Source organism: Thermobia domestica, chromosome 1 (assembly GCF_964235325.1).
Source record: "Thermobia domestica chromosome 1, izTheDome1.hap1.1, whole genome shotgun sequence".
Lineage (NCBI taxonomy): Eukaryota > Metazoa > Arthropoda > Insecta > Zygentoma > Lepismatidae > Thermobia > Thermobia domestica.
The window spans coordinates 14,208,982-14,353,160 of NC_137454.1; the positions used below are offsets into that span (position 1 = coordinate 14,208,982).

General features: G+C 37.0%; 2 protein-coding genes across 2 annotated transcripts in view; both read left to right on the forward strand.

Moving 5' to 3' along the window:
* The first annotated feature begins 26,979 nt into the window (after positions 1–26,979).
* Positions 26,980–89,933, forward strand: LOC145665926 (uncharacterized). The gene is made up of 3 exons (XM_081733032.1): positions 26,980–27,106; positions 49,854–49,979; positions 88,292–89,933. The coding sequence occupies exons 1-3, from the start codon at positions 27,034–27,036 to the stop codon at positions 89,851–89,853; spliced, it is 1,761 nt and encodes a 586-aa protein (XP_081589158.1). The 5' UTR covers positions 26,980–27,033; the 3' UTR covers positions 89,854–89,933.
* Positions 89,934–140,447: 50,514 nt separating this feature from the next.
* LOC145683329 (uncharacterized) overlaps positions 140,448–144,179 on the forward strand; it is a 16,180-nt gene continuing 12,448 nt past the window's right edge. The window contains exons 1-2 of the mRNA XM_081754678.1: positions 140,448–140,571; positions 142,103–142,222. Of these exons, the coding sequence (XP_081610804.1) occupies positions 140,481–140,571; positions 142,103–142,222 (211 nt within the window). The 5' untranslated portion in view covers positions 140,448–140,480. The remainder of the gene's footprint in view (positions 140,572–142,102; positions 142,223–144,179) is intronic.

A 144,179-nucleotide genomic window follows, 5' to 3' on the forward strand; every position in this document is an offset into this window, starting at 1 on the left:
ATATATTTGGCAGCCTATAACTCCGAAAGGAAGTATTTGTGCACCCAGATTGGTCTACACTTTTTGTCTTATCTTGATGTCAGGAATCATCTCCCAAACTGTGTGCACAAATACTGTGTCGGTGTTGTTTTGAAACACCCTGTATATGTAAGATGGTGTAACGACTGTTCTTGGATGCCCGCAGTTGTAAGTGTATACACAGCACAAAGGGGGAGAACAAAAGCTGGTTTCGATCACTTAGTGTTCGAAGTACTTTAAAGGGCCAAATTTTGAGTTCGATGCATTTTATTCAGCTTTCAGCCATTCTAAATATAATCTAAAAACATGTTCCAATGTACCGTATTCCGAAATTTAATTTTGTGAAATAAACATGGAAAGTCCCAATTCGTAAGATATTATTTCTCCACACAATTCAGGAATTCTCCAGGGAAAGAAATATGATTAAGGATTTCTTGTGCTTTCATTTCAACCGTTAATATAAGAAAAGGCACCGACTTAGCATAAAATCGTTTAGTGCGTTGCTCGCTGCATGGTGTGAGATCGGTGTGAGGTTGTTCATTGGTCATTCCATGTCAAATCACCTAGAGTACTGTGCTTCAATGTCTCAGATTCTCTTCAATTTTTTTTCATAAACAATAACAACGAAATTATGATAATTTTTTTTTCGATTTTTTGGATGAGAAATGGACCGGAGAGAATTTTTCGAAAAATGTGCATTTTGCGCCAATTTCACTTTCTGGCACTCTTCATAATGGAACTGAAATTACCATCACTTACTTATTTTTGAAGTTATTGAGCTCATCCAGGTATCAAATAAAAGCTTAAGTTTTGCTCTTTCAGAAGATTATAAGAAACGTTTCAAAAGAATACACTGTCAAACATTAATGGGCATACAAAGCAAATTTGAGGGTTTTTTACAAACTGTGCCATAGCTCAAAAGTTACAAGTATGAAACTTTTGAAACTCTTTTTCTATAGTCATCTTAACACCTACATGGTATAGATAAAAAATAAAGGTGTTTTTGTATATTTGTGATTATTATTTTTTTAAATATTTTTTTTAATGTTTTAACCATATCATGTATGTGCTAAGATGATTCTATTTAAAACGTTTCAAAATTTCATAGTTGTAACTTACGAGCAAAGACACAATTTGTAACAACACTTAAAACTGTACATTTCCGTACATGTAAAATGTTTAAAAAAATAATAATCACAAATATACAAAAAATACCTTCTTTATTTTTTAACCATACCATGTACGTTAAGATGAATATACTAAAAAAGTTTCAAAAGTGTCATACTTGTAACTTTTGAGCAATTACACAGTTTGTAGTAAACCCTAAAATTTGCTTTGTATGCCCATTAATGTTTGACAGCGTAACATTTTGCAAAGTTTCTTATAATCTACTGAAAAAGCAAACCTTAAGCTTTTATTTGATACCTGGATGAGCTCAATAACTTTGAAAATGAGGAAGTTATGGTAATTTTAGTTCCATGATGCTGAGTGCCAGAAAGTGAACTTGGCGCAAAATTCACATTTTTCAAAATTTTCTCCCCGGCCCACTTCTCATCCAAAAAATCAAAAAAAAAATAATTTAGCATAATTTCTTTGGTATTTATGTATGAAAAAATTCAAGAGAATCTAAGCCCATTAAAGCACGGTCATGTTTTAAAATTAGGTGATTTGACATGGAATGACCCTCATCAGACAGTTGTGGTAGTCCAGCCAGCTACCTTCATACCGCTTGGAGAGCTAGTAGATGACAAGGAGTGATATTCCTTTATTTAACAGTGACACAAATCTTGCTAACAGTGACACACATACTTCAACAGTGGCGAATCTAGGCCAGGGCCGGGGGGCCTAAGCCCCCCAAGTTGTTTCAGTGACAAAATAATTTAAGATATTGTTTATATATTTTTAAAAGTTTATATGTACCTATCATAGTCTGGGCACTGGCTGGCCCTCCCAGTTTTTAACTTCTAGATCCGCCACTGTACTTCAAGCAGTGACACATATACACCTAACAGGTGACACACAGATGACATAATGTGTATCGCTTACAAAGCATGAGTTTTTGCACGATATATTATGCTATACTAAACTGTGCAGCATCTGCATTCCTGTGTTAACCTACCTAATAAATTTTTCTGCAGTGGATTCGCAAGCAAGATTCTATTAGCAAGATTGACCCCGTACGCAGATGAAATTATTGGAGATTATCAATGCGCATTTACACGAAATCGATCAAAGTATCGTCCAAATTTTTACCATTCGACAAATACTCGAAAAGAAGTGGGAATACAATACCCCGGTACATCAACTATTTATTGATTTTAGAAAGGCTTACGACTCGGTTAGGAGAGAAAGATTGTACAATGTTCTCACAGAATTTGGAATGCCGAAAAAGCTTATTAGATTAATTAAGGTATGTTTGAATGAATCCCAAAATAAAGTCCGGGGAGGAAAATTTTTGTACACGAGCTTTCACGTCGAGAATGGCCTGAAACGAGGAGATGCGTTGTCACCATTATTATTCAACTTTGTCCTAGAATACGTTATAAGAAAAATCAAAGATAGTAACCTGGGCCTACAGTTGAATGGTATTCACCATAGGTTATGGCGTATACTGATGATGTAAATTTAATAGATGATAGGAGAACAATAGAAAGAAATGCAGAGGTCTTATTAAATGCTTGCAGGGACATGGGTTTAGAAGTAAATGCAGAGAAAACTAAATACCTGGAAGCTCGTCGGGACCGTAATACGGCAAATTATGAATGCGTTAAAATATTAAATAATACTTTTGATAAAGTGGATACTTTCAAATATTTAGGATCAATATTAACAGACGAAAATCATATTCACGTAGAAATTAAATGTCGACTAAAAGCAGGGAATTCGTGTTACTATTCGTGTTCGGGTTCAAAATCTCTTGTCGTCGCAAATTCTGTCGAGGAATTTGAAGCTTAAAATATAAAAAACGATAATCATGCCTGTTGTTCAGTATGGTTGCGGAACATGGTCGTTTATTCTGAGGGAAGAATATACACTAAAAGTATTTGAGAAGATCCTGAAACGAATATTCGGACCCAAGAGGAACGGGAATGGGGAATGGTGAAACTTCATAACGAGGAACTGCATAATTTAAGAGTTTGCCGAACATTTGTAGGGTCATCAAGTCTAGGAGGCTTAGGTGGGCGGGTCATGTAGCTAGAATGGAAGAAAGTAGAAACGCTTTCAAAGTCTTGACTGGAAGATCGATCGCAAAACGACCATTAGGTAGACCTAGGCGCAGATGGGTGGACAATATTAAGATGGATCTCGCAGAAATAGGAATACAAAATAGAAACTAGATTCAGCTGGCTAAGGATAGAAAGCTAAGGACGATCAGTGGAAAGCTTTTGTGAACGCGGCATTGAACCTCCAGCTTTCATACCCTAACTTATTTAGTTAGTTAAGATTCGCACACAGTCTGAATTATCTTCACTGTTTCTCCCGACGTCCGTTGGAAGACAAAGAACTACTGAAAATATAAATAGCCACATTGATTTTTCTTCATTCAATTTATAATGCACGCTCACATGATTTTGTCCAATAACTCTACTTAACTATCATAATAAGATGTGTTCTTACAAATCCATCTCCATAATAAGGATTTCAATTAGAAATTTTGTCCAGAGAGTTATAATCAAAATGTGATGGAGCCGCATTGCTATTTCGATACATTGGCAATAACAATTTATTTTTTCCTAGTTCTGGTTGCTTTGCTACTTCTTCATTTAAAATCAAATGAAAACGAAATCTTTGAGTTTTACGTCCCATGATTATGCCGGCTAGGCTAAAGGAGACAGTGATGATGAGAAATTAATGACATGGTGAAATGAAGAAAGTGCGAGGAGACGGGAAAACTCCGAGAAAACCCACGTTGTTTGTCCACCACAAAGTCTATTCGAAATTATACCTGGAAGAAACACTGCAACATCTCTTACTAGGATGATATCATCTTCAAAGTAGATGAAAGTTATATGAATGGGGGTATCTGGAAATTGTTTCTGTCATTTTTATGGTGTAATCATCTATTTCAGCATTCCTCTTTGGCTATATTCCATTCTTGATTGTGGAATGGAGTGGTGTTAGTCGTACAACTTCCTTTCATTCTGGTCATCTTAATCACTCAGCGCCACTTGCGTCTCTTTCTTGAACTTACATACATTGACAATAACTTGAGAGCCATTGTCTTCCTCTTCGGTGACTGGCCATACCTTCTCATGTCGTCACGGATATTACAATATTCACCGTCTATTTTGACTTTTAACGCAATGCAATGTAAATCTATGTGAGCGACACAACATAAATTTTACTTTTACGAACCAACGAAACCCGCATCTAATTAGATTTTTGTGGAGTACACATGTAATATATACAGGCTGTTTCAAAGCAACACCGACAACGTTTGGGAGATGATTCCTGACACCAAGATAAGGCGAAAAGTATAGATCAATCTGGCTGCACAAATGCTTCATTTCGAAGTTATAGGCTGTCGAAAACATAAAAAAATGAACTTTAGAAGTCCATAGCTCCAATACTTTGGGACCTACCGTAGTCGGGTCAAGACTTCACTTAGGAACTAATATGTGCTCTATCCAAATAGCCATGTTTTAGAATCCTGTGATACTTCTGCAACAATTTTTATAGAGAGAGTTGGTGAGTACTTCAAATTATATGCTCGTAGCCAAACTCCCTCTATAAAAATTGTCGCGTGCATATCTTAAGATTCTAAAATATGTAGTTTTGGATAGGGCATATACTACTTCTAAGTGAAGTCTTGACCCGACAACGGTAGGTCCCATAGTTTTGGAGCTATGGACCTTTAAAGTTCATTTTTTTGATGTTTTCGGCAGCCTATAACTCCGAAAGAAAGCATTTGTGCACCCAGATTGGTCTATATTTTTTTGTCTTATCTTGGTGTCAGGAATCACCTCCCAAAGGTTGTCGGTGTTGTTTTGAAACACCCTGTATAATATACCCTACTTATAATATTATATTTTTCTTTCATTTCAGTTGGACTGGCTGGCTTAAATGGCTTGTTTCTTGGAATAAGCATCACAAGTGTGGTTGAAGTTATATATCACATCACGGTTCGACCGTGGTTTGATTTCTATCAAAATTAAGAATGAACTTTATTCAAATTTGCAACACAACTGTAATATTGTCTTGTGTGTGTGTGGACTAGAGAGGAATTTATATGTATTACTTGCAAACTAAACAAAAAAAGCAGTTGTATCATGGATGTTACAGAGATTCTAATATGATTCCTCATGTTAGCACTCGGCACAGCTCTGTGTAGTCGAAGGACTTAAAGAGAAAAACAAATTTTAATTTATAGAACGATAACTACAAATACACATAAACTTTTTCTCACTTAATTTGGTAACAACCAAGATTCAATTTATTCATAAACATCAAGAAACAGAGGCCAACTAGGAGTGGGGGAAGTGAAGGGGAATTTCAAAGAAAAAACTAACGAATTGGGATATCTTGCATTCTAAGAACATGGCAACAACGACTTGTCTACGATACTAAAATAGGTGTAATTACTGTTATGGAACTTGAGTTCAAATCGAAGAAATGCAACGATATTATATTATTAAAGTAATTCAACTTAATTTTATTTACATCATCTCTTGTGTTTGTTAAATTTTACTATCTTGCAAAAGGTATAAAAAGAAATTATGTTATGGAGTTTATTCACATTACTTATAATTCCTGGTTTTTGTTATGAAACAAGATACTGCAAGCTAATATATTACATCAAAAGAACTTACATAACGAGACTGTTAAATAACTGTCACTAAATCAGCATTTTAATTTCAAAATTTTATCAGCGAATGTTTGTAATATTGTAAAATCTTTGTATTCATCTTTTCCAGTAATTTCTTAGATTCGCAGAATTTAAAACATCTGGAATATTGTGTCCTGGAAATTTTAAAGGTATTTGGTCAGCAGAATGTTCTTTCTCAACTGAGATTCCACTGCTGGCTGAGACCGTTGCCATCTGGAAACTTCTTTGAAATCTGCAATCTCATGTTTTTCGGTCATATAAAGTGTTTCCTTCAAAATTTAGGAGTAATGCAGAAGAGAGGAACGAGAGACGCGGCCAGAGACGTTAGTCGTGTCACCGAAGTAAAATCTCTGAATAACTTCAGAGTAAAGATAAATCGTCAAACGAGTTACGTCTTACAAGGGACATGTTTCGGTTCGACATAAAATCAACATAAAACTTGGAAGACGTATACCGGACTAAGTACTGACCACTGTATGGTAAATCATTCCCGTGTAAAACTGGTTTTCCGCCAACAGCAGCACCTATCCTTCGAAACACTAGCAGTTAGATTCCACGTTATAGGTGCTGAGTGAAGATCAGTCAGGTGCGTCAGTGTGTGGTACTAAGCTCGAATTAGTGTTAGCTGTTGTAGTCAGTATGGAAAAAATGGGTGAGTTGCTGGCATTAACCCCCATCATGTAGTTGAACTGTTAAAAGACAAACTAAGGAGCAGATTTAAGAATCAAACATCAGTTGGAGCAAAAGATGAGTCATTTTCGACATTTTGGTGAACTTAATTATCAATGAGTACGAAAATGAATTAGAAATGATACACACATCGACACTCGTCAGAGATGATATAGAAAATGGCACGGCACAACAAGATATCTATGATAGCAGTTCAGAGCGGGAAGAAGGCAGCAGTCTAGAGCGGGAACAAGGCATTAATCAAAGCGAATACGACGTATCTTCAGCATGAAAACTGAGAAGAACAGACATTTTATCGCAGTTTACGGACGAGGAATTCCGGAGTATATACAAATATTATCTTAAAGGAGAATACAACTCGTACAGGAAGCTTCTGGCACGACACAAGAAAATTATTTCTTTAAGTAACTGCAAAACTATTTTGGATTATGGGCACGCGCTGTTTACGAACTACGCTTCATTTAAAGGGAATGGGGAAATTAAACTCCAAACAATGAAATGTGAAGTCCTCAGATTGTTTGACGAGGCGCGAAAGCGTGGAACATCAGTGCATTACTGGTATTTACAGTGCTGGGCTCTGCAAGCGGCAAAAGGAGTTGGCTTATCGGATTTCAAAATGTAGCCGACTTTCATTGAAAATCTTTAGAAACAAGCAGGCATTATTTCACAAACGAGTACGACCTTCATCAAATAATCTGATGATTTCACATTTCACTGTTTGGAGTTTCATTTAACGGTTCCCGCTCTGGACTGCTGTCTTCTTCCCGCTCTGAACTGCTATCATAGATATCTTGTTGTGCCGTGCCATTTTCTTTATCATCTCTGACGAGTGTCGATGTGTGTATCATTTCTAATTCATTTTCGTACTCATTGATAATTAAGTTCACCAAAATGTCGCAAATGACTCATCTTTTGCTCCAACTGATGTTTGATTCTTAAATCTGCACCTTAGTTTGTCTTTTAACAGTTCAACTACATGATGGGGGTTAATGCCAGCAACTCACCCATTTTTTCCATACTGACTACAACAGCTAACACTAATTCGAGCTTAGTACCACACACTGACGCACCTGACTGATCTTCACTCAGCACCTATAACGTGGAATCTAATTGCTAGTGTTTCGAAGGATAGGTGCTGCTGTTGGCGGAAAACCAGTTTTACACGGGAATGATTTACCATACAGTGGTCAGTACTTAGTTCTGTATATGTCTACCAAGTTTTATGTTGATCCTCGCGTTCGAACCGAAACATGTCCCTTGTTAGAAGCATAACGCGTCTCGTAGTATGTGACTTGTAAATTACACTGGTCGACATTTTTTCAAAAGTTGAGCGATGTTTTGAAATGAATAGGTAACTCCGAATGGATTTTTAATGCTGATTTCAAAAATAAAATCAGTTTCTCTCTATCACGTCACATTTTTTCACAAATCGTTAAAACATATTAGCATCAGCAGGTGTATTGTTTTATTACTAAGCCTATAAGGGAATTAACGAAACGTATTACATATTAAGTTCAGGCATTTCTCACAATTTTTGTACAGTTCTTAAATGTATGCGACATGCCACAAGATTGTAAAATTAATGTTAATGTTAATGTAAATGTACATTTTCATTTACACCTACGTACAAAATCACAAATACATTACGTCACTTAGCATCAAACTTCATTTGCTTTGATTTCCTGACATCGCTGACGCTCGACACGGGAACATCCCTTTTCAACATCCAGCAATAATATGCCATCATGTTAACGTTCCATCTCCCCTGGTATCTCCTTTCCATTTCTGCTATGTCTTTATGAAATCTCTCCCCATGCTCCTCACTGTAGTCTCCGAGATTACGTGGAAAGAAATCAAGATGGGAGTTGAGGAAATGTAACTTTAGGCTCATTTTGCTTCCAAGTTTACATAAATTTTCCAAAAGGTTTTTCACGTAATGTTCATAGTTCTTATGTTTTTCATTTCCCAGAAAATGGGCAACTACCAGTTTGAAACTAATCCAGGCCTCCCTTTCAGTTTCTGTCATTATTTGCTCAAGTTCACGGTCAAGCATCAACTTTCTTATTTGAGGGCCAACAAAAATGTCTTCTTTCAGTTTTCCATCACTGATTGCTGGAAATTTACTTGCAATGTATTTAAAACATTCCCCATCCGTGTTTAATGCTTTAACGAACTGTTTTATGATTTCTAACTTAATGTGCAATGGAGGCAGTAGTATTTTAGACGATGGCATCAATTGCTGTTGTGTCACTTTTTTTTTCCTGGAGAGAGAGACTTTCTACGTGGCCACATTTTCACTTTCCAATGATTCTCCCTGTCCCGACTGTCCCATTCACACAAAAAGCAGGGAAATTTTGTGTTCCCGAATTGGAGACCTAACAACAATGCTATCACTTTAAATTCGCCACATACTGACCAACCATGTTCTTCATATTTCACTTTTACGAGCGTAAGTCTCAACGTTTCATACGTTTCCTTCAAGAACACAGAATATGCTATGGGAATCGATGGTAATACATTACCGTTGCTCAACAAAACACCTTTCAAGCTGGCCTTCGATGCATCAATAAAGAATCTCCATTCTGTTGCATTGTATGCAATACCATAGAATTTCTTATGTTGCAATACACTAAATTTTCTTCTTCAGTGAAGTATGGTAGAAGTTCTTTCTCTCGGTGCCTGTACCATGAAAACTGTTTTTCAGGAGACAAGAGACAATTTTTCTTCAACCGGGAATCAAGAATTTAAACACTCTCTTTTGGTAAATTTAAATCTCTCACAAGATCATTAAGTTCATGTTGTGTAATTGGCTTTGGAGTGCTAGTACTCGTACTAGGATACAATGCATCATCATCACGCTGTTTTAATTCTACCGCAACTTCACTGTCACTAGAACAACTTTCAACAATAGTAGGTACACATGGTACAGGTTTATCTGGTCCATGAGCTACAGGTATGATAGCTGATTGTATGTTGTTTGGATAGCTCACCTTACTTTTGTTCTTAGCCATAAAACCACTAACGTTAACAGCACAGATATAGAAGTCTTCAACATGATTTTTTGGTTCACGCCATACCATTGGGATTCCAAACGGCAGGGCTTTCTTCTTGCCACATGTCCACAATCGCAAAGCCTCCACACAAGTCTTGCAAACTGTATGTGGGGCCCACTTTTTGTCCTGGTCACCTAATATCATTCCAAAATATGCATTGTATGCATCCTTCACAAATTTTGTTAAACGTTGTCTTTGTCTCTTCACTACATAACATCCGCAAATGTAACAAAAAATGTCTGGAGAGTTCACACACTTTCTAGATGACATTGTTTCACTGTTTCAAAGCAACAAACCGCAGAGAAACTTGATCAAAACAGCGTATCCTAGAGCTGTGTATACATAAATTGTTTACGTGATACTTACCGTGATTTCTTACATTAAGTAATATGATACATGAAAAAATGCACTTTATTATATCAGTTAATGAGACTAGCTATAACAGCAAAAAATTACGTATTTGTTTCGGTTACTTTTAAGAATTTACAACAAAACTTCGAATGTCTAAATTATCCATTATTGTAATATTATGCGCCATGCCATCTACCGGGTAAAAATAGAAAAACTGTGGGTGATGGGAACAAAAGAAACATAGTTTTGGGATCAGTATCAAAATAGTTGTTCAAAATAGCAATTAGTTTCTAGACATCAAAACCCATGTCGACCAGTGTTATCATTACGAGATTATTCGAGTTTGAATAGTGTTTGAAGGATTCAAGAAAGACTTTTATTGTGATGTGCTATAATAATCAAACTTAACAATTTTTGAGGACATTTTATATCAGCCGAAGATAGGGCTGTAGACCAGGATCTTTGACAGCAAGGAAACATGACCAATCTAAATTTCTTGAAACCTCAATTTTTGTACAAACCTGTTCCTAATAAATCAGATTGACATGAACACGAAGAGTTTACTATTACTCATATCGGCTTCAATAAACATTACCCTACTTAAGTTCTACTTACAAATTATACAATTTTTGCTCAAATTTTGGAGTGTATTTAAGAGAGAAATCTAAGATATTTCTCTAGTTTAGTTTGGTTGTTACTCATTAGGTACTATCCCCATATGCAGATAAAATTAGAGTAAGCCAGGCTAACATTACTAAAGTAATAAGTAATAAGTAATTACTAAGATAATAAACTAAATGTATAAGCTACAATAATAACATTGGATTGTTGCACCTCCCCTCTACACCTTCCCAGTTTATTTCATGTTCTGTCACGTATATTACGTTACTAACTCTTTTCAATCTAACTCATCGCGCATTCTATACATTTGACTGGAAAATGTAAAGAAGCGGAATGGATACGGAAGGACGAAGGCGACAAACTCATGAACTGGAATAGTGGACTAAATATACATGAGATATGGCAAAATATATTTGGATTTAGATTTCTGGGATTTCGGCATTTATAGCCATTTAGCTCGTCATGTATGAGGGATGACGTCCTCGGCGAGCACACTATCCGGGGAAAAGGAAGGAAGGACACGGCCTGGGACCTATATTTAGGTACCATCCCGGCATTTGCCTGCTTTGAATGAGGAAAACCCCATTCAGGATGGCTGGCCTGAAAAAAAACTTTTTACACTTTTTCGACAGAGCACCCCACCGGGAGTCGAACCTGGGACCACTCGCATTGAAAGCGAGAGCATTAGCGACTACACTACGTGGGACCACGAGAAAAATATTGGATAATGGAGAGAAGAAAGATGATGTAATGCAGATGTATTGAATGGTACGTAGATGGCCAATTAAAAGTGTAAGGTTCTCATAAGTGCAAGTTTCATTAAAATAACACAGGTGTGGCAATTAAAAGTTTGCTTTTCGGGTATTATTAAAATGTGCATCATTAAAAGTTGTATCATTAAAATTTGTATCATTAAAAGTTGTATCATTAAAAGTTGTATCATTAAAAGTTGTATTATTAAAAGTTATATAATTAAAATGTGCATCATTAAAATATGCATCATTAAAAGTTACATCATTAAAATTTGTATCATTAAAAGTTGTGTGATTAAAAGTTGTATCATTAAAATTTGTATCATTAAAACGTGCATCATTAAAAGTTGTATCATTAAAATTTGAATCATTAAAAGTTGTATCATTAAAAGTTGTATCAAAAGTTGCAAAATATGTAATCAATTAATAATTGTTAAAAATGAAACGGGTGGATCTTATTGGTTCCTAGATATAAATTCCTCTCATCTTCTGATATATACATAAGCTGTAGTTTTAGAAATTTTGTTTCATAATGTACTTGATGAAGGCAAAGATACTTTGCTGAAACTGTAACGCTGTTCCAAAGCTACAAGCTGTACAATACATAATGCAACCCGGAGTTTGGGATAGAACTTTTGAACTGGAAGGGATACACAAATGATGGTTATGCCAAAATGAAGCCTTGTTCATGTATATATTTTTAAACCAGAAAGCAACGATTGAAATACACTAGAAATCAATCAGTGTTGACAGATGTAACCGAAGGTGTAAATCATTTTTTTTTTTTTTTTTTACAAAGCACGTAAATTGACTCATTAATCATACGTATGGATGCTCTGTCGTTAATTTTCAGTTTGTTTAGTTGGAGTAGCTTGGAAACTATGGGGCAGAAAAACGAATTTTTTCATTTCCACCAATAACCAATCAGATGAGGCTTCTGTGGAGGCTAACTAAAGAAATCGTAGTTTTTCATAAATTAACATTCTGAATTGGCAACACTGCTGATGTTTCAGTGCATCAAAAGATATGTTAATGGTCTGTCTATATTATGCAATTCCTGAAAACAACGAAAAAGAAACTTTGAAATAATCATGATAAAACTTTTACTTACATACACCCGGCAACACTGCTATTCATTTCTATGGGAGCAAGAGGTATACAAGAACAATCCTCGAAGTATACAAGACCTGGGAACGAACATTGACAGTGCCATTGAGAACATTAACACTTCTACTCTTCGCAAAGTTGCTGCGAACATCGTGAAACGTGTGAATTTTATTTTGAATCAAAACAAGAGGCACTTCCATCATGCATTTTCGCCGATCCCAAGAGGTTCATCCAATACATGGCTCTTATTGGCCACGTACCGATGACGACACAAAGCTTCAAGTTCATGTTTTGTGTTTGAGAGTGTTTAAAAAAGGAGAGAGAAGATTATCAATATCATTAATTGTGAAATACATTGCATTATGATTCTTGATTTATGTTAATGTAGATAAGCCATGCTCGGTTCAATTGCACGAGAAATGCCCACCAACTTGAGTACATGGCCATTAGTAGCTGGCATTGTTTATGAACCATATAAGGATACCAACTGGAGCATACAATGTAAATTGCTTTGCATTTCGTCCCTTTCAACACCAAAGTTATAATGAGACATGGACCTACGGCTTCACGTGGAATCCGAACCACATGAAATTATGCCGGAAATCGAATCCGGATCTTCCGGGCCAAAGACGCATACGTTAACGATATAACCACGAGATAGTTCCAGACAATGTAAAATTAACCTTTTTTTTATAGAATGAATATACTAGGGCCAACTTTACATCGCCTTAAACTTTAAACCTGTGGTTCTCAAGGGGACTCCTGGAGGGGACTTGAAGGACAACCGAGGTATCACAAGCTAACGACAAAAATAAACTATAAAATTATCAATAAACTAAATAAATTTTACGTATTTGATATTTTGTCTTTCTTAGAATCCCATTTGAGATTTTTAAGTATTTAAACGCTTAATAAATATAAACAGATGAAAACATAGTGAGTACTTTGAGGTTTGGAGTTCCGTTCAGCAGCAAAGTTATATGAGACGTGAAGCTACAGCATAACGTAAAATTCTAATTATATAAATTCTAGCCAGGAATCAAACTCAGGTCTCCGGCTCCAAAGACGTATATGCTAACCATATAGCCACGAGTTAGATAAAGATGAAAATAGGGTTATTATTATTATTATTATTATTATTATTATTATTATTATTATTATTATTATCATTATTATTATTATTGAAGATTTGAGATTTAATTCTGAATCTGAAATCATAGATGCGTCAGAAGAAAATCACGTAAGGCCAATGAGCGAGACAGAGGTTACCAAGAAGCATACAGGGTTTCAAACGGAGGCACCAGGTAAACATACTTGGGAACCACTGCTTTAAACATTATCACTTAAACTTTATAACTTCCCGCTTGTGCTTCCTGCTTCGCCCTGCCCTTGTGCAGATTTGATGCAAAACTAGCTTGTACAGACCACCCAGCACCTATTTGTGTGTATCTTACGCACTTGATGACATAATTGCATCGAAAAACCCTTATCAATAAAAAGATGACAATAATATCTGTTATAAAATACTTCTACACGTGGAATGCACGTACGAACTGCAGGACTTTATTTTTTTTTAATTATCTTTATACGAAACTCGTAATGTTTAAATACGTAGCTTTCAGCAGGAGCTTATATAAGACGTAGAGCTACAGCTTAATATAAGACCCAAACTGCTTCTACCGGGAATCGAATCCGGGCCTCCTGCGCCAAAGGTACGTACGCCATCCACATATACATGAGCAGGCTATGTGTACTAATTTAGAAACGAAGAGTGTTTTTAAGGAACTAGCTTGTTTATACTAGTGGTGGGCACAAAAACCGGTTTTTGGTTTTCAGAAAAACCGAAACCGGTTTTTGAATTTTTTAAAAAAAACGGTTTTCGGTTTTTCATCGAAACCGGTTTCGGTTTTCTTCAAAACCGGTTCGGTTTTCTCCGAAACCGATTATCGGTTTTCTTCAAAACCGATTCCGTTTTTTTTCCAAAATCTGTTCTATTTCTGACCAGAATGGTGTTTCGTTGTTCTCCGGAAACCGAATCCATTGCCACAGAAATAGTTTTATGTGTTTTCGAAAATTTTTCACCGAAACCAGTTTCGGTGAAAACCGAACCGGTTTTGAAGAAAACCAAAACGGGTTTCGGTGAAAAAACGAACCGGTTTTGGAGAAAACCGAACCGGTTTCGGTGAAAAAACGAACCGGTTTTGGAGAAAACCGAAATGTCGGTTTTTCGGGTTTCGGTTTTTATAGAAACTGGTTTTCGGTTTTTATAAAAAACGGTTTTGCCCATCCCTAGTTTATACACTGAACCATGTAAGTAGTGTTGTTTGTAAATTTGTTAATATTTTACGTTATGCTGTAGCTTCACGTCTCACATAACTTTCCTGCTGAACGGGACTCCAAACCTCAAACCACTCACCATGTTTTCATCTGTTTATATATATTACGTGTCTGATTACTTAAAAATCTCGAATGGGAGTGTAGAAGGACGAAATATCAAACACGAAACATCTGGTAACAGTATTGATAATTTTATAGTTTATCTCTGTCGTTAGCTTGTGATCCCTCGCTTGTTCTTCCTCCAACGAAATGCAATGCAATTTACATTGTATGATCCAGTTGGTATCCTTATGTGGTTCATAAACATTGCCAGCTAATAAGGCCATGTAGCTCAAGTTGGTGGACATTTCTCGCGCAGTTGAACCGAGCATAGCTTATCTACAACGACACTACAATGCTATTTGTCGCAAAATACTTCTAAACCAGACCTACACTTGGATGCAAATGAAGACGAACTCATGCGTGTAATGCAAAGTTAATTTGAGAACATTTTTTTTACATGGTAAAAGTAACAAGGCCTTTTTAATTTTGCATCATCAAGTGAGTGGAACCCGAGTTTCTGAAAAAATTAAATGAAATCTGAGCTTTACGTCCCACGATTATGCCGGCAGGCTAAAGGAGACGGCGATTATGAGAAATCAGTGAAATGTTGGAATGAAGAAAGGGGAAGGAAACGGGAGAACCCCGAGGAAACCCACACATACGGTGTTTGTCCACCGTAAAGTTCACTTGGCGCGAGCTGGGATCGAACCAGGGACCCCATGCACCAGAGGTGAACGCTCTACCTCTGAACCACCGTTGCCCAGACCCAAATTCTGTATGTAAATTTGAAGTCAAAAAAGCTGTTGCATTACGAAGTGCACGATTTCTGCAAAAGCCAGTGTATTCGTTGTGAGCACCATTAGCTAATATGTGATGTAATAAAAATGTTAAAATTGTAGACAATAATAACATTCATGTGTAGAGCGTTTATTAAAACTTTTATTTGGACGAAGACTTATTTAAGGATAATAATAATTGTACCGTATAAGAATGAACATAAATCAAGAATCATAATGCAATGTATTTCACAATTAATATTATTGTTAATCTCCTTTCCCCCCTTAAAAAAAAAACATTCAGGAAACAGAGAAACGAAAGCAACAAGCATAGTAGCAGCTTGATCTTGAAATCTTGTGACGCCATCGGTACGTGGCCAATAAGAGTGCTACCTCAGCCGTGTATTGGATGAACCTCTTGGGATCGGCGAAAATGCTTCCAGCATCTGCTGCAGAACTAATAATACCAGTGTGGCCAGGTGCATGTAAGTAAAAATTTTATCATGATAATTTCAAAGTTCCTTCTTCGTTGTTTTCAGGAATTGCGTAATGTAGACAGATCCATAGCACACATTTTGATGCACTGAAACATCAGCAGTGTTGCCAATTCAGAATGTTAATTTTTGAAAAGTACGATTTCCCTAGTTACCTCCTACAGAGGCCTCATCCGATTGGTTATCAGTGGAAATGAAAAATTCCTTTTTCTACTCCATAGTTTCCAAGCTACTTCAACTAAACAAACTGCAAATTAACGACAAAATATCCACACGTATGAGTTATGAGTGAATTTATGTTTTTTTTTTTTAAATGATTTACATTTTCGGTTACATCTGTCAAAACTGTGTGGTTCCTAGTGTACTTCAATCGTTTCTTCCTAGTTTCAGAAAATATGCATTAACACGGCTTTAATTTGGTATAACCATTATTTGTGTATTGTTTCAGGTTCAAAAGTTCTACTATCCTAAACTCCGGGTTGCATTGTATATTGGACACCCTGTATAACACTAAGTACTTGGTATGAGAAAATACTCCACTTGACGATGCAGGTTGAGTTGAAGCAAGGAAACACACTCACTACTGCCACTCGAACACCTACCGAGAAAACGATGTGAACGGCACAGCGCCTGCCGAGCAACTAAATTCAGGCACGGAGAACTCTACGCAGACATCCATATACCTAATTAATCCTTTAGCTAATTAAGAAACTCATAGAATGGAATATCGGCGGGGCAGTAAAAGTTTGTTACTACTGTGTTAGTTGAGTTATATTTGATAGAACCGTCTGATAAAGTAGTGCCAAATACTCAGACATAAATCACATTTTGCGAAGCTCGAGTGGAAAGTGACACAAATCGTCGTAAATATGTTAGACTTTTGAAAAGAACAAGTTAAAAAAAAGCAATGGAAATGTCCATGAGTTTGTCACTTGGATACGAACTTATGACTTTAAAAAACTGCGCGTTTACGTGATTATGTGTTACATGAAAGTTTAGTGTAAGGGACATCTACGTGGATGGTCCTAAAGGAATCCCGACCCTAGAACCCCAGCTTGGTCTTGTGGTTAGCACGCTTAACTTGTGCTCGCGTAGTCCCGGGTTCGATTCCCGGTGGGGTACAGTTGAACGACCAAAGTGGCTCGGATTCCACTATAATCAGTAGGTCCAGATCTCCTTTAGCCTAGCAGGCATAATCATGGGAAATTAAACCAAACAAAAAAAAAAAACACTCGAATTAAAACCGTTCTAATTTTTTTTAAAGATACACTCATACTGTGTATTCCAGAAGTTCAATTTTGAATTAAATGTAGTCGCAGCTAGTTTAAGTCGAAATTATTTCCAAATATGATATTTGTTATTACATGCTTTTATTTAACTTGCGATGTTTCACCTTTGATATCAATAAAATGAAATTTTTGAGTTTTACGTCCCACATTATGCCGGCTAGGCTAAAGGAGACGGTGATGAATCAATGAATGAAATGGTGGAATGAAGAAAGTGGGAGAACCCCGAGGAAACGCACGCACACATTGTTTGTTCACCACAAAGTTCACTTGGCGGGAGCAGGGTTTGAACCCAGGACCCCATGCACCAGAGGTGAACGCTCTACAACTGAGCCATCGCCCCTCGTTGTTTTTATCAAACTAAAAATAATATAATTATTTGTGTGGGTGCTAGAGCCCCAGAGCACCCACGTAATCGGCGCTCATGAAAGGAACTGTTCTGAAATCCTCACTGATTCTCCCCTCTGACCAATGCGGCCGATCTTGGACAGATACAACATCAGGAATATCACTATTTATGTAAGCGACTCTGAAAACTATGCATTCGACACAAATATAATATATTTTAGATTCATTTTGCCAATTACGCTCCCACTCTAACCGGATGCCAACCAAGGCTTAACTTGCACTTAAGCAGCATCGTCAGGTTACTATTCATCTTGCGTACATCGTCAGGTCAAAACTTGCGCACATGCAATGCAACGTTCGCTCAAATGGAGCGGCATCGACAGATCACTATTCATCTTTGCGAACCCGAAAACTTGCGCAAATGCAATGCAACGTTGCCTCAGATGGAACAACATCGACAGGTCACTATTCATCTTTGCGAACCCGAAAACTTGCGCACATGCAATGCAACGTTGCCTCAGATGGAGCAACATCGACAGGTCACTATTCATCTTTGCGAACCCGGAAACTTGCGCAAATGCAATGCAACGTTGTCTCAGATGGAGCAACATCGACAGGTCACTATTCATCTTTGCGAACCCGAAAACTTGCGCAAATGCAATGCAACGTTGCCTCAGACGGAGCAACATCGACAGGTCACTATTCATCTTTGCGAACCCGAAAACTTGCGCAAATGCAATGCAACGTTGCCTCAGATGGAGCAACATCGACAGGTCACTATTCATCTTTGCGAATCCGAAAACTTGCGCACATGCAATGCAACGTTGCCTCAGATGGAGGAGGAAAATATAAAATGGTCCACAAATATGGTACGTATTTTGTCTTGGCTTTCAGGACATAAAAAATTGAGTGCTGGTTTACTTTCAGTCCAGCAGATTTTGGAAGATGTACATGTAAAATACAATATTTTACACGAAAAGACATATTTATAAAGAACAAACTTCTGTAAGCGATAGAATTAAATACAAAGTAATACACCTGTATTTTTGGTTTACAAGTATAGGGTTACTAATGTAAAATTATTTCAAGTGCTTTGCGACAGATAATGTAAGTGAGTGCATATGAAAGATGACTATATTAGATACTGTTTTCCAGCGGCGTTGTATTTGTGCACAGTGTACAGAAGCTGCGTTTTATATTTACAAGTGGAGCTCTACTAGTATGAAACTATGACAAGTGCTATTGAAACACACTATATTCCCAAAACACACTTGTTTTCACAATGGTCGCTTACGCGTATACTCACTGTCGCTAATGCGCCTGCTCCCTTCAGATGCATCCCTCGCTTCGCTCGGACCCCAGCTTCGCTCTGCCTTGACTCGATTACATTGCATTCGTGTTTTTTGTGGCCACCTAGTACAAGTTGGTTTGTGTTTTTTGCACTGTAGTTATTATATCATACATATGGACGGCTTATTTATATTCAAATCGTAAACGAATTATTTCTCAACAATTACTTCTAATGGGCCTCTTCAATTTTATCTATGCAAGTGAAATAATTTCATGTTGCCCAGCATAACTTATTTTGGAGACAATAGAAAGGAAATTAGTGAAAAATATTATTTTTCTACAATTATTTCGTAAAGTGTGCCGAAAGTAAACCTGCACAAAATAATTGGTCGTAACTATTGCAGAGAATTTATATTTTGCTGCATTTTTTAACAAATCTGGCATCAGTATCACTACTTATTTCTAACAATTCCATAGCATAAAAATTTTAACTTATAATTCGGATTCATGTTCTGCAATTTTGGTTTAGCATGTAAATTTTGAAAACATTTAATATCAATATTTAATTTAAACATAAAATAAAATTCAGCAAAACACCTACAATCGACTAGGCCGTAGAATTGCGACTTTAAAAATTTATAAGAAATTAGTTTTGAGGAAAAGAAATAGAAGAATTTTTTATAGTAAGCGCTGCAGAAGTAAGTAATGAAATATATAATATACGAATACATATAACTATAATATTTATGTCAGACCAAAAATGTATTTAAAGTTATGATCATTTAAGTAAGAACTTGCATTTAAATACGAATATTTCTTCCTGCATGCTTGAACATGCATAATGCGTTAGTGAACACATGCAAGGTAAGAATACATATTGTAAAGGAACCAGTGTGTTCATGTTTGAGTTCACAAAGACTGTTATTAATGATTCATTGATTTATGCGGACAATGATGATATTTCTGTTAATTTTATTTGTGATTATTGGAGTTTCAGTGTATTTCTAAGAAGGACAGAGACCTATTATTTTACGAGTATAATTTCTAATAAGAAATAAGTGTGTAAAGAACTTACGCCCAGAACTGACAACAGCCAACTGATTGTTGTTTTGCTGCATCAGCATTTTATGGATATTATGTGTTTATTGTAATTGTTTTCTTTATCTTGTAATAAAGTTACGAGAGACACCTTCCTGACTCCTCCCAACACCTAAAACCACACCTCCTATGACGTCTGGGACTCGCTTTTGATGTCATCGAGAATAGTTGCCGAGCCTGGGGGCTCTCCTTAAATAGCCCCGGTTACTTCCGTCTCGAGGAGTAGCGATACTGATTTGAAGCCGGGAGTAACGGTTCGGAGTTGAAGTTAGTTTCGGACTCCTTCTACGAACTGGCAAATGCCCGCAGTATCTTGCCAGTAGTCCAGGACCTGATCCATAGAGAGTGAGCGAGACACCAAGAGACCAGAGAGGAACCAACGCACGCCAGGACGTCATAATGAAGGTACACCTTTCCTAACTGATAATCCTATCCCAAACCCTGTCTCTCTTCTTTTCATAGAAATTTTTCGTAAATTCTCTAATATCCCCAATGATCTTTTACTTCAAAGGACAGCCGTCCGAATCCAATACCTGTATAACGAGCTAAATTCCCCACTTTAGTTCTTCTGACGGCTTGTGTGTAGGTGGAGTTTCCTTTATTTTTCCTCCCCCACACACCCTTCATAATATTAATTAAAACTATGACATCCTTAGATTTTCAGAGTAACAAAAATTTTGACATCGCCAGGTCACGTGACTCATTCTTGGAGTTCCGCGGTGAGTGTTAAAGTATAAACATCTCCGATAGCTGCGGAAGAGGAAGTGGTTAAAGTGGAAAATAGTCATCGTTCACCATTTACACACCTTACACATAATCATGAAAACATTTACACACATTCACAATTACTCTACATGTACTCATTTCGGGTTAAGTTTAGAGTTACGCCTCCGCTTTTTATAAAAATCAGGAAAATTTACAGGAGAAATGAGGTAAGAAATGATAATTTGAAGTTTTTATTTGATGTTTAGGAATGTAAGTTCGGCAGGAGAGTTAGGTTTAATACGAGAAAAGATATGTGGAAGTTAGTACTATTTGCCGGATGCGGAAGCATTGCGGAAGGTTTCAACAGCATGGTAGTTATAAAATATGGCGAATATGGTGAACAGGTGTAACGGATGCTCAAAAATAATGAAGAAAACCTTTTACATTTTTGTGAAGCTCATGGAGTACTAAAGTTAAGTGAAATGTAACAATTTTTAATACTTTAAGCACTGTTTTTTGTATGTTGCAAAGTCCAAGGGCACCTTCAGACTGGAGGGGCAACTCTAACCTTAAGCCCTCATTTAATTTATTTTTCACTTTATCCAACAGTTTCACCCCGAACATCTGGGTAACTGGCCCTCTTCTTTCCACTGGAACTTCTCGATTTTGACCATTTTCACACCTAATTAAGACCTAATTACATTAGGTTAGCTCAAATTACATTTCTTGTTTCTATTTACATCGGGTCAGGTTAAGTTTGGTTAGGTCAAATTACACACGATTCCAATATTTTGTTATATCAACTTATTTCTCGTAAATTATTCTGTAATTATTTTTCTGGTGTAAAATGGCTTCACTGGGTTAATTATGATCTGGAACATGAGCGAGATAGGTCAACTAGTTTATTTACATCTGCTGGCTTTGTTAATCGACCTTAAGTATGTCCTGCGATTTTTACAGCTAATAAAAATATTGAATAAGGGCTCTGCCTGAAATGTTGTAGGGCCAACGGAACTTCGTGTGCGTATTCGATGCAAATGTTGGAAAATGACTATGGTAAATCAGTTTTACCTAAAACTTAAGCACAGGAGTGATTGAAAGAAGGCCCGCCTCTGAAGATTTGCCTCTTTCCGATTGTCCTTTCACATTTTCGGCCTATGATATATTTCATCAACAAAGTGTAAGAAATGATTACGTAAAATCATCGTACAAGGTTGAGAGAGTTGGCACGGGACCTCAACACTTCACACGAAACTATTCGATAATAGTATGAGCAAGAGATCCCGCTCGAGTTATTCCACAAGAGCTAAATTTTCTAACAAAAGATCAACGGAACCGAATTGCTAAATACATGCTTCACAGATCCAAATCCGATCCTACAATTATGAATGGCATTATTACGGAAGAAGAGTAGGAGAGTAACTTAAGGGAAGAAAGAGGGCAACTATCTTTTCATTTCAGCTCACCGTCGTTTCAAAGAGTTCACTTCAATATTAAACTTTTACTAATACGAATGTATGTATAAATGAATGTATGTGCAAATGATACTATTATGAATGTATAAATGAAACATGAAATATGCTCATCACCCCTCCAAAGCAACACATCCCATTTAAAAAATATGAAATGAAATGAAAATGTGATAGAAGTTCATTTCTGTAAAATGTTTCTATTAAAGCAATAACTATTTTTTAAGGCTTTAAGTAGAGTAAAATATTTCCCTCTAAATTTAATTAGTGAAGCATGGAATAGTCCCACCATACCATTTCTAAAAGAATAACAAAATAATTTAAGGTTCTTCTCCTGCCACATCGTCTGAACAAAATATATTTCTCTAATGTGAACCCTACTTCAGTAAAACGCCAACTGCACCCCTAGAGGTAAGAAAAATGTTTATTAAAATTTTAAATTTTAGGGAAGAATTTCGTATTTCATACTTTAATAAGGGTTCAAACTTTATGCGTTACAATACTTGCCAATTAATGTCCAAATAGCGATGTTTGTTTGCCCTCACAGAGAAACTTCCAAATTACGGCTCTGGAGACGAGACATGGGTTTACGAGTTTGATATGTAAAAAAGTCAACAGGCTGTTGAATGGGGGGAGAAAAATTTGTAAAATAAAACACATCAAAGCTACTGCAAAATTAATGCAAGGCTGACATTATTATTATTATTATTATTATTATTATTATTATTATTATTATTATTATTATTATTATTATTATTATTATTATTACAGTACTGTTGTGCAATCAAATTCCTACCAGAGTTACAAACAGGCTACAAAGAGAACTACTTGAGCTCAAGAGGTATTTATGTGAAAATATCCGTCACAAGAGACCCGAACTGCGGAAAACATTTCATGGATTGCGCACCACGATAACGCAGCATAATATAAGGTGATTATTGTGACCGAAGTTCTGGCGAAAAATTCAAGACATGTTGACCACGCTTCATATTCACCTGATATGACCAAATCTGACTTTTTACTGCTTAGGCAACTCAAATTAGTACTGCTGAAAATGACTGAAAATTATTTACAAGTTCGTTGCGCCCTCCATCGGTACCTGCTGGAATTCAATATGGTGTTGGCCCACCCTTAGCCTTGATGATAGCTTCCACTCTCGCAGGCATACTTTCAATCAGGTGCTGGAAGTTTTCTTGAGGAATGGCAGCAAATTCTTCACGGAGTGCTGAACTGAGGAGGGGTATCGATGTAGGTCGGTGAGTCCACGCGCAAAGTCGGCGTGCCAAAACATCCCAAAGGTGTTCTATAGGATTCAATTCAGGACTCTGTGCAGGCCAGGTACAGGGATGATATGGTCGTGTAACCACTCCGCCACAGGCCGTGTAGTATGAACAGGTGCTCGATCGTGTTGAAAGATGCCATCACCATCCCCGAATTGCTCTTCAATAGTGGGAAGCAAGAAGGTGCTTATAACATCAATGTAGGCCTGCGCTGTGAGAGTACCACGCAAAACAACAAGGGGTGCAAGCCCCCTCCAAGAAAAACACGACCACGCCATAACACCACCACCTCCGAATTTTACTGTTGGCACTACACACGCTGACAAATGACGTTTACCGGGCATTCGGCATACCCACACCCTGCCATCGGATCGCCACATTGTGTACCGTGATTCGTCACTCCACACAACGTTTTTCCACTGTTCAATCGTCCAATGTTTACGCTCCTTACACCAAGCGAGGCGTCGTTTGGCATTTACTTGCGTGACGTGTGGCTTATGAGTAGCCGCTCGACCATGAAATCCAAGTTTTCTCACCTCACGCCTGTCATAGTACTTGGAGTTGATCCTGATGCAGTTTGGAATTCCTGTGTGATGGTCTGGATAGATGTCTGCCTATTACACTTTACGACCTCTTCAACTGTAGGCGATCTCTGTCAATCAACAGACGAGGTCGGCCTGTACGCTTTTGTGCTGTAAGTGTCCCTTCACGTTTCTACTTCACTATCACATCAGACACAGTGTATCTAGGGATGTTTAATCGTTTGGAAATCTCGCGCACAGACTTCTGACACAACTGACACCCAATCACCTGACCACGTTCGAAGTCCGTGAGTTCCGCGGAGCGCCCCATTCTGCTTACGAACCTGATGAGGATACGGACAAAATCTCGCGGCCGAAACATCGTCTCCCAAACTCTCGCCAGACTAAAACTTCACTTGGCGAAAATCTCACGACCCAAAATTTCTCGTGTCGAAAAGGTCATCGCCTAAAACCTTGCTAGCCAAAATCTTGCCTAGCCAAAATCTCGCTTTGCCAAAACCTTGCGGGATGAAACCTCTCCATAAAATTGACTCAATGAGTTTCTTAATATTCAATTCCATATTACAAATAATAATAATATGAAGAAGAAGAAGAAGAAAGAAAGAAACTTAAGTAACATGTTTACTTTAGAGGTTAGAAGCGTAAAAATATTGTAAAATAAACCCACTATCTCAAATACTTGGAATTGTAGTCTTGGATGACTACACTGAATAAAACATATGACGATAGGGCTAATTAAAGGTAATTAGTGGAGTTGGTCATAGGGTGCCTACACGGTAAAAAATGAGGTGTTGAAACAACATAAAATGACTACTACTTTAGCGTGTTACTTTTGTGATAATTCAGCACCAAGCACATCGCCTTCCGAGCATATCAGAAATAACTCGTTACTACCTAGGAGAATTTCCATTGGTATTTATCGTTTAATACGGGCAAAGCTTTGCGAAATATATTTGACACTTATGCCAAGTAATGAATAATGTTCTATGTTTTCCGTAATCGGTGATAGTAATATTGTTGTAAACCTATAAATCGTCTGACAAAAGTTACATAGGCAACAGTTCTACCATCTTCTCATACGTGTTAAGACACAAGAATATCAGAGTGGACAAACACCGCGTGCGTGGATTTTCTCGGGGTTCTCCCGTTTCCTCCCACTTTCTTCATTCCACCATTTCATTCATTACTCATCATCACCGTCTCCTTTAGCCTAACCGGCATAACCGTGGAACGTAAAACTCAAAGATTTCATTTCATTACAAGAATAACAGATAAACAAAACAGATGGAAGTACTGTTATCTGTGTAACTGTTGTTGTCACATGATTCACAGGTTTGCAACAATATTATTGGGACCGATTACAGAAAACATAGAATGTTATTAGTTACTTGCCAGAAATGAGAAATATATTTAGCAAAGCTTTGCTCATACCAAACAATAAAAAACAATGCAAATACTCACAGCCAGTAATGAAGTATTTCTGATATGCTCTGAAGTCGATGTGCTTGGTGTTGAATTAACACACAAGTAACACGCTAAAGTGGTAGTCATTTTGTGTCATTTCAACACCTCACTTTTTACTGTGTACACTTAATAAATCAATCGTTAAACTTCACATGCCTACGTATTCAGGACCGCAATACAAGAAAAGCAATCTTTTGCTTCGGTCGAAAAGGCTTAATTTAGGCCAGGCGAGATTTTGGCCCGCAAGTTTTTGGTCAGGCGAGGTTTTGTACCCAAACCACTTGATATCACTGATATTTTATGTCCTAGCCGAACCTAACTATCTATAATTATTAAGAAAGGAACATTTCTTTGGTGATATCCATCGTTGCAGAAATAAAGGTTCGTTATTGGATTCCATCTGTCATCATGCTTATTAAGTCGATTTTTTATATCCACCTCTGGAAGATTGTTCATTAAATCGCCTTATTACCTTCTTCATCGACCCAAATGTCTTCTTTTTTTAAAAAAAAAAAAGTCAACAATACGAGGGCTGTCCAAAAATTAACAGTTTTGAAATTTAAAAAAAGTAGCAGAATGAACAAAGCAAATTGTACCTTATACATTTAGAAGGTGCACTTTTAAGTTCTTTTTACACCATATCACAATGTAGATTAAGACACTTATCATATCGTGGCACAAGTGTTTTAACACCATCGCGGTAGAAATCTGCCGACTGCGATTTCAAAAACTGAATTGCACCGCATGCACTTCAGCATCAGCATCAAAACGTTGTGTAGCGAGCCATGTCTTAATCGCTGGGAACAGGTTCTAGTCACTCGGCGCCAAATCCACGCTGTATGGTGGATGTTCGAATGCCTCCCATCCAAAACCATCCTAGAGATCTCGGGTATGCTTGGCAGTGTTGTGTATGTGCGTTGTCATGAAAAACAACACCTTCACTCATTATTGCATGTCCGTACACAACTGGCGATGAATTTCAATTGTCTTGTTGTTGTTGTTGTTGTTGTTTTTTTTTTTTTGCCAACAAAAAACTAAATCACAAGAGGCAAGATTTTCTACTGCAGTTTACATTGTAACACGTTATAGAAAGCACAGTAAGAACGTCACAGTCATGACGCTGCCACAGCTGGGCGCGTACTGAGTGTGGCAACGTTCTGACACCCAGATGGCTGCTCTAGCCCCTCCCACTGCTACGATAGGCCAAAACGTCTGGTTCTTTTTGGACACCGCTCGTATTTACACTCATATTGTTGTTTACGTGCAGATGCATTAATACTTTCAGTAAACTGCATAATTAGAGAAGAATCATTTTGTGGGATTTATTTTAAGAGGTTTTTTTTCGATGACAGTAATACTATCTTCATCCATGTCTATTTTGTAAGTGTGTATAACTGTTTCAAAGTTTATTCACCTTTTCAGGTTCAAATATAAGTATTCGGGCTTCTCTGTACTTTGGTTCTGTAGTGGAACATTTGATGCTATGAGGAAACTAAGATGCTTCAAACTGACAGCTTTGTTCTGTATTATTGTGTTCATCTATCAATTAAGTTCAAGTAAGTGCATATTTATTGTGTTCATCTATCAATTAAGTTCAAGTAAGTGTATATTTATTGTGTTCATCTATCAATTAAGTTCAAGTAAGTGCATATTTATTGTGTTCATCTATCAATTAAGTTCAAGTAAGTGTATATTTATTGTGTTCGTCTATCAATTAAGTTTAAGTAAGTATATATTTATTGTGTTCGTCTATCAATTAAGTTCAAGTAAGTGCATATTTATCGTGTTCATCTATCAATTAAGTTCAAGTAAGTGTATATTTATTGTTACTATTATTTGTAGGATTCAGATTTCTTTATCTCAACTACTGTTTTCTTAGCAGTTTGGGTAACACTGTCGCAGTGTTGCCAATGCTAATGATTTTTCAGTAGATCTCCTGAGTTTTTCAACTTAACTACTAATCTACTGAGGGATTTGTAAAAAGTTAATAAATCCCCTGATATTTACGCTAACAGCTAACAGATTTTGACTGCAGAAACATTCCTTCAGAGATTAAAAGATCTTATTACAAACTCTAACGTAAGTACAATTTATTGATTTTGTATTAGCTTTTATTCTCACTAATTTAAACAAACAGACGCATGGTAAAGATCCACAGACATTCCGGTTACGAACAAATATTGCTGTGTCTTTGTGAAATATTTTTGGTTGCTATATAAGGCCTGAGCACTTACAGAATACAGTGTCGGAAGGGTGTACTTCAAAACTCTATGACCTTTTCCCCTCTAGAACAAATATTTTGGTGCATCAATCTACTCTATACTTAATAAAGCCTTCAACACAAGACATAAATATTTTCAAAACAAGGTCTTTGAACTTATTCAGTGATAAAACCTTAATCGTACACTGATAAAAGGGTATATGGTTTTAGTTCAGAATAATATAAGTGAGTGCTGAGGATTTAGAAAATATTATGGAAATGTCTTTAGTTGAATAGCTTTGGAATAACAGTAAATATGTTTATAGATTGGTTGTTTGATGTTTTATTAATTTTAAATGTTTCATTTCAAATTATACTGGAACTTTCGAGCGCTTGCTACTGATATTTCGGATGCATGGGTTGGCAACGCTGCAGTATCGTTCGATGATAAAACACCTTGAGCAAAAAGGTAGTTGATAGGACTCCAATCCATGTGAGTTTGTGATGGAAATCATCGTCTCTCTAAGCTTCTTTTTGAATTTTCCGTAATCTTTTTTACCATATTTTCCCTCACTAGTTCTTTTATAATTTATTTCCACTTATGGTCCATTGAGTTTAAACCTTTGCGAACGGTAAGTATTGTAGGCAAGGAGAAACATTTGTAAAGCTATTTAGGCTAAAACTCATACGTACAGGCTTGTTCAAAAGATCTTGGCCACTCACCTTGCTTTAGAAGGCTATATTTTAGCAACCATAAGTTGAAAATTAAAATATTTTAGTTCTAAATAAAAGTTGGCCAAACAAAGTCCACATTGGTTTGATTTAATTCCAAATCTAAGTAAGATTATCGAAATAAAACACTGAACTGCTGAACAAGACTGTACTATTCATAAAAATAAATACTTTACATGTTACAGCAAAAAATGAAGTGTTGAAATAACACAAAATGACTACCACTTTAGCGTGTTACTTGTGTGTCAATTCAACACCAGCCACATCGTCTTCAGAGCGAATACCTGGTTACTGGCGTATTCAACACCAGAGTATTCACCAGATTGTTTTCACCAGGGGTGGTGTTATTATCAAGTCGGAAGATGAAAATTTCGGTACAACACTTCGTAATAAGGCGAGTTATGAAATCTTTGGTAAAGCTGCCCAGTTATCTAAACTGCCGGATAGAGTCAAACAAAATCCTCCACCTCCTAGAACTCCTATGATGTCAGTAGTTATTCGAGGTGTCTTGCCGGAAATAACTGATGAGGAAGTGCTTGAAGAATTAAAAGCTGAGGGAATTGACGTTTCAAAATGCATCCGAATTAAAAATAATAACGGTGCAACATATATGGTACGAGTATTGACCACTTCTCAATCAGCCATTGATATTCTGTTGCAAGAGGGCGCATTTATATACAAAAAACGTCACAGGGTAGAACCATCTCGCACCAATCACCCTCTCCCAATTCGGTGTGAGCGGTGCCAAGTTTATAATCAACATATAACTGCAAAATGTCCGAATGTTGCGAAATGCGGATATTGTACTGGCACTCACGAAACTAAAGATTGTCCAAATACGGGAAAGGCCCCGCACTGTTCTACTTGTTCCAGTGACACTCATCCGACCTATAGCTATAAATGTAAAGCTAAACCAGCTGCAAACCCAGAACATCCTGAGATGACTGTCCCACTACGGACTACAGACTCAACAGTACCAGTGTCACAATCTATTACAATTCCATTAATTGTTGAAAACTTTCTCCGTTACATTACGCTTATCCTTCAAAATATATTTCCTTTCCAACGCCAACTTATTCTGGATCACGTTATTGCAGCAGCCTCAGCTATCTTTCAAGTTAATCTGTATGCTACATATTCTGGGCCCTATGTTCATTTCCACATTGTACCGAGAGACACCGCAGTCTAAGTTCATAATGTTTTATGCGATTATGGCTCTTGCACTTCTTTTCATGAACATTCGCTCCCTACCGTCACATCGCATACTGTTTGAGCAATTACTACTTGAGGAGAATATAGACATCTTTCTTCTAAACGAAACAGCGCTCAAACCAACTACATATATTCGTTTTCCTCGATATAACTTTCTTCGATGTGATTACCCAGACCACAATACAAGAGCTCAAGGCGGCGCTGCAATCGGAATACGTAATAAAATCACCCATAGAAACCACTCTATTGCACTGCATTATCAATTACCAGAGCACCTAGTGACAACAGTTTACATTCCAAACCTTGCACTAACAGTGGCTACAATCTACGTTCGTCCCGGTAACGTCATTCCTCTTGATTTTTTCACTTACTTGTTCCATCAATTTCGACATCTCATCATATTAGCCGATATTAACATTCATAGTCGCTCTGTACAAGATAAAGAACAATTTCACGATCATATATCACTTAATTTGCATGGACATGTTTATCAGCTACCTAAACATACGCGACCAAGCAGTCAGACGACACCTGATGTTATTATTAATACTGTTTCCATTGTCGATAAATGCACCATACAGATTCTGGATTGTATTGGCAGCGACCACCTTCCAATAAAAGTGATCGTTAACCATAAAAGACAACAATCTGAACCAGTTTTAAGAACTATCAAGCTGTACGACAAAGAGAACTGGGATCAATATCGCTCTGATATAGATGTCGCTCTTGTTCCTTTAGCACCACCTACTACTGAATCCGAGCTTGAAAGTACCGTGCATAGCATTGTAGAGGCTATAAGAAATAGCGCTGACAAACATATACCTCAGTATCGAGGTAAAACATATCAGCCAATATTACCTCCTCACTATTTGGCTCTTGTACGCAAATCTCGCTATTACTTTCGAGAATACGAAAGAACTCGGAACCCAGAGTACCTCACGCAAGCTCGTAGGTGGCAAAGGACGGTGCATAATTATATTGTTGCTCACAAGCGGATTAGCTGGAGCAAAACCTGTAATCAACTTAACACCGAATCACATCCAACGAAATATTGGAAAAAAAATTTCACCTTCTAACGGGGCAAAAAGTAAATTCATCTTATCCTCTTATACAGAATGATCAACCTTTACATACGGACAATGAGAAAGCAGATGCTTTCGCCGGCCATCTCCAATCTGTCTTTACACCTCCTACCTGTATTCACCGCAGCAGTCCCAAAGTTTCCGAAGAAACAATAAACCAGCTATTACAGCCTTCCATCCATCACAGGTTAGACAACAATAATTCTTTAACTCATGAAATTACTTCTGGAGATATTCTATCCGTCATTAAACGGAAACGTAGCACTGCCCCTGGATTTGACCAAATATCGTACAGACTTCTGAAAGAATGTTCGGCCAACTTTTTCATTTTTCTGGCTACAATATATACATTTATACTTCGAACAGGTTACTATCCTTCCGATTGGAAGGTATCCAAAGTCTGTATGTTTTTGAAACCGAACAAACCAGCACATTCTGTGCAATCTTATCGTCCAATTCAACTAACGTCCACACTTGGAAAAGTCTTTGAAAAAATACTGGTCTTACGTTTACACCCCTATATCACTGATCATCAACTTTTACCACTTCATCAGGCTGGATTTAGACCATATTACAGTATAAATGATCAGTTACTTCGCCTAACCACCATCATAACAAACCACTACAATAAATCTCTTCCGTCTTGTCTCATACTGATGGACCTTGAAAAGGCATTCGATCGGATTTGGCACTACGGATTATTTTATAAACTGCTTAAATTGAATCTTCCTCTCTCATATCTAAGAGTTATTTATTCGTTCATACTTAACCGTATTGCCTATGTCAGCGTCAATAACTCTCTATCACATCCAATATTTCCACACACGGGGGTACCGCAAGGTTCTAGCTTATCGCCTCTTTTGTACATCTTGTGTAACAGACCGATTACCGGTTTGTTTACATTGGATCCGTATTGTTATGTGTACCGGTTGAAGTCGAAGTTGGTTCCCGCATAATATTACTGTGCCTAGTTTTGTTACGTGTAAGTTTACACTAATTCAATGTTAATTCGTTCTGTATTGTTAGTACAAGGAATGGCACAAAAGAATACATGTACTCAATCCTGATATGAGACATGCACTTAAACTCATCCGGAAAGTTAAATTAAAACTTTGAGTATTTTTTTTAAAAGTCTAGTTTTACCGATTCACTTCAAACCATGTAACTGTTTCTTTACAGTTTATACAGTATTTTGGAACAATTAATATAAGTAAAACTAGATACTACTAAATTTTACCTTAAAAGTTTACCGAATGTTTAATATAGCTGTGTTATTAGATCCCTAACTAACTAACTCTATGGCCTATGGAACCCGGAGGTTCAGTGCCGCGTTCACAAAAGCTCTCCACTGATTTCTATCCTTAGCTAACTGCATCCAGTTTCTACTTTGTATTCCTATTTCTGCGAGATCCATCTTAATATTATCCTCCCATCTGCGCCTAGGTCTTCCTAATGGTCGTTTTCCTATGGGTCTTCCAGTCAAGACTTTGAAAGCGTTTCTACTTTCTTCCATTCTAGCTACATGACCTGCCCACCTAAGCCTCCTAGACTTGACGACCCTAACAATGTTGGGTAAACCGTATAAACTATGTAGTTCCTCGTTATGAAGCTTTCGCCATTCCCCATTCTCGTTCCTCTTGGGTCCGAATATTCTTCTCAGGATCCTGTTCTCAAATACTTTCAGTCTATGTTCTTCCCTCAGAGTAAGCGACCATGTTTCGCAACCATACAGAACAACCGGCATGATTATCGTTTTATATATTTTAAGCTTCAAATTCCTCGACAGAATTCGCGACGACAAGAGATTTTGAACCGAATAGTAACACGAATTCCCTGCTTTTAGACGACATTTAATTTCTTCGTGAATACGATTTTCGTCTGTTAATATTGATCCTAAATATTTGAAAGTATCTACTTTATCAAAAGTATTATTTAATATTTTAACGCCTCCACAATTTGCCGTATTACGGTCCCGACGCACTTCCATGTATTTAGTTTTCTCTTCATTTACTTCTAAACCCATGTCCCTGCAAGCGTTTAATAAGATCTCTGCATTTCTTTCTATTGTTCTCCTATCATCCCCTATTAAATTTACATCATCAGCATATGCCATAACCTGGTGAATGCCGTTCAACTCTAGGCCCTGGCTGCTATCTTTGATTTTCCTTATGGCGTATTCCAGCACAAAGTTAAATAATAATGGCGACAACGCATCTCCTTGTTTCAGGCCATTTTCGACGTGGAAGCTCGTGGACAAAAATTTTCCTACACGGACTTTACTTTGGGATTCACTTAAACATATCTTAATTAATCTAATTAGCTTTCTCGGTATTCCAAGTTCTGTAAGAACGTTGTATAATGTATCTCTCCTAACCGAGTCATAAGCCTTTCTAAAATCAATAAATAGTTGATGTACCGGGGTATCGTATTCCCACTTCTTTTCGAGTATTTGGCGAATGGTAAATATTTGGTCGATAGTTGATCGATTTCGTCTAAATCCGCACTGATAATCTCCAATAATTTCATCTGCGTATGGGGTCAATCTTGCTAACAGAATATTTGAAAGGATTTTATAGGATGTTGACAGAAGAGAAATGCCTCGATAATTATTACAGTCAGTTTTGTCGCCTTTCTTGTGAATTGGAAGAATGATTGACTCTTTCCACTCTTGTGGCAATTCTTCCTTGTTCCAGATAAGGAGAATGAGTTTGTGTATCTTGTTCCACAATTTTTCGCCTCCAGCTAAAATTAACTCAGCCGGAATTTCATCTACACCCGGAGATTTGTGTTTCTTTAATTTTTTTATAGCGGCTTCCACTTCTATTCGATTGGGTTCTGGAATATACGGTTCTGCGGTGTGTATCTCCTTTTCTCCACGCACATTAGTTTTTGGCTGCGTGTTCAGCAAATCGTCAAAGAAATCTTTCCATCTATTTAAGAGGCTATCCGTATCAGTGAGAACTGTTCCGTCAGATTTCTTTAATATATAAGCACGAGGTTGATAGCCTTTCTTAAATTCGCTGATCCCCTTATACATGTCCCGAATATTTTTATTTTTACTATTATCTTCAAGTTCCTTAATTTTAGCTTTCAAAAAATCCCGTTTCTTTGTTCTAAAAGTTTTGGAAGTTTCCCGCCTGATATCTGCGAAATTTTGTGTAGTTATTTCATTCGGATTTTGTAGCCACCGTAATTTTGCCTGTTTTCTCTTCTCTGCTAGTTTAATGCATTCTTGGTCGAACCATGATTTGTTCCTACGTATTTCCGCGTGTCCCAATTTTTCTATTGCTGAACTTTTAATGCTATCTCTAATTTCAATCCAAGTATCCTCAACACTAGTGCACTCCGAGTCTTCTAAAACCGAGAATCTATTCGAAACTTCAATCTGGTATTCCTCTCTTACCTGGCTCTCTTCTAATTTCTTTAAATTAAATCTATCCGTTTTTGGACATTGAGTATTACCTTTATTCAACGATAATCTCTCCCGTATTATCGCTGTTACCAGGTAGTGATCAGTGTCACAATCAGCCCCTCTAAACGACCGGACGTCAATTATGCTAGATTGCCTTCTTCTATCTACTAAAACGTGATCAATTTGATTATGTGTTTTTCCGTCTGGTGATGTCCAAGTGTATTTATGAACGTCGCGATGTGGGAATTTTGTACTCTTCACGATTAGGTTTTTGGATGTTGCAAAGTTCACGAGTCTAACACCGTTGTCATTACTTTCCTTATGCAAACTTTCGTTTCCTATAATCGGTTTGAAAATATCCTCTCGTCCTACCTTCGCATTGAAATCCCCTAATAGAATCTTCATATGGTATCGCGGGAGTTGGTCAAATATCCGTTCCACTTCTTCGTAAAAACTATCTTTTATATCGTCACCCTTATCTTCAGTTGGAGCATGTACATTTAAAACAATAATATCACACCACCGTCCCTTAAGAGTAATAAAAGAAAGTCTGTCAGTAACAAATTCAACCCGTTTAATTGCTGGTAATATTCGTTTGTGAACGAAAAACCCTGTTCCTAACTGGTGATTTTTATTTCCTTCCCCGTAAAAGAACGTAAAATTTCCGGAATTCTCAGATCCATTTCCTTCCCACCTAACTTCCTGAACTCCTACTAAGTCCATCCTATATTTCTCTAACTCACTCGTTACAGATTTTAACGCGCCTGCCCTATAAAGACTTCTAATATTCCATGTTCCAAATCTCATGTCCATTTTCTTTTGTTGATGTCGTGCCAAGTTATCAGTCCTTGTCCGAGGCTTTTGTGAATGTTTCTGAACAAGTACCTTTTTTTACAGGATGAGGGTGTTAGCCTTACCCAAACCCCCAAGCTGGAGGACCACTCCTAGTCGTCTGTCCGCGACTGCTTATTCAGTATATTCGCAGCTAACCTCTATATCTAGAGGCCTTCTCCTCGATCCGCAACCTGAGGACGCGCCATGCCGTGGTGACAGGAACCCACGTTATTAGATCCCTTTATTTGTTAATTATCACGACGTTCATTTGTTACACTATATTACTGCTGATATTGCGATCCCTTTAGCTATTGCCACAAGAGGGCGTTCAAATCGCTATACGTGAAGCTAACAGTTTTTAAATATGGCGGTTCAGGAGTAAGTGTAAGTTGTGCGTTGCCATAGAAAAGGAATAAATAATCGCCTGAAATAATTAGCCGGATATTTATAAATAATTGCACGAAAATTCCTGGTAAGTTAAATACTAAAATAGATATAGAGATTCATGATTTTTACGGTTAGATTCTTGTATCGATATGTATTTATGGTAAAATTGCGTTAGTTATAGTCAAAGATAAAATATTAAAACCGCGCTTATCAAGGCCTGGCTACGAGTGTAAGATGACGCAGTGAATCGATAGATTTCAGTGTAGAAGAACGATGGCTTAGGGTTAGCTCCTCAGAAATTTAGAAATCTAGCAACTAAAAGTGCAATTCGGCCTCCAACCTAGTTAAAAATTACATTTAGAGTAACCTGATATGTTATTTGGAAGAAGATAGATATTGAGGAGCTTAACCGAAGTAAAATTTAGTAAAACCTCTTTCGGCTACAAGCCATCGGATGTCATCTCCGCCATTACTAGACATATACAGTAATGGAATGGGAGATGTAACTTATCGAAGTTGATTGCGGCGGCGTACCGGAAAAACATTCTACGTGTGTGGAGTGTAGAGCCAGTATACCGGGGGAGTCATCTTTCGATTTTTAAACAAGCAAGTAGATGGAACCTACTTCGCGAAGTTGGAGTTTGATCACCCAGCTTGACCTGTGGACTAGTCTGTGAAACTTGCGGATAATTGGGTAACCTTTTTCCTTATTTTTCTATAAACAATATAGCAGTTCAGCAAATGGCATCTTTAAGAATCAGGATGGGTAACTAAGTTAAAGGGCGTTACGCGTCTCTGAACTTATCAATCGTCATCGTCCACTCATATACAAGCATGTATAACTGGATTACTAAATCTTATGTGTGTCTCTACGTGATTTGAAAATGTGTATGTTGATATTAGGGTAATACTTTACTTTATACGGACCTTTTCGATGGCAATGTACCTTGAAAATTTTGAATATTTAGGTTAGATAGGTTATGTTAACACATTACTGAATTAATTATGTCTTGTGATGATGCCTTATTTTGTGAAACATTCGCTGTAGGTTAGGTTAGGTTTAATTTGTAAATCTGTGATCCATAGTATCTATGTAAGTTAGGTTAGGAGATTTTCTTGTATCCGTATTTCTAAATTTAATACGTGCCGTTTTCCATATTGCAATGTGATATATCCATTTTTTTTTTTTTTTGGGAAACCTTTACTATGAACGTACATTCCGTATCTGAGAATTTAAATGCTTCGTAATTTATTTCATTTGATTCGATATTGCTTCGTGATGCATGTCAATTGTAAATCTTATTATGAAATTTCTTTGAGAGTGCTCTAATATATAAATGTGTCCTTTAGTCGTATTTGTAATATGTGCGTGTAGGTTAGTTAAAATTTCGTTTAATATGTGTAGAACCGGTAACAATTGTGATTTGAGCATGATTTCCTATATTTTGGTCGTGTGTCCCTTTGATATTAATTTTGTAGTGTATTTTATATACGTGCTTGCCATAGTTTGTCGTGTGCATATTAAATACGTGTAATGTCGGTAAAATTGTATTTCGAACGTGTCTATTATTCTTATTTTGTCGTATGCCCTTTTATAGTATCTCTTAATGCAGTAGTAGTTTAAAAAATCCTCATTCGTATGTATGATCACACTGCATTGCACCAGATATTTAGTTTTGTAGGTTAGGGAAAATTTGAACATAACATGTCCTCCGATGCTGACGTCGTATCGTAATGAGTGTGAGTAATAGATTTGTGCCGATGCGGGAGAACTTTGCTCTGGACATACCTCCGGAGTTCGACATTACTATTGATAAAATATTATTTCGTGCTATGTTCGTTTATTTTCTGTTAGGTATATATTTACTTTGAACGTGCCATAGTGACAGTGCAGAATTAAATGTTCGTGTCTATATATATTTGCCTCATTAAAACCAATAACGTTGGAATGTTTTTCAACTTGCTACTCTCACAAGTAGAATATGATTTCTCATGCGTATCCATCCCTCTATGAGTTTAATTAGTTGTAAACAAAGGTAATAAGTCAAAAATGATAGTAATTATTTACGAGGCGTTTCAGTAATTGGACCCTGTCGAGTATATGTAGTTTTTTTTTTTCGTATTTCGCTAGACATCTGTAAATATATCATGTTCATTAATAGTAGTGCTTTCACAGTAGACATATTATGCGAATGATGCATAGGCTAATGTAAAGTAATACATGATGCTACTTTTTTTTTAATTGAAAATGGAATTGTAGTAGCGATGAGTCTGCCTATGTCTGCATAAGTTGCATGTTGTTTGAGGGATGACAGGAACATTATAAGCAATGGACGCCTAATTAAAAAGAACCCTCTGTAAATACATAAGTAGAAGGGATGGATCGTCAATTCTTTGAATAATAATAAGCTCTGTATGTACTAATGAAATAGGTTTGAGAATCATGTTGGAGAATTTGGATATGTTAAAGCAATATAACAATATCATGTTATAAAGATGTTAATGAAGTATCATAGAGATACCACGATGGAGGCAAATGTTTAAAGAAAAATTTTATTTTTTTTGAATTTGTTATAATGTAATTGTTAACTAATGGCACAAATAAACTAGTCTTGAAAATTTAACTTTATGATTTCAAATACAATCTATAAACTTGAATTTATACAGTTCTAATTGCTCATATTTTTTTTATTAATATACTAATTACATTGAACAATGTTGACTCTTAATTCTTGGTTGGCCACAAAACAAGAATTTGGAAATCTTCTGATAATAAATAGTAACTTCATTCTTTTTTCTTTCCTTTTGCTAAAGCTAACGCAACCTGAACAAGTCTAATGTAACCTTGGTATTTTTTTTCAATACCCTGAGATGGTGTTGTTATAATTGGCAATACCATCCAGGATCTTTGATTTACTTTAGCGTTAAAACATAATAACGAATAAAAACGATTTGTTATAATTGGCGACTTCAGCTTCGGGATATTTGTTTATTTGATAATGTGTGTTAATTATAAGAGCTAGGCTGAAGGCTTGTTATAACTGGCGACCCCATATTTCTCTCATTCCTGAAAAGAGGAGTGTTATAATTGGCGACCCTTAGCCAAGGATATGTATTTATATTTTTATTATTATTGTTTTGTGTGCCAAACTGAGATAAGCATGTAAAGTAATGAGTGGATAAAATAATGAGTGGATATGACGATGATAAGTTGTGAGACGCGTGACCCAATTAATGCAAAATGAGTGACGAAAGTCTTAGTGTAGATGGTTCTACCGAACATTTTAAATGTTGTGAAAACAAGTACAGTGACAGTGTATCCATATGCTGTGAAACTTGTAACCTATGGTTCCATATCCGGTGCCTCAATATTCTTGAGGAAGAACAGGAAATGTTATGTACCATGAATAAGAATTGGGTTTGTTTCGACTGTAAGTTGGATAAGGTGTTAGCTACAGAAATCGAGCAACCCGTTGAGGAACCTGAAACCGAAATTGATGGGGAACCATTGCTTAAAACATTGATTGATATCATTACAGACTTGCGAACAGAAATGTCTGTCATGAACGGTAAAATGGATGCTGGCAGGAATGACTTAAAATCTGACATAAACAAGTTAGGTAGTGACATTGTCACTATTAAAGAGTCTCTCACCAGTGTACAGTCGGATTTATCCACTGTCAAACAAGAACTGGAAAATAGAGTAGCATCTAAATTGTCATCTGTAACGTCATCGACATTGACTTCTGAAAAAGAAGTTAAAACTGTAACCACGAATGATAAACTAGACATAAGAGCTAGGGGTTTATGTATAAACAGTAATATTGAAAACACGGATACACTTTTAGTAAACAATTTGTGTGATGTATCAGATAAAATAAGTAATAATTTAAATGACAGGGCTGCGTTAGAAGCGCCTGAGTTTAAGTCTCACATAAATGTGATTAAGGATAATTTAAATGATGAGACTGATGATTATTATGATGATATAAATGTAGATTTAGTATGTAGTAGTAGATTTAATGTACGTGTCAGTAAATATTTGATAAACGAAGCCCCAGTAATGCGTGATGATGTAAATAATAGCTCTCTTATGTATGTCGATTATGAAAGAAAGCAGTATGATAGGGTAGCGAAGTCTAGTATAGTCTATACGATAAAGATTCATATACTGACTGGTGATGATGTTGATGATTTCCTCGATACTGATGACAAAAGAATGAGTAGATCTCGAAAAGGGAGAAAGGAGATAGGAAAACCTAACTTGATATTGTTTATAGATGTTAAAGTAAATAGATCGAAACTGTTTAAGTGGTTAGTAGGAAATTGCTCTAGCCAGGGGCGGAGACATGATAATTGGAAAATATTGTAGGAAGTGGCTAGAAGCACTCCATAGGATAGGACAGGCAAAAGTCTCACCGCCTGTATTAGCGCCTCCTGCAATTGAATTGTAACCCTGAATCTTGTTTTCTTTTTCTTTTGTTGGGTTTCTACTAGTTCAAGTTATGTTTATGATGTTTTATAAATAATGTAGGAGGTAAAATATTATAAATAGACATGCATTAACAAAATGGGGATTTAGAATCTTGATTTGTAAACTTCTCTTTTAGTGGCTTTATCTAACTTAAGAACTGAAATTTTGTAAAGGAGTGGCAAGTTGACTCAAGTTCCTTTGATCAGGGGGCATAATAATTTCAGCTTATAAAAAATAAATAAATAAATAAATCTTCCGGTTCGGATAAACCCGCGGAATAATTTCTGTTGAAAAGGGATTGTTAGGACTAATTCAGAATATTCAGAAGTTGTTTACGTACCAGTATAGTATGCGGTACCGGAAATGTATAGTTTAACAGTATAAACCTACCTGTTAGTTAATTCCGTTCGGGTCCAATGATCATTCCTCTGTCTTCTTCAAACGTACCACTCCGTTGTATCGCCGCATTCTTTTGTCGCAGATGAATTGGTTGATATCAATAACAATAATAACAATAAAGTTTCCCATTTTGTTAGCCATTTCGGTCTTAATTCGTGAAAACAGATTGAGCAGTTGTCATAAAAAGAAAGTGATGTTTGCTCAACTGAAACTTCTCTCCTCAAAACAATATTTTGAATGTAAAATGAATTCGTTTCGAGATGAAGTGAGTTGTACTGTCTTCCTTAAAAATTTATTGACGTATTTTGTTCTGAAGGAAGAAGGAGGAAGTACAGCGAATCGAAATATAAGTAAAGTGTATCCTGAACACAGGAGTCGAGCTGAACTTTCTAAATTATAATATTTGGCAAACCTTGTTAAAAATTCTTTTCGTTCGGTTAAGATCGACCTGTGTCCAGTGTACATTTGAAATGTGGTTTCGGGAAAAAGATAGTCTTCCTCTAGTATACCGGTATTTATAGTTAAGAATATGAAGGCTTTTGTGATGTGCCTTGGTTTTAAGCTGGACGAACACTTATTCATTTGAAACAACTTCTTGAAAATTTTTAACCTTTGGGAAATTTTGCACTAAAGAAAAAAAAAGAAAAAAATATATTAAGAATAAACTTAGGTCCTTCTTAGGCATTCTTTCTTGGCGAAGGAAATTCATTCCTCAGTTTGCGGCCTTAACAGCGCCATTTTTCGATTTGTTGAAGAAAGACAAGAAATATTGTCTAACTGAGGAATTGCTGAATAGATTCCAACAATTGAGGGAATTGTTGAGTGAGCCTCCAGCGCTCAGTCAACCCAATTTCGATCAACCCTTTCATTTATTTTCAGATGCGTCACTAGAGAATTTGGCTGGCTATCTGGCTCAGTATGATGATACTGGAGAACTTCTCGTTATCGGCTATGCAAGTAGAAAATTAAAGTTATATGAGGTTTCCTATTCGATCTTCCAATTGGAGTTGCTGGCAGTATTGTTTCTGTGCGAGCATTTCTCGTATTATATTTTAGGTAGAAAAATCACGGTTCATTGTGACAACAGCGCAGTGACATACGCTTTCACGTTACAGAACTTAGATCCCCGAACCACAAAAATTTTGTTGAAGTTACAGAGGTTCGATCTTCGGTTCGAGCACATTAAGGGAGTGGACAATAAAATAGCTGACATATTAAGTCGCAATACTCCGGAACTCCCGGCCGAACCTGAAGAATACCATGTTAATTTTGTTTGTTATGATGAGAGTACGTGGTTCACTGTAAATGAGTTAATGCAAATGCAAGCGGGTGATAAGTACTGTAATGAATTAAAGGCGAAAATGTCAAACAGTACCGATTCTCGAATTCGTCTAGTAAACAATTTGGTCTATATTCAAAATTTTAAAACGAAACGTTGGCTGCTAGTAATCCCAGAGTTATTGATTGAGAGGACGATTAGGAAGGTTCATGAAACGGGGCATTTCGGTGTTAGTAAATGTTTGAAATTAGTTCAGGAATTGTTTTTCTGGAAAGGACAAAAACGTACGTTCCAAAAGTTCATCAATAATTGTGAATTGTGTGCCCGAACGAAGTTCTCCAATAGAATTATTGCTCGTGAGGATCTGCATATTGAGGCAGATAAGCCACATATCAAATTGTGCATAGATCTCGTGGGAAAATTGCCATGTAGTTATGGATTCTACTACATCCTCTCAATTGTTGATGTCTATTCACGGTTTCTGTGTTATTTACCGTTGAGGACTGCCACAGCTGCTGAGATTGTTCGGACTCTAGAAAAGGAATATTTCTATCTCTTCCCTTACCCAAATTTTATCATATCCGACCAGGGCCCACAGTTCCTATCGAACACGTGGAAGAATTACTGTAATGATCACCAAATTCAGCATATTTTGGTCTCGCCATACAACCCTTCTGGGAATGGCATCATTGAACGTTCGCATCGAGAACTCAATCGAATTATTCGATTATTGTGCAGCCATAACCACACTAAGTGGAAAACAGTGCTAAAGACGGCACAAGATCTGCTAAACTATTCTTATAATAGCACCATTGAATGTACGCCTGCTTAGGTGTTCATTTCTTTTTCAGCTACCGATGGATTTCGAGAAAAATTTCCATGGCCGTCTGAACTTAAAACAATAGAAAATTCTAAACGGCATATTCAGGTGGAACCCCGTTTGTTATCAAAACGAAAACGAAAATCGCAAAATAATGTGATTGAACTTAAGGAAATGGATTTGGTTATGGTTAAAACCCATTTTCAATCGGATGCGTTTAAGAAGATCACACATAAGTATATGCCTGTATTCACAGGGCCTTTTGTTGCGACTCGAGTGCATCACAACTCTGTTTCTTTAAAAGATTTGGAGGGGAGAGAAGTGCCGACTCAAAATTTATCGAATGTAAAACTGTTCAATTGCTCTCCGGAAAAGAGAGAAGAATTATTAAAAGACTTTAAACAGTCATAAAAAAATGAATAAATAAAATAAAAAAATGTTAATGTTTTAAGTAGTTAAAAAAATTTTTTTTCAAAGCCGCCGGGAAAAATGTAACAGACCGATTACCGGTTTGTTTACATTGGATCCGTATTGTTATGTGTACCGGTTGAAGTCGAAGTTGGTTCCTGCATAATATTACTGTGCCTAGTTTTGTTACGTGTAAGTTTACACTAATTCAATGTTAATTCGTTCTGTATTGTTAGTACAAGGAGGCACAAAAGAATACATGTACTCAATCCTGATATGAGACATGCACTTAAACTCATCCGGAAAGTTAAATTAAAACTTTGAGTATTTTTTTTAAAAGTCTAGTTTTACCGATTCACTTCAAACCATGTAACTGTTTCTTTACAGTTTATACAGTATTTTGGAACAATTAATATAAGTAAAACTAGATACTACTAAATTTTACCTTAAAAGTTTACCGAATGTTTAATATAGCTGTGTTATTAGATCCCTTTATTTGTTAATTATCTCGACGTTCATTTGTTACACTATATTACTGCTGATATTGCGATCCCTTTAGCTATTGCCACAAGAGGGCGTTCAAATCGCTATACGTGAAGCTAACAGTTTTTAAATATGGCGGTTCAGGAGTAAGTGTAAGTTGTGCGTTGCCATAGAAAAGGAATAAATAATCGCCTGAAATAATTAGCCGGATATTTATAAATAATTGCACGAAAATTCCTGGTAAGTTAAATACTAAAATAGATATAGAGATTCATGATTTTTACGGTTAGATTCTTGTATCGATATGTATTTATGGTAAAATTGCGTTAGTTATAGTCAAAGATAAAATATTAAAACCGCGCTTATCAAGGCCTGGCTACGAGTGTAAGATGACGCAGTGAATCGATAGATTTCAGTGTAGAAGAACGATGGCTTAGGGTTAGCTCCTCAGAAATTTAGAAATCTAGCAACTAAAAGTGCAATTCGGCCTCCAACCTAGTTAAAAATTACATTTAGAGTAACCTGATATGTTATTTGGAAGAAGATAGATATTGAGGAGCTTAACCGAAGTAAAATTTAGTAAAACCTCTTTCGGCTACAAGCCATCGGATGTCATCTCCGCCATTACTAGACATATACAGTAATGGAATGGGAGATGTAACTTATCGAAGTTGATTGCGGCGGCGTACCGGAAAAACATTCTACGTGTGTGGAGTGTAGAGCCAGTATACCGGGGGAGTCATCTTTCGATTTTTAAACAAGCAAGTAGATGAAACCTACTTCGCGAAGTTGGAGTTTGATCACCCAGCTTGACCTGTGGACTAGTCTGTGAAACCTGCGGATAATTGGGTAACCTTTTTCCTTATTTTTCTATAAACAATATAGCAGTTCAGCAAATGGCATCTTTAAGAATCAGGATGGGTAACTAAGTTAAAGGGCGTTACGCGTCTCTGAACTTATCAATCGTCATCGTCCACTCATATACAAGCATGTATAACTGGATTACTAAATCTTATGTGTGTCTCTACGTGATTTGAAAATGTGTATGTTGATATTAGGGTAATACTTTACTTTATACGGACCTTTTCGATGGCAATGTACCTTGAAAATTTTGAATATTTAGGTTAGATAGGTTATGTTAACACATTACTGAATTAATTATGTCTTGTGATGATGCCTTATTTTGTGAAACATTCGCTGTAGGTTAGGTTAGGTTTAATTTGTAAATCTGTGATCCATAGTATCTATGTAAGTTAGGTTAGGAGATTTTCTTGTATCCGTATTTCTAAATTTAATACGTGCCGTTTTCCATATTGCAATGTGATATATCCAATTTTTTTTTTGGGAAACCTTTACTATGAACGTACATTCTGTATCTGAGAATTTAAATGCTTCGTAATTTATTTCATTTGATTCGATATTGCTTCGTGATGCATGTCAATTGTAAATCTTATTATGCAATTTCTTTGAGAGTGCTCTAATATATAAATGTGTCCTTTAGTCGTATTTGTAATATGTGCGTGTAGGTTAGTTAAAATTTCGTTTAATATGTGTAGAACCGGTAACAATTGTGATTTGAGCATGATTTCCTATATTTTGGTCGTGTGTCCCTTTGATATTAATTTTGTAGTGTATTTTATATACGTGCTTGCCATAGTTTGTCGTGTGCATATTAAATACGTGTAATGTCGGTAAAATTGTATTTCGAACGTGTCTATTATTCTTATTTTGTCGTATGCCCTTTTATAGTATCTCTTAATGCAGTAGTAGTTTAAAAAATCCTCATTCGTATGTATGATCACACTGCATTGCACCAGATATTTAGTTTTGTAGGTTAGGGAAAATTTGAACATAACATGTCCTCCGATGCTGACGTCGTATCGTAATGAGTGTGAGTAATAGATTTGTGCCGATGCGGGAGAACTTTGCTCTGGACATACCTCCGGAGTTCGACATTACTATTGATAAAATATTATTTCGTGCTATGTTCGTTTATTTTCTGTTAGGTATATATTTACTTTGAACGTGCCATAGTGACAGTGCAGAATTAAATGTTCGTGTCTATATATATTTGCCTCATTAAAACCAATAACGTTGGAATGTTTTTCAACTTGCTACTCTCACAAGTAGAATATGATTTCTCATGCGTATCCATCCCTCTATGAGTTTAATTAGTTGTAAACAAAGATAATAAGTCAAAAATGATAGTAATTATTTACGAGGCGTTTCAGTAATTGGACCCTGTCGAGTATATGTAGTTTTTTTTTTGTTTTTCGCTAGACATCTGTAAATATATCATGTTCATTAATAGTAGTGCTTTCACAGTAGACATATTATGCGAATGATGCATAGGCTAATGTAAAGTAATACATGATGCTACTTTTTTTTTAATTGAAAATGGAATTGTAGTAGCGATGAGTCTGCCTATGTCTGCATAAGTTGCATGTTGTTTGAGGGATGACAGGAACATTATAAGCAATGGACGCCTAATTAAAAAGAACCCTCTGTAAATACATAAGTAGAAGGGATGGATCGTCAATTCTTTGAATAATAATAAGCTCTGTATGTACTAATGAAATAAGTTTGAGAATCATGTTGGAGAATTTGGATATGTTAAAGCAATATAACAATATCATGTTATAAAGATGTTAATGAAGTATCATAGAGATACCACGATGGAGGCAAATGTTTAAAGAAAAATTTTATTTTTTTTGAATTTGTTATAATGTAATTGTTAACTAATGGCACAAATAAACTAGTCTTGAAAATTTAACTTTATGATTTCAAATACAATCTATAAACTTGAATTTATACAGTTCTAATTGCTCATATTTTTTTTATTAATATACTAATTACATTGAACAATGTTGACTCTTAATTCTTGGTTGGCCACAAAACAAGAATTTGGAAATCTTCTGATAGTAAATAGTAACTTCATTCTTTTTTCTTTCCTTTTGCTAAAGCTAACGCAACCTGAACAAGTCTAATGTAACCTTGGTATTTTTTTTTCTCAATACCCTGAGATGGTGTTGTTATAATTGGCAATACCATCCAGGATCTTTGATTTACTTTAGCGTTAAAACATAATAACGAATAAAAACGATTTGTTATAATTGGCGACTTCAGCTTCGGGATATTTGTTTATTTGATAATGTGTGTTAATTATAAGAGCTAGGCTGAAGGCTTGTTATAACTGGCGACCCCATCTTCATAACTTTCATTTATTTTATATTTCTCTCATTCCTGAAAAGAGGACTGTTATACTTGTATGCTTCAGATTTGCCATCTCCAGCACCGAATACTTATCTGTTCCAATATGCTGACGATACAGCCTTTCTAACACTAGGTAAAACAATACAACATATTAACATACATTTGCAGACTACGATTACAGCTTTTCTGCAATGGTGTCGTAAATGGCGACTATCAGTAAACGAAGGCAAAACTCAGACACTAGTTATTCTACCAACAAAGTGTCGTAGTAAAGTTAGGCGTAATCCAAATTTGTTGCAGATACGAGTAGGCGATCACCTTCTTCACCCCTCTAAAACTGTTACATACTTAGGTATCATCTTCGATGATAGTTGCGATGGACACCTCAGTTACAAAAAATTGTTACGAAGGCTAAAAACAGATTACAGCTTCTTCGTCGCCTTGTTGGTCAGAACTGGGGACTGAACTCTAAATTACTACTTAACACCTACAAAGCATTCATGAGGAGTATCCTTACTTTTGGTCACGTAGCTTGGTGTTCAGCCCCCCAAAAATTCTACAACAGACTTGAGATTCTAGAGCGACACGCCATTCGTTTAGCGTATCGGATCAAACTTCCTTATCACAATACTGACCTATATGATAAAATTGACTTTCCTCCGCTCGTTAACCATATTGCCAACTTGCGTGAGAAATTTATAGCCAAGAATCTCCAGAATCGTAAGGATATATTTCTTGATAGAATATTTACAGACTTACAGCAGGAATCCGCATATAAATACTGTTATACACCACTCAGCGTCCTGGTTACAATATATCTCCGCAATATTCCAGCAGATCATCATCACACAGCATTCTTCCGTCACCAACTTATACAGCAGCACATTCCTCATCTTTTCCCATCATAGCACTGTTTGTCCACACCACTAATAAGGGCTATCCATATGTCTTTCATCAGTCCTGAGCCGCCCCAGGACAGAAGATTAATATGCATTTGTCTGTTCTAACATCCATCTACTGTGTTGTGACGTCCAGAGCACCTCACTCATCACTATTCATTTGCCCTATATATGTACTATAATTTCTTTCAACAGCACCTTGTATACATATCACAAAATTTTATTTGTTCTACTTCTATTATCACTTTTTTGCATAAATGTTATTTTTTTTTCTGCACTCGCATCTTTGTTTACTAGTTTCATACTTTGTTTAATATTGTTTTGTTTAATAACTTTTTGTTTTCATATGATGTTGATATATAAAATTAATCATTTATTTTGATGTAATCTTTGTATTTTGATTTTGTTAATGACTAAAATAAATAATTCTTTCATAGCTCCCTGACAGACCATAATATGAATAAAGAATAATTGATGATCTCACACCCCAGGCCAAGAGAGAGGGCGAAACCCTCTAGTGGCAGATTATATACAACTAATGTTTATTTCAATTACCAATAAAAATAAAGATAGCTCCACTCATAAGATGCCCTCATAATTCCGTATAGAGAAATAAAGTGTTAGTTCCAACCACTACCCTAAAAAAGAAATGCTTGGTGCTGAATTGACACGCAAGTAACACGCTAAAGTGGTAGTCATTGTGTGTTGTTTCAATCTTCTAACCAAGATCCTCATCAGACATACACTCTGTGTCTGATGAGGATCTTGGTTAGAAGATCTAAATGTAACATATACCGGATTTATTTTTATGAATAGTATAGTCTTGTTCAGGAGTTTAGTGTTTTATTTGTTCTTATTTGCAAAGTGTGCAGCAATGTTGTGTTTTCAGAAAGATTACCGAACTTTTCAAAGTGAGGTAGGTGGTCCACTTTTTTTTTTTTTTTTTAACAAGATTGTACGTTCCAAATACCTTCGTTGTAAATTGATCACTTTACGGTTACCCTATTGATAGTCAGGAATAAATATGTTCCAAGAGTCAATAAGGAAATTTGCTAAGCAAATAATCACGATAATAGTTTTTAGGTTAGGATTAGGATTTAGATTTCTAGGTTTAATGCATCTAAGGCCATTTAGCCCTTCGCGTTTAAGGGATGACGTCGCTCGGTGATCACACTATCCGGGGAAAGAGAAGGAAGAAAGGATTGGGGAAGGAAGCGGCCTGGGACCTATAAGTTAGGTACCACCCCGGCATTTGCCTGGTGTGAATGAGGAAAACCCAGAAAAACCTCATTCAGGGTGGCTGGCCTGAAAAAGCGTTTTACACTTTTTCGACCGAGTGCCCCCACCGGGAATCGAACCCGGGACCGCTCACACCGAAGGCTACGCTACGCGGGGGCCACCACAAGTAGTTTTACCAATGATAACTTATTTTTCACCTTTTTAATTCTTTTGCTTAGTATTAGGAATTACGAACTCATATAAATGTTTGAAAATAAATGAAAACTCATGATTATACAGACTAGACTAAAGCAAATTTTGATGATAAGAAATCAATGATATAGTGCAACGAAGAAAGTGAGAGGAAGCAGGAGAACTCAGAGATAATCCATGCACAGGATGTTTGTCCACCACAATGTTCACTAGGCACGTGCTGGGATCGAACCAAGGACCCCAAGTAGCAGAGGTGAACGTTCTACCACTGAGCCACCGCGGTCCCGACATATAATGTTTGAATGTGTCAGTTGTAGTGTTTCCTATTCACTTACTAAATCTACAGATAACTGGTAAAAATTATGCAAAACCAGAGAATGACTATCAAAGCTTTTATAGAGCAATTTGTACTTCAACTTTATTTAGGCACTTCCTGTGTCTTCAAAGCCCAACACGGGAAAATTGAAATATATATTAAATGATCCAGTACATATTTAAAGCAGCTTTAAGAAATGGAACAAGTACTCCGTTAATAGAGTGTGAAAGGGTTAAGGGTGCTAGTGAAATAACCTAGTAAGATGTAAAATTAAGTTAAAGATATTTAAGGCCTGTGACAAACATCATGGCATTTCAGCTAAACTAATAAAACACAAGGTCTGGCGTGACGTTGCCAAGTGGTAAAGGGGTGTGGCTATGAGTAAGCAGACAAACTACAGCGCGATCAGGTGACAGGGGATAGACGTGGATGTGTGCAAAATAAACGTGGCAATACCGCTGGCCTCTCATTTGCTAGAAGCACTTAAAGGGAACTTGGAGCGCCGACTTCAAATGCCAACATGTTTGTCACGCCATGAGATTGGATTACTTAGTTTGTCACTCTCCTGAAGCTCTTCAATTAAAAGTGGATACTAAGAACGGAGATTAAATAATAAATGCAAATGCAATTATAACCTTTTGCTTGCTTGTCTATAATACTACTAATCGGAGTTTATCGATTTCAAAACTTCACAAATTGAAACTTGATTTTCTTATTACAAGGAATACAGAAGTTGCTGCTCGTCCAAGAAGATGGTCTTAACATGCATTCATCACCGTTAACTGAAAAGAGTGTTCTTCGGAAACACGCTGCAAGAACAATTGCAAACATCTTGCAAGATTTAATGAGTAAGTAGACTATATTTGTTAGGTGGTGAGAATGAAATATATATGGACGTGCGATGAGAAAATCTCCTCTGCAACACACTATAGGAATAGACCAAGGTCAGCGTCTAACGTATCGTCATCCGAAAAAAAAAAGTTCGCATATACTGTAACTTCCTATTTTCATTAATAACTCAGTTCTCTTAATATATTATCGCTCCTTTGTTCTTTCCTTAACAAAGCAGTGTAATAATGAATAATTATTTATAATTTTGGAGAAAAATAAGGCAAAATAAGAAAATTATAAGCAAAAAAAAAAACTTTTATTCTTATAAAACCTTAGTCTGTCAAATAATTACGCGAAGAATATCCCGCGCGAAATTAGAGGGAAAATGACTCCACATAACAGGTATTATAATCTGTTTCACCTAACCTGATAGGAAAAAGAAGTTTTTCCCCCCACCACGCTCAAATAGAGGTGAGTGTTGGTGTTCCGTTTTCCACTCGGGATTGATAGCCAAAAGGAACAGCAGTGCTTTCTCAAGATCAGGTGCGAGCGAATTGACGTACGAATTTAGAGTTTACACGATTCTGTTTATTGGAAAAGCTTCCCTCACTGTGAAGGTCTACGACTTGCTTTCCCTTCTGCAGCGGTAAGTTGTGGGAGGTAGGGGAGTTTACTATCAGGTTGCCTGAAACAGACTTCAGGAACACTCACAAATACGTAAGAACAGAAAGAACAGAAAATAATGTATTTTTGAAATGAACATACAATTCACACTTCACCCAAAGTTTCAATATCGGAAATCAATCAATATCTTCAGTTGAAATTACTAAAAAAGACATTAAATGACTATATAAAAGTCCAAGTGTAAACCTGCGCTTAGCGCGATTCTATTAGCTATATCACAACGCATTTTCGTGAGTTGCCTCTATGGTCAAACGTGTTTAATAATCCTGTTAAACTTCTAGAAACGGAGGGCGGTGTTTTGAGCCTAACTACAGTAAAATTCTCTTTTCAACATACGGATGGCTTTTTTAAAAAACAAAAAGTTCTATTTTGAAGTGATTGTAAAACAAATTCAGATGAACTCTCACATTTCCAAGCTCAGTCGTATTTAGTCGCCATGTCTATGAAATTATACAAAGACAGTAAAATAAGGAAAGTTAACATTCTTACAATAAGAACAGATTTCAATTCCCCTGGGGAGTTAGCGTACGCGCCTTTGTCATGGGAGACCCGGGTTCGATTCCCGGTGGGAGCTCATGTGTTTCTGTTCCATGTTAATCAGTAGGTCCATGTCTCGTATAGTCTTGCTGTTGTTAGGGACGTTAAACTGCAAATCAACTCAACTCATTAAGAACAGAGTTCTGAGTTAAATACCAACTTGAAACCATACGTTCAAAATGAAAATTATTCATGCTCCTGATACCTATATATATATATATATACACAGGGTGTTTCAGATAAAACGTCCAGTGTTTATAAATCCGAAACGGCTGAGAATAAAAAGATGAAACAAAAACTGAGATAGGAAAATGTCATAGGGCGCATCACATGGTGTTGTTATGGTGACCCCCAGGGCCCTCTTTCAAGGGTCCCAGGGGCCAACTTCAAATTTTCAAATAGGAACATGTATTGAATCATACCTCATTCAATAGTACTTGAAAAACGAAACAACTTTTGTAGGAAACAATTTTCGATTTGGGCCACCGTTTTTAAATGGCCGCAAAAAGTGGGTCCTATATCAGATAAAACGTCCAGTGCTTATAAATCCGAAATGACTGAGAATAAAAAGATGAAACAAAAACTGAGATAGGAAAATGTCATAGGGCGCATCACATGGTGTTGTCGTGGAGACCCCCAGGGCCCTCCTTCAAGGGGGCCCAGGGGCCAACTTCAAATTTTCAAATGAGAACACGTATTGAATCATACCTCATTCAATAGTATTTAAAAAACGAAACAACTTTTGTAGGAAACAATTTTCGATTTGGGCCACCGTTTTCAAAATGGCCGCAAAAAGTGGGTCCTGTATCAGATAAAACGTCCAGTGCTTATAGGCCTAAATCAGAAACGGCTGAGAATAGAGAGATGAAACAAAAACTGAGATAGAAACGATGATAAAGGATATCAAGTGGTGGTGTTGTGGTGACCCTCAGGAAACTCCGTGAAGGGGACCCAGGTGTCAACTTCAAACTGATACAGGACTTTTTGAGGCCATTTTGAAAATGGTGCCCCAAATCGAAAATTGTTTCCTACAAAAGTTGTTTCGTATTTCAACTCTGGTGCATGGGGTCCTTGGTTCGACCCCAGCTTCCACAAAGTCAGATTCGTGTGCGTGCGTTTCTTCAGGGTTCTCCTTTTTCCTCCTACTTACTTCGTTCCACAATTTCCATTTCTCATCATCACCGTCTCCTTTACCTAGCCGACATAAGCATGGAATGTCAAACTTAAAGATTTAATTTCATTTCATTGAAAGAATTACTATAATTCATAATCTGCATCTTTATAAAGCAACTGGAACAATCATATAGATGTATAATGCTTAAAATTGAATTAAATCGCAATTTCAGTAATCTGCAATATCTTAGGTTTCTCATTTATTTACATCAAATGTTTAGTTATTTGATACTTTATAGCAAGAATATTAAGTGCTATATAAGACAATTATATATACCTGTGGTGTTTGAGACACTGGTTTTATTCCGGGCGGGAGCGTGTCTTGTTTCGGATTCCATGTTAATCAGTAGGTCCCGTCTCATATAGCCTCGCTGCTGAAAAGGACGCTAAACTCAAAATCAACTCAACAATTATCTATATATTGAATTTAATTAGGAAATCGGTATTGTTATCATAAGAGCAAGTTTATGAAAATGAACTGTATAACACTGGTTGTATATAAAATAGGGTTTGCGTAATGTTGAAAAAACGAAATGTAATCTTTGAGTTTTACGTCTCACAGGTATGCCGGCTAGGCTAAAGGAGACGGTGATGATAAGAAATGAATGAAATGGTGGAATGAAGAAAGTGGGAGTAAACGGGAGAAGCCCGAGAAAACCCATGCACACAGTGTTTGTCCACAACAAAGTTCACTTGGCGCGAGCGGGTATCGAATCAGGGACCCCATGCACCTTACGTAATGTTGTAAATATTGCTACGAAGCATATTTTCACTTTTGCTGAAGCATTTGAATCTATTCTATTCCTAACAGTAGCTTCTATTTCTATAAGTATGTGCAATTGGTTGGTCCAACAGCTCACAAATAGTTATTATTTGCTAACAGGCAGGAAACACTCCTTATTTCGATATATATGTTGTTTGACTTAAAGTGAGCACTGCACAACTGTTTAGTATTCTGTTTCACTTTGCTTCAGGCAATTTCCATGGTAACAGTCAATATTGTACCGACCTTGTAAGTCCCTCTAGGCATAAGACAAAATCAAAATGTAAAAAGAAACGTTTTTAACATAACATTCTGTTCTGTGAGTACTAGCTCAGCAGAGGTTTCGATTTATGTTTACTTCGTATGTTTCTACTCTGTTTTTCAGCTCTATGCTTCTGTCTTGATTATTTTTTTACGTTAAATGCTCTTGACAAAAATAACATTTTCAGTAAAGCTAAACAATAATCTGTCACAGAAAAAACAATATGTAAAGTGTTACTTTCCTGTTTAAAATTTAATCTTTTTCCAGTGCTATATGTGCTAAACCTTGGTTTATTAGTAGTGAAAGAGGAATTTACGTAATTACTGCTTTTCAAGGGTGGGAAACGTAGATCCACCCCTTTATAAACCTAACAATTCTCATAAGCTTTATCAGTTAGGCAATAGTCCTTTTACAATACTGCAACTATAGTTTCATCTCAAGTAATATGAAACATATAATAATAATAATAATAATAATAATAATAATAATAATAATAATAATAATAATAATAATATTTTAGTATCAGACTTCAAGAGATTTTTATATGATACATGTATTCATAAAAATAGTCACTACTTGTTACGTACTCAGTTGGTTTTCCATTCCCGGCGGGAGCTCATCAGAGTTGGAGTGGGTCAGTGGGTCGGTGGGTCAAGTGGGCCAAGTGGGTCGAATTTTCTGAGTGGGTTAGTAGGTCGTGGGTCAACACCATGTGACCCACGGCGACCCACCACCCACCATGACCCGCTCTGACCAACCGACCCACTCTGCTCTCTGCATTGTAGACCACGTCTTTTGAACAGCATATATTTGTTAATCCTCGACCCTAGCCATAGAAACTAAAAACACGTTTCTGATTGTTTGCAGTTTGCGATTGTCCAAATATTCTGGTGCATGTATTGTGTATTATACCAGTAATAGAAGAAAATTGTCACTTTGTTGGAATTGAGGAAGAAGAAAATTGAACAAGAAGTTGAGGTTAAATTTATATCAAGGCAGTCAGGGTAGAACAAAATTAGCCCTGCGGGGCTTCTAACCCGTTCCTACTACTACTACTACTACTCCTAATACTCTTACTACTACTTATACTACTTATACTATGGATTCGTTTAGCAAAACTGCACATGTAAGTAAATCACTTTTTTGAATATTATTTTCATCTTACTTTAATGAAAAAAGTGTTATGAAAATTTAAAAGATAAAATATAAAAATAAAAAAACTTTCCTTCGCTCAGGTATGAAACCACACCAAAAGCAATTATAATTAATAGCCCATTGCGCTAGTACGCTCGGTCACGAAGACCGCCAATAACAGGCACTTGATTTTGCTATAGTTATGCTGCGTGGCGAGAAACGAATAACTCCAACCAATCAGAACACCGTATTTAGCTCCTATGAGTAGGGTCGAACGTGATTTAAAAATATGCTTCTGAACACCGGTGAATTTGTCTACGTTTTACTTTCAAGACATTCATTTCCCTTTTTCATTTGTTTCTGTCCACTTACCTGAGATGAGTATCTCTAACAAGGAGAAAGCAGACTTTGGTAAATGAACTTCGAAGCCATTTTTTGCAAGATGATAGTGCACCTTTAAAGAGTTCATATTACAAACTGGGAGAGCGCAATGGCCTAACATAGCAGAGAAAAAGCGTCTTAAAGTTTTTGACTCGCTGCATATATCGTACGTTGCACAAGTTTACCAAGTGACGGCGTGGCAGAATCAGTAGCATCGCCGGTGGCAATAGCCGAGTGGTCTCGGGTGTTCGGCTTCGGATCATGAGGCGCAATACATTGGGGTTCGAATCCCCCTGAAGAGGAAGGTCGGCATTTTAAATGTCCTGGATCTTTCTGTGTTGTGTCCCTGTCGTGTTTGGATTGCGCAGAAATTGCGCGAATTGCCTATGGCGAACACTATCCCGGTTGGACGAACTTTATTTTTAAAAAAGCATCTGAGAGTCACATGCCAAGGGTCACGGGTTCGTATTCCGTTGGGGTCAACTTTATTTTGTTTTTTTCCTTCAATCGATAGAGTAGACACTTGTAGCTACAAGTAAAATGTTAATTCACCATATGTTTATAATGAATTAAAACAATACAAATATTCAAATCAGTTGTAAAATCTTGCACTGTTCCATATTAACTAGCAACGAAATGTAATCTATTTCGTAAATACATTGATATCATGAGTTATATTATGGTTAACACAATCGTTGTATAAAAATATTCTGGACGCTTGGTGTCTACATCTGTTGACAGTGTGATAATTACAAGGGGGATGAGAAGGAAACCCCTTTTGGTAATACTGGATGTTACTATAACCAAAGGAAATTTACCCCTTATTCCCCTTGTAATAGGCGGCGAAAATCTGTCTCCAACATTGGGGGGGGGGGGGAGAACGGGTAAGACCGTTCCAATATTTTTAAAGCAATGTTCAAAATAGTTATGAAGTTGAAAAACAATACTGTGGAGGATCAGGAAAGCAGTTTTCTTCAACATTGTGAGGCGGACAGATTTGAGGCTTATTGTGGGGGGATTTCAATTTCATCTAATTTTGCTTTGTGGCAATCGGACACAAATCATCACATTTCTCGGCAAAAACACATTTCAAATTTGATTATTGTGGAGGACAGTCCCCCAGTTCGAAGATTGAAAGGGACTTCTCCCCCTCATCCCCCGTGCCATTTGCGCCCGTGCTAGTAATGCACTCACTGTCAACAGATGTAGACACGAAGCGTCAATAACATTTTTTACACAACCACTGTGGTGACCATAATATAACTCGTGATATCAATATATTTACGAAATAGATTACATTTCGTTGCTAGTTAACATGGAACATTGAAAGATTTTACAACTGATTTGAATATTTCTATTGTTTACTTCATTACAAACATGTGGTGAATTAACATTTTATTTGTAGCCAGAAGTGGCTACTTTATTGGTTAAAGCAAAATACAAAATAAAGTTGACCCCAGCGGGAATCGAACCCGTGACCCTTGGCACGTGAGTCATAGAAGCTACTGATTCTGCCACGCCCTCACTTGGTAAACTTGCGCAACCTACGACGCATGCGGCGAGTCGAAAATTTTAAGACCCGGTTTATCTGCTATATTAGGCCATTGCGCTCTCCCAGTTTGTAACATGAACACTTTAAATGTGCACTATCATATTGCAAAAAATGGCCCCGAAGTTCATTTACTAAAATCTGCTTTCTCCTTGTAAGTGAAAAAAGAACTTGAGGCATTTTTGGATATTGATATTTGTAATTGTATTAATAGCAATATGACTAATACTAATACTTGGCTCTCGAGACACACAGCCTGCTTGTTTTTAGAGGAACTAACTACTGGAAAAATGTATTTTTGAATCATTGTAAACTATAAATTATTATATAAAAAATTGAATGTAACTGTGAGTGCCTAATCATCCTGGCCAAATTGCAGTTAAATGAAATGACTTTTGGTATATAGTTAGGCCTTAATTCAACCTGGGATGTTATCATATTGCTTTCATTAAAATAATATCCTAAAGGATGGTGGAGATCCGAATTTTTGCGAAAAAAATTGAGTATCTCACAAGCAGTTCAACTTACGGAGCTGACATTCAGTATATTTGACAACTTTTTATTGAAAACGAACATAACTTCTCCAAGCATTTTTTAAAACCCTCCTTTATGGGGAAGGGCGGCACTTTCTATATATGGTAAAGTAATAGTGGGTTAGTTTGTAAAAATAATCGTAAACCATTGATATTAGTTGAGAAACAAATTGAGAAACAAAAAATACATTGCTTCGGATGATATATCCATATATGCTTACCATGCGCTTTCTACTATAATAATTGCTTAAGCTTATTTATTTTATGGAGCGCTTAGAGCACAGGGCAATTAACCCATAAAGTTGTGAGAAAAATCAACATAAAATTTGTAATGTAAGCTTCTGTACGTTGATCTACTTACCTTGATTTGGGACTCTCAAATTTCATCCGTTTTACCACTAAAAAGTATCGATAATTCAACAAGGAAATAATTAGAACATGATAATTGAATTGAAATTAATCGTAATTTTGCCAATGAAAAACACATTACCATTTTTATTGTAAAGGTCACATTCATCGTTCTTGTTACAGAACGGTGCTTGAGCGATTGACCGTAGAAATTCAAACTCCAATTAGTTAGAATTTCACAACCAAGTTTTATTACGTGTAAACTCTTTAGTCGGTAGAGAAGAGGCCATGGATCATGTGTCAGAGTTGTTGACGATATGTTTTGGTGGGTCAGGGGTTCACGGTGGTTGGTGGGTCGGAATGGGTATAGTGGGTCACGGTGGGTAGTGGGTCGGAATGGGTCATAGTGGGTCACGGTGGATGGTAGGTCATGGGTCAGAGTATGCTATGGTGGATGGTGGGTCAGAGTTTGTCACGGTGGGTGGTAGGTCGTGTGTCAGAGTGTCACGGTGGGTGATGTGCCAGTGGGTCATGGGTGGTGGGTCGTTTTCATTAATCCACGCCATGTCTGAAGCTCATGTGGTTCGGATTCCACTTTAATCAGTAGGTTCCCTCTCATATAGCCTCGCTTCTGAAAGGGACGTTAAACTCTACAATGAAATAAAATCTTTAAGTTTTACGTCTCACGTTTATGTTGGCTAGGCTAAACGAGAGTGTGATGAAGAGAAATGAATGAAAGGGTAGAATGAAGAAACTGGGAGAACCCCGAGAAACCACACGCACACGGTGTGTGTTAACCAGAAAGTTCACTTGGCTCGAACTGAGATCGAATGTACCAGAGGTGAACGCTCTACCACTGAGCCACTGCAGCCCGGTTTGAACTCTACAAGTCTAACATGTAACACTTCCCAGTGTAACACTCCTATTTTGATAATATTTAGCAGGTAGATACTACATATAAACGAATACGTGTTTTTTTTAATTTTCTGCGGTAAAACGATTTTAGGGGGCAAAAGCCCCCACCCAAATTTTTCAAAGTTGACGTCCGAAAGGCAAGAAGAATTGGACTGATATGAATGAAATTGTGCACAGATATTGTAGACGTAAGAAGACGGAATACGTGATTCGAATTTTCCTTAAAATAATAATAATAATAATAATAATAATAATAATAATAATAATAATAATAATAATAATAATAATAATAATAATAATAATAATAATAATAATAATAAAACGGTTGGGTGGACCGAAGCGTTGGATGCCAGAAAGAGTGGACAGAAGCGAATGAAATTGTGTGTAGATATTGTATATGTAAAATAATGCCTTTCGTGTTCAGCAAGTGTACTCATCCGATTTCTTCAAACTTGACATATCAACAGTAAGCACAAACAGTATAAGCTTTCTTGTAGTATTTCAGGAGGCGCCTTTAACCTTTACAATGTTTTCCCACAGAAACACGTGTCTATTTATTTCCTATTTACTGTTGATGCCAAATTTAAAACAAATCGGATGCGAACACTTGAGAAACACGAGAGGCCTTATTTAACATATACAATACCTACACACAATTTCATTTACTTCGGTCCACTCTTCCGGCGCTATTACGGTAAAATTTACTTTTTTCGGAGTTGTCCTTGGCCCCGAAAACAATATTGGGTCCAAGGCCTCCTTTGAATTGCACTTTTGATATTTCGTAATCAACGGTTTAGAAGGTCTGTGGTCCGCCCTACTTTTTAAAAAGGAAAATACGAAACATTATTCCCTCATTTTACTTCTACAATATCTGTGCACAGTTTCCTTGACCTCGGCCGACTTCTTTTTGCCTTTTAGCCGTCAAATTTCAAAACTTTGGGTGGAGGTTTTGCCCCCCTTAAACCGTTTTTCTTCATAAAATAAAAAATACATGTTCATTTAATTTTTGCGTATGTCACTACACAAAGTTTCGTTGCAATTCTTCATATCCTTTAGGCACTTGTGACATACTGTTATTAGCACTTTTCATATTTCGTGATCAATGGTTTGGAGGTGTCCATGCTCCACCCAAACGTTTTTTACAAGAAAATACGAAATACATATTCCCTCATTTTACGTCTACAATATCTGCGCACAATTTCATTCACCTTGGTCCACTTCTCATTGTCTTTCGGGCGTCAACTTTCAAAATTTTGGGTGATGTTTTGCCCCCTAAAATCGTTGTTCCGCAAAAAAAAGACCAAAAAACACGTATTCGTTTATTTGTAGTATCTACCTGCTAAATTTTATCAAAATCGGAGTGTTACACTTGGGAAGTGTTACATATAAGTCAATTCGTCTTCCTCCTCCAGAAAATTTCCAGTAAAATATCATATCTTCCTTTATAATAAAACATATGCGCTTTCACATGCAGAAACCGGATATACTTTTAGATTCAAACTCAGATATCTTGCACCAAAGACGAGGATGCTAATAATTAAAAAAAAAATCATTCGACATATTTGCTCCTTGGCCTTATATTTGCTTTCAAACTTCTATATCTGTATATCCTTTTATTACAACACATTAGAAAAACATAATTTTAAAGATACATTCCCGAAGCCCGATTCAAACCGATAACAGTCATAGCGTGTCTTCTTTATCCGAAATCTTGTACCGGTACGGTTATATCAGAATATGAGTTAAGTTGATTTTGATTTTAACGTCCCTTTCAAAGCAGCGAGACTATTCATAAGAAATGAAAAAATAGAAAACTTGACTTTTTATGGAAAACACAAGTATGGAAAACGCATTATATATATATATATATATATATATATATATATATATATATATATATATATGTGTGTGTGTGTGTGTGTGTGTGTGTGTGTGTGTCTTCAGAGTCCTGGAACAATCAAATATCTCGCGAAATATACAGATCAGGAAAACAAAAACAAGACCTGTTAAATAGTTTTGAAAAGGATATCCAATGATACCAAACGCAACCCCTATCCCTACCTTCTTCGGGGGTACCGGGAGTAACTTTAAAATTTTAAATATGAACCCACATTTCTTATTGCACATTTGGATTCTCAAAAAAAAAAGGTCAATGATTTGACCCAGAATTGAAGACAGGTCCTTCAAGGATGGCGCTTGAATCGACACACCAAAAAAGGGAGGAAGAAAACATTGGTTACCAGTCCCGTAGTCTGTGGTCAGCTGGTTATCGTATTGGAGTACGGCCTAAGAGGTCATGAGTTCGATTCCGCGCAAGGCAACTTCTTTACGTGTTTTCTCAAATAATAATTTTATGCATTTTAGCTTCTATTACTACTTTATTTAAGTTACAATACAAATTTCGATAATTGTTTTGCAAACTAGCTTTATGAAGTGGTACTTAGTAATAGGGTTATGATTAGAGGTCATAGGATTATTTGCAACAAAAACAAACCATTCTTTTGCACTTTGTATTTTCTTGCAAATTAATAAACTACGGATTAATACGGATACAAGTTAAAATGTATGAACTTATTATTTGAGTACAAAAAAGTACACATAAAATTGTTTTATTTTGCGCGGGAATTGAAACTATGATCTCTGATTCCGCATGCCAATACACTAACCGTATGACCACACAGCACGGACCTACCAACTCACATTTTCATCACGTTTTGGTTCCACTCCTTTGCTTATATAAGTGCTTATTCATATGTTGTGCATAGCCCCTCTCTTAAACAAAATCCTAAATACGTCACTGTATATTGATATCACTAGATATATTATGGTTACCAGATTCGTTGGGTAAAAGATGTTCTTGGCGCTTCGTGTCTACCAGTGGACAGTGTGCGAATTACAAGGGGGTTAAGGGGAAATCTCCTGTGGTAATTCTGGATCCCCTGTGGTAATTTCAAACAATAACATGGGAAACTATAACAGTTGTAGCCAAGGGCGTTATCTAGGGGAGCAAGAGGGGACAATTATCCCCCGAGAGTTTGAGGAATACATATACTTTAATGAACGTCTATTAATTTACTAGTACAAAACGTGAAAGTCTTATGTCGGTGGTGCTCTTGCCCCCTAAAGCGAAGTCTCAAATGATGCCCCTTGTAGTAGCATACATCCAGTACTACCAAATAGTATTCCCCCCTCATATCCCTTATAATTTGCACTGTCCACCGATATGGATATGAAGCGTCAAGAACATTTTTTGAACAACGACTGTGGTAACCATAATATATCTAGTGATATCAATATACAGTGGCGTTAGGATTTTGTTTCGAGGAGGGGCTATGCACAAATTTTAATGGGTGGCGACAAATTTTAATGAAATTGCATGTACGAAATTTATTTCGGGGGGGTGGGGAGCTTAAGCCCGATAGACACCCCTATATACGCCACTGTCGATATATTTACGGATACAACTGATTTGAACATTTTTATTGTTGTGTGCATTATAAACATATGGTGAATTAATATTTTACTTGGAGTTACAAATGGCTACTTTATTGCTTAAAACAAGAAAGATGACTCGAGCGGGACCTTTTGCGCGTGAGGTGTAGATACTCCTCATTCCACTTGATAACGCGTTCTATTATACGTATATGCGGAGAGTCAGAAACGGGATTTCTGGCTATTGCAGTTTGTGATATTGAAAGGTGGCCCCGAAGTTCATTTACTAAAGTCTGCTTTCCCCTTGTCAGTAACTTGTGTATATTTCCTACTTGGTTATATACATTTTACAGTTATTTCCACTAATCTTGAGCGAAAGGAAAACGAACACAGACACACTGAGAACATTTAAAATTCCAAAAGTTCTCACTCCGAGACTCGAACCCGGAACCCCGCTAACTACAGACGCAAGTGCTAGCCACTAGACCACACAGGCAAGTTATAAAGCCAGCGCGTTTTAATAGTCCTACTAGAAATGTTCGAGATATGCACTTGTAATATATGGAGTGATTTATTCGAGAGAGGCAAAGCACTTTACATTGAATCCTTTTACTTGTTTCGTTTTCATTGTGTTTATTTTTTGTATTTTCCTCACAGTGCATGAAATAGCAATTTCATTTTTCGCTATAGTGTCCAGAAATACTATTTTAACTGATCATAAAAAAGAAATCTGTCGGTGAAGTAATATGGGATAATGTGTGGTATTCTATTTCCATACATAGTTTCTTTGTGGCTAAGCGGTTAGCGTACACATCTTTGACGTAAGAGACCCGGTTCGATTCCCGATGTGAGCTCATGTTGTTCGGATTCCACGGTAATTAGTAGGTAAACGTCTCATATAAACTCGCTGCCGAAAGGGACGTTAAACTCAAAATCAACTCAACGTTATCCTTATACCATCAATAGAAGCAAGGGGTAGACGATACTATCCTGTTAAAAACATGTATTTATTTCTCTGGCACATATTATAAAGCATCGGACTATTTACGACATTAATTACAAAAGCTTCAAGAAAAAGAAGCTTTAGAAACATTAAGTCGCTTCAAGCGTTCAAATCGCTTTATAACAATCCAGATTATGAATTGCAATAACTTTTACGTTGTAATTAAAAATACAATCATATATTGTTTTTTTATCTCTCTCACATACTCTCTATTCTCTTTCTCTACATATACACCTGTGTATTGCAATAGGTATCAGGAACATGAATAATTTTCATTTTGGACGTGTGGTTTAATGAAATGAAATGAAATCTTTAAGTTTTACGTCCCACGGTTATGCCGGTTAGGCTAAAGGAGACGGTGATGATGAGAGATGAGTGAAATGGTGGAATGAAGAAAGTGGGATGAAACGATAGAACCCCGAGAAAACCCACGAGCATGGTGTTTGTCCACCACAAAGTCCACACGGCGCGAGCTGGGATCGGACCAAGGACCCCAAGCACCGGAGGTGAACGCTCTACCACTGAGCCACCACGCCCCAACGTGTGGTTTAAGGTTGGTATTCAAATCAGAAATCTGTTCCCATTATAACAATGTTACCGTTCCTCATTTTAGCGTCTTCGCATATAAATGATGGAATGGTTAATAAATGTGAGTGAGCCAGTTCATTTGATTTTGTTTTTTCGAGCACTTCAAAACAGAACTTTATATTTAAAGAAATCTTTCCATTTATTGAAAAGAAAACGTCCTGGAGGTAGATTCGAACTGCCACCCTTCGATCCGAGAAATTAAAGAACACTAATAAACACGCGTGACCACCGAGACAACTTACGAAAAGGATACATTGTAATATTGCTAATATTACTCTCAAAGCGCAGGTTCACGCTTCAAGTTTTAAATAGTCGTTTTCTCCCTATTTCAGTAATTTCAATTGAAGATATTGATTGATTTTGCATATTGAAATTGTGCATGAAGTGTGAATTGCATATTCAACGCAGAAATACGTAGTTGCCTGTTCAGTTCATGTTTCTAGTCAATAACTTCACATGTAAGTGAGTGTTCCTAATACCTGTGCACTGTGTCATTTTCCCTGCAATTTCCCGCGGGATATTCTTCGCGTAATTAATTGACAGACTAAGGTTTCATAAGAATAAAGGTTTTTTGCTTATAATTTTCTTATTTTCATTTATTTTTTTCTCAAAAATCATAAATAATTATTCATTACTACACTGCTTTGTTAAGGAAAGCACAAAGAAGCGATAATATATTAAGAAAACTGAGTTATTAATGAAAATGTGGATGTTACAGTATATGCGAACTTTTTTTTTTTTTTTTTTTTGCGAGTGATGATACCAAACAAAGAACACCTTCAACAAATATGCTGGATTACATAGATAGCCAAGAGGCGGTGAGTTGTTGAACAGGGCTATACGAAAACACTGTCAACACCAGTGTTGGGCAAATTTCAATTAAATTAACAAATAACAATTAATCTGTAAATTTAATTGTTAATTGCAATTAACAATTGAAGTAAGTAATGGTTAATTGTTAATTGTAGTTGGCCATTAATAAAGGAGAATCAATTGCAATTAATCAATCACTGAAAGTAATTGCAATTGAATTCAGTCATTCAATTGCAATTGAAATTGATTGGCAATTAATTCAATTGCAATTGATTTCCACAGCAATTACTTTCATTTGATTGGTCAATTGCAATTCATTTTCACTGATTAATTTTCAACACTGTAGTTCAGAGAGGGCGTGTAGCAATGAGAACTTTAGCCACGACGAACTGACCCGCCACCCATCGTGACCCACAATCCACCGTGACTCATTCTGACCCACCACCCACCATGAACCACTCTCACCCACTGTAACCCACAAACCCACTAAAACCCATTGTCATCAACCCTGACCCATGATTTACGCCCTCTTCTCCACCGACTAAAGAGTTTAAACCTGTAATAAAACAAGGCTATGAAATTATCACTCATCGTAGTTTAAATTTCTACGATCAATCGCTCAAGCACCGCTCTATTACAATAACGGTGGAACCGCGGAACGTAAAACTGAAATAACGGTGGATCTGACCTTTCTAATATAAATAAAACAAAGAGTTGTTTGTGTGTCTGTGCTTCCTGTGGACCAAACGAGTGGACCGAAAGTTGTCAAAATTTGGTCACAGGTAGCTTGGTCTAGGCCCCAGATCAAGACGAAGAGGTTTCTTTTTAAATTTCAAGCTAGAGGGGTCTCAGGGGGACGTTTACCGGGACCGGCCTGGGGACCAGACAAGTTGACCGATAGTTACCAAATTTTGGTCACGGATACCTAGGTCCAGCTCCCAGACCAAGGCAAAGCGTTTCTGACAAAATTTGAACCAGAGAGGTCTCAGGGGGGCGTTTATTGGGACATGTAAAAGTAGTAGTAATGAGCGATATTAGTGTCGATTTCATAGTTTTCGCGGACGCTGAGATGAATGGTGAAACTCCGATCGCATTAACTTCCAAATTCACCCTATTCGGCTGCGGGCCGGGGGTCAACGAGGGGGGAGGGATACCGAAACGTAAAAGTAATCCAAAATGACTGATATTAGTGTCAAATCCATAGTTTTCGCGGTTGCTGAGATCAATGGTGACACTACCATTAGCGATGACTTTCAAATTCATCAACCATTGTATGCGGGCCTTGGGTCACCAGAGGGGGGGAATACCGAGACATGTAAAAATAATCGAAAATGACCGATATTAATGTCAAATCCATAGTTTTCGGGGTCGCTGAGCTCAATGGTGAAACTGAATACCGCGTTTACTTTCAAATTTAGCCCCCATCGGCTAAGTAACGGGGGCATTATAAAGGGGATCATGAGACATGTATAAATAATCCACAATGACCGATATTAGTGTCAAATCCATAGTTTTCGCGGTCGCTCAGATCAATGGTGATACTTTCATTGTCGATGATTTTCAAATTCAGCCACCATTGTATGCGGGCCGGGAGTCACTGGGGGGTTAGAATTGCGAGACATGTAAAAATAATAGAAAATTATCGATATTAATGTCAAATCCCCCTAACAGCACAATCACACAGCAGTCTTATGCCTATCATGTTCCCTCAGGTGCATGGGAATGTGTCCAGTATATGCCTTATGTACCAAATTTCACAGAAGTAAATCCTCACGTTAAGCGGGTTTGCAGATCCAGACTCCTAATTATGAAAACATTTACACTCACTGCAACCTCAATCATTTCATGAATTCAACCTGATTTAGTATGTTATTAGGACGTAAAATTGAATGTGATTTATTCTAAAAACACTTTTACACATTGCAAGAGCTGTGACGTCCAAATATTCACTGAGAACTCATAGTCGTATCGGAATAAACAAAAGCGAACATGGAACAGTAAATTGCTTTCACAAAAGTCAAAAGAATTTCTGCAAAGGCATACTAAATGGTCGAGTGGGTTTGGTCGATACTCTATCAATCATATGTTTGTGTGTTCAAACCCAATAACAAGTTGTTTCTTTTTTTAAGTGTCTTCGTATTTTTATCCGGAGGCGGAAAACATTTCTTTGAGGAACTCATTGGAAACTTCTTTTGTTTCAAATTCGATTAAAACGGAACATTGTATCAATTGCAAATCTAAAATCCATAGCTGAAAACAAAATATTAAGTATGTTCACTACTGCATTATTATCCCCTGATTTGTAACGAAAAACTATTTATAAACAGTGGTGATTTCAAAAAATATCCTCGGGGGAATTTTTAATACATGTGGAGGGCATACCCACTGGTAATCCACATTAAGCAGTATCAAAGATATGGTCCCGAAGGCAGAAATTTCTTAGCTTGAGAAGGGTCTCACAATTCTCCCTCTGATCACTCCCTGAAATTATCACTGCGTAAAAGCTTCTCGTAACAAATATAATATTACACTTTTTCTCGTTCTACTATTTTGAAATAGTAATATCATAACTTATACAGAATTATAATAAAAACCCAACAAATTATAATACTAATCACGTAAAACTTATCCTGTAAGTTACCAATTTTGGGTGGCATTAAAACTCAAATATTTGTTTCGCATTGCACTTGAAAGTAACTCCTCTCTATATAATCCTGACTGGAAAGCCATGTTTTACTCCAATTAATTAATCAATATTTATACGAATATTTTTTTCTGTGCCTGACATGTACATGGGGAACGTGTCTAGTATGTTCTAGTTATGTTCCCCATGCTGTAAGCGTCAATCAACCACAAAATTACTCCCCCAAAATTGAATCCCCCTATATGCGTAATGTGTTTACATTAAGGTGAGTCTAAACAACACTTCAAACAAAGCCTAGGGGGTGGACAACCCTAAGGAGTGGGCGCGAACCACCAACCTTTGGATTACTAGTCGCGTACTCTGGCGACTTGGCCACAGAGGCGAGGTAAATAATGCTGCTTGTAGAAGAAGAAATTATTAAGGTCTTTTGAATTTGGCTAATCAGAGTGCTCCTTTAACTGCGTATATTCGACGATAACCGTTTGCGCAGGGGTGTACGCAGGAATTTATTTCGGGAGGGGTCCAAAGCTTTTCGGGGGCTCAAAACACAATTTCAGGCTAAATTATATTAAAAATTTTAAAATTGCCCCTAAAATAAGACTAAATTTACAAAAAAGTCCGGATTTCGTGGGGTCCGGACCTCCAGGATCCACACCCTGCGTACGTCCCTGTCGTTTGGGATCAGATAAAATCTACTCTCCAAGTAATTTTATAACAAAATGAGGAGGGTTTATTTACTTTATTTCATGGTTCTTCCATATTCAGTTTCAAATGATCGGCGCCAGTTGCCGTCTAATAAAGTTGATGCATTTGTTGCTTCTAGTGCACAATCGCTTAGAAAAAGAAGCTGCAAATGCATCAAATGTGGAAGATGAATTTAGAACACCTAAATGTAGCATGTTTAGCAGATCTTGTGCTGTTAGAGTATCTGAAACAGTATGTACACTCATGTCCAAAATGATTGTCGCATATCTATAACAGTCCTCTTGTAATAATATAATATGATAATGATTTTTGCAGGGTATTTTTATTACTGATACTATGTGTATAATCGAGAAATGTATATTTGTGGTAAATTTTATAGGAAAAGAATTATAAATACGAAAATTAGAATCAGTAAAACAAAATATTACTAAATGGACAAGAAAGTTCTATTATTCTTATTTACTGCTGTTTCGACACAATTTGCCACATACATGTCTTTTCCCATTATACACATATTAACATTATAAGAAATACCGGGTGAACTCGTTATTCAATTATATTACTACAACATCATATTTATAGACATGCGACAATAAATTTGGACATGAGTGTACCTAAAGGACGTACCTAGAACATGACAGATATATGTCTCAAGTGACGACATAAAAACAAATGACTGTTAGAGTGCGAAACAGAGCTAGGTATATAAATGCTATATTTGTGGTACATAGTTGCAAACACCAATTAGGTGTAACAAGTCCTAAAACTGTAGGTAGCTGAAGTACATACTTAGCACATGGATATCATATATGCCAAGTGTCGGGTACCTAAAAAGTAGCTGGGACACCTAAATGGCACATTCTGTGCTGTTAGGGTCATAGTTTTCGTTGTCGCTGAGATGAATGGTGATACTCCCACATGTGTTGACTTCAAAATACAGCCCCCATCGGCTGCGGGCCAGAGTCGATGTTTTTTTCAAAATTGGAACACCAGAGGATCATAGAGGCTTTTAAAGGAATATGTGAAAGTAGTAGAAAATGGCAGATGTTAGTGTCACATTTATAGTTTTTGCGGTATCGGCTGGGGGACAGAGGCAATTTTTTCACAATTCGAACCAAGGTGGTCTCAGGGGTCGTTTACCGGGACATGTAAAAGTAGTAGAAAATGACCAATATTTGTGTCGAATTTGCACAGATGTATAGTGATACTCCCGATAGTGTTTACGTTCAAATTCAGCACCCATCGGCCTTCCCAATGAAAACACATGTACATTCTTCGATATATATTCACACAAAATATATCCAATTTTAGAAATGTTTCTTAATCGTTCTACCGTTGTTTAGTTTGTTTACATTGATATTTTATCTCATCCGTGCGAAGAACGGGCATTACAGTTAGTACGAAATGGTAAAGCGATTGTCATGGACCAAATTGCAATGAATTCAATTATATAGATAATTATTATAATGATCATTGATAATTATTTCCTTGTTGAATTAGAGATACTTTTCAGTAGAAAAAAGAATAAAATTTGAAAGTCCCAAATCAAGGTAAAGTAGACCAACGTAAAGGAAAATGTATAAAATTTTCAATATAATTAAGCGTATAGCACAAACTTAAAATTTCCATGTAATTAAGCTTACAGTACAAATTACATGTCTCGTTTTCTCACAACTTGATTTCCTTGTGCTCTGAATACTAGAAACAAGCTTCAGCAATTATTATAATAGAAAGCAGTGGATATATAATGCGAAGCACTGTGTTTTTTGTTTCTCAAATTGTTTCTCAACTAATATCGATCGTTTTCGATTATTTTTTTACAAATCAATCCACTACCAATTTCCCATACGTAGGACCCCACCTTTCCATAAAAGAGATTTTAAAAAATGCGAGTACACGTTCTGCTTATTTTTACCTCTATAAATTGATGTCGTTTCGTGACGAGCCCAGTTTGACAAATAGCTCCCTTGTTCAGCTCGTTTTAACCCGTCTTGTAATCATGGTCTGAATATACTGGAAAGCCATGAGAAATGTAAGCAGTAATGTGGAATATTTTTACTGGTGCTCACGACAGGGTTGCATTTTATCTCGTACTTTTAGTGCATCTCGAGGGGTACTTTTAGTGCTTCTCGTCTCGTCTCCATAACGAAACGACTATAGATTTTTATAACGAGACAGCTTCAAATGCCGTGAGCACCGGCGTCGTTAACTTGTTCCGCCACCAACGAATTTCGAGATGGTTTCTTTTGCATCGTTTTGTGCCATTTTGTACGCCTATTCTCACTTTTTGTGCATCACCGCAAGTGGGTCAAACTGGGCCTACAAATATGGCGGAGCAAGTTAATGCTGTTCCGCCATCAACGAATTTCGAGGCCGTTTCCCACTTATCGTTTTGTGACGTTTTGTGCGTCTACTTCCACGTTTTGTGTGTCATGAGAAGTAAGTTAAAATGGGTCTCCAAGGTGGGACGAAAATGACCCACTGATCCGCCAGCAACGAATTTCGATGCCGCTTCTTTCGCATTGTTTAGTGCCAGTTTCTTGCCGTTTTGAGCACGTATTTTCACGTTTTGTGCGTCAATAGAAGTGGGTCAAAATGGGCCTTGAATGTGAGATGAAAATGAACCACTGCTCCGCCACTGCCGAATTTCGAGGTCTTTCTTTCGCATCGACTAGTGCCTGTTTTGTGCCGTTTCGTGCCCCTATTTCGACGTTTTGTGCGTTACCGGAAGTGTATCAAAATGGGCCTACAAATATTTAGGAACAAGTTATTGCTGTTCCGCCATCAACGAATTTCAAGGTCGTTTCCTTCAAAACCCCTCTATAACCTGTTTTGTGCGTCACCTGAAGTGGGTCAAAATGGGCTTCCAAGGTGGGACGAGAAAGATCCACTGTTGCGCCACTATCGAATTTCGAGATCGTTTCTTTCGCTACATTTAGTGCCATTTTTGTGTCGTTTTGTGCGCCTATTTCCACGTTTTCTTTGTCACCGAAAATGGGTCAATGTTATCCTACAAATATGGCGGAACAAGTTAATGCTGTTCCGTCAGGAACGATTTCCAGGTCGTTTCCTTAACATTGTCTTGTGCGTGTTTTCTAACGTTTTGTAAGCCTATTTCCACGTTTTGTGAATCAATGGTACTGGGTCAAAATGTACATTCAATGTGGGAAGAAAAATGACACACTGTCCCACCAGTATCGAACTTCGAGGTCGTTTCTTTTGCATTGTTTAGTGCATGTTCTGTACCGTTTCTGCACATATTTTCACGTTTTGTGCGCCACCGAAAGGGAGTCAAAGAGAACCTACAGCTATGTCAGAAAAAGACATATTCATCCCACCTTCAAGGCTCATTTTGAACCACTTCCACTGACGCACAAAGTGACACAAATCACGCACAAAAAATGTGAAGAAAACGACCTCGACATTCGATGGTGACGGACCAGCATTAACTTATTCCACTATATTTATAGGCCATTTTGACCCATTTTCGTTGTCGCACTAAACTGGAAATAGGCGCACAAAACGGTACAAAACAGGCACTATACGATGCGAAAGAAACAACCTCCAAATTCGATGGTGGTGGAACAATGGTACTTTTCCTCACACCTTGATGAACCATTTTTACACACTTCCGGTGATGCTCAGAATGTGGAAATAGGCGGACAGAACGATACAAAACGCACACTAAACGATATGAAGGAAACGTCCTCCAAATTCGTTGGTGGCGGAAGAGCAGTAACTTGTTTCGTTATATTCGTAGGTCCATTTTGACCCACTCCTGGTGACGCACGAAATGTAGAAAACAGGGACAAAAACGATGGGAGAGAAACGACCTCGAAATTCGATAGTGGCGGAACAGGGCCATTTAACTCCCACTTTAAAGGCCTTTTAACTCACCTCGGGCGATGCACAAGACGAGAAATAGGAGCAGAAAACTTTTTAAAATAGGCACTAAACAATACGAAAGAAACGACCTAGAAATTCTATAGTGTCGGAACAGTGGGTCATTTTCGTCACACCTTGGAGGCTCACTTTGACACACTTCTGGTGACGCACAAAACGTGAAAATAGGGATACGAAACGGCACAAAACAGGCAAGTCGTTGCGAAAGTAAGGATCTCGAAATTCGATATTGGCTGAGCAGTGTCATTTAACTTCCACTTTGAAGGCCCATTTTGACCCACTTCCGGTGACACACAAGACAAGAAAGAAAGTGCAGAAAACTTTTTTAAAAAATAGGCACTAAACGATGCTAGAGAAACGACCTAGAAATTCGATAGTGGTGGAACAGTGGGTCATTTTCGTCACACTTTGGAGGCCCATTTTGATACACTTCTTTCGACGCACAAAACGTGGAAATAAGGGCACGAAACGGCACGAAACATTCACTAGTCGATGCGAAAGGAAGTACCTCGAAATTCGGTAGTAGCGGAGCAGTGGGTCATTTTCGTCCCACCTTCGAGGCCCATTTTGACCCTCTTCCAGTGACGCACAAAACGTCGAAATAGGCGCACAAAAGGGTATTCGATGTGAAATTAACGACTTCGAAATTCAATAGTGGCGGAACTCTTGGTCATTTTCGTCCCATCTTGGAAGAACATTTTGACCCATTTCCAGTGACGCACAAAACGTGAAAATACGTGCTCAAAACGGCAAGAAACTGGCACTAAACGATGCGAAAGAAGCGACCTCGAAATTCGTTGGTGGCGGAACAGTGGGTCATTTTCGTCCCACCTTGGAGACTCATTTTAACCCACTTCCCATGACGCACAAAACGGCACAAAACTATGTGACGGAAACGACCTCGAAATTCGTTGGTGGCGGAATAGCAATAACTTGTTCCGCCATATTTGTAGACCCATTTTGACCCACTTCTGGTGACGCACAAAATGTGGAAGTAGGCGCACAAAGCGATACAAAACACGCACAAAAGATGCAAAACAAAGCGCCTCGAAATTCGTTGGTGGCGGAACAAGTTAATGGCGTCGTGAGCACCAATATAAGTATATACTGTAGTTCTCACAATCAAGGCTGAGAACTGCACGGTCCAGTTTTTTAGCCAAAGCAGAAGCCCAACCGGGATAGTGATATCAACCGGCTCGGCTCGATTCAACTGAGCGAACAGCTTGAGCTGGCTTGGTTGGAATGACCCATCGACTGGGCTCAATTGAGCCGATGGCTGAGGGACGAGTCATGGACTCGGCTCGATTGGAGCCAATGGCTCGAACCAGCTCCGTTCAAACGAGTCCATCGGCTGGATTGGGGTATGCAATCAAGTCGATTCGGTTCGGCTTGGGTGAGCCATCGGCTCGAGTTGGCTCTGTTGTGTGAGCTGTTGGCTCGGCTCACTTCTCGGCTCGGCTCGATAAGTGAATGAGTTGTGAATGAGCCGCTTAAGTCGTTGACAACCCTAAACCCGGATCGAGCAGTTTTGAACATGTTTGACTGGAGTCCTATAAATTTTATCAATTTTTGGCTCGAGTCCGAATACTTACTCCTCCTGAACTCAATCTAGAACCTCGAGAACGATGTCCTTGCTCCTGAAGATTTCTTGACGACCGAGATCGACAGTCAACTAATTTTTAGTGTTCAGATACAAATCGCCTATATTCCTATTTTTTATAGGTACACGGTGTTATAATAATAATTAGTTATAGTAGTAGTAGTAGTATCATTGATAATTATGTTGTCTATGTAGGATACTTGAAGAGAGTAGTACTTGGAACCACACAAAGGATTTAGCTCGAATTGGCTCGTTTTGGCTCGGCTCGACTCGAAACTCGATCCGAATTCGATTCGAGTTGAGGGAAATTTTTCGAGGCAAGTTCTCGACTCGAGCTGAAAGATATCTGCTTCGAGTCGAGTCGAGTTTTAAAGAAAACTCGCTCGTGCCCATCCCTATTGTAAGCTTGATGGGCATATAGAGTTCTTTCGAGGGGGATAGAACTATAAACGTAATATATTTAAAAAATACAGAGTTTCACGACTTTCTTCCAGGGGGGGCGAAGGGATGGTAGTTATCCAGCATTTCTTATAAGTACCTTATTTGAAATATGTAAAACAGTAACAAGTGGAGACCTCCTTCGTGGCTAAGTGATTAGCGTACGCGCCTTTGGCGTGGGAGACCCGAATTCGATTCACGGCGGGAGCTCGTGTGGTTGGGATTCAACGTTAATCAGTAGGTCTACGTCTCATATAGCCTCGCAGCTGAACGGGACTCTAAACTAAAATCAACTCAAGTAACAAGTGGACGACACAATGTACACACATCTTCTTATCTTCAGTTTTAACTGCTGATTTCAATTACAATTAACAATTACAAGTTTCAATTGTCAATTTGCAATTAACAATTAAATGTTTCAATTGCATCCTTTGCGATTGACAATTAACAATTAAAAGTTTCAATTGCCAGGTGACCAATTAACAATTGACGAAAATTTAATTGCAAATTTTATGATTGAATTCAATTGCAATTGAAATTAATTGTCAATTACAAATTGAAATCAGTTGCAATTAATTTTCAGAGCAATTATTTTCAATTGATTAATCAATTGCAATTGATTTCAATTGATTTTGCCCAACACTAGTCAGCACAAGATAGCGAGTGATTTCTCTGTATGAATTTGTCTTAGGAATGATGAGCTAATGCACCATTCGCCTTAGTTTGTTACATTCCGTTCCGGTGACACAGTCTTGAAAAATGAATTCCGTGGACACTGACAAACAAGATTTTCAGATGAGTACCTCAGAAACATCATGGACAGCTCCCGCGTGGCTAAGCGGTTAGCTTACGCTTTCCGGCAAGAGATCATGTGGTTCGGATTCCACGTTAAGCTGTTAGTCCACGTCTCGTATAGCCTCGCTGCTGGAAGGGAAACTAAAGTGAAAAACAAATTAAATCAAAGAAACACCGTGGAAACGGGCTCTCAAAAAAGTGGTCGTGCCATTGCAGACAAATAGCATACCACTGTCCCTCGGCAGCTCCGTGGAATAAAAAATGAAATGAAATATTTGAGTTTTACGTCCCACAGTTATGCCGGTTAGGCTAAAGGAGACGGTGATGACGAGTAATGAATGAAATGGTGAAATGAAGAAAGTGGGAGGAAACAGGAGAACCCCGAGAAAACCCACGCACACGGTGTTTGTCCACCACAAGGTTCACTTGGCGGTGACTGGGATCAAACCCGGGACCTCATGCAGCAGAGGTGAACGCTCAACCACTGAGCCACCGCGTCCCCCACTCCGTGGAATAGGTAAGGTGGAAAAGTTGGACTCATGAGTTGACTCCGTCCAACAAAAGTCGCCATCTCAAACTATGAAGTTCTTTAAGTGCAAGAAATATCCAGAAAAGTTTCTTCCATCGTGTCCTTGATTCATAGAAAAAATAGATCTTCAATCACAATTATGGTAAAAGGTCAGGAAAATGGTCACCTAAACCACCTCTCCACACACAAAAGGTGTTCGCATACGAGTGATCCATCATGTATTTGGAGTAACTGAATATATAGGGGGTAAGTTCAGACCTAATTTGAGAAATTTGCTTGCCAGTCATTTTGGGTAATGGTCATATAACTATAATATCCTAATTAGGGGCCCAAGGTTTGAATCCGGTAGCTTCCTCCCTAATTCAAGAATGTGCAGCTTTTCTTTAGTTCGTCCATGTAAATATAACTATAAAAATAGGCTCTGGCCAACTTCTTTCCTCTTCTTTTTCTCGTAGTTATTAACTGTTGCAACGCCCCTTTTCACTACTAAGGCTAAAAAAAGATGAGACCTGTTAGTTCAAAACAAAATAAAATCCTTGAGTTTAATGCCGCACAATTTTGTTCTTTACGCTAAGGGAGACGATGATGCAGGCAAGCGAATGGTGGTGGAGAAATTAGTGAAATGAAAAAGTGGGAGGAAACAGGAAACGGGAGTACCCTGAGAAAACCCACGGACATAATGGTGTCCACCACAAACTTATTTGGTCGGGATCGAACCAAGAACATCTATGCGCCAGAGATAAACGCTCTACCACTGAACCACCGTGCCCCTCTGTTAGTTGAAATGGGACCACACTCATTTGTCAGTTTATTTTATCCGAAGCAAGTATCGAACGGAAGATTGAGCCTAGAATCACACATCAAGAAAGAAGGAACGTTAGCAACTTGGTCATGAATAGGCACAACATTCTGCTACTGTATCATATGATATGTGTTACCATCGACAAAAATTAATAGTATATTTCATGTACACGGAAAAAAAAGAAAGGTTACTAGTAAACAAGAAAAAAGTGGACAGTAACCAAGTTAGTTTGTCAATATATAGACAACAGAGTCGTGTGTCCCAGCAGCCAAGCCAAAAAGGTTAACGAGAGAAGGTGATCGTAACCTTGCGTTACAGGTTAACATTGTTAGGTTACAGTGTAATAACTCACAGGGGTACGCTAACCGATCACGTAGTTACCACTATCAATCATAGCCTGTAACCGGTAACCTTGTTAGTATGTTGGAATAACCGACTGCTCGGTTAACGAAACAGGGTGCGACAACGTTCTAACCGTGTATTTTGATTAGTATAACTTATTTAATAATTAACAGTAACAGATATTCACTCAGCCACGAGCACATCAAAAAATACAATACTAAAATAAATAATAAGTACCTAAATTTATTTTCATTGGTAGTATGTACTTGTTTTTTTTTTTTCGTCATCCCGTTTAAAGGGTAACGCCTTATTTTTTTTTTTTTTTTTTTGCTAGCCGCTTACGGCTAGCGCCCACCCAAAGGGTCACACCCTTTATTGAGGGATGAGGGAGGAAAGGAAAACTGAATGGAGATTGGTAAAAGGTGGATGGTTAGAAACCAGTTTTTATTTATTTCTTTATTTCCATATAAAATAATAAAAAAAATTCAAAAACAACAATGTGGAGGGAAGCATCAATTCTCAGCAGCGGGACTTTCTTTGAGCTGCAAGGACATTATGGACTTTGACCATAATCATTCAATTAGGATGGGATGAGATGAGAATGAAGTGCAATAGACATCACAACAACAGGGAGATGGTTAGAGTAGACACATGCATGTTATCTTCTGATCCAGGGCTACTCTGGATCGTGATGTAGACAGTGGGAGGCCTAGTGAAACAATAGGACTACTGTGCCGTAGATGGAAAAATGAAAGATGAATCAAGATGCGTGATGAAATCTGCTACGAGAGGAAGGTGAAAACTATCTGGCGGTAGGGAGTAGTAGTATAGAGTAAAGAGTAAAGATAAGGGAGTATGCCGAAGTAAGGTCGTTTTGCGGAAGGTGGCGTCGAAGTGCATAGTATCGAAGAGAAGCGGGTGGTGGTTCTGGAAGCGCTGAGAGATGTATCGTAAACGGAGAGTTTCAAGATGATAGAGAATATGGGGAAAAGGTGTACGGGCGTATAAATCACGGGTAGGGCTGGGAAGACGTATTCGGAAAGCAAGCCGGAGTACATGGCGTTCCAGAATTTGAAGGCGTTTGTAGAAGGGGGGAGGAGCATCAACCCAAGCTGTAAAGCCATACGTGAGGACTGGTCGGAGGAAAGCTTTATAGGTATTCAGAAGTGTGGTAGCAGAAAGACCCCACGTGGTACCGGTCAGGCGACGAAGAAGATTAAGGCGAGAATAGGCCTTTTTACAGATATACTTGAGGTAGGGAGTCCATTTGAGGCGTTGATCAAAAATAACGCCTAAGTAGGTGACTGTTTTACTGAGAGTAATAGGAGTGTGCGAAATGTGAAGATGGAGGTTGGCAGGGTTACGATAGACTCGGGACCGTTGACCAGGTGGTAAGAAGATGATCGCCTGAGTTTTTGTGGCATTGATGGTAAGTCGCCACGTGTTGCACCAAGAAAGAAAGGAATCGATGGCGGGTTGAAGTAAGAGATTAAGGCGAGACATCGTATTTCCTGTAGCAAGAAAGGCAGTATCGTCGGCATATTGAAATAGGGTCACATTGGCGGGTAGAGGAGGAAAATCTGCGACATAAAGAAGATAGAGAAGGGGTGAGAGAGCCGAGCCTTGTGGAACACCGGAGTGAAGGAAAATGGGATGAGAGAGTTGATTGTTAATGGATACGTAGGTAAGGCGACAGGTTAGAAAGTGATAAATAAGACGAATGTAACAGTAAGGGAGATGGAAGTGAAAGAGTTTATAGAGAAGGTCCAGATGCCATACCTTGTCGAAAGCTTTTTCAAGATCAAATAACAGAAGACAGGATGGTTTGGAAGTGTTGAACTGGTTGGTGATGAAGGTAGTGAGGCGGAGAAGTTGATCTGAGATACTAAAGGAAGGGCGGAAACCAGCTTGGTGGAGAGGGAGTAAATTATAAGCAGTGAGATGGGTGTGGAGACGGGTGACAAGGATACGTTCAAGGATTTTGCTAAATACTATTGTGAGTTGGATGGGGCGATAAGAGGAAACTGAGTGCGCTGGTTTGTTAGGTTTCAGAAACATTAATGTGGTAGAGGTTTTCCAGGGTATGGGATAAAAGCCAGTGCGAAGGATGAAGGTAAAAATAACGGAAAGGAGGTAATGTAAGATATAAGGACCTTCCTTGATATGACGATATGTGATTTTATCTATGCCGGGGGCAGTGTTCTTTTTTCGAGAGACGGTTTGACAGATTTCCGGGACAGTGATGGGGACAGTGAGTGGGTTGTTTAGAGAAAGCTCATGATCGGGGTGAGGTTGTAAGTTCGGTGAGGAAAGGTTTAGATTATCAGTAGGATGGTGGCGAATAGTTGGATCAGGCGCAGTTGGAGTGAAAATACCTTGAAGATGTGTTGCAAAGCCGTTGGCTTTGGTGGTATCGTCTGAAAGAGGATGATAGCCATCGAGAAGTGGGTAGGGGGTACGAGTACTTTTGCCAGTGAGTTGATGAAAACGCTTCCAGAACTTGGTGGGATGAGAGGTGTCGGCAAGAGTGTTGCACGTTTTAATCCAGCTGCGGCGCTTGTAAGCCACGAGATAATTATGTACTGTACGTTGGTACTGGCGGTGGAGGCGAAGGGATTCAGGATTTCCTGTACAGGTAAAGTCTCGGTATAGTTGGCGGGAGCGTGTGATGAGCGAGAGATAGTGGGGTGGGAGTGGCGGTTGGTGTGGTTTGATTACAGATTGTGGGATGTATTTCTGCGACGCTGAGTGAATGGTGTTGGTTACAGTGTCAAGAGTCGTATAGAGTTCTATTTCTGTAGTTGGAGGCGAAACATCAGACAGGTTTTCAGAGATGTAGGAGCGGTAATGAACCCAGTCAGCTTTATCGAAACGAGGAGTGGTTCGAACTGGAAAAGACTGGGTATTAGAACGTGATTGCCGGAGAGGGATGGTAAGTTTTACCGGGACATGGTCGCTCCCAAGGGGGTCCAAGACCGTGATCGCACAACGTGCGGAGAGATTGGCGGATGTTATTACCACGTCCGGGGTGGAGTTACTTTCGGGACGAGTTGGTTTGGGAAGAGTATGAATGAACCCAGTAGTGTGAGTAGTGATATACGTTTGAAAGTCTAGTTTCTGGTGGGCTGAGCGGCTATGGAAGTTCAGATCGGCCATAATAATGAAAGAGCGGAAGTGAGAAGAGATGTAGTGAAAGAAGTCTTGCGGGATGGGATGACCGGGACGAACATAAAGAGTAGCAACAGTGACGGAAAGATGTTTAAAATAAAGCGTAAGGATGAGATGTTCAGGAAGGTTAGGAACAGTAGAGAGATGCTGGGTAACGCCTTAATTTTTTTTTGTCGTCTACCCGGTTAAAGGGTTGCGCCCTTTCTTCGGGGAAGTGTTGTATTAGGAATGTTTAGGCTACAGAAATTGTGGTTGGTCTAAGGGGTTTTTTCCTTTATTCATTCATTATTTTAAGTAATTAACATATATACAATAGAGATTAGTTGAAACAGGTGACACAAAAACCTAATAATAATAACAAAGGTAATATGTGCATGGAGGCTATTAGAAATATGAAACAAGAAAATAACAAACTGTCAGTGCGTGAAGGCTAAGTGCGTGAATATAATAACAAATAAGAAAAACAGTAACAGAAATTACAATTCAACGAAATAATATTTAGAAATGATGATGAAAATGAGGATGACTTGTACTGGACGCCACAACACTAGGTTCTGTTAGTGAACGGATGCTGTTATCTTCTGTTCCTGGGGCTATTCAGGAACTGATGGAGACAGAGGAGGCCCATGTTAGTTGGTTATTACTGTGCATATGATGGATAGATGGAAGATGACAAATGGCGTGGATGATATATAGCAAAGACTTCTGGGTCTCGATTGACAGGATCCATTTGCAAGTGATACAGTGTAAGATAGTGTTGGAGCGGAGTGTCGACGTATCGTGGCGGTGCATCATTGTCTCGGTCATATCGTAGTATATCCTGAAGCATGGGGTGTCGTAAATCAAAGCGTTTCGTGATGTAACGAATGCGAAGCTGTTCTAGATGGGTGAGCAGTGGTGGAAAGTCTATGAGATCGTAGAGAAGTCTGGTTGGGCTTGGTAAGTGAATTCGATAGGCCAATCTAAAAGCATGCCGTTCCATTATAGACAATTGTTTATAAAATTTCTCGGGAGCTGCGGCCCAAGCTGTATGGCCATAGGTTAAAGTAGTCCTCATAAAAGCTTTGTAAGTGTGGAGGACAGTAGGTGGTCGTAAACCCCAGCTGGTGCCAACTAAACGTTTAAGTAGATTTAGTCTGTTCTTAGCTTGAGTAACAATTTTCTTAAGATGCGGAGTCCACGTAAGCTTTGAGTCAAATATCACCCCGAGGTAAGTAAGAGATGATGTGAAAGGAACTGGCGTGTCGTCCACGTGAATATTTAATAAATTCGGATTGCGATACACTCTGGATCGTCTACGTGGTGGTAGAAAGACTACAGATTGTGTTTTCGCTGAGTTAATACTCAGTCTCCAGACCTGACACCAACGGACAAATGTGTCGATAGCTGGTTGCATGAGTCTATTAATACGCTGGATAGTGCGAGCTCTTGTGAGAAATGCTGTGTCATCGGCGAATTGGTAGACTTGGACGTGAGGAGTCAGTCTGAGATCAGCAACGTACAGTAGATATAACAAAGGAGACAGAGAAGAACCTTGAGGTACACCAGAATGTAAGAATATGGGGTGTGATAAAGCGTTGTTAATAGAAATATATGCAAGACGTCCTGTTAAGAAAGTATTGATTAATCGTATGTAAGATATGGGCAGCATATAGTTGTGTAATTTGTATATCAAGCCAGGATGCCAGACCTTATCAAATGCCTTTTCCAAATCAAACGTAACTAAACAAGAAGGAAATCCCTTGTTGTATTGGTTATAAATAGCAGTGGCGAGTCTTAAGAGCTGATCGAGTGTACTGAAGTGCGGTCGGAACCCGGCTTGATGGATCGGCAGAAGATTGTGCATGAGGAGGTGGTCGTGGAGCCGACGAACGAGTATACGTTCTAATAATTTGCAAAGACAACTTGTTAAATGGATCGGGCGATACGACTGTACGTCGGATGGTGGTTTCTTAGGCTTAGGAAATAAAAGAACTTTAGAATACTTCCAATCGAGCGGAAAGAAGCCAGTGCGCAGAATAAAAGTATAAATATGGCTTAGAATCAGAATGAAAGAAGGAGGTGCTTGTTTGATGAGAGCATATGTGATGGAGTCGAATCCAGGTGCCGTACTGCGTTTGGTTGCTAAAATAGCCCTGATGTCATCTGGGTCTATAGCCTGAGTAAGTGGATTATCAGGTTCCAGAGTATGGTGGTCAGAAGGCTGTAGATGAGGAGCGGTCGGATCGGCGTGACGATTGATCGAAGTTTGAAGGCGGTGCGGTGTGTGCCCTCCAGAAAGAGGAGTGAAGACTTCTTGAAAAAATGTAGCAAAAATATTAGCCTTGTCGATGTCATTATTAAGAGCTTGTTGGTTGTGAATAAGAGGATAGGGTGTACGAGACGTTTTACCAGTAAGTTGGTTGAATTTACGCCAATATTTGCTGGGATGAGTTTCTGCAGTAAGAGTATTACACGTTAAAATCCACTGTCTTTTCTTGTATGCTACAATATAGTTGTGTGTTATTCGGAGATATTGGCGGTGTAAGCGCAGTGCCTCCAAGTTGCCACTGGTTCTATATTCACGATAAGCTCGACGTGAAGCAGAAATTAGTGCAAGATATCTTGGTGGCAAAATAGGTTTATGCGATTGTACATGAGTAGACGGAATAGAATGTTCCGCTGCTCCTTGAATTGCTGCAGTAAGGTCAGTGATAACATGATCAAGACTATTCTGCGAGGTAGGTATAGTGAGTGTGCTAATGGCGTCGTCTATTGTGGATCGGTATTGATCCCAATTAGCCTTATGATATAGATAAATTTTTCGAGCTGGTAAGTGATTTGACGACTTCACTGTACATTGCAGTTCTAGTTTAACAGGAACATGATCGCTGCCGATGGAATCTAGTACAGTAATGTTAATAAGATTAGAAAGAGAAGACGAAGTTATTACTACGTCAGGCATTGTGTTGCTAGCTGGCCTCGTAGGTTGTGGCAAGATGTGAAATTCTCCTGTAGTGGAAGTTTGTACAAAATCAAGAAATTGCTGTTTGTCGCGCTGTGTTCTACTATGGAAATTCAAGTCTGCCATGATAATATAATGCCGGGATTGCGTATCAATGAAACGAAAGAAATCATAGTTGATAATCTTTCCTGGCCGAACATAGATTGTGGCAAATGTGACTGTGCGACCCCGAAGGTAGAGAGTAGTTACATTGTATTCAGGCAGATTGAAAGTTTGAGGCATGGTAACAGTGCGGTATGATAGACGAGTGCTAATGCCGATAGCTGTACCGCCGTATAGACGGGGTCCGGACGGAGCATCATGACGTAGTAAGTTATATTTTGGTATGTAACACTGTAGATAAGGAGCCAGATAAGTTTCGTTGAGTGCGAAGGCTGAGATGTGTTCTTCCTGTAATAACTGCGTGAATAGTACTTGATGTGTCAATAGTGAGCGTATGTTCATAAATAAGAAGCTATACGCCATTATGAAAATACAAAAAATATTGCAAATGGAGCCTGCCATATTAAACGTAAACTTCGATAGGTTGGATTTGAAAATGAACTGTTGGTCCAGAATAGGTTGCATGGAGCTGAAGGTTAAACAGAAGTTTAGCTGCATGGATGATTTGGTTGAGAATGTGAGTGCGAAGAAACGGATGAATATTCTGTAGACTAATCGTGAGGAATCGGAGCAGATCTTCAACAGTAACAGGATGAAGTAAAGAGTTTGCAGGTGGAGTGGGACGGTCAGCAGACCTTATGGGTGCAACAAGTTCTGGTTTAGAAGGTTCCGGTTGTGGCTTAGCTTTACATCTGTAACTATATGTTGGATGCTTTTCAGGACACGCACTACACTGTGGTGGCGCCTTTTGATTGGGGCAATCCTTCGTAGCATGTTGTAATGAACAATAGCCACACTTATTATCATTAGTACACTCGGATGTGGGATGTGCATTATACAGTTGACATCTCTCGCATCTTAACGGAAGAGGAGGAGGTGTACGAGAAGGTTCTACTTTGTAACGTCTTCGATAAATGTAAGCTCCAGTAGTCAAAAGCTGGTCTATCAACTGTGGCTGATCGGTGAGAACCCGTACAAGATATGTTGCACCGTTAGCGTTCTTTATCCGGATACACCGCTTTACAGGAAATCCTTCCTGATGTAATTCCTCATAGATTTCCTCATCGGTGAGATCTGGTTCAACTCCTCGTATAACAACGGATAGCATTGGCAATCGCCTAGGAGGAGGAGGAGTTTTACGTGCACTTGGAGTTAGTGCGGAGATTTTAGCCTTTGGTCCAAAGATCTCAAATGTGGCTTTGTTTCGCACATGCGATACAAAATTTGAGTTGGTAGATTTTAGTATAATGCCTCTGCGAGTTTTAACGATTTCGCGTATCTCAGGACGAGGCACATATTTAATCAACTGCTGAAAAACTGCTCTAACGGTGTTATACTTTTGGTCATAATCTGTCAGCAGGAAGTTATATATTGGTTCTGGTTGGTGATGTGAGTGAGTTATCGACGGAATTAGATGATGCCCAATCCATGTTATTGCTCATACTTGGATCAATAATAGATGTAATTCGCTGTTTCTTCGGATCTATGGATTGCTCACCATCCGAGAGAGATCGAGAGCGAATGCGCTGCCCTTTAGTAATGCAGTCAGCGTAAGTAGCAGAAACAGTGGTAGTAAGTCCTGACCGTACCGTTCCGGTAACAATCCGGGGTTGAGTTTTCTGTCGACCGTTTGGCCCTATATTAGCTGGAGTTTGGTGACCGAGATGCGATGAGCCGGAAGCATTGCTAAGATCCGTCATGATACGTAGGGAACCTGGGGCCGAAGCCCAAATGAAGATGCAAACGAAAAGAAGGATGATAGATGAGATTCAAAAAGCAAGCGCCCTCCGAAAGTGAAAACTTTCGTCAATCCTCTAAGTGCTCTAATTGTGTTATGCTCGCAAGTACGTGTTGCAATACTTGGTCCTCGCTGACACCGTAAGAAACACAAGAGAGGCTAGGCTTCTTGGTTTAGTATGTAACGCCTTTTTTTTTTTTTTTTTTTTTTTTTAAGGTAAGGGATTAGGTTTATGAAATTTCTTTAATCATCTGTTTATTCCATCATATTTGGTTTCATATTAAAACAATCTAACCCCAGCCATTAGAGGGTTACGCCCTCTCGTTGGCGAAGGTTTTCAAAAAAACACGTTGGTGGTGCTAATACATATACATTAGGTGGTCTAAGTGCAGTGCAAAAACAAACAAGAAATTGAAAAAAAGGAAAAAAACGTAAAATTAGTCTGGAGAAATGAACAATATGTAATATAGTGCAAGGTATCATATTAATGGTGCAAATATATATAATTAAAGAATAAACGTAAATTGGATATATCATATATAAACAAGTATGATAATGATATGAAGTGCATTGACGTCACAATCACATTGGGAACATTAGTTGAGACACATGAAGGTTAGATCTTCTGTCTCGGGGCGACTCGAGACTGATGTAAGACGTAATGATAGCCCAATGTTAGTGATGAGTGAAGAACATGTGCTAAGATGGAAAAATATGAGGTAGATGATCTCTGACGATGTAAATGCCAAATATTGCTCTCTCTGCAGCGTCCAAATTTGTTGTCTGAACATAAAGTGTGGTGAGGATGTTGAGCGGTGAGTGCTGATATCGAAATGGAGCATCTGTACGGGCATCAACTCTTAACGTATCAAGATAGAGCGGATGAGCGTTTGTAACGCGGGATTGAATGTATCTTGTCCGAAGTGTAGCAAGATGTTCGAAAATAGTTGGAAAGTCTATATGTTCGTAGGTCATGTAATTTGGATATGGTAGTCGAATCCGATATGCCAGGCGAATAACATGGCGTTCCATAATTGCTAACTTCTCGTACAGTTGAGGTGAAGCATGACACCAGGCAATGTGACCAAATGTGAGAAGAGGTCGAAGAAAAACTTTGTATGTTTTTAGTAAGACATCCGCACTTAGTCCCCAGGTCGTGCCCGTAAGGCGGCGTAGAAGATTTAATCGACTTGATGCTTTTTGCGCCAGTTTCTTAAAGTGAGGTTTCCAGGTGAGTTTGGTATCGAATACCACACCAAGATATGTCGCAGAGGCGGTTGGTCGAAGAAAATGCCCGTCAACCGATACGCAAAGATTAGTAGGATTTCGGCGTACCTTAGTTCTACGTTTAGGTGCAAGGAAAACAAGGGCTTGTGTTTTCTCCGAATTTACAGTTAATTTCCACTTCCTGCACCAGATAAGAAAATTGTCGAGTGTCAATTGTAGGCTTCTGCTGATCTGAAGCATAGTTTTCCCAAGTGATAAAAATGCTGTGTCGTCAGCATATTGAAAAATATAGACATTAGGCGGTGGTCTAGGCATATCTGAGGCATACAAGATATATAATAATGGACTAAGTGCGGAGCCCTGAGGTACGCCTGTATGAGGAAAAATAGGTCTAGAGAGGGCACTTCCTATTGAAACATACGCTATTCGATTACTTAGAAAAGAGTAAATGAGACGGATGTAACAAGTGGGTAGTTGGAGTGACTGTAGTTTGCGCAGCAAGCCATAGTGCCATACCTTATCAAATGCTTTTTCTAAATCCATAAGGACTAGACATGATGGAAGAGCCTTATTGTACTGGTTAGTAAGGACAGTAGTTAGGCGTAGCAATTGGTCGTTAATAGAAAAGGTAGGCCTGAAACCTGCTTGATGTATTGGTAACAGATTGTGTTCATTAAGATAAACATGTAGTCTGTTGACGAGAATCTTTTCAAACAATTTACTGAAGACAGAAGTTAACTGAATGGGCCTGTAGGAAGAAACATCATGAATAGGCTTGTTTGGTTTATGAAACATGCACACCTTTGAGACTTTCCAATCTAGTGGATAATAACCGGTGTTGAGTATGAAATTATAAATAGATACTAGCAAAGAAATAAATAGAGGTGGAGATTCTTTCAGCATCCTATACGAGACACTATCAATTCCTGGTGCTGTGTTACGTTTCCGTCGGAGAGCGGAATGTAATTCGGGAGCAGTGATTGGTCTGGTAAGAGGATGATTAATGTCTGTTTGATGTGATGTAGAAGGTTGTAAAGAATGTATTCTTGAAATATCAATGCGTTCGCTCTGGCATGGAGACTCGGTTGGAGTGAAAACTGTTTGCAGTTGGTCTGCAAAAGCATTAGCTTTATCTGCATCTGAAAGAAGCGGAATGTTATTGACATGGAGCGGATATGTTGTAACAGTGTTTTTTCCCGTTAATTGATGAAATTTCTTCCAGTAGCGGGTAGGATGTGCCTCATCTCTCAGCTTATTGCACGCACTTATCCAGTGCCTCCGTTTATATGCAATAAGATAGTTTTTAACTGCCCGTTGCCATTGTCTGTGACACTGAAGATGGACCTCGTTTCCAGTACGATGATACTCTCGAATGTGCTGCCTTGCACGTTTTACCATGGCCAGATATTGAGGCGGTAACTTTGGTCTGTGTGGGTGGATTTTGTCCTCCGGAATGGATATTTGAGCAGTTGTAGTTAAGGTATCTGTAAGCCGTGAAATAGTGTGATACAATTCAGGTTCGGTACTTGGTGCTGTGAGAGGTCTGATGTCTTTTTCAATGATTGTTCTATATGTATTCCAATCAGCTTTATCATAACGTTTAACAGTCCTAAAAACTGGAGTAGTGTGACAAAGATGCCCCTTGTTCAGTGTTAGTTTTACTGGGCAATGATCACTACCAATTGTGTCAAGAACCTGTATTGTACAGTCACCGACTAGATTGAGTGATGTAATTACAACATCAGGTGTTGTTTGACTACTTGGCCGGGTATGACTAGGTAAGTCATGAATATGCAAATTTAACTGTTGAGTTATGTAGTTCCTAAAATGTTGTTTTTCCCGGTCGCTTCGACTATGGATATTGACATCAGCCATAATGACTACATTTCGAAAGTTTTGGGCAATATAATTGAAAAAGTCGAATGGGATTGGATGTCTCGGCCGAATATAAATTGTAGCAACATTTATGACGATGGAGGGAAAGTAAACGGAGAAAAGAAGATGTTCTGGGTGATTGATACAAGCCTGTAAGTGATATTGTCTAAATGGTAATTTTGGTGAGAAACCTATTGCAACTCCACCTTGAGCTCTGACAGCAGGTTCTCTATAGTCATGTCGGTGAAGGAGATAACCTGTTAGGCGTGCTGTGATATCAGGTTTGAGTGAAGTTTCATTGAGAGCAAAAATATCAATTTGTTCCTCGAGTAAAAGATGCTCTAAGAGGAGTTTGTGTTGCTGGAAAGATCGTATATTAATAAATAAGAAATTCATGACTACAAGCAATAACGACATAGATTTAAACAATAGTTTCAAGAGGATGTAACGCCTTAACCTTATAAGCCACCAATAGCACAAGTATTTAACAACTAACAGTGAGAATTTGTTTGGGTGATACTCTTCTCTATAAGCAAAGACGTAAAAGGATTTTGGTATTTGTACCGTAAAGCAACGTAAAACGCATTATGTTTCTTGAACACATTACAAAATTATTGTTATGAGTGTGTGAATTATTTGACGACAATTACATAACTAGTAGTGCTACCATCTAGTGTGGATATTTGTACTAGAAACATGTCACATAACATTTTATTCATTTAAATCTCAGAATATGCATAAACCTCCGTAAATAAACTTTCCTTCACATTTCTCTATTAATTTATGTAGAATCCATATTTTAATAACTGTTTTCCTATTCCTTCGGATGTATTCATACTTCTTAAAACTTTTCGTTCTTAAAATTGCAAATGGAGACCTTGCTGTTTGTACTTCTAGTAATGCAGTGTTACCAGTAAACAAGTTTCGGAGGGTTAAATTTGCCTTGTGTGAAAATCGGTTGATAACAACACAGTGTTTTAAATTAAATTAACCTTCTTGAATTGGTTACCTTCTTCTAACCTATTTTATAGGTTAATAGCAACCAAACACTGGATTGTTTCTACACATTTTCTAGTAACCTTTCTTGATTGATTACCGGCGACCTCGTAAAATTAACCTTTTTTGTCTCAGAAGGGTTGTTACAAATTATTCACTGGTTCTAGCAGCTAAATTGTCCATTAACCCCCACTAGGTTACCATTTATTTTTCTCAGTGTACTTCCGATATTTTGTTTTATCAAATACGCGATTTTGTTTTATTGATGATTTACAGCGCATATCCCTTTTTTACTCTTGTAATGTCTTGTAACGGTTTTAATGAAAGCTTTCCTTTTTATTTTCAGAACACAAGCGGGTAAATGTGAATTCTATAGTTAAAAGACTATTTCAAGTGTCAAGTATGTTAGACCAGAGACTGACTTACCGAAAGAAAGGAGACTTTATGGGCAAGGAAACCAAAAGGGATATTTATTTATATTTAAAGAAAGTATTTGCTGATCATCGAAAATTATTAACGATAATTGTTGATCTAACGGGTAAGAAGCCTAATGTTGATCTGCTTGAATTGTACATTTTCTTTACTCAAATTGAGCTCCTTAAGACAGAATTTTCTATCATTATTTGTACAGATACCAAATCCATCAGTAAATCTTTCGTCATATTTAAACTTGCTTTTCTGTATAGGGATCTGGAGGTAAAATATTTTAGAAACACACTTTCTACAGGGAGCATTCTCAACTCCGTTATCAACTCAATAGACACGCCGTTTACTTTTATAGTTCCAGAAGTATTCAACGCCAATAGTTATTTTCACTTCTATGAACAATTTAGAGTGTTATCTTCGAAACAGTCTTTCGGAGTAATAGGAGGAAGCATGCGTTTTCTAGATAACTGGACACTTAACTGTTACCAAAATGATATTTTAAAGGGAAATTTAAAATATTATGAGCATTACATGTCTTCGTATTATAGTTGTGTTTTCTGTGATTTTATGTTGGGCCCACTGATGGTGAAAACAGACGTTCTAAAGTTAATTCCATTCAGTGATACTCTTACTAAAAATCAAATCTTTTTTGACTGGTTCCTCAGATTAAAATTCTACCGCATATATGCATTAAATTGCCCACAAATTATGTATGATATTCCAAGCATTTCTCCATTGACTAACTTGGAAAGAGATTTCTGGAGTGATATAGCTCGTTTATGGGATGTTCAGAAAATAGATCTCTTCTCGGAACAACAAATCCAATTTTCGTGTCAAGAAATGAAAGTTAAATGTAATCCCAAAAAATGGATTAAGTACTACCATTTACCAGTGTGTTGTCGTGAAATAATACTTGATTTCCTTCAATTCTTCTTACATTTATGTGAAACAAATAATTTAACTGTTGCAGTAAACACAGGCACTTGCTTAATGGCAGTCAAGTTTCAGAGCTATTCGTCGTGGGATTTAGATGGTGATATATTTTTAAGATTGGAAGATTATAAAAAGTTCTGTTCCTTGTTACTTGAGTTTCACGAGAAAGGTGTAATTGTTAATTTTCCTCCGCTAGGCCAGAGAAGTAACGATATATACATGGTACTTTGGACGCCAGAAATTCCATGGGATATATATTTTCAAGAAAATACAACCCTATACACTATGCCATCTGATATTGCACATATAAATACAAAGGTTAAATTTATGAGCTTTTGGCTTGGAGCTGTAGGAAACCCAGGGTTATATCTTTACGACCTATATAGACATTATACTCAACACGCTCCAACTTGGCGCGTCCTGAATATTCCATTAAACAGTAGGTACCCTAAACATTCACCATGGATAACATGCCCAACGCCGTATCACCACGCTTGTCTTGATCAATATCCTATGGATGGAAGTGATATGGAGGTGATATGGAAGTGATATCCTTGTGCTATCACCAGTGATGTACATCTAGATTTTTACTTACAAGGGAAGCTATCTAACTCCTCGACGAGTGTCGCATTGAAATGTGCACAAGTGAAAGGACACGTTGAAAGATGAAAACATGCTTACTCCGATTATTCGCAACGTCATCGAATAGGAAATATAATATTTTTTTCTCCATAGCCCGTGCAAGTTATATACTCTGGTCATACATACCTTGGATAGGATATGAATCTGAAACACTGGAACTTGTTTTCGCACCAAGACAAATGTTGAAAACTCAAGATGATAATAGTTGATAGTGATTGTGATCTCTGGTACGTTATTGATGCAAATCGATGTCAAATGGAACACGATACGCGTGGTTTCAGCGTGTCCGTTTTCTCCCACCAGGTAAACGTGTTCGTTTGGAACTTACGATCGCGCATTGACATCGATTAGCATCAATAATGTACCAGAGATCACAATCACCATCAACTATTATCATCTTGAGTTTTCAACATTTGTCTTCGTGCGAAAACAAGTTCCAGTGTTTCAGATTCATATCCTATCCAAGGCATGTATGACCAGAGTACATAACTTGCAGGGGCTATGGAGAAAAATCATTATATTTCCTATTCGATGACGTTGTGAATCGTCGGAGTAAGCATGTTTTCATCTTTCAACATATTCTTCCACCTTTGCACGTTTCAATGCGATACTCCTTGAGGAGTTGGATAGCTTCCCTTGTTAGGTGTTTTCATTAGTTAAATTTAACCTGCGCTACTCAATTTCTCTTCTAAAACTATATTTAAATAGACGTGTAATTGTGAGATTATGCTGTACGTATAAAAATAATTCAATGAAGAGTTTTAATGTACAACCTGAATGTCAGAATGATAAGCAGTTGTGAAGTGAATGTTGAGTAATTTTGTGTAAACAATTGTAAAATCACTTTCAATGTATTAATTTTTACTTTGGTTTTATCTGTATCATTTAGTATTCGTAGTCTTATTTACTATTCGTTGCTGACAAGCAAAAATCTTTCCATTTAAAAGTGTTACTGTACATAAAGTTCTGATATGTATCTAGAAAACGTGTACGATATCCATAATAATACAATGTAGACGCTAACACAGTTAAGGAGTTGGCCAAAGATGAAGCACAAATAAAGAACTAAGATAATTGAAACTGTAGATCTTTTTGAAACTCGAGCTCAATAGGTGTACACATATTGATAGTGTTCAGCAGTATACAGATGCAAAGTTACAATTCATAAATATTTCTTGTATATGTGTGTGATTTGATTATACTTAAGTTTTATACATAAAATCTTAATTGGGATGCATTCGAGAAGTTTTGTAACTTAAACATAATCAACTCTCTGCCGTACTCCTAATAGAAGAGTTATACAACATTAATTAAGCCTGATAAATCTAGGCATGAATAAAAGATACAAGTCTCATTGTGTAATTAATTTAATGATTCTGATTGTTAATGTGATGTCGGTGAATTATTTACGTGATGTGACATACTTGGCAGTTGATAGATTTTTCTTAAGCACATACCTGCGTTTCTTATTAAAGTAATTGTCCCATAACACAGTCATTTCGAGCGCAATCTCAGCTCAAGCACTTAATAACTTGGAGATCCACAGAGATCTCTGTTGCTTGATGAAACTGTCACATTTTCCGAACTTTAACAAATATTATGATGTTCAGAATTCGAAGACAAGATTGATTCCAGTTTCAAAGCTACATCGAGACAGCTAACAATATAATATCTGGTAACACAATGCTATCCTGGAAGTATATTGAGGTTTTATACTATTATTTTTACAGAGGTTGTTACCCAAAATGCTCGTGGTTATGACGTAGAACCACGCGATCGAAAGAGTGACCCAGAAAATTGGGTTCATGTATTATACAAGACGGAACTTGGTTCATATAATGTAATCTGTCAACGGAAGATTTTCAAAATGAGGAAATTCATTGTGTAAGTCAAACTGTCTTCTGCACATAAAGCGAATTCGCAGATAAAATTACATAATAAATCTTAACATTTTATAATAGATTTTCTAAACTGAAATTATGTGAAGGAATCTTTTACTTGTTTGTTCATTTTCTTTGACAATTAATATTAAGACCTAAATTTGAAGTCAAAGTACAACAAAAATAAAAAGTTTATAAGTGGCCAGTTACATATGCTAAATTGTGTGCTCAAAGTATTGCTTTACATGTACGTAACATCAAGTATATCTACGACAGTATTTCTTATTTGAACAATATTATACAAAGTATACATTCTCCTAATGGGCAATATACATAATATATTCGTATACTCAGATACTTCGTGAAACGTTTGTAATCACGTGCTAATTTTTCTGTTTGGAATATGATAGATTTTTTTTAGCAATGTTGCTGAATCTGTATCAATATATATAAGTTTATTTAAAAAAAACACAAAAGGAAATTAGCTCTTCTTATACAAGGATTCAGGAATAAAACCTCAATATAAATAAACCCTCAATATATTGAAGTTCTTTCAAATTATTTATTGCATAATCGTGAAACATTAAATAAGGCTTAAATTTGGGTAAAATTTACTCTAGATGTACTTTGTTTTCGCATTAGGATTCAAAATTATTCACCTTTATTTAAGTTCGGGATGTACGTATATATTATATAAAATTCGTATATATTATCTAGAATTAGTTTTCTTAAACTCACCTTATTACAAACTCAAGATTTCTGTAAGCCTTATTTCCAATCCGATTCAGATTTGATTAACCAAAAGATTTGATCATATTGATACACGAAGATGAGTTTAAGTAATCAAATCTTTGCAGTTATATACTATTCATATTATATTCAAATTCCAAGTATTTTTATTTCTTACGTAAGACATTATACTACACTTCTTGATATTTAACGGTAGTTTGTTTATTTTGCATCTTTTAGAAAGTTAATGTAGTCTCTCTCTGAACATATCACGAGGTAAATCATCTGCATATAACAGCTTTTGTGACTACATCAGATAAATCATTAACAAATAACAAAAAACAGCAAAGTCCCTAAGTTTGATCTCTACGGAATACATTAATGAGCTACTAAATTCAGAAGTCAGGATACTTCTATATTACAAACAATGTCTGTTTTCGCGTAAATTTGACGACAGAAATTTATGTAGAATGTGTGAAAAATTGAAAGTTACAAGCTTGTTAAGATAAACATTATCATTTATGACATCCGTTTTAATGAAGACTGTATAAATTATGTACGAGGCGCATCCAGAAAGTAACTTTCCCACGCGTCCAACACTGAGAAAAAAAATTGTAGGTGGCGTACTTAAAAAGATAGGTTACATGCATAATTCCTGTAGTTTTTGGACTTAACGTACAGCAGACGTATAAGTGAAAATGCATGTTTTATAATACTTTCCGTATAAGTGTACCATCTATACATACTTTCCGTATGAAACAATATAAGTGGCCAGGATCTCACACACAAATGGACGTGTATATAACATATAGCTGACGAAGGTAACATAAGTATATGTATGTGATATACGGAAAACTGTTAGATGTCAGACATCCTGCAACGGCATGATGTAACATCTAAGGGCAGTGCCTTTATGTAGCATACGGATAACGTATGCTCCGTACTGATTTCTGTAGTAAGCAAGAGGATACCGTATATTTGTACAATATACCGCTGTCCGGAGAACGGATTTTTCTCTGTGTATAGCTAGGAAACCGTATGTTGCCCGAAGCGAATGCGTGACGTAAGAGAGTAAGTTCCTAACATGTCACATGCGCCAGCGGAACTTCCCTAGTGTTGTCAGTAGCATCGTGGCAGTGGTTGAAGATGGACGTTCCTATTCCAGCTCCCGCAGCGTGTGAAGTGAGGATAAAGTTTTTGCATGGACAGGGCATAGTACCGATTGAAATCCATCGTCAGCTGTGCCAGATCTATGAGCTTAATGTCATAAACAAGCAGATGATGCGCTGCTGGGTAGACAATTTACATGAGAGGAGCGCAATGGAAGGCCAACTGTCATCATAGACGATCTTGTTCGGGAACGCATCATGCAGAATCGTCGCTTCAGAATAACGGACCTCAGCGGTCAGTTCTCTCAGACTTCCCGCTTCTTATTGCACACCAAGGTCACGGAGCACCTGTTGTTCAACCAGTTGTGTGCCAGGTGGGTGCCGAAGCAACTGACTCCTGAACACAAAGCAAGGCGCATGGGGTCAGCATTGACATTTTTGAAACGATACTACGATGAGGGAGAAGAGTTTCCGGACCTGACCATCACAGGGGATGAAACGTGGGTTACTTACAGGACTCATGTTCAGGTGTCCAGGTTGGAAGACTGTCAGCATTTGTAACAGAGATTTATGTTTCAACTGCATTTTCAAAGGTTGTTCTGAGAGAGAATAATTTCGTCCATCGATAAATATGAAACTGTAATACAACTTGTTTCTGTCTACAAGCAGGGGCAAAAGCGAAGGGGAATGCGGGGGGACACCGTCACCCAACTCCAAAAGATATAGTATACGGCGTCTTCCCAGTTCATAAAAAAATACAATGGGCAAAGATAAGCAGGGGAATGGCATGACGTCATGCCGCTACCTACCGTCCCCCTACCTTTTCTACTTTTACCCCTGTCTACAAGCATGTGCTAAATAAAATTGGAGATTCTACATTCATTTCGCAGCGCGTTCAAATAGTCTTGTTTGATGTACACTCTGTTTCAAAAAGAATATACGCATTTCGAATGCATATATTTATTAAACTTTAAGACATACGAATATGAAATTTTACACACATATTTACGAACCTCTCAAGTTCAAATTACAGTTCAAAATTCAAATTACAGATGTTCAATATGTCCTTCATCAGCGACACGAACAATATCACATCGATACTCAAATTCCTCCCATACTCGGGCAAGTATGTCCTGCGTCACTGATGTTATGGCAGTACGGATCCGGTTCTTCAACTCTTCCAGGTTCTGTGGAAGTGGTGGTATATAAACGTTGTCTTTAACGAAACCCCACAGAAGGAAGTCACAGGGTTGCAAATCCGGTGACCATGGGACCAGCTGAGACTGCTAAGTCGCCAGCTCCTTGACGACCAATCCAAGGGTTCGGTAGAGCTTCATTCAGATATTCTCGCACTTGGCGACTCCAGTGACGGAGTGCCCCGTCTTGTTGAAAAATGAAATTGTCTTCGTGCAGCCTCGGAAACAACCAGTTTTGTAACATAATGAGATACTCCTCACTGTTAACCGTGTTTCCATTAATCACGGAATTGTACTTCGCAAACTCAAGAACACAAAATGATTTCTGCTACGGAGTAGCCATTGTAAACATATGACGGTTACCAAGCAAAACATAATACAACTTACATCTAGCGGCTATTAATATAAACTAGGCTATGTGTTCGTTTCTCCAATAGCCGATCCGAGGCGCAGCGATCGATAGTTTGGACAAAATAATTCTTCGTAATACGTATATTCTTTTTGAAACAGGGTGTATATTAATCCCATGCACCTTTTTTAAGTTTTTAAGAAAGATTTTTTATCACTAACAATTAATATGCAATTTAACGGATTTGATATTGAGTTTTGATACCAATTCTATGTACTCGACCAGCATCCGTTAATCCTCTTTGAAACCCAGCAGGTAACAATTCAGTCAAGTTTTTCTTTGCATCACTGCAGCAGTCGCTGGCACTTTCTAAATCCCATAAAACATGGGATTTCACTTTCAAAAACAATTTTGCAAATCACAATCAAATTTTGAAGATAAGCGGTGCATTAAGGGTCTTCACTACAGCGAAATTAAACTACCGCTAATTTTAGAGTTTTTCTGTAATATCTTCAAAACAAATAAAAATATTCGAAAAGCAGAAACGTAGTGAACTAGACAATACGATTTTGCATGTGTTACCTTTATCACAATTCAACTATCTGCTTTTGATTTGCAAATGGAGATAGATTTAGCAATTGTTTGTGGGTTTTGTAAATAGCTGCATTCCAAAAGCAGACAAGTGAATTGTGGTAAGGGTATCACATGCAAAATCATATTGTCTAGTTCACTACGTTTCGGCTTTTCGAATATTTTTACTTGTTTTGTAGATATTACAGAAAAACTCTAAAATTAGCGATAGTTTAATTTCGCTGTAGTGAAGAGCCTTGACGATCACTTACTTCAGTTTTCGTTTGTACAAGTTCACTTTCAACGGGACACACATAACCAATCATTTTAAATATTCTCTCAGACCTACCTTTCTTAACATAATAACGTCTTATTAGAAAAACAAAAGAAACATAAGGTTTACTTCATTTCTACAATGACACTCTTTTGCGAATTTAGAAGCTTTGGGTTTAACTTCACCCCTACGGTTACCAACAATGTCGCAATCACGATGGCATTTTTCGATTTCTTAGCATATTCAGCTAAAACTTTCTTTCACCCTTCATAGCAGTGTTGCCAACAACCTCTGAAGAAAAAAGGCTAGATGACCTTCAGAAATAAGCTTTTTCACACAAAAAATGGCTAGATTTTACACTACTAACATATAACCCACATTTTAGATTTTAAACACCATTTTTGTGTGTAGGATTATAAGTGAGTTATAGTAAAATTTGAAATGTTGAATTTTATTCGATGAAGACTAACAAGAAACATAGATGACTTTAAATTAGAATAAAATCCATCAACAACTCATCTGATTTGTGAAAGTCTACAGTCATATTATCAGTTGAATTGAAATAAATTATCGATGACGTCGCCGCTAGCCGAGGCACTGGAACTGGATGCACCATCGTTAGATTGTGGATTGATTGTGATTGTGTAGACTGTCATTGTCCCCATTTTCAGCAACACTTCTTTTGGCAAATCTTAATCCTTACAAACACTTCTTATTTCTCTGTACACCCACATGAATCATTATGATTGCATTGAGAGTTTTCAAGCTAATTAGATATCCTATTTATTTCCTTTAATAAACAAAAACAATTTCTGTGGCTTGAAGAACCGAATAGTTTACTAAATTTGTATTAGAAAATTTTCATTCTAGCAATGAAATGCGAAAATTAAAATAATTAAAAAGTAGCAAACGAGGACGTTATCGGTGCGACGTTAATATTGTTTTTGAGACAGTAAGTATAGTTAAGTAGTATAGTTCAGTTTGCCTCTCCAAATAGGCTAGTTTTAGCCAAAAATAGGCTAAATCGGCATCACTTCTTCATAACTACTGTTCAGTTCTAGCTCTCCAGACGCACAGCAAGACACTCATTCCCCAGTTTATTGTACTTCATAGGGAACAACTCTCATTCAGTTTTCAAACAGTATTTTCACGATTAGCTTTACCGGAGTTTGAGTCCGACTGGAGTCGAACTTCGGTTCAGCTGAAAACGCTACAGATGCGAGGATTTGTACGCTGGGTCGCTTGAATATTACTCCCCCTCCTACTTCACTCCTAGACCAACCCCTCTCCGGACGGATTCCAGGGCTTTGGAGAAAGGCAAGTCTTAAAAGTGGAATAAAAAAATTGCGAGCGCAAAAAAAAAAAATGCTTTGCTCCGATCTTCTTTCATATCACATGCTGCATAGCTGAAAAAGGAAAATGTTTCTCTAATTTTTGACTTTTAGGGAAGAGCTGCACTGGCTTTTATTGTGCTGTATAATTTATACAAAAAGGAAAATGGATAGACAGAAAAATGATTAGAAATTAATTAACGAAGAATATTGCCAAGTTACTTATATAAAAAAAATAATGTTTTAAGTGAATGTCAGTTCAGCTAGATCCCTATGTAACAATACTCAAAGCTTTGTTATTCTGCCTAAATTGAGATTAAAGGTAATCTGAACTTGATTGAATAGAAAAGATAACACTGAATTTGGATAACATTGATAGAATTTTTAATTTAAATAAGAAAAATAGCAACAGGTAACAACATCTGATGAAAACATTTGCATTTAAAAAAATGACACTTATTCCATTGAACTTTTACTGTAAAGGTTATCAATTTTAAAAAAATACTACAATAACTTTCTAAATTTTGAATGTCTGCAAAATTACATAATGCTGATATGTAACATTAATACAAACGGTATTTTAAACCACATTACGATGCTTTAATTAAAATGCAAGTTTGTAACATGATTTTAAATTACAAGTTAATTATCATATTTCATTTGATAAATTTGAATAGTTTCCCTATCATATACCAATTACTTGCATTGACAATACCAGAATCGAATCTATGTTTGATTGGTTTGATCAGTTACTTAAATGACTTTTAGAAAACTTTTAGAAAAGTATAGAAGAATAGCAAGATAGAATATTGCTTAATGAAAATTTAAGATTATAGGGGGTCATGACCTTTAATTTTGAGTTACTTGAAAGAAGATTGACAAGGAAAATGAAGTATAGTGAATGATATATTTTTAGAGTATATAAAATTCAATTTCATAATTTGCTTTATATTTCTGAAAGCAAACTAATAATACTAGTTAATACTAATACGAAAATACCATAGTTGTATTCACACACTTGACATAGATGATTCACACTTGACATAAACATACATTACTATAAATCAATACACAGGAAATTAAATCACAAATCTACTTCTAGAGATCGATCTTTCTTGGCCAATATTTATACTCTACATTACTTTAGGTCGTCGACGCCTAGTTTACCCAACAACTACCTACAGAAAGACTAAAGTTAAATATGACTTTACAATTAAACGTAATACTTTATGTTCGCTTACATACATTTCATCATACGTATTCCATTTTCTTTATGTCATACAGTAACCAAGAATCATCTGTAATACTTTCTTTCCAACATAATGGAAATGTATTGGTAGTCTATCAATAACAAAACAAATATTTCTTGTTAAAAAAAATCTATTCCTGTCCCTTGAGAAACCTTTTTTTTTCTTAGCGAACTAAATAACTTAATAGTAATCGATTATATTCTGATGTTATTATTTAAAATAATTTATGATGATTTAACTGCACTTGAAACTTTTCATAATTCACTTCAGGATTCTCTCTAAAACACACACACACACAAAAAAAGTATATTGCAAATTAGTTTATCACTGCATGATCAAACTATAAACTTTTAAAAAAGTGAGTAGCGTTTCTGGGAAGTTTGCCACTAAAAATCCCTCAAACATTTATGTTCTTTTGTCACTTCAATCGCGGGCAAATGACTGTTGAGTCAGTAGTAGTCAACATCTGAATAAATGTGCCAAGAAAAAAAGGGTAATGTAAAAATAACAACAGAGTCTCATTACAATAATCTGGACACTTCCAAACTGACCCATATAATACGAATGGTTTGGCGTCCCTTTGGGCGTCTTGTAGTATTCGTGCCAAGAAAGGTTAATATGAATGCAAAGCCAATGTAAAGCATGTCTAGATCCTACCTTGTGTTTTAATTTCACACGACACGTAGAATCCTCATGTCCCACTTGGAGTCCGGAGTTAAAGCATCCAGCTGGACCTTGCCCTCGCTTTGCGGAGAAGACACAGAGTACCATCTTACACTCACATAAACTGTCCATTTTAATATGAGAGAGAGTTCGAGTTATGCAGGAACTTGGTATATCAGCACCTTCGTTGCTACGACACTAACTATGAGTATTTATTTTCTGAACATATTTGTATAATAACGATGAATAAAAATATACATATGTGTGCAAAGACGTTGTGAAGAAATCGTTATTTCTTGTGTTCTCGCTGCAAGCTTCCTGTAGCAACTGATTTAATTTTTAAAATTTTGTCTTTCTCTCTCTTCTGTTAATTTTTGAATTTTCTTCTCTCTGTGTGTGGGTGTGTTTGTGTGTCCGTTAAAATGGTTGGTTTCTCCGCCACCCGAGAACAATAAATTAGCATGGTGACAGCAAGGGTCCTCGGATGACCACTGCTCTGGTTCTTAAAGATATTTTCTTCTCTGTTCAGACTCCAAACAGAACACGAGAAAAAAAATACATACAAAGTGAAACAAAAATAAAAATAAAAATTTTATTTAATAATACATACACAATTGTGAGAGGTGACGACTGTCATAATTACCCCTCTCCTAAGATGAAGCACGAGATGAAGTGAAACGGAAGATCTGCTTCATCTCAACGGAGTCTGTAAATGACAATGAGTCACCGACTACAACTGTTGCAGAAATGTTTTTCATGAAAATCCTGGCTCTGATGTTGCTTCAACCATTTTTCGTTTAAGTGTTAGCAGAGAACTTCTTTCTGTCAAAGCGTAACATATTGTAGGGTTTCGAGTCCGATCACAGTTTGACGAGCCGCCAGAGTGCTATTTATGTTCGCTTCATCTTGCGTATTTTTGGCGCCTTTGTATACATATAAATATATCGCAACAAATTATTATTATTATTTTTTTTACGCAACTTTAACATTTTGAATGCAAGGTCATTGGCTCTTTACTATTTACCCATTAATGTATCATATATTGTTTTGGTTCTTTAGAGATGCGTCCTGGTATGTCCGGAGGGTGCTATTGGAGTTTTTGTTGTTCTCTTTGCGAGGTTAACTTCTTCATTGATATTTTAGCTTATAACTCTTGTCATGCTGTACTAATCTTACATGATCCACTTGGACTTCATCTATACGAACAATTAATAAAATACGAGAACATCTATCTTCTACCATACTGGGTAGGAATAAACTTAAAATATTGGTGGACCCTGAGGAAGTTCGCTGCTGCAAGCGAGTTTGAACTCTTAGCTCGGCGCGTTAAGTCCTGCAGGAAGTCTACACCTCAAATACGAAGGAAGGTTGCGTTGAGCATCTTAACAAGTGCCTCTAATGCAAGTTCTACTTCGGAGCTCATTCGGGACCGTAGTACAACCGAGTGCTCTAACTTTCATTTTTCTCAAGTCAACAAGTGTCATATTCATTGCCAGCCACAATGCGTGGTCATTCACACGCGTAATAACCTTCTTTTTAAATTCTCCTCCGTCGTCAGTATCGCATCTCTCCGTTTCCAGATTGCTTTCTTCAATTATTTTCAAACTCAGTTTTTAAGCCTGAATTACGTGTTTTCTTCTTTTTCTTCTTTCTCTTCCTTGTGAGAGGAATGTTGCGGTGATATGTATTTTAACTTTGGGAGGGCGCGCTGTTTCTGTTACCAGAAGAGCGCTGCTCACCTCGACCAGGTAGTTTTTTTTTATATGGTTTCTCCTATTTTTTTTTAAATCGATCTACATTATTATGAATTTTCTCTTCCTGGCGCAAGTTTCTCATATGACAAGTAGCGGCATATTCCTTTGGCACTCTGTTTGATCGTAAACTCGAACCCTGGAGTCACAGGCATCTAATAATTTACATGGCTTTGGTCATCATCGGAGATCCGGCCGTCTTCGCCTCTGTCAGGTGGTGCTTCCTGTCTGGAAATCTCTCTGACATGTACTTGTCTCCCTCTTCGCGTGTACACTGATTCATCGGTGGAAGTTGGTCTCACGACCATATTGTTGTCTAATTTTTCCAGAAACTTAATGCGTATGTGTTTCTTTCGCACTCTTTTTCTATGGTTCCCATTTAGCTTCTCACGAGTTCTTTTCCTCTTCTTCAATCGCTGCCTCTTTGTCGCCTTACAAGCAAGCAGCTTAGTGTGCATATTTACATTCACCGGAATTGCTGAAGGTGAATTCAACGGCTGAGGTGTTGCTATCAGTTGCTTTAGATCTGCATTATGTAGCACTGTAGCAATATGCTTCTCCTTTTCAATCTGTTGCTCCTTTCCACAAATTTCTTCAGTGCATTCTCTGTCTTCCTGTTTTTGGAGACTTTCGCTGGCCACAATAATTTCACTTGACACTTCCTGCTCGCACTCAACATCTTGTACATTATTTGATGCATTTCCAGAAGTTTCTTCTCGTTCTTCCCTTACCTTCTCAGACTCTTGTATTTGTTTTTCGTTTGATCTCTGCAAGTTCAGGGCCTGCTTATCCGGCTTCTCTGCCATTTTGGCAGCAATACTTTCCTGCAAAATTTTCATATCTTGCATCTGCTGTTCTTTCTGCTCGTTGAGTTTTCTTTCCAGCCCTTCTTGCAATTTTCTCTGTTGTTCATCCAGTTTCCGGTCAAGACCTCGGATTTCTCTCTGGTCTTCCATAAGATTCTGTAGCATAACGATAATATCAAGATTTCTATTAGAAGCATCTGCTTGCTCTGTTCTCGTTGGCGTTTCTTCGGTTGCTGGAGATTGCCTTCCCTCGGCCGACGCCACCGCTGTGTTGACAGCGCTACACGTGACACACTCTGCATTAGAAGAAGATGGGATTACATCCTGTTCCCATACATCTCTGCCACAATCAGGGCAAGTTCGTTGCTCTCCACTCAGCATTTTGGTTCTTATTTCCAGTGTCTGAGCACGCAATCTTGGCATCTGAAATTTAAAAAATAGAACTGTTGTCCCTTTGGACAAATGTTCACAACAACAACAAAAATCAAATGATGTAATGTATAAACGTATGGTTACACAAACCCATTAAACAAAATTATTTTATGGAGTAGTTAGTGCCGCCTTCACTCCAGTGCCATTTAAATATCCCAAATTCCTCCATATCTCTCTCTCTGATTCTTTTATAAATATTCACAAATATTAAAGATTTGTTACCTTACATATATATATATATAAATCAATAAATCCTAGTAGTAAATATTTGTTCTCTAACGTAGTATAAAACTTATGAATAAAAAAACATGAAACTAATAAATTCATAATACGAAGAACAAACGTAAATCTTAATCTAAAATACTACAAAACATACGAATATACAAATGTCACTAATAGATATATACTAATACTGATTTACTTGGCTCAAAGTATGAACACCTATATTAAGATAAATTTGCTTATTGAGTTGACTGTACTTACTTTTTTTTACCTGTTTCTTTCCGGTATTCTCTTCATTTTTGTTTCTTTTCCTCTGTTACTCAATCCATTCAAGTCCAAGCAAAAGGCAGAAAGAAAACAAACCATTTCTAAGCTGTAGTCAATACTCTTTATTTTACTTTTTTTTACGACGTTCAGAGGGTTTACCCCCTGTCGTTTTTAGAAAGGCTAGTGTGTAAACCGTCATTTGTGAAGTCTTCTTTTTGACCTGTGTTTTCCTCCCTTCTGTGCTTCAAACACACAGACGATGTGAAGCAAAAATTATGCAGCAAACAGAACGTTTCTTTCTTTCTTACTTTTTTTTAAGTTGTTCTGGGTTGTTCCGCTGAAACTGTTGTGTCCGCTATAAATAGGAAAATTTCAAACTATCGGAAATGGAAATTAAATGCCATGAGTGCTGCTACACTCCACAGTTTCGTAATTAGGAAGGGAAAATATTTTAATTTGATATGAAAAAATCTAATTTAAGTAAAGCGGGTCAATGGTTGCAACGCCATTTTTGTTTCGAAAACACGAATCCCAATTTCGATGTGACATTTTGTTGCGGTAAACATTATTCGGGTCCCTGTTCGCGGGGCCATTTTTCAAGATTAGCTTTACCGGAGTTTGAGTCCGACTGGAGTCGAACTTCGGTTCAGCTGAAAACGCTACAGATGCGAGGATTTGTCCGCTGGGTCGCTAGAATATTACTCCCCCTCCTACTTCACTCCTAGACCAACCCCTCTCCGGACGGATTCCAGGGCTTTGGAGAAAGGCAAGTCTTAAAAGTGGAATAAAAAAATTGCAAGCGCAAAAAAAATGCTTTGCTCCGATCTTCTTTCATATCACATGCTGCATGGCTGAAAAAGGAAAATGTTTCTCTAATTTTGACTTTTAGGGAAGAGCTGCACTGGCTTTTATTGTGCTGTATAATTTATACAAAAAGGAAAATGGATAGACAGAAAAATGATTAGAAACTAATTAACGAAGAATATTGCCAAGTTACTTATATAAAAAAAAATAATGTTTTAAGTGAAAGTCAGTTCAGCTAGATCCCTATGTAACAATACTCAAAGCTTTGTTATTCTGCCTAAATTGAGATTAAAGGTAATCTGAACTTGATTGAATAGAAAAGATAACACTGAATTTGGATAACATTGATAGAATTTTTAATTTAAATAAGAAAAATAGCAACAGGTAACAACATCTGATGAAAACATTTGCATTTAAAAAAAATGACACTTATTCCATTGAACTTTTACTGTAAAGGTTATCAATTTTAAAAAAATACTACAATAACTTTCTAAATTTTGAATGTCTGCAAAATTACATAATGCTGATATGTAACATTAATACAAACGGTATTTTAAACCACATTACGATGCTTTAATTAAAATGCAAGTTTGTAACAAGATTTTAAATTACAAGTTAATTATCATATTTCATTTGATAAATTTGAATAGTTTCCCTATCATATACCAATTACTTGCATTGACAATACCAGAATCGAATCTATTGCTAAAACCTTAAAAATAGGTTTGCAATCTACCTTAAACGTGACCGGTTTTGTGACGTAAAAGGCAGATTGCAAACCTATTTTTAAGGTTTTAGCATGGTGGAGTGCGCGGTCTTTTGGATAGTGATACAAGCTATTTTGTATGTTGAAATTCACTGTTCAAATTGATTTCGGTATCGTAATGTTTCACCAAGAGCGGGAGTGTGCAATCATATTTCAAAGTGTATTTAAACGTTTTAGAATTTAAGTGCTAAGGTTTATTTAAGGTGGTTTAGGAATTTAAGGTTATATTACATAGAGTACAATGTTATATTAGTTATTTAAGTTAAAAGATTATTTTTCTTGCCTTATTTTGCTCATGCCCATTGATGAGTTAACAGAATTGTTAGATGACATACATTTACATGTAGTGAAATTAAAGAAAAAGTCAGCGCAAACGCAAACAAGATTTCCACATAAATATAATACTAGGCTAAACAGCAAAATGAATCAGGGAACAAATACAGAAACTCCGGCAAACAATTCGGTTAAGGTTGAGATTGCACGAGATTTGTTGCCTATTCCGAGGTTTGATGTCAAAAGTGGTGATGATATACGTTTATTTATGGAAGAATATGATGACGTATGTAGGATCAATGGTTGGGACGAAACTAAGAAAAAGGAAATGTTACCGTTAGCATTTACAGGGCAATTTAGAAAAAGGTTACGGGTATTTTTGCAGAGACAAAGTGAAGAGCCACAATCTTATGACAATCTAAAAACACTTATTTTTAAGGAATTTGGTAGATCTACACTAGGTTTAGACATAGAAGATCAATTGCGAGAAAGAATACAAAAACCTGATGAACCAGTTACGAACTTTGTGTATGACATGCTTTTGCTGATTCAGAGATTTGATGACAAGTTGTCAGAGGAAAGGGTGATTGCTCTTATAGCCTCTGCATTACAACCTTATTATTTAGAGCGCATTGGGGTATATGAATTTACAACTGTAGAAGAAATGTTAGGTGTTTTAGTTAAGCTTGAGAAAAATAAAGCTCGTGTACAGAGAAGGGAAAAACGCGAACGTAATACATCCGTTACGAAACAATCTTGGAAATCCGTACTTCCAAAGTTGAAAACTTCATTAACAGCAGATTCTTCCGAGGTCGAGTCAGATAGTGAAGTAGAGGTGAAAGCGCTGAACAATCAGGAAAAGAGGAAGAAAAAGAAAAAGTTAGTTAAGCAGGAGGCTAGTGAACCGAAAATGCAGAGTCAATCAAGTAATCAGGCACAAAGTCCAGTTAGCTCCGATCAATTGCAGTCGTTAGAGAAAAAGTTAGAGAAATTAACTTTACAGATTAGTCAGCAACAATCTGATCAGAATAACAGTAATAGTAGTAATAAAAACAATGGTAATAAAAACAGACAGAATTTTCAAGGAAAAGGGAATAACTTTTTCAGACAAAATAGAGGAAATCAAAATCATAACTCTAGTCAAAGAGGAAATTTTAGAGGTCGATTCCGTGGTAACTATAGAAATTTTAGAGGCCAGTCGAGAAATCAATTTTATCCTAGAGGTAATTTTCATAATTACCAGTTCCAAACACCTATGTATGGTAGTAATTATCAACATTATCCGACTCAGGCACAAACACATCCCATTTGTTCTGTTTGTGGTCATGGATTTCACACAGAGGATACATGTTTGTTGCGAAAACAGTCTTTAAACGCGTAATGTCTGTAAATGTGGGAGGTACATTTACAGATAACGCAGTATTCGGGAACAAGGGTCACGTTGTAAAATCCTCCATTACCACTCAAAACAATATGATTTTAATGCCAATACTGATAGAAGATAAGAATGCTCATGCTGTGTTAGATTCGGCTTCACAAATATCAATAATTAGAGAAAATTTAGTTTCACCAAAGGCTAAGATTTTGAATATTGATACACGCATAAAAGGAATTACTCAAAATTCTCTTTTGATAAATAAAATAGCAATTGTTCGTTTTAAGATTAATGGGAGAACATTTCATCATGCTTTTCGCGTGTTAAACAATTTTTCCCAAGACATGTTGTTAGGGAGTGACTTTTTAGTATCTCAGAGAGCACAAATAGACTTGAATAGAAATGTTTTGTTGCTACGTAGATTTGGAAAACCTCCTAGGTTTGCTATAAGTGATAACAGGGATATTTCAAAGGAATTATCACCACAGGCTAATAATTTAGTTTGTAATAGTATGAACCCTGCGTTTGTTTTGGTTAATGATGTTACTATTCCGCCTCGAACGAAACAATTTGTTGAAGTAAAATTAGCGAATTCAAAGACAGGAAAAGAATGGTTACTTGAACCAAACAAATCGTTACAAGACAAGACAGGAATTTTGATTCCTAGGACAGTTTTATCTCCCAAACAACACTTTGTACAAGTTATTAATCCTTTTGTGTCTTCAATTTCGTTAGCGAAAAATGAGATTTTAGGGTATGCCGAAGACCTAGCATATTTAAGTGATTTTCAATGTTTCAATGTACAGTCAGAGGATGTAGACTCAGAGCAGTTGTTGAAAGATCAGAAACTGTTTGATAGTACAAAACTAGATGTTGGTACAGAGGTTAAACCTGAGATTAGAGAACAATTGATTGATTTATGCTATAGGTATGCCGACGTGTTTGCTTGGTCAGAGGATTCTATAGGGAGAATTAAGAATTATGAGCATGTAATAGAGTTAAAAACACAGGTTCCTTTCTATAGAAGACAGTATCCCATTCCTGCGGCCCTTAGACCACAAATTAGAGAACAAATCAATCTTCTTTTAGACCAAAAAGTGATTGAATATAGTGAAAGCCCATATAACTCTCCCGTACTGTTTGTAAAGAAGAAAAATGGAGATTTACGTCTATGTTTGGACTCGCGTCTCCTTAATTCTCACGCAGTGTTACAATCCGTCTCTTTACCACCAATACATGACATTTTATCTACTATAGGAGGAAGACTGTACTATTGTTCGTTAGATATCAAGAATGCATTTCATTGTGTTCCTTTGGCAGAACAATCTAGACCTTATACAGCTTTTAATTTGCCTCAAATCGGGTCATTTCGTTATCGTTCGATTCCCCAAGGTTTCTTAAATTCTCCAGCAATATTTAGTAGAATTATGTCCATGTGTTTAGCGAACGTTTATCCTGAACATGTGATGTGTTATATGGATGACGTCCTGATTTCAACGAATTCTCAGGAGCAGATGATTGAGATTTTAGAAAAAGTGTTTCAAAGATTACGTAATGTAGGTCTGAAGCTTTCTGTTGAGAAATGTAAGTTTATCCACGATAAAGTAATAGCGTTAGGACATGAATTATCCAGGTTTGGCTACAAAATTTCGGACAAGATCATTAATTCAATCAAAACATTTCAGACACCTACATCAACTAAAAAATTAAAATCATTTTTGGGACTTACGAATTATGTTCGGAAATTCGTCAAGGATTATGCCGAAACAGTGGACCCTCTTCAAAAACTGACGAGAAAAAATGTGAAATTTCATTGGACAGACGAACACCAGAGAAGTTTTGATAGATTAAAATCGGAATTGATGAAGACACCCATATTGAAGCCGTACGATGCGAAGAAACCTCTAGCTTTGTACACAGATGCTTCCCGAAAATCTGTGAGTGGAATTTTGATGCAATGCGATGAAGATAAGAAGTGGTATCCAATAGCCTACTACAGCAGGAATTTGCGAGACAGTGAGAAGAATTTGGACATTTATTCTTTAGAGTTACTCGCAGTGCTAAGTGCATTCAAAGCGCTTAGAGTATTCTTAATTGGTCGAGAGTTCAAGTTGCTTTGTGACAATAGGTCAATTACCTACTTGAAAAATACTCCTAACCTACCATCGAAGTTAGCGAGATGGCAACTACAGCTAGCAGAATATCAGTATATTCCTATTCATGTTAAGTCTTCAGACAATGTGGCAGATGTACTTTCCAGGGAAACAAATAATCAACCAACAAAAGAGGACTTTGATGTTGAAGACCTGAATACATTCATTTCATTCAAGGAGGACGTTGATGTCAGCAAACTTCAGAGAGAGGACTCTTTTTGTGGTCCAATCATCCGAGTTTTGGAAGGAGAAAAACCGAAGGACGCGAAGACGGAAAGACAATCGTACTACTTTGAGATCAAGGACGGACGCCTTTTTCGTAAACAAAAACATCCTGGAGGAATTAATTATTTATTATGTATTCCTTCTTCTTTAAGAGACTATGTTTTTGACTGTGTTCATTCTTCTAATCTAGGAGGGGGACATCTAAGTTTTTCAAAAACGTATTCAGCCGCAGTTAAGAAAGTTTACATGCCAGCCTTAAAGCAGTACGTACAGAAACGTTGTCAGCAGTGTATATCTTGTCAGGTGAACAAACGAAGATCTGGTCGAACACCTTTACATCCACAAACCTATCCAACATACTCTGCTATGAGTACAATAGTGATTGACGAGTGCGGGCCTTTTCCCTTATCGGCTACACACAGACATAAATACATTTTAACAATGGTGGATGCTTGTACAAGATATTTGGTGACTAAAAGTCTTCCTGACATTACGGCAGAAACGATAACTAATGCCATTTATGAGGAAATAATTCTCAAGTTTGGTATTCCTCAATTAATTTACTTAGATAGATTGACATCCCACAAATCGAAGATCATGGAAGAAATGGCAGAACGATTCAACATCAAGTTGAAATTTGCGAATACAGCTAGTAGCTATACCATTGGATTAGCTGAGAAATTTAACGACAAAATACAAACATGCCTTCGACATTTTGTAAACAAGAAATCAAATGACTGGGACACGGCTTTGGCAAATATAACATTTTGTATTAATACGCACAAACATGAAGGTACCCGTTTTTCGCCTTTTTATCTTCTTTTCGGATTTGAAGCGAGAACGATGTTGGATGCGAAGTTAGATCTTCCATGCAAGTTCGTGGAGAACGAAGTCCGAATTAAGAATGTACAGGATGCGAGGGAGATTGCAGCGAAAAATCTTTCTAAGAGATTTGAGTCGCAGAAACAATACTTTCAGAGAAAGTACTCCGATCAAAAATTTCATTTAGGACAGAAAGTCCTAATCCAAGATGTTAACCCGCAGAAAGGAGTTCCGGCTTGCTTTGGAAACAAATTTAGAACGCAAGGGACAATTGTTGAAAAATTGAATGGAAATTCGTACCGAATTCGCTATCGAAATTCGAAAAATGAAGAAGTCGAGGATTCATTTGACATTAGAAGACTACGACGTTTTACGAAGATTCCAATTGCCAAATGGGAACGTTAGTGTAAAAAAAAAAAGTGTTTATGAAATAACATTATCTAGTATAGGTATTAACTGGTGGTGGACTATCTTATTATTTTGCGTTTTGATATGCTTCAGCGAATTCTGGACGCTGAACCTCAACCAAGTCCAGACAATCGACGGAAGTTAACATAGAAATATGTTAACATTTTCTAAATTTCAATATCAAAACGTAATTTAATAATCTTCAATTGTGTCGTTTTCTATTCTATCCTTTTGGGTTAGATTAGGAATTATGGATTTTTCTTCCACACTTAGAGAAACGAATCAACATTAGAGAAAAAAAAATGATCCTGTAAAGTAAACATTAGATTAGAGAACATCCTATAAATAAATTTTAAATCTGAGATTTCATTTTCAACAAGCCGCTTAGTGGAAATTTTTATTCATTTCAGATGAATTGGATTTCCATGACTCTGATTCTTGTATGGTCCATGAGTAGCTACTGTGAGCTAAATCTTGACCCTCAGCAACAAATAACTTTAGCAGAACTAGGCATTGCTATTTCGCAAGCAGGCTTTGCAGTTCATGATGCAGAGAACATCTATACTACGCTTCGGATTCATTTGGATATTAATTTCACGTTACCACACAATGATAGTTGTACAGATTGGACTCAATTCAGGCAAGAATTATTGGAACATGAAAGAGAATTTTTTGCAGAAATTAGAGACGTTATACCATGTGCTTTCCAATTTTCGAACAATTCAGTTCATTGTGTACCTAAACAACGTAATCGTAGATCAATTGTATCTTGGATACTTGGTCTTACATCTTTAGGTCTTTCAGGTTATAATTTTTATCAAACTAGTCAATTAAAGGCATCTGTAAATGCGTTACAGGAACATGATCATTTGCTAACAACTGAAGTTCAAAATCTCAAGAAAGCTTTTAATCATGAAGTTAAAATTGTACAGAATGTAGCCTTAACAGTCAAACACACTATGCTGAAAATGAAATCACAGATAGAAGAAGGATTTTGTAAAGTAGTTAGCATAGAAAACTATTTGCTTGCAATGTTTACGTACTATCAATCACAGCAAAGGATTATGAAAATGGTATCTGATATTCTTCAAAATAGAGTGACTCACGAAATATTAAATTCAAAGCAAGTTTTAAGTTTAGTTAAAAACCATGCAATTTTAAAAGATACTTTGTATGTCCATGATATAGGTTTATTTTATTCAATTTCATCTGTATTTTTGGTTAATTTCAATTTTGAAACACTGAATGTTGATTTAGTTTTGAAAACATCAGTAGTAACACCAAACAAAATTTCAAAATTGTTTCAAGTTTCCAATTTAGGAATGTTACATTCTGATAAGCTTGTGAAATATAATATTCTAGAACAGGTATATGAAAGCGACAACAAATTCATGGAAATCAATAAGCTGTTATGTAAATGGCATTCATTTTTATTCTTATGCGAGACGTCTAGTTTACGAGTCACTTCTCCATCGAAATGTTTAACGAACATGGTTTTCAATAAATCATTTACTGATTGCGAAGTTCAAACTATTCCACATAAGCTTGAGTATAGTCATCTTTATACTCCTGCAGGATTATTAGTTAATTCTTTAATACCAGGACACATTACAAAAAGAACATCTCATAATGTTCTTCATACTGAACCATTAGTCTATGGTAACAACAAAACACAATTCATTTTGTATGAAAACTTTGAAAACATCTTTATAAAACACACTGTATTACCCTCAAGGCAAACTATTAATGTGGTCAACACGAATGTTGTTTTGACAATAAATATCTCAGCTCCACATTTAAATGTAACGTATGCAATTAAATCTTTAGATCAAATCAGTGCTGAATTAGAATCACTCAAACTTAATGAAAATAGTTTGCATATGCTACATTTTGACAACTTGCATAGCATTTTTTCAATTGTAATCCCGATTATGTTAGTTTTGTTTCTTGCTCTATTGTTGTATTTATTTTTTAAATTGAGAAAACTAGAGAAAAATTATGCTAACTCACATGCAAACAATCTTGAAGGTAGTAATCATTGAACTACTTACCGAACTATGTGTATTTATTTTATCCTTATCAATATATTTATGTATTTAAGTTTATTATGTATATCAGTAACAGCATACATACCTGGAAAATATATTTAAAAAAAAGAGAAACAAAATATTAGTTTTCTTTTTACTTAAATACTTCCAAATATTAGTAGAAGAAAGTTAGTATTGTAAGTTAATAGAGATAGTTCTTAGGAATGTTGGCACTGTACCTTGCATGAACCACAAGTACACTTCCCCACCTCATTCCAAAGTTCAATATTGATTTTGAGATTTTTTTTAAATTCCTTTAAATAATTTAAGATAGAATGACTATGATAATAATTCATATATGTAATTAATTTTTATTTGAATTAACTCAATTCACGATCTAAGGCTACCAAGGTGTGAGACGTCATGCTAAATTTGTTAGTCTTATTTTCATGCAATCATGTTAAGAGTATGTTATTTTTGGTCTGCGTATTAAAGCGCAGGGAACATTTAGTTTTTATTGGAATATTTTATTAAGGATATACAATATTAATAGTAAGACTAGTGTATTGAGGCACGAGATTCAACCTCTCTCCCTATTTTACAGGCTTGAGACTGTTCAGGACTTACACTATCCTGAGCTAGGTTAAGATTGAATAACGTACCTTTTGTATATGATGTTTATAGAAACTTCATAGTTGATCTCTAAGGTTCAGACAGACGGAGAGAACACAAAAGAAAGTAGTTGAGAAATAGGAAATAAGTTTTATTATTGCTTGTAGTTGTTGTAGATATTGTATTATTTTATTTCGTTATGGCCAAAATATTTAGTAGTCCCTTCACTCTCTTTCTTGTACAGAGAATGGACGGACAAATTATTTTTATCATCGAAGCCACGACATTAGTTTGTATAATTATTGCAGTTATATTATTTATAAGACTGTTGTTCAAATATGATTGCACCTTCTCGAAATGTTGTATGCGAAACTTGGCAACACCGCAACCCACTGGCCCTCACGTACCTCATTATGTTTCTAGTCTGTCATTCGAGTCACGTGACAATCAATTTGTAATTGCATCTACGTCAAATTCATTACATTTATATGACGATGTCAATATTTCTATTCCTAGTAATTATGTTTCTAATATTCCTCTATCCAGTAATAACTTTACTTCAATTTCTTTGAATAAAACACGTTTAGCCGTTTGCGATATGCAAATGACTATTATCTAAAACAGAGCATTCCTTTACCCTATATATCCTTCCTAGGCAATGCAGATCACGAATTTTTTTTAACAACTAAAAGCAACATGACTGATTGATTAGAGGATAATTTCTACAAGATAATTATAGCAGGACTAGCTATGAAAAGAAGTGAGGATGGAAAAAGAAACGGGAAACAGTGGTTTCGCTTTGATGCACAACACTTCTGAACTGTAATTGAATTCACGATTTTTTTTTTTCACTTTTGTTCACAATCCACTAGATCTTTAAAAAACACAAAGGACCCATCACTATATTATGTTGAAAGCACCAAGAACACAATAAAATAAGAAACACCGAAAACAGAAACTATTATTTTAACAAACTTTGTACTATTCACTGACTTCACACACAGACAAATAAAGACAAGATGCATTCAACACAAAATCTGTAGCATCTTACGAGGGGATTCTACTAATCAGTGTCATTCTACGCATCTCCAGTTTCCTCCCTCCCTGCTTCCGCTGTCATTGAATACTACTACGCTGCATTTCCGCTATCAACTGTGAATATTCAAGAGTGTTGCTAACTCTAAATATCCTAGAGTTACTGAGTGAAGTGATTCAATTTATTTTTTTTTCGTATTATTTATACATACTTAGTGATGAAATAAGTGAGTGAGTGTATGTTCCTACACAATATATTTTTAGTGTTGTGTGCAAGCGCTTATTCCAGTGATTATATACTTCTTAAGTTGTGTATATCCACATACTTTGAGTGATTAAAACTTGGTGAATTTAAATGCAGTTGGCAACGCGCTGTGAACATTCTTGAGAACTTGGTCTCTGAGCCAACAACAGAGAATGGTTGTTTGTTCCCACAGACATAAAGTGATAACTCGACAGAAACATAATCTGTTATCTAACATGACTTCATACCATCTTTGCTTATTTTACGTTCCTGAACTGTTATATGTCTGCTTTTAACAGACTTTAACTAACAATATTGCAAAGACTTATTTACCATTACAATAAAATATTCTTTTTATATATACAGGATAATCCAATGTGGACAATATTTCAGAACATTTTTTTTTAAATTTCAATTAAGCATTATTTTTCTTTTATTCATTTTGATGTTCATTTTATACATCATGTATTACGTATAGGATACTTTATATAACATATAGGGTGTTTCATAATTTATGGGCCAATATTTTAAGAAGAATTGATTATTATTACTATTATCATTTTATGTAATTTTTGGTTTTGGTTAACTTGTTATTATTTTTCTCACGCTTTTGTTTCAACCATCAAAGAAACAAAATATTTAATTAAAGCACAGGGAATATTGTGTACCACAATGTAAAGAAACATAATATTTAATTGGATTTTAAAATTTGTATAAAACAGGCAATGTATGAAGTGGAGGCAGTTTGAATATTCTTTAGGATTCATAATCCAATGGAAAATTTAGAGTGCCTTGACTTCTACAATGCAAATGACCGGCGATGACTTCTAGAACTAGGAAGACTCAGAAAGAATGTGCAAGAATGTTGACATGACGGAAAAATCATATAAATACTACCGGATTCTCTTCCGGGTAGGAGAAGTTCTATTTTGACGTCGAAACTCTGCGAGTCAAATCATTCATAATTAGTTTCTGTCACTCCGTCATTCTGTCCATCAGAAGTTCTGCTCATCATCGTTACCAAAAGTAAGTGATTATGCATTGTCTTCTCTAGTCTTTAAGTCATACCAGTCCACATCATGCTCTGTAGTTTTTTCAGTCATTCAAGATCAGTTCATTAAATTCTTGTTCTAAATTATTTCTGTGTTGTCGAATTTTTATCTTTGAAATTCTACTCCCATGTTTCTAATTCTGAGCTACGCTATCTACGCCCCCAAGACTTGCATTAGTTTAAATTACTTCTTGGAGGAACTGGGTGGATGTTAAGGCCATTCAGTAGTTTTCATGTATGAGAATTGTTTGGGGTTTGCGACCCAGACAAGAGGTCTCCGTTCGACATGCCTCCAGAAGTTTCTAACTGCCTTTTACGTCACAAAACCGGTCACGTTTAAGGTAGATTGCAAACCTATTTTTAAGGTTTTAGCACTATGTTTGATTGGTTTGATCAGTTACTTAAATGACTTTTAGAAAACTTTTAGAAAAGTATAGAAGAATAGCAAGATAGAATATTGCTTAATGAAAATTTAAGATTATAGGGGGTCATGACCTTTAATTTTGAGTTACTTGAAAGAAGATTGACAAGGAAAATGAAGTATAGTGAATGATATATTTTTAGAGTATATAAAATTCAATTTCATAATTTGCTTTATATTTCTGAAAGCAAACTAATAATACTAGTTAATACTAATACGAAAATACCATAGTTGTATTCACACACTTGACATAGATGATTCACACTTGACATAAACATACATTACTATAAATCAATACACAGGAAATTAAATCACAAATCTACTTCTAGAGATCGATCTTTCTTGGCCAATATTTATACTCTACATTACTTTAGGTCGTCGACGCCTAGTTTACCCAACAACTACCTACAGAAAGACTAAAGTTAAATATGACTTTACAATTAAACGTAATACTTTATGTTCGCTTACATACATTTCATCATACGTATTCCATTTTCTTTATGTCATACAGTAACCAAGAATCATCTGTAATACTTTCTTTCCAACATAATGGAAATGTATTGGTAGTCTATCAATAACAAAACAAATATTTCTTGTTAAAAAAATCTATTCCTGTCCCTTGAGAAACCTTTTTTTTTTCTTAGCGAACTAAATAACTTAATAGTAATCGATTATATTCTGATGTTATTATTTAAAATAATTTATGATGATTTAACTGCACTTGAAACTTTTCATAATTCACTTCAGGATTCTCTCTAAAACACACACACACACACAAAAGTATATTGCAAATTAGTTTATCACTGCATGATCAAACTATAAATTTTTTAAAAAATGAGTAGCGTTTCTGGGAAGTTTGCCACTAAAAATCCCTCAAACATTTATGTTCTTTTGTCACTTCAATCGCGGGCAAATGACTGTTGAGTCAGTAGTGGTCAACATCTCAATAAATGTGCCAAGAAAAAAAAGGGTAATGTAAAAATAACAACAGAAGTCTCATTACAATAATCTGGACACTTCCAAACTGGCCCATATAATACGAATGGTTTGGCGTCCCTTTGGGCGTCTTGTAGTATTCGTGCCAAGAAAGGTTAATATGAATGCAAAGCCAATGTAAAGCGTGTCTAGATCCTACCTTGTGTTTTAATTTCACACGACACGTAGAATCCTCATGTCCCACTTGTAGTCCGGAGTTAAAGCATCCAGCTGGACCTTGCCCTCGCTTTGTGGAGAAGACACAGAGTACCATCTTACACTCACATAAACTGTCCATTTTAATATGAGAGAGAGTTCGAGTTATGCAGGAACTTGGTATATCAGCACCTTCGTTGCTACGACACTAACTATGAGTATTTATTTTCTGAACATATTTGTATAATAACGATGAATAAAAATATACATATGTGTGCAAAGACGTTGTGAAGAAATCGTTATTTCTTGTGTTCTCGCTGCACGCTTCCTGTAGCAACTGATTTAGTTTTTAAAATTTTGTCTTTCTCTCTCTTCTGTTAATTTTTGAATTTTCTTCTCTCTGTGTGTGGGTGTGTTTGTGTGTCCGTTAAAATGGTTGGTTTCTCCGCCACCCGAGAACAATAAATTAGCATGGTGACAGCAAGGGTCCTCGGATCTTCAGTGAGATGACCACTGCTCTGGTTCTTAAAGATATTTTCTTCTCTGTTCAGACTCCAAACAGAACACGAGAAAAAAATACATACAAAGTGAAACAAAAATAAAAATAAAAATTTTATTTAATAATACATACACAATTGTGAGAGGTGACGACTGTCATAGTATACATTTGTAAAATATTTCATAAGTAGCTAGAAAAAACAAAACAAATTAGAGGATCAATCGCTTTAAAACCCTGTAGAATACGCATAATTAATTCTAGTAAATCTCTTTGTATACCAGTATATTTTCGATCTGAAACATGAACATGTATGTTTATATAACATGTAGGGGAGTATAAAGAAATGGAGAGCAGTTGCTTCAGCGTTTGAATATATCCGTATTTAAGATATAAGCTGTGTATAAAGAAAGTGATAATACAAACTGAAACAACAGTCAAGAATTAAAATATTAGAGGATAAGAACTCGCCAACACTCGGTAAGGACGGAAATGTACAGCATTCTCATAGAATTTGACATATCAATAAACCTAGTTAAATTAATAAACATGTTTTTAAATGAAAAACAAAGTAAACTGCAAGTTGGAAAATATTTGTCCACAACCTTTCACGTCAACAACAGCCTGAATCATGAGATGTGTTGTCACCGTTATCACTCAATTTAGTTCTGAATACGCTATAACTGTAACTGATAGCAGCCATGATCTAAAGCTAAATAACACTCACCAAGTTATGGACTGTAATATAAAGAAATGCAGAGGATTTATTAAACACTTGGAAAGACATAGGTCTACAACTAAACCCGAGAAAACTATATTCATGGAAATTCTCTCTAACGGTAATATTGCAAACTGTGTATGCGTTAAAATATTAAGAAGTGTTTTGGGACAAAGTAGGTACTCACTCTCAGATATCTAGAGTCATTAACGGACCAAAACCTCATCCACGAAGCAATTAAATGTCGATTGAAAGCAACGAATTTATGGTATTATTCAATCCATACTTTTTGTCTTCACGAATTCTGTCGAAGAATTTGAAGTTGAAAATAAATAAAACTATAACTATGCATATTGTGCTGTATGATTGCGAAACATAGTAGCTCACTTTGAGGTAAGAGCGCAGACTAAAAGTATTTGAAAGAAAATTCCTAATACAAACATTTGGATCCAAGATAGTCGCAAATGGGAAACTGCAGAAACTTCATAACAAAGAACTGCATAATTTATACGGTTAAATTGACATTGTTAAGTTCTTGAGTTAAGACATTGTTGAGTCTAGCATGTTTAGGTGGTCAGGTCGTGTAGCCAGAATGGAAGAAAGTAGGAACGCGTTCAAAATTTTAATGGAAACTGAATCGGAGAAATACCTACTACTTTATTTAATCTACTTGCTGAAAAGTGCTAGGTAACCAAGGAAGTTTTGTCGCTTTTTCACCCACCACCTTCGAACATCGATATGTCACCTAAAACGTCCCTGGAAGATCAATACAGTCCCCATCAGCATCGACAATCTTCTGCCAACTTTCTGGAAAGCCATGAATTCCATCGTGGTAGAACTTGTTGAACCGTGAAGCAAAGAAGGTATCAAGTGCATTTGCACCTCTACTAGAGATTTGAACTGGCGTCCTCTAAGATGATTGTCCAAAAAAGGAACAGGTGATAATCGGACGGTGCAATGTCCGGGGAGTATGGCGGATGCAATAGTGTTTCATATCCAAGGTGTAGAATGGTGTCCCGGGTCATCCTAGCCACGTGGGGCTTAGCGTTGTCCTGTAACAGGAGGACCGCTTTGCGATTCAGAAGTGCTGGCTCCAGAATTTGAGTTTTTCTTGAACACGGTTCAACTGCTGATAGTACACACTTGCATTGATGCTTTGGCCAACTGGAAGCAGTTCCCGATATACGATGCCGCGAGAAGTCCACCAAACATACAGAAGAAAATTCTTCCGGTGCAGTGCTGGTTTCGGCTGTTTTGGAACCGGTTCAAGGGATGCATACCAATGATGATGGAGCTGTGGAGCTTCGTACAGGACCCACTTCTCATCACATGTCAATATCCTATCCACAAATGGCTCCTTCCTCAGACGAGACAGCAAAGAAATACAGGTGTCTGCTCACGTTGCCTTCTGGCCTGGAGTCAAATCATGTGGGACCCATCGACCCAAGTTATAGTGATTCCCAAGTTGATGGAGATGCTGCAGAATGGTTTCTCCACTTACACTGAATTGTAGTCCCAGTTCCTCACATGTCTGACCACTGTTCGCCTCAATTGCTACCTGAAGATCTTCATCCTGTACATGTGTTGGTCTTCCGTCACGTGGTGTGTCTTCGAGTGTTTCGTCAACGTCCTTAAACTGGTTAAACTTGTTAATCCGCGTACTGACGACACCCTCAACAAAGGCCTGGTATAGCCTATCTTTCGCTCCTTGCAGCGGCGTTTGACCCCAGTTTGAACTCGTACAGCATACACGCCTTTATGACTCTCTACGAAGGTCCCATGTTCACTCTGTTCTTACGAAAGTTCACGGTATAACTCAACTGACACAACCAGGTAGTATGTTGGATATACCCACACCAACAACTAACCTTCGTCTTATCTCCATTCGCATTAAACTCACGGTGTGAGAGCCAATTGAACACTGACCTTCACAAAAGGGACAGAACTTTCTTGGTTACATTTATACCATTAACCCTAGGAAGTCCAAGGGGGCTTCTCGAACCCACTCGTTTGTATTTCTCGAAAAAAAAACCTCGTCGTAAGTCTTGATTAAAATATTGAGAATTTTATTAATTGTCTATTATTACTTATTCGATAAATCCACATGATTAATGTGCATTTTTATTAGTAACTTGTACGTTAAAAATTATTTCAAATTAGCGGGCTCATCGAACCCCCTCCTTGGACGTCCATGTGGCATATTTTCTACAAGTATATTTCCTCAAGTTAGATTTTCTCGTTTGTATTTAACAAGGATTGTTTTCTTATGTTGGGAAACAGCATATCAGCCACGAGTAAGTTCTGCATGCTTATTCTGTATTCATTTATTGTTAGATGAAGTTATGTGAGTTGTAGCATGTTATACTGTGGGTTCGAGAAGCCCGCCCTTGGACCTACTTGAGACAAAAAAAGTTCTTGGACTTCCTAGGGTTAATGAATATTTAAATGATTCATTAAGTGAAGAAATGAAATCTTTAAGTTTTACGTCCCACGGTTATGCCAGTTAGGCTAAAGGAGACGGTGATGATGAAAGATGAGTGAAATGGTGGAATGAAGAAAGTGGGAGGAAACGGGAGAACCCCGAGAAAACCCACGAGCACGGTGTTTGTCCACCACAAAGTTCACTTGGCGGGAGCAGGGTTTCATTAAGTGAAGAGTTGGTAACAGATACTTACTCGTGAGTACATGCCTGGTGTGGTACAAATGGTTACCTAATTACGTTGTAAATTATCATGTTTCTATACTTGATATATCCTATTATATGGTTTTGTATTTTAGAAAGATGCATGATGTATACCTATTCTGTTTTGTAAGCTAATGAAACAGGTAAATAAATTGACTAAAATGAAATACCAATAAAAAGACCTATATTCACATGGGAGAACAATGTTAAGAAGAAACAGAGAGGTTGCGTGTGTGCAACATTGAATCTTTGGGTTACATAGGTCATAGAGTTAACTAACTAGGGTTTATAAGACACGCCAAGCCCCCAATCTTGAGAACAACACCTTATTGTTTGTCCATGATTGCTTCTTCAACATATTCGTAGTTAACCTCTATATCTAGAGGTATCGTTAGGACGTGTCATGCTGTTATGACAGGAACCTACGTTACGTGTTAATACTCTATATTATACATAAGAAATATAAGGCTGTTCGTCTATTTTTCAATGTGTTTATTATACTGTATACACAAAAAATATCATAGTTCAAATTTTTGCTTCTCCACCTGTACTACTTCATACACAGGGTATCATATGCAATCCGATACTGAATCTTTAACACTTAACATCTGATACCACTGACTACTCCAAAAAAATATCGAGCTCCCTTGTGGGTATGTGGATAGTGTAGTGCCTTTGGCGTCAATGACCCGGGTTGGATTCCCGACGGAAGCTCATGTCAAATCTCACGTTAAGCTGTAGTCCCACGTCTCATATAGCATTGGTACTGAACGGGACGTTAAACTTAGATCCAATCCAAATCCAAAGACATCCTTTAAACAAGGAAGCAGAGATTGACATTGTGTTTGATAGTTCGCCAAGGGCTATGGAGGATTATCACACACACACACACACTACGTATACACGACATCTCCAGATACTTCATTTATTCTGTGGATACATCTATTCACTTACATAACTTGCCATTTACAAATTCATATTTTATGTTTCCTTCCGCTCATATTCCTAATTTTCCTTTTTGATTAACGAACCCATCCTGATTTTGACCATGATCCCAGTTTTGACCTATGCTTTTATCGTTCCCGATTTTGATCTTTACTTTTTACAGTATACTTTTTTCTATACACTTTTATTACCGAATTTTACGCTTTACAATACTAAAGAACTATTTTTTTGTGTGTAGGCATATAAGGAGCTATGGAGACATTGCCCCCAACATTTTTACATTAAATACCACCTTTTAATTTCTTCAATTCTGATTTGTATTATGTACCTTGAGATGTTTTCTGTTTTCTATATAAAAATACCATCCTTAATAGTAAAATATAATGCTTGCCATTCTATTTTAGGATTTCTATTTTCTTTTTGTTCCAACGAAGAAAAACATCTTTGAAAGAACGATCTTTACGTTGCTCTGTTGCCAAATTTGTTTCATTTAAGATTGAAAATGATTTAGCTGTGTCCTGACTAAAAAAATTTCGGGTCTTCTTGATTCTTTTTCTCATCTTCCAATCTCTAGGTGGGTTTGAAAAACGTGAAATTGTGATCGTTATTTACGTCGTAGTTCGGATTAATCTTTCAATCTCATATTTCGCCCTTTTCTCCTTTTATTTTCCAGCTACTTTACGACGACTATGATCACTGCCCATGCCTACAATTTCGTTATGCAGTGGCTGGAAACACAACAGACGAAAATGCAGACAACGTAAATAGATTTGTAAGGTTACGAATATGATGGAGTTAGATATTAATTTTACAACAAATAATTAAATCGCATTTGAATGGAAAAAATATAATATTACTGAATAAGCAAAAACATTACATGCATTTGAGCTCAGAATGTACCTATGTTTAACAGTTTTTCATTATCAGTATTGAGGTGGCGTGGCTTAACTAAAACAACTCACGTATTTCTTCGGCTAGCCTGTATATCACTCCATCGATGTCTTGGGTTTGAGTCCCGACTGCTGCTTCCTCGATGAATATCCCAAACTGGTGTCACGATTATAATTCCTTGTCCATGAGATCGTCAACAACACTTTATCACATGAGTTCACTTATGTAAAGATTACTACGAGAAAATACGAATTATCCCTTTTCACATATACAAGACTTCACCAATTCTGATTTGACACTCGATATATTAAAAGAATGTTTATATGCGCGTAACCATATAGTAGTGCTATAATTGTAGGCAGCATGAACGCTGCTTTCGATAAAGTACGACGAGCGCAAGAGTAAACAGTGACGTGGAGATGGTCCTTCCAGGGGTGCCGGAGCACTGAAGCTTTTCCTAGTTAGCTTCTTCGTATGAATACTTGAGACGGGATTTTCCCGTTTATGACGTTTAATGTTGAGTCCAAGCTCTTTGGCTGAAGAGATGAGGATGCTTTGAATTAACAAATCAGAGATGAACGGTAACAAGACGAAGGTGTTATTGCAACTTTCCCGTTTTTCCGGACTCAGAGACCGTTCACAAAGGAAACCATTGTTTTTGCAACGTATGTCCATATTTGGTCATAAAAACTGACGGAGGCTTACTAACACAGACGAAGAGACATTCCAAAGTGATGAGAGAAGAGTTTCTAGAACGCTCGGAAGTATACGAGGGTTGGTCAATAAAGTTCAGAAGAAGTCTATTTTCCTATATTTCTTTTAAATTCAGAAAAAATCAGCCTTAGGCCGGTGACAAAATAGTGTCTGCTTCTATATTACTGCAGGCACTAATATGTAAAATAGTAAAATTGTACGATTCAATTTCACTCAACCATCTGGAAATTTTACTTACATTCTTTATTTGTTTCAAATACAATAAACTATGACAATCGCTTTTCAAATAAAAATTACGTCCCAAAAGAAAATATCTGAATAAACATAAAGAATACAGTAATGCTAGTAATTCAAGCTGGTATGGGTGTATTTTTTTTCACTAGGAGACGTTGCATGACTACAACAACTAGTAAGAACTAGATTTGTGTCGTCAGGTGAATTTTGAGGTTGCTTTAACAGTCCCAAGACGGCAATTTTGCTGCCATCAAAATAAAGATAGAGAGGATAGTCAGGCTTACATCTCATTAAACAAGGAGCTGAAATGATGGCTTGCTTGATATTATTGAATGCTGTCTCTTGCGGTTCTTTCCAGCGAAAAGGAGCATCTTTTCTCAACAATGAAAGTAACGCTTTGCCAATTGACTGAAATTAGGCAAATAGGAACGAACAAACGAAGCCAGTCCTAAAAATCTTTTGACCTGTTTCTTTGTTTTGGAACGCTGAGAGTTGGAAATCGAGTTTACTATTCTTCCTTTATTCTGTGAAACAACATACGGGTTTGCTGTACAATTTCGTCAAAATTATCACTGAACCAAAAATAATCGTCCACTTAGGGATATATTTTATCTTGTGGAAGACCTTCTAAAGTAAGTTTCACTAGCCTATTCATGCCACTAGTAGATGTATTTACAGCCTGGGGCAAAAAATTAAAATGGTATGAGCCAACGCCAGGAATCGAAAAAGCTGTAATACGTTTTGACTCGTCAGTAAGAGGGATATTAAAAATGCTCCAAAAACATCGCTAGAACATAAATATTTGCATCCTGCTAAATTAGTCAATATTTCCTAAATAGGAGGGACTAGAAAGCTGTCTGGAACCATTTCTTTTATTAATATAGCGAGCATCCTCGATAAATCTGAACTGTACATTCTTCTTTTCACAAGCATTACTGGAGAATTATAAGGACTAATACTGGGCTCAATGATCTTACTTTTCAATAATATATCTGTTTGTTTTTTAATCTCATCCCTTAGATGATATGGAAGGGCAAGTTGCGGGCGACAGACTGGAATATTATCTACTAATTCAATTTTATGCTTATATCCTTTAGCACTACCATAATCAAATTCATTCCAAGAAAAACTAGAATAAAATTCTTTTACTAAGTCATATGATTGTTGTTGTTGATGTGGGAACAATTCACGGTTAATATTAACACGGTATCTATCATAACCTTCAGGAAAAGATTTAGTATTTACTGCATTTACTTGACATACTTTATTGTTAGAGCAATTTTGTTTGTTTAAGTTGGTAACGCTGATAATATGTTCGGCAAAACCCAAAACAACAACTTTTTTCAAATTAAGTTTACTTTTATTGGGATTAACTACAGAAATTATTGGGTGAATTTCGTCTACAACTGTTTGCGCACAAAAATTTCTGCCTGATTATCTATTAACTCATTAGGAACTAATAAGTTACAGGCGCCTGCAAGATCACTTACTTTCTTTAAAGCCACCTGAACACTTGAATTTGGAGGCAAAACTACAGAATGAGCCACTAAAAGTTGAGGTTTGTATAATTTCGTTATTAGAAATGTCACCAAATGATACGAATGGCGGTAATTCTACTTTTGGATGAATACCAAATTTAACAAAACTGAAAGAATTATTATTGTGATCAACCAAAGCCAGATGATTTTTCAAAAAATGTTAAAGAATTATACCATTATGCGGAAAAGCTTTATACACTCAAAAAAGATGCGTAAAACACTGTCCTAATTTAAATTTCACTAAAGCGATTTGATCACTTTCTTGAGAATTTCCAGTGATGCCACGAATAAAAGTCGTACCTTTGAGTATTCTATGCTTATTACTTAAAATATTGCAAGAAATTATGCTAATAACACTTTCTGAATCCAATGGAAATAAATGTGGCTAATTATCAACGTGTACTTTAACATAAGGCAAACTAGGTTCAAATTGAATGGGCACATAAAACCGCTTACTATTTCTAATATTATTACACATATTACTGTCTGCTTTATTCCTATTATTTGATTTAATATTCTGATTTGCATTTACTGTGTTTTAACAGAAGCTATATGCTGTAAATGAGATGAGGATGTAAAAAATGGATTTCTACGCTTCAAACGCGAATGCCCATAAGATTCTATATACACAGATTTATGTTTGTTTGCGTGAGTGGCTTATGCGAGTGCACTTCGTTGCACGAGATCTTAAAGTTGGATTTTGATATCTTCCAGCTGAACGATTAAACTAAGTTTTTTTTTCTACGGGCTGAATTACAACTTCATTTACGTTCTGTTTATTAGAATCCAAAACATTTTCTTTTTCCTTTATAGCATTATCACCAACAAGATGTAAATCGTGTTCGTTTGTCATTGCCGAGGATTTTGATCGCTGACTACGCATGCTGACAAGAAAATTAATTATTTCCTCTAAACCTAAGAACTTTGCTAACTCAATGACAGACGTAAAGGATTTTCTTGATACCACAGAATAGAATGAAGGCAATAACCCATCGATTATCAAGTTCATTTGCTCTGTTAACGGCATCTTCGAATCGTACACTAGTATTAATTTCCACTTATGAAAAATATAAGCTAAAATAGGTTCATAATTAATCTAACTGTTCTCTATTTCTCATTTCTTGCTCTAAAACTTGTGAAACAATGTTATCTTGATAGGTCTCTATTAATTTCTTAATTTGAACGTACATGAGATTGTCATATTCTACACTTGATTGCAAAGCTAACATAAAGGCACAAGTCCCATTTTCTAAACAATATGGCAACAAATGACGTTTCTGTACATCACAAAGGTTATGCAGAATAGAAAAACCTTCAAATTAAAAAATAACTGAACAGATTCTTTCAATTTGCCAGAAAATCTGGGGGTTCTGGAGTGGATGAAATAAATCTAGTATTTTCCATTATCACAATTCCTAATCACACTAATAAATAAATATCTTACACCACTATGCATATATATATATATATATATATATATATATATATATATATATATATATATATATATATATATATATATATATATGACCAAAATATAAATGACACTTCTTATATACTACCAGAACGAAAAACAAAATGTAAGAACTTTGCAAAATCACTCGTATTTCTTCTTACCCACAAATAAATCAATAAGCAAGGAAACAATGAAACAAAAGTTACTCAAAATGAGTAAATGCAGAAAAGTAGCAAGGGTGGGCGGATGGGATAAAAATAACTCTACTCAAACTGTTTCTCAGCAAACTATAAATTACAGTATTTTCTTTACTCAAAAGTGCATCTTCATTATGTTCAGCTCAATGGGATTTATCTTTACAAATCTCTAATATCCCTGACTTATTTATCGCTTCTATGAAATGGAATTTTCCTTAAAAAGGAAATCAACGATCAATGATTCTAATAACTAATAGTTATGTTTCTCGGGAATAGTTCCAAAGGGGTAAGTCTCGCAGCATCACCATCATGTGCCGTTGGTGTGCCATCAGTCGTAGCTGAGAATAATCTCTAAAATAATCATTAAATGAATGCAACAAATTAGACGTACAGCACAGTATTTAACTGTGAGAGTTATGACTGAATATAAATAAAATTCAAAAGTTGCAATTTTGAGAATGACTAGTTGGGGAAAAGGCGTGAGAGAGAGAGAAATAGGTTATGACTAAGAGATAAAACATTAGCACTAGCCTGACAGATCCGGTGAGACTGGTGTTGTCCTGGTCATCTGGATGATTAATGATATTCCCTGTAGGAGCCAGGATGTACTGTAGTCAGCCAAGAACTGGATCTTAATCCTGTTGGACTGCCAGGGGCGTCGAATTCTTTCGTCTCAATACGTCTCCAACAATGTTCTACTACACCTTCATTCCAATAGTCAGATGTTGGACTCAATTGCATCTGCGGCGATGAACCAACAGAATGGTACTCCCAAGACATGGAGTTGATTGTTCTCCAATAAAGCGACATGCCTCTCACGACGATCCTGCACCTTTTGAAACTTTGTGTCAAATACCCCTTGTTGATGTGTCCTCCGTGGTTTTGTTTAATCGAAGAAAGATGAGTCTGACGTTCAGTGAACTAGGAAATGTCAGGCTAGGCGGAAAGGAACGCGGAAAAGCAAGAAGGAAACTAGTCGCTTTTATTGATAATTTCAAAGGTGACAATTAACAAATACATGCTTATACAACCTGTCTGGCGAAGTACAAAATTAATAAAAGTTTTGTTACGTTGGATTTTAAATGTTCATAATTCTGTCGTGGATAAATGTAATTTAATAAAATAGTTGAATTTGGCGAATTAAATTAAGAGTTTATACAGTTATCTCCTGGTCACGTCATAGATACTTCGTAGTTACTTCACACTGAGGACGTGTCATGCTGTTATGACAGGAACCCAAGTTACGTGTTAATTCTTCATATTATACATAAGAAATATAAGGCTGTTCGTCTATTTTTCAATGTGTTTATTATACTGTATACACAAAAAATATCATACTTCAAATTTTTGCTTCTACACCTATACTACTTCATACACAGGGCATCATATGCAATCCGATACTGAATCTTTAACACTTAACATCTGATACCACTGACTACTCCAAAAAAATATCGAGCTCCCTTGTGAGTATGTGGATAGTGTACGTGCCTTTGGCGTCAATGACCCGGGTTGGATTCCCGACGGAACCTCATGTCGAATCCCACGTTAAGCTGTAACATTGGTACTGAATCGGACGTTAAACTTAGATTCAATCCAAATCCAAAGACATATCCTTTAAACAAGGAAGCAGAGATTGACATTATGTTTGATAGTGATAGTTTGCCAAGGGTTATGGAGGATTAGCACACACACACACACTACGTATACACAACATCTCTAGATACTTCATTTATTCTGTGGATAGATCTATTCACTTACATAACTTGCCATTTACAAATTCATATTTTATGTTTCCTTCCGCTCATATTCCTAATGTACCTTTTTGATTAACAAACCCATCCTGATTTTGACCATGATCCCAGCTTTGACCTATGCTTTTATCATTCCCGATTTTGATCTTTACTTTTTACAGTATACTTTTTTCTATACACTTTTATTACCGAATTTTACGCTTTACAATACTAAAGAACTATTTTTTTTTTTTGCGTGTAGGCATATTAGGAGCTACGGGGACATTGCCCCAACTTTTTGACAAAAAAAATGTCGCCTGAGAATGTATAAGATTCTTCAATTCTCACTTGTATTTACAGTGCCTCCCTCCCCCAGCAGACAAAAGATCTACCCCAGGAGACAATTTCTTACTCCGCCTATGCATGTAGGATTAAACTGACGAAAAGAAGAAAGTTGAGAATTGAATTCCACTTTTTAAGACAAGTCGATGGAAAAATATGTTCAATAAAGAAATAAACACTAGGGTCTATAGAATTAAGAATTCAACAGTAAGCTAGAAAAAGACAATAACCATTTCTATTGGATAAGCACTGTTTCCTGCTAATTGGAATCGAAAAAATCTGAAAATAATACTGATACAAAATAAACGTGGTGGACTACGCGGATGTAACTCTGTACCCAACAATAAAACTAAATAAATCTTAATATTAAGTGAGAAGAAGAAAAATATGTAATAGCAATTCAGTAAAATAATAGCAATTGTTTGCGCCCATGTAATCGATCTGTAATGGTAAGTAAATAAATGGATAATAATCCTTAATTTAAAAACCTTTCTCTTTTGTGAAGTTTCTGCACATATAAAGTAAGCTTATTATTATACTAATATTAAAATAATTATTATAAAAATTTAACCTCTCTTTTATGATATACAGTATATATTTCTTCAGCATTGGAGGGAAATATAATTAAGTCGATAATAATCTAATTATATTTTCTCACGTTTTACAAAATTTAATCCTAATTTAGTAAATTGTTTGAAGTGCAAAGAAGAATAAGATATTCTACTGTTTATAATTTAGAAAGTATTAAATCAACATTAATATAATAACTAATTTAAAGGAATAACCATCTTTAATATCGTTTATACAATTTAATAGTCTCCAAAGCTTACAACAAATTTAGCAGCTAACTTATGTCGAAAAAGTCAAATAATATGTAAAATTCACAGAAGAAAATGAAGAGGCTGTATGAACAGTAAAACATACAACAGCGACATACGGTAAAACAGTAAGTTGTTGGTAGAAATATGGACAAGTCTTTACTTTAGCCAAGGCAGTGACAGGAACCGATTCATCTTAACCGATTCCTGCAGTTACAGTTAGAGTTGTCAAGAACAAAAGACAGAAAACAGCGTGTTCTGCGGGGCTCTATCCCGCCTTCACGCTTGCTCGGCAACACTATGTGACACAGGAATAACAACGACATCTACTGAGAAAATATTAAAAGTACATCCATGTAATTGGTAACAGGAAGGAACCAGTGAGAACTTCTGTAAAATACTAACAGTGACAAGATATCACCGCCTTACCGAAATATGAAGTAAATCATATGAAAGTTTCGATATTCCAAGCATCGAAAAAAAATGGGAAACTTTCGCTGTTATTCATGTCTTTAGGCTTTAAAACAGCTTTCAGTAAGCAAAATAACAATTTGACACAATTAAAAATGACTACCGAAGCAAAACTTCAACGAGTGCAGGTCAATTTTAGGCACACGGCAAGTCTTTACTTTGACCATTTCATTCATTTTTTCGGTTCTTCGATTCAGTGGTTAGTTCTTAAGGTTCCACACAAGTTTATAAAAATGGGTCAAAACTTGCCTAACCTTAAGCTAACCCGTACCTACCACTACCCTACGTATCCCTATCTTGCTCTACTATACCCTACTCTACTACACTATACCCTTTTATACTAACGGATACCTATATATATATATATATATATATATATATATATATATATATATATATATATATATATATATAGTAACATGTAACAGTTTCGTCAACCATCCACTTTGACTTCATGATAGATTTAACATAATTGACAGTGAAAAAGTTCCCTGATTCCTAATTGGCTACCGTAGGCTACTACAGCCAATCTTCCTTCACCAGAAACCAAAATATAAAACAGAAACAAAAATCGCTAATTCCCTTTCCGCCCCTGTTTGTACCATATATCTACATTCATATCATATAACTATTCCTTATCTAATTCACAATAGTTTGTGTGTCTGTGTGTCTATGTGCGGCCTAGTGACCAGACGAGTGAACCGACAGTTACCAAACTTTGGTCACGGGTACCTTGCTCCAAGTCCCAGACCAACAAGAATGTTTTTTTTTAATTCCAACCAGGGGGTCTCAGAGGGGGCGTCTACCTGGACATTTAAAACTAGTAGAAAATGACCGATATTAGTGTCAAATTCATAATTTTCGCAGCCGCTGAGATCAATGGTGACACTTCCATTAGCGATGACTTTCAAATTCAGCTACGCGGGAGCTCAAGTGGTTCGGAGTCCACGTTAATCAGTAGGTCCACGTCTCATATAGCCTCGCTGCTGAACGGGACGTTAAACTCAAAATCAACTCAACTCAAATTCAGCTACCATTGTATGCGGGCCGGGGGTCACTTGCGGGATGGGGTTACCAAGACATGTAAAAATAACCCAAAATGACCGATATTAGTGTCAAACCCGTTGTTTTCGCAGTCGCTGAGATTACACGCAAAAAAAAGAAAGGTTAGGGTAAAGGCACCGAATATGGAATACTTTTTGTTTCTTCTTTATTTCTCAGAAATGCGTATTCCAGAATAAAAATATTATGCATCATACTACTTGTGGTACCTTTGCAAATCAAAATACAAGTATGAAAGTTTGTTCCTCGTTAATGATTTTTTACAATATTACAAAATTGAAAGAAACTCAATTTCCCATATTAGGCACACCCCGCTCCTAATATGGAACACTACCTGTTCTTAAAATGGAATACTAGAACAAAACATGCTCATTTGTCTACAATGCGATGTTTGGATAATTCGAGGATGGGCACGATCTCTGCTCAGACCGCCTATCCTGGCGCCGGCCTTTGGTGAGGTTTTCCCTGCTTTCCCTCAGTATCATTAGGCGTATTCCGGGATGATACTTTTTTCTTAGGCCAGGGTCGAGTCCTTTCGAATTCGTAGACTTAATTTAAAGGCCGATGTGATCTCTGAGTTCGAGGCCCGAATATTTCCTTTGTTCCTTTCCTTAAGCTAATAAATTTCTTTCTTCCTTTCTTTAAGAGTAGTAGTAGTACTACTACTAGTAGTAGTTATTATAATTTGGAATATTCCAAATTAGGATCCTGCGTATTCCATATTGGGAAAATCGCCATTTTGGATAGTTCTCTTCCTACACACGCTTACGTGATTCTCTGTGTACTGAATCTTTATGCCTTTATGGTACACTATATATGTAATCTAAATATCACAAACTCAACAATAATACATAACTCTTTGCGTACATTCAGCAGTATGGAAAGATACGTTCGAAAAACTCAAGTTCTTCAGAAAAATATTCTGCAACAAAAGAAAATGGCTTGTTATCGTTCGGCAGCAAACCACTCATGCGCAGATTAAGGGCGCCACGGTGTACAAGTTTACGTACAGTCCACTCAGTGGCAGAACATAGCAGACAAAATAATCTGGTATTTCATATTAGGAACGTATTCCATATATGGCGCACCCACCCTACTAGTAAACAAGAAAAAGGTGGACAGTAACTAAGTTAGTTTGTCAATATATAGACAACAGAGTCGTGTGTCCCAGCAGCCAAGCCAAAAAGGTTAACGAGAGAAGGTGATCGTAACCTTGCGTTACAGGTTAACATTGCTAGGTTACAGTGTAATAACTCACAGGGGTACGCTAACCGATCACGTAGTTACCACTATCAATCATACCCTGTAACCGGTAACCTTGTTAGTATGTTGGAATAACCGACTGCTCGGTTAACGAAACATGGTGCGACAACTTTCTAACCATGTATTTTGATTAGTATAACTTATTTAATAAATAACAATAACAGATATTCACTCAGCCACGAGCACATCAAAAAATACAATACTAAAATAGATAATAACTACCTAAATTTATTTTCATTTCTAGTATGTACTTTTTTTTGTCGTCATCCCGTTTAAAGGGTAACGCCCTATTTTTTTTTTTTTTTTTTTTTTTTTTTGCTAGCCGCGCACGACTAGCCCCGCCCAAAGGGTCGTGCCCTTTATTAGGGGATGAGGAATAAAGGAAATCTCGGGAGAGGAGAAAGATAGATGGGACAAGTGAGGTTTAATTTATTTAGTATATCTTTAATTTATTCCAAAATCATAACATAATGAGAAGGGAAGCATCAATTTTCAGCTCTGGTATTGACTGGAGAAGCTGCAGGACATCATGGCCTTTAACCATGATCATACTGTTAGGTGATGATAAGATGAGTATGAAGTGCAGATGACGTCACAACACAAGGTGTTTGGTTAGTTCGACAAATGCTGATTATCTTCTGATCCAGGGCTACTCTGGATCGTGATGAAGACAGTGGGAGGCCTGGTGAGACAGTAGGACTACTGTGCAGTAGATGGGAAAATGTAAGGTGAATCGAAATGAGTGATGAAATCGGCAACGAGAGGAAGATCAATGCTGTCAGGTGGCAATGAGTAATGATACAGTGAGAAAAGCAGAGACAACGGTGTATGACGAAGGAGTTGTTGTTTCGGAAAAGTGGCGTCGGCGTGCATGGTGTCAAAAAGTAATGGGTGGTGGTTCTGGAAGCGTTGAGAAATATAGCGTAGGCGGAGTGTTTCAAGATGGTATAGAATATGTGGAAACGGAGTACGGTCATACAGATCTCGAGTAGGGCTGGGAAGACGGATACGAAAGGCAAGTCGGAGTGCGTGGCGTTCTAGAATTTGGAGGCGTTTATAGAAGGAAGAGGGAGCGTCGATCCAAGCTGTAAAGCCGTATGTAAGGACTGGTCGGAGGAAGGATTTATACGTATTAAGAAGAGTGACAGCTGAAAGACCCCAAGTAGTGCCTGTAAGGCGGCGAAGAAGGTTAAGGCGTGAGTAAGCCTTGGTACAGATGTACTTGAGGTATGGAGTCCATTTAAGATGTTGGTCGAAAGTAATGCCTAAATACGTGACTGTTTTGTTGATAGTGACAGGAGTATGGGATATACGGAGATGGAGATTGGTAGGATTGCGATGAACACGGGAGCGCTTTCCAGGTGGTAAGAAGATAATCGCTTGCGTTTTAGCGGCATTGATGGTAAGTAGAGATGCAAAAAAGCCGGCTTTTTTGAATCGATGTTTTTTTTTCACATAAAAAGCCGGCTTTTTTGGAAAAAAAACGAGAATTTTGGAAATTTTGGCTTTTTTCAACTTCATGATTTTTCTATCTAAATAGCTTTCTTATAGTATATTCTATAGTTAGATAAGAATTCCATGACCTGAATGTGATATTTCGCTCTGAAATTCACCATCAAGATGGATGGAGCACATGTTTTATGAATTAAAGCTAACATGAAGAATGTAGTATTTGAGGGTAATTTTAGAGGCTATTTAACTTTATTTTAACTTTTGAGTTATCGACATCTTTTTTCTTCTCTAGTTTGTCATCCGTGTTTCATTTCTAAGAGCTTTTAGTACTATAGCTTCTAGTGCAAAAGTTAAACTTGCCCGTTTTTCTATTTATCCGTCAAAGCGTACGTTTTTCAATATATTCGTCAAACTTCCACATTTCTGTTATACTGTAGCTGTGAAGTGATTTAGTATTAATTTTCCGGACACAACCTTGAATACCAATTTATACAAATAATCAGTAGCGGATTTAGAAAAGTACTTTAGGAGGGGTTTTTCTGATTGTTTCGTTTCCTAAAAAGTCCTAATTTTATTTGGGAAGTGCTTGAAGTTTATGAGTACAGGCATAACTAATATTTCGCTTCGTTTATATGTTTAGCAATAATCTTCCGGATACAACCTTAAAAATCATTTTATACTGAGAATCAGTGGCGGATTTAGAAAAGTATTTTGGGAAGGGTTTCTTACTAATGTTTAGTTTTTTTAAACATTCGTAATTTTTATTGGACGGGAGCTTAAAGTTTATGAGTAAAGGCATAAATAATAGATATTTCGTTTGTTGCAGACATTCCGTAACTTTGGGGAACGGGCTTCAGTCCGAAAGACCGCCCCCCTAACCTTCGTAAAACCGTCACTGCTGGTAATTAGTAATAATAACGATTTAAAAACAATAAAGAAGTCGCCCAACTCACAGTACACGCACTACTTCTACATTCACAGATGGAATGAAGAAAAGCTTTGTCAGAATGGTCGAATGCTGATTGAATCCCGGACTTCCCGATAGAAGCTCAAAAGCTAATCACTCAGTCATGTTTGTTGTGCAGTTGTATTTAGCTTAACTTAAATATATTCCGTAGTCTTTTTTTGGGGGGGGGGAGTTCCGTAATGATATGTTGAATCCCTCTTGTTAAAAATTCAGAAAACTTGAGGATTGGGTAAACCGTGATGGTGGTTCTATAAAACTTAACTGTAGAATTTCAAGAATATACAGAACCAAAAGCTCTAGATGTCCAGCCTTTAAGTGTATCATATAAATCTAAGTATTTCTCTTATGTTTTATTTTAATTTTATTTTGTTTCAAAAAGAGGGTATGGAATATTTTGAAGTAAAAATGCTACATACTATTTTGCTAGTTATTTGTGTATTCTTTAAAAAGAAGTGTTTACTTTTAGGGTTGGCTGGTTAACACCAACTTTTATTTTTAATAACTGGTTTAAACCACAAAAATAAAAAGAATGAAAAATGCGAATCGTGTGAACTTCATGGTGACGTTTCCAGATATCAAACCACCTGCAATAGTTTTATTTCCCTTTCACCTTTTAATCAAGGTGTCCCATGTTCAATTCTCGGTCGAACCACAACCCTTCTTTCATGCGTAAACCAAGTAGCGGTTCGGATGTCAGTTTAAGCGAAAGTCTTCTCCTTGATAACCTCGGTATTTCGTAAGGATGTTAAGCCTAAATATACGAAACAAACCAAATTGTATATTTCTGCATGCCTAAATGTATGTTGTTTTATAAAGAAGCCAATATTGCTTAAATATATTGATAGAAATTGGCAAAATTTATCGATTGCCTACGTAGCTTCCAACATTAGCTTGGATTGGACTTTCAATGATATCTACGTACCGGTACTAAATTTGTAATTTAATACCTCAGTTTTAGCGTACTGATTATGGTACGTTGACCTTTAAATTTTACATGCAAAGCAATAACAGGATTTTCCCGTTATTGTCTTACATTTCAAGTAATGACGGGATTTTCCCAATGGCTAGGGCGGGAGATTCTCAACTTAAGAAATTTACTGACCGCACTTCTTTAAGCTTATGGGAGTTCTTCCGGCATAAACCCGCTGTTGCATAATAACATCAAGGCGAAACAAACTTATTTCTGTGAATATGTAATATAAATACATAAAGCAAAAAATCTAAGTCAAAAAAGCCTGGTTTAAACCAAAAAAGCCTGGTTTAAAACATCCCCCAAAAAACGGGTTTTCGGCATTTTCAAAAACAACAACGGTTCTTTCCAACTCTGCTTACTTTTGTATATAGGAGGTTAAAAAATTCTTATTATATACATTGATTAATCCTGTGGAATTCATAATGTAAATATGTTGAAGAAAAATTGTTTGAAATATTTTTTCGAAATTCATAGTTTATTTTCGATGTTTTATATTATTATCAGCATCAACCACTAATTAAATGATTTTTTGTGTTATAGAGAAGCGATACAAAGTCTGTTTTATCAATTTAAAGCAGTATTTTGAAAAAAGCCCAAAATTTCCGAAGCAAAAAAGCAAAGCAGAAAAAACCGAGTTTTTTTCAAAAAAGCCGGTTTTTTTCCGAGCCCTTGCATCTCTAATGGTAAGATGCCACTTCTGACACCAAGAAAGAAATGAATCTATGGCAGGTTGGAGAGAAGAATTAATGCGTTGAATCGTATTCCCTGTGGCTAAAAAGGCAGTGTCGTCTGCATATTGAAAGAGGGTAACGTTCGGGGGAAGTGTGGGAAAGTCTGCGACATATAGAAGGTAGAGCAGGGGGGATAGGGCTGATCCTTGGGGGACTCCGGAATGAAGGAAGATAGGATAGGAAAGGTGATTATTAATTGATATATAGCTAAGTCTGCAGGAGAGAAATTGATAGATGAGGCGAATATAACAGTAGGGTAGGTGAAAGGAGAAAAGTTTATAGAGGAGGCCAAGATGCCAGACTTTATCAAAAGCTTTCTCGAGGTCAAATAAGATGAGGCAGGAAGGTTTGGATGTGTTAAACTGATTAGTGATGAAAGTAGTAAGGCGGAGGAGTTGATCGGAGATGCTAAAGGAAGGATGAAAACCTGCTTGATGGAAAGGGAGTAAATTATATGCTGAAAGATGGGTGTGAAGGCGAGTGACAAGGATACGTTCGAGAATCTTGCTAAACACAAGGGTGAGCTGGATAGGGCGGTATGAAGAGACAGATTGTGGGGGTTTGCCAGGTTTGAGAAACATTAAGGTAGTAGAAGTTTTCCAAGGTAGAGGATAGAAGCCAGTGCGAAGAATGAAAGTAAAAATGGTAGAGAGAAGGTAAAGCAAGACATATGGACCTTCCTTGATGTGGCGGTAGGTGATTTTGTCTATGCCAGGAGCAGTGTTCTTCTTTCGGGAGATGGTCTGCTGGATATCAGAAACGGTGATAGGAGCTGTAAGTGGAGTGTGAAGAGGTAATGGATGATCGGGGTGAGGTTGAAGGTCGGGTGACGAAAGATCTAAAGTGTCAGTGGGATGTCGGCGAAATACTGGATCTGGTGCAGAAGGAGTGAATATATCGTGGAGGTAGGTGGCAAAAGCGTTGGCTTTAGCAGTATCGTCGGGAAGAGGTAGTGTATCATCTAGAAGTGGATAGGAAGTACGTGTGGGTTTGTCGGTAAGTTGATGAAAACGCTTCCAGAATTTGGTGGGGTGGGAGTTATCAGAGAGAGAATTGCAAGTTTTGATCCAATTTCGGCGTTTGTAAGCTACTAGGTAATTATGGACAGTACGTTGGCATTGACGATGGAGCCTAAGGGATTCGGGATTGCCGGTACGGGTGAAATCACGATAGAGTTGTCTAGAACGCCTGATTAAAGGAAGGTATTGAGGCGGGAGGGGCGGTTTGTGTGGATGAATGGTAGACTGAGGTATGTATTTCGTAGATGCAAAATGAATGGTGTCGGTGATAGTGTCAAGAGTTGTATAAAGTTCAGTTTCGGTTGTCGGGGGCAGAACAGGTTCAAGAGCTATATCAATGTGGGAGCGGTAACTAACCCAATCGGCCTTGTCGAAACGAGGGGTGGTGCGAGCGGGAAGAGATTGATAATTGACAAGAGAGCGTTGCAGGAGCAGAGACAGTTTAATGGGAACATGATCGCTTCCAAGCGGATCTAAGACAGATCGTGCAACGGTGAGAGAGATTGGATGATGTGATCACCACGTCAGGTGTGGTATTACTGACAGGGCGAGTTGGTTTCGGAAGAGTATGAATAAACCCATTAGTATGAGTGGTAATATAAGCTCGAAAATCCTGCTGTTGTTGGGCTGAGCGGCTATGAAAGTTGATATCGGCCATAATGATGAAAGAGCGGAAATTTCCAGAGATGAAGTGAAAAAAGTCGTGTGGAATGGGATGGCCAGAGGGTAACGCCCTACCCTTATAAGCCACCAATATCACAAGTATTTAACAACTAACAGTGAGAATTTGTTTGGGTGATACTCTTCCCTATAAGCAAAGACGTAAAAGGATTTTGATATTTGTACCGTAGAGCAACGTAAAACACATTATGTTTCCTGAACACATTACAAAATTATTGTTACGAGTGTGTGAATTATTTGACGACAATTACATAACTAGTAGTGCTACCATCTAGTGTGGATATTTGTACTAGAAACATGTCACATAACATTTTATTCATTTAAATCTCAGAATATGCATAAACCTCCGTAAATAAACTTTCCTTCACATTTCTCTATTAATTTATGTAGAATCCATATTTTAATAACTGTTTTCCTATCCCTTCGGATGTATTCATAATTCTTAAAACCTTTCGTTCTTAAAATTGCAAATGGCGACCTTGCTGTTTGTACTTCTAGTAATGCAGTGTTACCAGTAAACAAGTTTCGGAGGGTTGATAACAACACAGTGTTTTAAATTAAATTAACCTTCTTGAATTGGTTACCTTCTTCTAACCTATTTTATAGGTTAATAGCAACCAAACACTGGATTGTTTCTACACATTTTCTAGTAACCTTTCTTGATTGATTACCGGCGACCTCGTAAAATTAACCTTTTTTGTCTCAGAAGGGTTGTTACAAATTATTAACTGGTTCTAGCAGCTAAATTGTCCATTAACCCCCACTAGGTTACCACTTATTTTTCTCAGTGTAATAGTGACACTACCATTAGTGATAACTTCCAAATGCAGCCCCCATCAGCTGGGAGCCAGAGGCGTTTTTTTTTCTAATTCGAATCAGGGGACCTCAGGGAGTGTTTACTGGGATATATAAAAGTAGAGAAAATGACCGATATTTTTTCCTTTCGTTGTTCAGTTTGTTTACATAAATATTTTATGTGACTCATGCGAAGAATGGGTATTTTAGCTAGTAATAAATAAATAAATACTAAATTTACAAAAATAAACCTGTACAATTAACTCACTTTAAGGCCCATTAATAATTTACTCCACTGCTTATCAATTTTAAATCCTGAATTCCAGTTCATGATTCTATCGCCTTCTATTTCAATAAATTTTGTTTCTTTCCATTTCCTGGCTAACCTCTCTTTTTGGCCCATCACTTTCATTTCACTCCAATTGATTGAATATCCTGTGTCTCTTATGTGCTTACAGACTGCATTTCTGTCTCTCTTCAACCCATGTCGTCTTTATGTTGTTTTATTCGCCCTTTGAATCTCTTTCCCGGTTCACCAATATAGCATATATCACATTTACTACACTGGATCTTATACGAGGGCGGACTGATAAGTTCTCGGCCCGACCCAGAAGGACTTCAACTGCAGGCATGAAAGTGTGATGCTATTCAACATAGTCCCCTCGAAGGTCAACACACTTGGCACTTCGATGCTGCAACTTCTCCAAACCCTACAAAAAAATCTCAAGGTCCGCAAAAAAACTGTTCCGCAGCTGTTATCCCCCTTCATCACTGTGAAATTTCTGTCCTTTCAGTGCTGTTTTGAGTTTTGGAAGCAGAAAATAATCAGAGTAAAGATCTGGCGAGTAAGGTGGGTGGTCAATGCACTAAAACCCTAGGTTCCTCAGAAAATCCATCGTTCTGCCAGCCTTGTGGACGGGAGTATTGCCCTGCAAGAACAAGACACCTCGTGTCAACTTTCCCCGGCGCTTTTCTTTAATAGCGTTCTTTACCTTAGCCAGCAGATTGCAGTAATACTCTGCAGTTATGATTTGGCCCTTTGGAAGGTAGTCTAAAAGCAAAACACCATCCTTATCTCAGAATATTGAGGCAAGCACCTTCCCTGCGAACTTTTGTGCTTTGAATTTTTTGGACCTTTTAGATCCTGAGTGGCGCCACTCGCATGACTGCTGTTTGGTTTCCGGATCAAAGTAATGCAACCACATTTTATCCTCGGTAACAAGCTGAATCAAAAATTCGTCCTTGGAGTTCGCAAAATGCTGTAAAATCACCTGCGATGATCTCAAACGTTCGCGTTTCTGATCCGCGTTCAAATATTTTGGAATACATTTCGCAGAAAGCTTGCGCATGTCCAACTGATCATGGATTATTGACCCAACACGTTCTTTGGATATGTGCACTTTGTCAGCTATCTCCTGAAGCGAAATCCGTCTGTTGCTCAAAATCAGGTCATGAATCTGGTCCACTTTTTCCATAGTTGGCACTGACACTGGCCTGCCACACCTGTCACCATCTTCTGTTGAAAATTCACCGCGCTTGAAGTTCGCACACTATTTCTTCACGGTGGAGTATGAAGGGCACTGTCCACCCAATGTGTCTAGCATGCAACCATGGATTTCCTTGGGCGACTTCTGTTGCAGGAAGAAGAACTTCATTACATCTCGCAACTCCTCTTTGGTGAATTTACATCTGGCTCCGCCATGGTTCATTCAATTATCTGTAAAATAAACACCGTTCATGGTAGAATCGTGAAATTTGGTACTTAAACATATAAAAGGTCAGCATTTCACATGACATCAATTACATCAGGGTAGTACATTCGGAAGGGGGTTGGGCCGAGAACTTATCAGCCGACCCTCGTATATTACTCCTTTTTTCTCCATCTTTCCCCCTTATCTTCTTCTCCCCCTCTATCTTCCTTCCCCATTCCCTTCTTCCTTTCTAATTTTGCTGATAGTGTGATCGCCGGTTGAGTTATCCACATACGTGACCACAGTTGCCGAAAGCCAAAAAATATAATTCCTAATCCTAATTCGAAACCATAGAAGGAAAGAGAAAATATGATTCAAAAACTTGTGATGATTATTGAAATGTCTGACGATAGTTTAATCGATACTTAACGTAACTTTCGCAATGTTTTTCAGGTGTATACACGGATGTTAACTTTTGGTATTGGTTATTCATGGTGAAACTTCATAATATGAAGACAAATACGTACATTAGATTGATAGTTGTATTCTTAAGCATTGGATTCCTCTATTTTATCTTCTCAGGTAAGTATAATTATTATTTAAACATTACTTGTTTTAATTTGTTGCTTAAATAGTGCGTACTGTCAGGATATGATGTCAAGTGAGTTGTATAAAAACAAGATTATGTTTCTAGCTCTCTCCGATGGACTAGTAGCTAGAGCGCATGCTTTTTGATGCATGCAACAACGAGCTCCATTCCCGATAACAGAGAGTTGACATTTGAAAGCACAAAGGTAGTCCGCATCCCACTTTAAACTGTAGGCCCACGTCTCATATAGACTTGATGCTGAAACTCCAAACACTAACGAATACTGGTATCTTTCAGAAGGCATGTTACGAAATCGGCCTGTAAGGGAATGTAGATCAGGTGAAGTACATGAATACAATCACATATGATTTTAACTGTAACATATGAGATAATTTTAAAATAAAAACACTTCAAAACAAACTATTGTTTTAATTTGATGTTTGATTATAGGAGACAGCTGCGGTGTCACGCCAATGCAACTGAAATTTCAGGTTAGTTCATGTTAGACGCGGCTTCGAAAATTGTTACCAGAAAAGATTCAAAAGACAATCGAATTATTTTCTGCATAAATTCAGAAACTAATGTAAATGTCTAAGAAGAATTTATTCATTTTATTTTCATAATTAAATAATTTTAGGTTATGCGAAACAAAGTGGGTGAGCTATCATGAAGACCAGGTCCATATCCACGCGGCGCTAGGGGGACGGGCCCCCTTAAGTTTCACTCGCCCTCAAAAATTTTCACGGTAGACTTGCAAAAGAACTATAATATGATTCGCTCAGGACCCCCTAACTTCTACCGGCCCCCTACATTTTTGGGCTGGCTACGGGCCTGCCCAAGACTAAGAATATTTTTCTATTTTCAAAAAGTTCTTCATCTTACTAAAGATTTTCAGAAGAGAATGAAGGGTAAGAGAAAAAGCAAAATTTCAATTTTCAATTTGGATACACATGCCAAACCAAATTCCTGGCCAAACCAAACGAAGTGTACAGTGTAGCATTCTGCAAGTTTTTATGTCAGTTAGTTCTGTTTAGTTTCAGGCAAGTTATTATAATTCGATGTTGCATTTCAAAATTAATTTGCAATTTCTTTATAGATTAGCAACATGTCATGAATTCAGAAGATACGCAGCAGTTTCGTTAGGAACGGTCTTTGCCTAGTCCTAAGATAGAACAATCACCAAGTCGAATTACCGTTTACCATGATAATACCTTGAATACAGATTATGTACGCTCAGAACAATTTTCTGGTCGCTAGTAAGTAGTGGATTCCTTCAAATAATGCTTTTGGGATGTATCTATGAACATGTAAACCCAGTTTTCTATTCTTTTCTTTTTCAGGATAAATTTAATGAACGTATAGTTAATAAAAGTTACAATTTGAAATAATATAACGTATATAACAAAGATATCATTTTTATAAAAGTATTGCGTTATCTTCAGTTTCGTAGTTTAAAATGAAAAGAAAAATTATGAATTACTTACATCTGATGACGTCATCACTTACGATTAAATTTGTTTTAAGGGATTGGAGACATGCTACTTAACCAAATGAAAGATGTCAATCTGGTAACAGAAACCGAAGCGAGCACTCTTCGCAAGAACGTTTCAAGGGCTCTTGCAGAAATACTGAGAATTTTAACAAGTAAGTGCATCTGTATGCTATTCTCATTATTTTTTCAGGAGAAGGGATTGGAACAGAGTGTAGACAACGAAGCTAACCTTTTGATTTTCTGGCCATTAAAATCAACTTAGAACCAGTCTGATAACATAATCTTTGGTAGTGTGGAGTGCAGGAGCGTCATTTTAGATTTTGCTTGGGGGGCCAAAACCCCTTGATAAAAGTAAAATTTCACGTTTTTTTTTTTACTCATTTACTACTATTCTACTGATAAAATCAATATAACTCTCAAACCTAGGGGAAAGGGGCAATTGCCCCTCCCTGCCCCCCCTAAATGACGCCCCTGGTGGAGTGCTTTGGTCATAAACTCCCAGGGTTTTCGAAAATATTGTAAATCCATTTTCAGATCCGAGATATAGGCGTGATTCATATTGCTAACTAACTAAGTAACTCTATGACCTATGGAACCTGGAGTTTCAATGCCGCCTTTACGAAAGCTCTCCTTTGACGTTTGTCCTTTGTCAACTATTTCCACTTTTTACTTTGCATTTCTATTTCTGCGAGATCCATCGTAATATTATCCTCTCATCTACATCTAGGCCTTTATAATATCGTTTTCCGGTTGGATTTCCTGTCAAAATTTTGAAAGTGTTCCTACTTCCTTCCAAACTACATGACCTGGCCATATGAATTCCTAGACTTGATAACTCTAACAATGTCTGGTAAACATCCGCCATTTTCCATTTCCGTTCCTCTTGGTTCCAAATATTCGTTTCAGGATTTTATTCTCAAATACTTTCAGTCTGTGTTCTTCCCTTAAAGTAAACGACCATGTTTCGCAACCATAGAACACAGCAGACATGATTATGGTTTTCTTTTATATATTATCGTTCGTATTGCACAAGGCCGATTATCAAGGGGTATCCATGGTTGATGGTAGAAACATTACAGACGTTAAGAATATATTCACGTTAAGAATACATACAAAGGTGCTTTTCAACATAGCTGCCAAGTCTCTCAGCATATTTCTTCCATTGTGTCACAAGCTGTAAATTACTCTGTTCATACAACTCCGTCTTTGGGAAGTACAGCCATCTGCACCCAACCAATTTAACATCGTGATCACAATTGTAAAACATTGGTCGGCCAAGAATTTCTTCAAACAAAAATAATAATAATCATAATAGCCTGCAGGTGCAAGATTGGGGTTGTACGGCGCGTCCTCAAGCATTTCCAATAAGCAGAAGCAGCAACGTGGGAGCATGCATTGTCTTGAAGTAGTTTGACATTCCCTATTGATGTTAGGGCGTTTATCACGAAGCACACGATACGAGTTTGCCAAGCATCTTTTATGGAGATTGAGACATTTTGAATTTATTCTTTTGTGGGGATTCTGTATGTTTTCATTCCTTGGATATCCGGTTTCTTTCATGTGTGTAGTGGTACAATCAGAACACGATACCTGTAATCATATAATCCATTAAAGCATGCCCTTTTTTTATCGTATAGCGCCACATGGTCCAGGCATGTTATAATTCGCTGCCCCTGTGAGGTTTCTTTGGCGCCTTCAAGCACTCCGCCATTTCCCGAAATTTCAATTTATCATGCACCACACCATACACTACACCGTACGAAATGTTGGACATGTTCGAAGGTGGATTTGCTGGTCTTTACGAATTACCTCTTCAACGAGAACGATATTCTGTACGCTTGACACCGGCACACGACAAATCCGCGAGGTTCATACAGCCCTCTTGAAAGAATTTTCACCACTTGGAGATGTTATTACGATTAATACAGTCTTTTCCGTACACGCTCTGTGAATTTCACTCAGGTTTTATTCTCTAGCTCACAAAAACAAATATACCTCTCTGCTTTCACAAGTAGATGACTGTACAATTAATATCTTTGCTCAGTAGTTCATGCTTCTGATGCGTGAGGTTCACCTGATCGAAAACTAGTGACTGCATGCGAAATTTAA

Bases quoted from the DNA above. Each gene is read 5' to 3' on its own strand.
- LOC145665926 (XM_081733032.1), top strand. From the start codon at position 27,034: ATGAGGAAACTAAGATGCTTCAAACTGACAGCTTTGTTCTGTATTATT. The intron at 27,107-49,853 runs GTAAGTGCATAT...TCTTATTACAAG, and splicing joins CATCTATCAATTAAGTTCAA to GAATACAGAAGTTGCTGCTC. The intron at 49,980-88,291 runs GTAAGTAGACTA...TTTTATTTTCAG, and splicing joins CATCTTGCAAGATTTAATGA to AACACAAGCGGGTAAATGTG.